At 39.6% G+C, this 144,179-nt stretch overlaps 4 protein-coding genes across 17 annotated transcripts; 3 read left to right on the top strand and 1 right to left on the bottom strand.

Annotated features, from left to right (window-relative positions):
• Positions 1 to 12,087: 12,087 nt before the first annotated feature.
• Positions 12,088 to 47,697, top strand: LOC131240185 (uncharacterized). Its single transcript, XM_058238289.1, has 7 exons — positions 12,088 to 12,644; positions 15,624 to 15,723; positions 20,448 to 20,510; positions 21,266 to 21,383; positions 24,458 to 24,540; positions 46,224 to 46,285; positions 47,238 to 47,697. Exons 1-7 carry the CDS (start codon positions 12,436 to 12,438, stop codon positions 47,347 to 47,349), a joined length of 747 nt encoding a protein of 248 aa, XP_058094272.1. The 5' UTR covers positions 12,088 to 12,435; the 3' UTR covers positions 47,350 to 47,697.
• Positions 47,698 to 59,614: 11,917 nt separating this feature from the next.
• LOC131240184 (uncharacterized) lies at positions 59,615 to 67,238 on the top strand. Its single transcript, XM_058238288.1, has 11 exons — positions 59,615 to 60,314; positions 60,857 to 61,003; positions 61,536 to 61,669; positions 63,529 to 63,725; positions 64,218 to 64,487; positions 64,785 to 64,843; positions 64,953 to 64,989; positions 65,603 to 65,674; positions 65,769 to 65,919; positions 66,138 to 66,281; positions 66,392 to 67,238. Exons 2-11 carry the CDS (start codon positions 60,865 to 60,867, stop codon positions 66,812 to 66,814), a joined length of 1,626 nt encoding a protein of 541 aa, XP_058094271.1. The 5' UTR covers positions 59,615 to 60,314; positions 60,857 to 60,864; the 3' UTR covers positions 66,815 to 67,238.
• Positions 67,239 to 70,978: 3,740 nt separating this feature from the next.
• LOC131240183 (uncharacterized) lies at positions 70,979 to 83,643 on the bottom strand. 2 transcript variants are annotated; one of them, XR_009168648.1, is made up of 4 exons: positions 83,397 to 83,643; positions 82,851 to 82,924; positions 82,690 to 82,770; positions 71,102 to 71,130 (listed from the first exon to the last, which is right to left on the bottom strand). XR_009168648.1 is itself a non-coding variant. In XM_058238287.1 (3 exons), the coding sequence occupies exons 1-3, from the start codon at positions 83,508 to 83,510 to the stop codon at positions 71,119 to 71,121; spliced, it is 207 nt and encodes a 68-aa protein (XP_058094270.1). In that variant the 5' UTR covers positions 83,511 to 83,595; the 3' UTR covers positions 70,979 to 71,118. The 2 variants fall into 2 exon arrangements, 1 of the variants encoding a protein (XP_058094270.1); XM_058238287.1 differs by lacking the exon at positions 82,851 to 82,924 and having other exon boundaries at positions 70,979 to 71,130; positions 83,397 to 83,595.
• Positions 83,644 to 86,252: 2,609 nt separating this feature from the next.
• LOC131240181 (uncharacterized) lies at positions 86,253 to 131,078 on the top strand. 13 transcript variants are annotated; one of them, XM_058238276.1, is made up of 11 exons: positions 86,253 to 86,488; positions 90,525 to 90,724; positions 90,818 to 90,869; positions 94,148 to 94,196; positions 96,595 to 96,649; positions 100,043 to 100,130; positions 113,332 to 113,450; positions 119,943 to 120,070; positions 120,631 to 120,728; positions 120,914 to 121,068; positions 130,850 to 131,078. In XM_058238276.1, the coding sequence occupies exons 1-11, from the start codon at positions 86,293 to 86,295 to the stop codon at positions 130,907 to 130,909; spliced, it is 1,200 nt and encodes a 399-aa protein (XP_058094259.1). In that variant the 5' UTR covers positions 86,253 to 86,292; the 3' UTR covers positions 130,910 to 131,078. The 13 variants fall into 13 exon arrangements, 11 of the variants coding, with proteins under 11 accessions (XP_058094259.1, XP_058094261.1, XP_058094260.1 ...); XM_058238275.1 differs by having other exon boundaries at positions 86,254 to 86,488; positions 90,809 to 90,869; positions 119,943 to 120,068; positions 120,635 to 120,728; XM_058238284.1 differs by having other exon boundaries at positions 86,262 to 86,488; positions 90,650 to 90,724.
• The last annotated feature ends 13,101 nt before the right edge of the window (positions 131,079 to 144,179 follow it).

Genomic DNA, 144,179 nt, shown 5'->3' with positions numbered 1-144,179 from the left:
TGGATCTGATTTTACTGACTAATCATCCCTCTTTTCCATTCGAACTAGAAAGGGGTATCCAGAGATAAACGAAATGGGTGAAGGATGAGGGGTTTGAGATAAAAAAGGTATAAGTCCTTTGTCGTTAAAAGAAAAGGAAGGGGATGATTCTTACCTTTTCCTGCACTTTGAAGATCTTAGAAAGAGGGAAACCCGAAATCGATGTGGATTCCTCAACACCCAAGGGTCAATCCTAATACCCTAATCTCTTGAATAAAGAGGAATAAAATAAATGAATTCTTATTCATTCAATAATAATGAAAATAGGGTTCCTCACAACGTATATATAAGCTATAGAAAAAGTAAAAGTGCACTAAAGCCCTTGAAAATGAGAAAATTAACAAAAAGACGAAAAATAAAGAAAGTTGCAATAAAGCCCCTAAAACAAGAAAATAACAAAAAAGTTCAAAACTAGAACACTCATGTGGTAGGGTGTAAAATTCGACTCATAGATCTATAGTCAGGGCGAACACCCATGTGGTAGGGTGTGAAATCCGACTCATGGATCTATAGTCGGGGTGCAGTCATGCCGCTTCTACACTCGTAGCGCGTCAGAAAGTGGGTCCGATGGACCCGTCGTCCAGTCACATCAACTCCTCCGCTCTGGTATTTTGTCGGCAATGCCTCCTCCTCTGGTACGCTCTAAAGGGTGCACCACTAATGTCCGCATCATGATATCTACTAATCAGATAATAAAATAAGCATAATTTTAGATTCATGATACATGTAAAGTTGGAGCCATAATTTGGTAAGTTTAATTTGAATTATTTGTTTGTCATGCATACAATTTCTAAAGGTGTCTGCGTATCATCCATCACACTGTCCGGAGTGTCAATGTTTTTACTCCGTAGTACATGATCTTTTTTGTGTACAGAGATTGCTAAATCGTCGTAAGGATTATCTGGTCAATGTGGGAAGATGAAATTTTTATCATCCCACCATGTGTACAGTACATGTGTGGGTATAGTGATCTGAGCCGTTGGCTTGCTAGGGAATACCATGAATGAGCGAAGGGCCAATTCAGATTGACTAGAAAAATGTAACCATTTAAAACAAGGTCTACAAAAATTGGTGAAACTCAAGCAATGATTTTGGCAAGATATCTCCTACATGGATAGACCATTTGATCATTGTAATTTTCCATGGATTGATCATTTACGAAGCCTCTACAATGAATGAAGGCTTTGGATCATATAAATCAGAGCCCAAAGGGGCTAATAGGAGGTGTGGGTAGGGAAATCAATGGGATTAGTCTAAGCTAGGCCAACATGAACCCATGATGCTTTCTGGTTAGTAGGCCCAAGACCAACCATTATGGTTTTTACGCAAACCCAACACCGACCCAGCAAAATTACAACATCCCAGACATTTCCATGCAATGTACAAAAGCCCGTACCCAGCCAACCCCGGCCATCCAATCCATATATACAAAACCTTCAAACACCCTGGAAATCCACTCCATGCATCACGTGGACCCACTAAATAGACTATCTGACCCAAAATTCACACCCATGCATGCATCAGGCTGGCTATGCATGTAAGTAGAATTTGCACCGTTGGCAACATTTGGTAAATCCTCTAGTGTGGAGCCGTGCCCATCCACACGCACAAGAAAATTATCAAACATAGCTTATAAAATTCTAGGTCAGAGCCATCCATCAGGTGGGCCACACTGTTTAGATCCACCCGTCTAAAAATCAGCTCACTTCTGACAAATGGACAGCTGAAAAAAGAAGTTTTCAACTATCCACTTGTTTTGTACATTATGGCCCACCTGTGTAGTAGTGAAAGGAGAGAAGAAAGAGAGAGAGAGCTAATACCATCCAGTCTTTGGACGTCAGTGAGAGAGAGAGAGAGAGAGAAAGAGAGACAGAAGTTTTTAATATTTTATTTATTTTATTTATTGTTTTGTTTCTTATGATTTTTGAGAGATCTAGCCCATTCATGTCGGGCTAAACCTCTTCGCTAGGGCCAAGAGGTGAAGCTTGTGGCGTGATGGGAATGACTTTACGGCTTGATTCATGTTAAAATGAACAGATGTTGATTTTAGTTTGATTAATAGGAATGCCTCTAGTTTTTAATGGTTTGTTGTGACTGAAATTACAGTAGATCTGCGATGGCTTTAAGTATTCCCTTTCCATTATTTTGATTATAAAGTTAGGAAGCCCTGTTGTTCACCATTGCCCCTTGGACATGGTTGGATGATAGAATCCTTCCTAACATTCATACATCTTTCTGATTTGTTGTAGATTGTTTTAATTCTGTTGTTTACCTTGATCATGAGCATGATTTTATGATGGAATCATTTTTAATTCTTATACCTTTCATCTCTTTGAAAACTAAATCAAAGGAAGTTCAGATTGAGTTTTAGTGATATATCTTCCAACTGGATGAAGATGGGACTCAAAGTCCAGTTGAGTTCATGAATCAAGCATAGATTTTCCTGATCTCTACAAGTGGATCCTCTGAATCCCTAGTTTCCTACCTTTAAATTTTCTAAGTTTTAATTTACTATTTCACCATTATTTCCTCATATTCACTTGATTTAGATTTCATCTTCTTCTAGTTCTAATTCTGATTACTTTCAGATTACGTACAAGGTTCAGTCCCTGTGGATTCGACCTCGGTCTTACCGAGATTATTACTACATCACAACCCTATACTTGGGGTGTGAATAACTTCCCATCGAACCTAAATATGTAATATTTACTGACTTACAGATGTCTTCTACTACTGCAGTCTCACCCGCGTGCTGAAAGACTCCATGGGAAACGCATCGATAGAATGAATAACCTTACAGTTATCGTCAGATTCGACCAGGCCACGGAACGTTACGAGCAAGGCAGTAGGAGTATGGCCGCATCAGCATCATTATCTCGGATTCAATAAGATCTCAATGATGCATGGAGAGAGCTCGATGATGATATCGATGATACGATTGACCTCTCAAAGGATCATATAGCAGACTCTACAGGGATCATTCCATTTTCGTCGGACAGTCCTTCGATGGAACATCACGGCTCTCATGGCACTCCTACTCACACAACTGATTCCGATAGTAGCCGAGGTGGGACCACAACAAGGAAACGATCGTGCCCTCCTCGTCCTTATGATGTACTCGGGACCTTTATCCAGACCGTTGTAGAGGCTATGCTCAATTTTGTAGGTTTTGCATACATGAATTGGATGACCAAGGTTAGCTACATGAGGGATTTGTATGTTGCTTCAAAATGTCTGCGCTTATGAAATTTTGGTGGGCCAGTGTTGGGCTTGCGTCAATACCCATCATGGTTGGTCTTGGGCCTACTAACCCGAGAGCATCATAGGTTAATGTTGCCCAGCCCAAACCAATTAATCCTATTGATTTCCCTACCACATCTCCCTGTCATGGCGTTTGGGCACTGACTTCTATGATCCAAACCGTTCATTCTTTGTAGAGGCTCCATAAATGATCAATGGATGACAAATCATAATGATCAGACAATCCCAACCATGTATGAGATATCTTACAAAAATCATTGCCTTGGGTTTCACCAATTTTTGTACACCATGTTTTAAATGGTAACCTTTTCTGGTCATTATGATTTGGCCTTTAGCAAGGTTTAAACACACAAAGGATCACGTACTAAAGAGTAAAAGCATTGATACTCTGGAGAGCATGATGAATGATACGCAGATACCTCTTGAAAGTGTGAACATGGCATACAAGTAATGCAAAATAAACTGTCCGGATTATGGGTCCAAACTTTACATGCATGATCATGGACTTAAAATTAGGCTTATTTGATTATCTAATTGTCGGATTGGTAGATATCAATTAGGTGGTTAAAATGAAAAATATCCAGCGGTATTTCAATAAACAAGTGTCTATGGGGTCCCGTCCTTATCTCAGTGGTAGTTATGAGGAGTTTCAACATAAGGTCTTGGGTTCGAGACTCATAGGTGGTGAAATTCCACTGTGGCATGCTTGTGTAAAAAAAAAAAAAAAAAAAAAAAACCTACAAATTAAGGGTGAGGATTGCTCAACTAGCTTAACAATAGCGGTTTGCAAGATTTAATCAGTGTCAAATTAATGCATGCCATGCGCTCTATGCACAATAGACTTCAAAATCCACTGGAACTCTCACATGGGAATAAATGCAATTTCATCTCACCTAATTCAAACCCTCTCCGTCCTCTCCTAATGTCGGATAAAATTTGCATGAACCAAATACAATTCCGTCTCACCTAATCCCATCTAAGCCCACATACCAAATAGACCCTAACTATCATGTGATTGAGATTTATGAATATTAGGAAATATTATTAACTTTTCTTCTTGATTGAATTGAATCTTTGCAATTCAATTTTCTCAAGCATCCACACACGCCTTAATATAATTTTGGATCTCATTGCAAGACATTTTAAGCTAATACCTCATCCAGGGGTATCTTTGAATGTTTTTATTGAGTGTTCAGGAGATAAATGTTGAAATTTTATATTTGAGCCCCTTCTCATCTGTTCAAGATAGATGACGTGTATGGCAATAACTTAATCCTAGAACATGAGTTGATTAGTACTGCTATCATGATTATAAGTGTATCATGATCTTTCATCTCGATAACGATAAATGCATCACATAATGATCTAATCAATGTGCAGATTTTGTCGATTTCATCATAATCTTTCGCGAATTCCTTAAAGAGTGTCTACCCACATGTGTCATGGAGGGTAGGCTTTACTTGTCTCGATGGTATTTACTTAAAGTAGGATCTACATATTCATGGCTATAAGTTTTATTGTGCAAATATAGAAAACATGATGTAACACCTTAAATAGAATTTGTCGATCCAATAATTATTCCTAGCTAGGAAAAGAAAAATATCTTGGACAATATTTTAATACTTATTTACTGTGGATTGGCTTTTCAATTGTCTGGTTTGGAAGTTCTGTATGAGATAAATATAATAATTATTCCTAGCTAGGAAAATCAATATCTTGGACAATATTTTAATACTTATTTACTGTGGATTGGCTTTTCAATTGTCTGGTTTGGAAGTTCTGAATGAGATAAATATATATGCAATGGTTTCTTTTTTATATCTTTTTTTTTTTTTTTTTTTTTTTTGTTTTTTGTATTTTACAAACACCAATACTATATGGGCACTCGATCATGCTCAGTGTTGAAACAGAATCTCTCGACCACTGAGCTATATATTCGGATAAATCCAGCCTATTTTATTTATTTTTCTTATTATAATAATGATTATAAATACCCACAATTATTTTTTTATTATATATCAACGATCCAGTTTAATAAAGATCTGTTGAATCTACCTGATCTAGCCAGACATAATCGAGTTGAATTTTTAAATTAGATGCAATAACAAGTGGTACTAATACCATGGTACTCTTACGGTAGTATTGGGGAGATATGGGCCCACGTTAATCCATCTGATACATGAGTCAAGGTGCCAAAAATCAGCCCAATCCAACCCTCAGGTGGGCTAAAATACAGGGAACAATATGAGAAGGGACACCCACTCTTTATTTCAACATGGCCCACCCGAACTGCAAAACAGCCTGCTTTTTGGCCTGACCCTTTATCCATTCAAATGAAGGGTCTGAACGTCCTGGATTTTATATGAACAAATGGTGGACCCTCGACGCTAATCAAGTCTGAGCATTCCCTTCCAACTATTTCTCCATGGTGTGGCTCTCCATATTCACCGATCATGCTGATTTTCTGCCACTAGGGGTGACATGAGCTTAAAAATCTGATGGACGGATTGGATTTTATGCATGCATCAAGTAGGCCCCACATCTGACCGGTGGTGTACCACCGTAGCTGATGGTGGTACCGGTCGCACCAGAGCATGTCCCTTTAAACCATGCTTAGCTCGTGGGCTCGACTTGGGCTTATTAAATTCAAAAGTTTGCATGGACCCAAATTTCAACTGGGCCTAACCCAACCCAGCCCAACTGATTTTTCAACCCTTTACCCCAACCGTAATCCAACCATTGAGTTGTAGAGTGTAGTGTTGAGCCAGATGCACCTCCAGTTCACGTACAATACCATTTAGTGAATGGTAGAAATTCGGATATATGTGCTTCCCAATGCATCTCAGCCGTCCAGTTAGTGGGCCACCATTGCCATGTACTCAAAATCTCTCAGATTCGAAGGTCATAAGTATCCAATGTATCACCGCAATCTTGTGAAAAGTTTAGAGCAATGGTTCAAAAATACATGTACTTAGATGTATGGTTAGAAATAGCCAATCACTGTAATTTATTGCCGTTGGATGGCCCATGAGCTGGCCTATCAGTTTTGTTGGTTCAGATTGATTGCATCCACCAATCTTTTTAGTTATTGTGCAGGATAGATCAAGGCCATCCAATGGCTTCTCTCAGGATAGATCTGGTCCACTCGTCAATTGGGCCAAGATTCTTCTCGAATACGGTCGTCTGGTTATAACACACATGCGGCCCACCTGATGACTAGCGGGCCTAATTTTTTAGCAAGGGCCCACTCACATTGGCCTCAACTCCAAATCCATATACAGGTGGGTCCCCCCTCTAAATCTAAGCCGCCCAATTGGTGGGTCCCACTACTGGTCGAAACCTTATATCATTTTGTTAGATGAATGGTATTGGACGCCCAAGGGATTGGGCCTTTTTAGAAAAATGATACTCCAATGATAGAGATTGAAGATCAGGACCATTCATTAGCTGCCAGCAAGTAGATCTGGTCCACTCATCACACGGTCCATTGCTCAATCTTTATAATCTTTAATTTTACTCACACACGTGTGGCCCACCTGATGAGAAAACCATCCTGGAGCCATGATGGAATGCTAGCCCCCTCTTAATCTCAACCACCCAATTGTGGGGCCCACTGATGTGATGAAATCTGATGGTAGATGGATGGTATTGGGCGCCCATGGGATGGGGGCCTTGGACAAATCTGGGCCCACTGTATCTCTAAGCACTGTGCCCAATCTCCTTTAATTCCTTCACTTTTCTTTCCCTTCTTACCTAACGCTGCTTTTGTTCTCATCTCTTCTCCTTAAGACAATTGCTCTTTTCTTAATGCATTTTCAACACATGACCTTCAGTTGCTTTTTTATTTTTGTCCCATCTAGCCCACACCTGTGGAGTAGGCCATACTCAAGCACACGTGTGGGAGATTCCATCTTTCCATCAAGTGGGTCATGGTGTTTTGATCTCCTGCCTTAAAAAAATCAAATCTTTTCACTACTCCTCAAGTGGGCCATAATGTACAAAACAAGTGGATAGCTGAAACCGTCTATTTGTCAGAAGTGAGCTGATTTTTAGATTGGGGGATATAAACAGTGTGGCCCACCTGATGGATGGTTCGGATCTCAAAATTTTTTAGCTATATTTGAAAATTTTTCTTGTGCGCGCGCGTGGATAGGCAGAGCTCTACACTAGACAATTTACCAAATGTTGCCAGCGGTACACATTCTATTTACATGCATAGCTCATGGGGTGTGAATTTTGAGTCAGATCATCTATTAAGTGGGTCCCACATGATGCATGGAGTGGATTTCCAGGATGTTTCTGGGTTTTCGTGTGCATGAATTGGATGGCCAGGGTTGGCTGGGTGTGAACTTTTGTACACTGTATGAAAATATCTGGGCTGGTGTAATTTTGGTGGGTAGGTGTTGGTTTTGTGGTAAAACCCATAACGGTTGGTTTTGGGCCCACCAACCAGAAAGCATCACCCAGCTTACATCAATCACATTGATTTCCCCATTGACATGGGGATGAACGTGATGAGGATAACTACTCGGAATTCATGGAGCTTCTCTGGACTCCTCACAAAGACTTCTCGAATCCACCAGGAAAGAAATCAGAAAATAAAAATAAATTCTAAGAAATTCGAAACTGATTAATTGATGACCAAAAACGAATTCACAACCCTTTAAATAGGGGTACCAAGCAATAGGAAAGAAATCAGAATCAAACTACAACTAAAACTCCTAGAATTCGCGATTTACTATAAATAGTTAACTTATTATTTATAGACGGTCATGATGTCTACTAGTGCACAAGGTTTTCAGCTAAAAATAGTAAGTGTCCTATTTGGCTCCACCAAACCGTTCTTCTAATTATTCTAAGCTCTTTTCACATTGGGCGCAACTCCTAAAGCCCGACAGATGAAGAGTTATAATCAAACTAAAACTTACTATTTATAGTAAAAACGAAATTAAAACAGAAATTTCACCGTCAATAGGATGGAATCTCGCAAATATCGGCATAACCCGGCATAGAAGAGTTGGTTGGCTAAAGTAGCTCGTTCTACCCCAAAATCATATATTTTACGTCAAGTAACTCATTCCGGATTGCGAGATACGCCCGATCTAAAGTCCAACGGTCCGGATCACTTCTGTCGTCGACCGGGCCTTTTTTGATCCATCTTGGCCATGAAACTGTCCGCGACCCGCTCTACATCACCCACCCACATCTTCCTGTTATGGTGTTTGGGCACTGTTCTATATGATCCAAACCGTTCATTCATTCTATGTAGAGGCTTCGTAAATAATTAAAGGACAGAAAATTACATTGATTAGACATTCCTAACCATGTAGGAGATGTCTTCCCAAAATCATTGCTCCAATTTCACCAATTTTTGTACACCTTGTTTTAAATGGTAACATTTTTCTGGTCAATATGATTTGGCCTCTAGAAATTGTATGCATGGCATACAAATAATTCAAATTAAACTGTCCAAATTACGGTTCCAACTTCACAGGTATCATTAACCTAAAATTATGCTTATTTTATTATTTGATTATCATATTAGTAGATATCAATGAAATGGTTAGAATGAAATATATCCATAGGTCTTATTTCAACAAACAAGTGTCTACAAATCAAAGGTTAGGATTGCTCGACCAATCTGATTTTCAAACTACAGCTTATCCATGGCGGGTTGCACAGTTCAATTGGTGTTGAGTTAATGTATGCCATGCGGACACACTTTGAATGCCTGCATATCAAGTGCCCTACCTTGCTAGAGTTTGAAATGGAAGGTATGCATTACAAAATGCAACTACATTGTTTCAAGTTGGATTATAGAAGAAAATGTAACTACAATGTGATGGATATACATGAGATTTAAGAAGAAAATTTCATTAGCTTTTGTCATTTCTTCTTAATTGAATTGAATATTTGCAATTCAGTTCTCTTGTGCATCCAAACATGGCTTAATATAATTTTAGATTGCATTGTGAGACATTTTAAACTAATATCTTGTGGATTAGGATCCTTGAATGTTCCTATTAGGTGTCTAGAGTGTATCATGATCTTTGGTCTCAATGATAATAAAAGCATGATATAATGATCCGATGAATGTGTAGATTTTGTTGATTTAATCGTAATCTTTCACAAATTCCTTGAAGAGTGTCCGCACACTACTGTCCTGTGATGATAGGCTTTGCTTATCATGATGGTCGTAGATGTACATGATGATTACTTAAAATAGGACACACATTCATGGCCTTAGGTTTTATCTTGCAAACATAGAAACATAACGTGGCACCAATAAGGGTAAATAGAACTTGTTAGTGCCATAATTATTTTTAAATAGGAAAAAAATGTCTTTGATGATATTTTAACACTTAGTTACTGTGGATTGGCTTTTCAATTGCCTAATTTTACAATTGTCATCGCAACAACTGAACTATAGGTTTCATCATAATTAAACTAAGAAGACCACCATGTGTCATTCAATCTTCTTTCAATGGAAAATTATCAGCTCATAATCCTTTTCAGTGAAGCAAATTTTCTACTGTCAGGAGCCACTTTTTTCACTAACCGTGCAATGCAACGAAAGGATCTAACCATTCATAAAAATTCTTATCCAGATATTCTCCTATAACTTCTCAATCGTGCTTTGCATCTACACTCTAGGGTTAGCTCCAAGAGCACAGATGCAATAACTGAACTAAAGGTTTCCTCATAATTAAACCCAGAAGACCACCAGGTGTCATTCAATGGAAAATTATCAACTCATTTTACTTTTCGTTGACGTGAATCTTCTACCATATTATTCCAAGATGTCATAAACTACTTTCTTCACTAAACGTGCAATGCAACAAAAGGATCTAAACATTCACAAAAATTCTTATCCGGATGTTCTCCAATCACTTCTCGACCGTGCTTTGCATCCGCACGCTAAGGTTAGCTCCAAGAGTGTAGATGCAACAGCCGAAGTTAAGGTTTCCTTCATAATTAAACCCATAAGACTGCCAGGTGTCATTCAATCTTCTTTTGATGGAAAATTATCAACTCATATTCCTTTTTGTTGACGTGAATCTTCTACCACATTATTCCAACATGTCAGAAGCTGCTTTTCTCACTAAACATGCAATGCAACAAAAGGATCTAACTGTTCACTAACATTAATATCTAGATGTTCTCCAATAACTTCTCGATCGTGCTTTGCATTTGCGCTCTAGGTTTAGCTCCACTTGTTAATCTTTCAGTTCCCAATTAGTTTGAACTTCATGCTGAGTTAAAAAGTTATCAAGATGAAAACCTTAAAATAACAAAAATGCCCTCAACATCACGTGATCAACTTAACTCTAACCTCAATAAACATACCATCCATCCTTTTACTGGGTTACGGGCCTCAATCCAACATGATTAGTTCTAGCTCAATCTACTTCACCTTTCTATATCAAATAAATATCTACTCGTTTAACTTTTTCTAAACAATTATAAAAATTTATTTTCGAATCTCCAGACTTAAATAGTAAGAGAATTCATTGGAATAAGTCACTCTTCCGTTAAAGAAAGAAGCTCTACTAGTGAACCATGCACTCAATATTATTGACTAATTTAGCTTATTTTATTTATTTATACTATGGTAATGATTTTAAATATCCATAAATCTATTTTAATTATATATGGACCAAGAGTTAAATAAAGATCTGGCTGAGTTGAGTCAAGTTAGGTTCTTCGAATTTTAAACTAGATGTGCACTCAAGTACAAATATAGAAACAGGACGTATGCATGCCATTCAAACGCCCAATTACGCATGTGTCAACTTATATTAATCTTAGGTTCCAAAAATCAGCCTAATCCAACTCTCAAGTGAGCTAAAATACAGGGAACAATATGAGAGGAGACACCCACTCTTAATTTGAACATGGCCCATTGGAACTAAAAACAGCCCGGTTTTTGCCCTGACTCTTTATTCATGCAAATGAAGCATCTCAATAGCCTGGATTTTATATGAACAACATGGTGGACCCTCCATGCATATAAAGTCCAAGCATTCCCTTCCAGCTGATTTTCTAGAAACAAGTGTAACATAAGCTTATGCATATGGTGGACGGTTTGGATTTTACTCATGCATCAAGTGAGCCCCACATCTAATCAGTATCACCGTAATACCAGAGCACGTCCATTTAAACCATGGTTAGCTCATGGGGTTGACTTGGGTTTATTAAATTCTACCGTTTCAATGGACCCCAGTTCAAAATGGGTTTAACCCAGCCCAGCCCAGCCCTGCTCTGTTTTAACCCTTACGCCAACCGTAATACGACTAACGGATATTTACCCCAACCGATAGGCATGATTGTCAAACTAGCATTGCAGAGGGGTAATTTTGTAATTTCATGTCGAGAGATTTGCACTCCTTCGCTCATCTTCAAGCGCAGAACGCAGAGCTCCACACGTGGCACATGTGTGTCTAATACCGTGCCATTAAGGGGGTTTGTACCGTCCAGATCCGACTGGCTGTTTCATCAGTTGGGCCACACTCATGTGGGGAGAAACGAACAGAGAGTTGGGAAATTTTAACGGCCATAACTTGTGCATCCAACCACTGATGGGATTGCCTGAAGGATAGGACAGACAGTAGCCGGCCATCTAAAATGCACGCCTCAGAGTCCACACACGTGTGTATTTGAGCACGTGTGAGGAGGGCGTTTGTGTTTGGCGCTTGAAGACTGGGGGCGAATGGAAATGGCACTCGCAGTTCCACCTCCGCTGCCTTTATAACAGAATCTCTTCGAACGACGCTCTTCCCATTCCTCTTTCAGCAACCCAAGTTGCAGAGGGAGAGAGAGAGAGAGAAAATTCCCCTTTTCCTTTTCTCTTTTTGTCCTCCTCTTTTTAAAGGAGAGAGTGAAAGAAGAGCAAAGCAAACGAAGAAAAAAATCGAAGCAATCATCAATTTCATTGCCTTCTTCATTTCAATGTTTGACTAGTATAGCTAGTCTTCTCCAGAGAGCTCCCTTCAGTCTTATTCAAAGCTAAACAAAAAAATATCAAAAAGTTACCATCTTTTTCCTGTTGTTTTTCACCTTTTATGGCGCGAATTTCCAAATTAGCGGGAAACAACGGTATATTCTAAGATTCTGGGAAGTGGGTTTTGTTCTTCAATGGCTGCAAGTGCAAACCCATCTGGGAATCAAGAAGGGAACCATGGAGGGTCTGCTTTCAACGGTGTTGGTAACACCAGCAATGGGAATTCAGCTTCGGCAGCTGCGGAAAACAATACGGGAGGCACGCAGACCTTGAAACACAACCCGGGGATCTCTGTCGAATGGACCCCGGAGGAGCAGACCATCTTGGACGAGGGTCTTAGCAAGTAAGGATTTTTCTTTTTTTCCATTTTTCAAGATTTGGGTTTTTTATTTTTTTAATTTACTGCAAGGTTGTTTAAATCATGCAGGATATTGGGTTTTGTTTCTTCTGGCTTATTGGTTGAATTGCGGGTTTTTGTTGCTTATCTGCTTGGAATTTCATTTTAAGTTTGTGGATTTCTGTTTTTGGATTTGTTTGGGGTTGTTTCTGTTGTTGGGTGTGGTTCAATTGAGGGGTTTTTGTTGATTATTTGATTGGATTCTTTGATTTTGTTTTTGTTTGTTTCTTTCTTTTATCGGCTTTTGATTAGTTGGTTACCTTGTTTTTCAATCTGTTGGTAGTTTTGAGTTTGTTGTTGCAGGATCTATGCTTGAATTGTTGGCTATCTGTGATTATCTGTTTGGAATCTATCCTAGAATTAGGAAAGATATCCTACTCTGGAAGTGTATGGCAGATCAAGCGCATGCACATCCACTGTAGACGCACATGTACATGCATGCACCTGCAATCCAAATTGTCTTAATTGTGGATCCCGTTGTGGATGGAAAATGGCTCAAAAATCATATTGTTCAGATGATCATTGCCAGTAGATTTCACCCGTTAAAGCTGGATCATTGATCTCTTTTCTTTTTCAACCGTTCGTTGATGGCCACCAATTGGATTTTTAGGATCAGTGGGTTTTTGTATTCTTGGGCCATGCCCATCCTTAGTAGGGCCTCGCAATTTGGATGGTCTTGACTGATGCGCATGTGCGCTCTGCATATGGTGGATGTGTGCATGTGTGCTCCACTGTACTTTACCATACTTCACAGAAGTAAGGTATAATCCCTGTTGCGAGATTTTACCAGTTTGATTTTGATATGTTTTCTTTCAATGAGTTTTTGCATGCTCTTTTATAATTTTGGGTTTGATTCCTTCTCTTTCCTTTTTGTTTTTTACTTTTTTAGTAGAATTATTACTTGCTTTTATCTTGTTATTGCTGGATTTTTGGTCAAACTGTGGATGTAATTTGATTAATTATCATAGTTTATTATAGAACGGTGGATATATTTTCTTTTATGCTTGATGGCTGCCTAATTTAGAATTTTGCTTTTTCACCCACATATAAGGCAATGATGGTCTGATCTCACGTGACATTAGCATAATCACAAGCACGATACCTCATACAATATCCATGAAGGACTTCAATCATTGTTTCAATCATACAATACCTCATACATATTAGTACAACCATTGAGATGCACATCAGGAAAAATGCTCAAAGGTAGTTCATGTTACTTTAGTCATAATCTAAAAATTGTCCATGATGGCGTAAGTAGAGCATCGATTGGGTTTCTAGAGCACAGAACCCAACACTGTCGGGTTGTAGAAAGAAATGGATAGTTATTTAGCGATCACTTTTTTAGCTTGCGGGCGCACCGCGTACCAATTGAATAGACCAACCCATTCTTGGGCTAGTGTATCTACATGGTGGGGCCAAATGATGCATGGACAGCTTGGATGTTACACGCATATAACACTTTACACATGGGAGGCGTGTATGCTGGCTGGGCTATACACATACATGGTCTGCCAACTTAAGCTATGTCTCTTACTCTAATATCTCTTAGAGGAACTTCACCAACTTCTCCATTACCTTCGAATTGAGGGTGGGAAGCTACTATTACTTTTTCTGTAGTCCACATGGAGATGTCAATAGCCCTGTTGTCCTATCCATCAGATCTATGTTGAGCCCAAGCTGAGGCTCAACAAAATACTTGCCAAAGTGGAAAGCTGATTCATGCAGAATTAGAAAGTGGATGTGAGAAATTCATGGCCTAAACTGGGAGAAGAAAGAAATGGACAAATACTGGAAAGGCATTAGGGACCTGCTTTGACACATCCTCCAAAGGGGTGTTTGAAGCGTAAACCCCCTTTTGATACAAACCGGGTTTATTTTATGTGCATTTGGATGCTCTTGGCAAGCCCCCTTTTCACTGACTCAACAAAAACCATCCAATTAGCTTTCGTTGTGTCCACCAAGAAAGCAGGCTTGAAATCCCCTTCTTTGGAAACCCCCTTTGCACAGGTGCATCCAAACAGACCCTAGATATGTTACAGTAGGCGCTGGGGAAGTTCTAGGAGAAACTCTGCAGAAATGAATGAGTTATGTTCCAAACTTGTTTTGAAACACGTTTGTCCTGCATGTCCCACAAATTATGCTCCTCCCAATTTCTCAGGAATATCTCTTGTATCTTTCATACTGCTGGAAATCAAATAGAACCGTTTCCTCAGCATGCCTTTAAAAGTCTGTTTGAGCGTTAAAAAAAATGTGGGAAGTATCATCTTGATGGAGCTGTTTTCTTGGTAGTGTCAAACGAGCATACTTTCCCTACAGCAGCATTGGTAGAATCTAGTGTAGAATGACATTATTTGCTTGTTGCACATTTATATGTAAACCAAGAACTTTGCCATGCCTGCGTGCATGTACGAGGCAGCTCATGTACGTGGTACTACATGTCCCACTATTTAGATGCCCTGGCCCATGAATAAGGTTGGTTCACTTATCAGGTGGGTCACCCTGCCACAGTTTATAAAACGGCTTTACAGCTGAAGTAAACTTTGCTGAAGTTCTCAAGCCATTCACCTGTTTCTAACGTCATGGCCCAGCCTGATTATTGGGCAAGAACATCATGAAGATTGGACCCACCTGCCAGACGACTTCGATATTGCACCTGTTTACCATACGCCATACTGGCATATGTGCTGGTCTATAGATGGTATCTCATTTATATGCATGTGGGCTTAGAAACCTTTGTAGTGATGTTGGAATTCACAAATGCCATTATGAAATGCTCATTTGGTGGAAAATATCTATTTTTTACCATTTATGGATATTGGGCACATAATCTGTGCCTGTGTTTTTCAGTGTTTCCTTTTTACCCCCCTTTTTTTTAAAAACCAAAATGCATGCTCTTACTTGTTCATGTAATACACTTTGCAGGTTTTCTTCTGAATCGAACATTGTTCGCTATGCAAAAATTGCAATGCAGTTGCACGATAAGACAGTTCGGGATGTGGCACTGAGGTGCAGATGGATGAGCGTAAGTTCCATAACTTCCCTTTCATGCTCATCGAAGCAACGTAGGCACAGTATTTGCATTGCTGTTTTCTTGAATTACAGATAAACTGGGTTTACAAATCTTATGATGTCAAAAGTAATAGAAATTCTTGCTAGAAAAATCAACGGGATTTTTCACCAAAAAATCATCTAGGCAAGGAGTTCCGCCAACAAGAAAATTTAGGATGTACGCAAATACTTTTGTATGATTATGTTGCCAATATCGTACATGTTCAGTACTAGTATGGTATTCCTAAATGATAATAGTGGTAGTAGTGGTAATAATAATAAGAGCTTTGATAAGCTCACACCCTTGTGCAATAAAGATCATGTACATGCCATACATGTGACAGCATGGCATAATAGGTCCGGATCCAATACATCCATCAGAAAGAAACCACTACTTTGATGCCCTAGCCCAAGAATCGGGTTGATCTGCTGGTCAGGTGGGCCACAGTTTGCAAAACAGATGTACGGTGCTGAAAAACTTGGCTGAAGTTTTCTAGCCCACCCATAGGTTTCCAACATTGGGGTCCATATGCTGAGTGGACTAGATTTATTTGTGGGAAAACATGTTGAAGGTTGGACCAACCTGATGCATGGATTGGATCTCGAACTTATCTGTTATGCCGGCACGCGTGTGCCGTGGACATGAGCTTTATTGCACACACGTATGTGTTAGCAAAGCTCTAATAATAATAACCAATAAATTGAAAAAGGGAAAGAAAAAAGATTTTAAAAAGAAAAAGAAAAAATAAAAAAGTGATATAGTTACATGGTACTGCATGAATAAATTGTAAATGCAGTTTAGTAGTCTCATTTTTAGGAACTCTCGGCTATTTCAGGTTATTTGAAATATCCTAGGGGATAAATGCATCTGTATGTGTCCCAGATTTGCAGCAGCATCCATGTCTGACTTGTACAAATGCAACAATGAAAGCTTCAAGTTCCTTGAAGAAAAGTCAATAACAGAAAATTACAACAAAAACTGTCCTTCCGAGGCTCCAAGGCAATCTCTGAAAGACCTTTTATAAACCTAAAAATCCCTACAAAATCCTAGTCATTCACTCTGCTTTGTGCTAACCATTTATTCAATGAAACAAATTCTTGAACTCTTGTATGTGGCTTTGTCACTATTACCGTAGGGCATCTGAGAGCATGCTAATTGGGCATTCCATCTTATCCTCAACTGGTTCGAACCCATAGCTCGGTGGTAGAGAAGGTGTGTTTCAACATTCAGGTCTTGTGTTTGAGTGGGCTGGCTTATAAAAGAAAAGGAGGATTTTCTCGAAACCTCTATCTTTTTGTCCAATTCCATAAAACCCCTCCCTTATTGGGGACGTGGATTGCCTATGACCCCCAACCGCACAAAGTTCTTGCATGCGGAAGCCAGGTGGGGCCCACTGTGATGTTTGTGAGAAATCCACCCTGTCCATCCATTTTACCAGCTCATGTTAGGACATGAGCCCAAAAATGAGGCAGATCCAAAACTTACTTAGGCCACATGAGAGGATACAGTGGGGAGGGAAATGCCTACTGTTGAAATGCCTTATGGCCATTACTGTCCTATAAAGTTGGATTTTTTTTAAAGGAAAAAATCTATTGGCCCATTACAGACCAGTTACAGCCCTGTATTGCATAACAGTCACAACCGTTACTGTTACCTAGTGGCTGTAATGTGACCGTTTTTTAATACCATGGTGGGCACTTCACTAAGGTTTATTTGGCAATAGCAATATGGGAGGGTTTTTTATGGATTGGACCAGAACAAAACAAACCAAAAAAAAAAAAAACTCAACTAGAGGAATGACATTTGCGCCTTCTTGCTCCCCTACAACTTCTGCTTTAAAGAATACTCTTAGAACTAGAGTATTAAGAAAACGATATGCAGGCAAATTTACAAACCATTCCAATTATAGACAGGAAATACATTCTGATGTAGCTTACAGGAAAACCCTAATGGAAACAAAAATGTGAAGGAGGAGATAATTAGCCAGTTTTGGAAATTTAACTTCTTTGGAAGCCATTTATCTTCATACAATTTTTGGATAGAAGTTTGACATTTCAAATCTTTATTGCCCATTGCAACATATTTCATTGACTCCCATTTGTCATTCGTCCAAAGTAACAGTATAGTTTGTTTTATTAGACAATGGGGAAACCCTATTTGCCCCCAACGAACAAAAGGGAGGATTTTTATTTAAGGAGACAGAAAATACAGTCTTCATCAAGACACTGGATACAATTAACCAACTCAAAACCAAAGGCCCTGATACCCCGCCGGCCCTTCTTTAAGCTAATGAAAGTTCAGGTTGTGGATGCTGGTGAATGGTTATATGGAAGGAAGAAGGAAACACCTTTATTTCTTTCTTTTTGAAAGGAAACAGCTGACAAAATGTGGGGCAGCTTGATTTCTCCTTTTTTAGGCAGTTTGTGTTATTTCACTAACTTGTTCACAAGCATTTCCATCCTTTTAAGCTCTTTGAGATTTCGCAGCTATCTTTGGATATGCAGAAGCTGGAAACGATGTGGAGAATGCTAATAGGTGAATCTAGTGAATAAGAACAACTATCCTAGATGAGAGTTTGTCTGTGACTCTATTGGTGGTCTTAATTGGGTCCATCTTCGGTGAATGAGAATGTTGATCTGAGGGACTTCACACTTCACAATGGTTGGAGGATGCGACCAAAAAAATAATAATAATAATAATAATAATAATAATAAAATAATAATAATTAATAAAAAAAAAAAATCTCCCAGATTGGAAAAACACAACCGTAGATCTCGGGCTTATTTCCCATTGAACGTGTGGGACGTATTTTTTTTCTTAGTTCTCTATTTGCAGGCCATTGATCAAAAGTTAGGATCTTCCAATCTGCAAGGTTTTGGGGAAGTTCCCCATGCACAACAGGTCTGAATCATGGCCTCTGCATGTATGAAACATGCACCTCAGCAAACTACACATTTGTTGAGGTTCAGTACCCTATAATTCCTCTTCTTTTGAACTTCTAACCTATAATGCCATCAATGGCCTTCATAGACTAGCCTTCATCCTCCCGAACACTTGTCTGCTTTGTTTAAGTGCTTAAGGAGTCAGTAGATCGCCTGTTCATCCACTGTTCCTTCTCCCATGTGGTTTTGTCAGGGATTCTCCGATCTGCTAGCAGTGTTTGAGTGATGCCAGGTCCGGTGGACGTTTTGTTTCAAGCTTAGCATCATGGAGGGGGAGATTTGGTTGGAGCTTCAAGATAGAGGATAGCGGTGTTAGATGTTTTTGGGTCTATATGGCTGCAGAGGAATAATCGTTGTTTCCGTAATCTTAGGGGTTGCTAGATTGGTGTGTAGGGTTGCGTTGTAGATCAAGGAGTGGGCTCCCTGTGGGTCTTGTGCTGTTTTGTTTGTTTTTCTCTATGTTGTTTGTTTTCTTTTCTTTTGGCTGTTGGCCCTAATAAATGTTGCTTCAACAACCCCCCCCCCCCCGGGAAAAAAGGAAAAAGAAAAAGAGGCAACTGATATGTCAATATCAACTACCTGCTAACATCAAGCTCGGCACTTGCCAAATAAATGTGGCGGAAGTGTACACATACATTTTTCTGAAGGCTAAGTAGTATACGCATTTAAAATTGGAAAACACTTCTACGTCGCGGCTCAACATACCCAAAAAAATAAATTTAAAAAATAAAAAATAAAAAAATGTAACACATATAACATATTATTATGTGGGTGCTTGTTCCTTAACTCAGTCCTCACAGATGTTACTTGAGCGGCTGCTTTCAGCACTTCTCGTTGACCGAGCACAAGCAAATAATGATTTTCTTCTATCTCTAACCCCCATGCTTACCCTCTAATTCCACTTGAAGCATCTCATCTACATGTTCAAAACTAGGATTTTTGCTGAACTCCATATGCGCCCATCCACTCCCGGCCATGTGTGAGATGTCTGAGTAATGTATCAGGTATTCAGGTGGCTTCACCATGCATAAAACCTACACAAAACTCTTGCTGGTGTAGACTCATCATGAGGGCCAGATGCGTACATTGGGTGCAGATTTTCAGTATGTTTTCTAAGCCGTCTATGGGACGTGCCCCACCTGATGAGTTGACTGGATCTTACTGCATTGAACTTTTCCCCAAGTTCCACTCACATTTCAAATTGCGCTGCAGGGTTGCTCCCAATCCCTCTCCCAAGCTGTTTATATTTGCTAACATTTTGAACAGATGCTTCTTCACTCTCACTTTCGAGTATGTTACTGCTTCCCTGCATGCTTCTTGCAACTATGGATTCATGCATGTTGCTGTACGTAAATGTGTGTTGCCAGGTGCATGTGGGGGATTGGTGTAGCTCAAAACTAATCCTCACTACCCTTCAAATTTCTGGGGCATTGAAAAAATCTCCGGTGTTCTCATCAGAAGGGAAATACTGTTGAGGATCAACTCCTGTCTTGCATTCCATATAAGGATTGCTGCAGTCCTAGTTTGTTTGAACTCATGTGGTGATTCCAATGATTTTATGAACTTAGTACCAGGTGGAGTCCTAAAGGATTTAAAATCCACACTACTATTCCTGCAGTTTCTATTCACATGTTTGCGCTTCTGGCTGTGGAAAATCTGTTACTTGACTAGTGTTGATGTTGTTATTAAGTTAATGCAGAATAAAGAAAAAAATCTATTTCAACTGACCTCATTTGGTTTCATTTCGCTTTATAGAAAAAGGAAAGTGGAAAGAGAAGGAAAGATGAACATATGGCTAGGAAAAACAAGGAGAAAAAGGTATGCTCTTACTCATATATCCCGCATGTTGGCATCATAGTAGTTGGCAGTCAAGGCATCTCTCTGCATGTACATATACATAAGCATATATATATCTACACACGTGACAAATGATCCATTGCTCGTAGTTGTAAAAGGGACACATGGACAGTCCAATCAATTAATTCACTGTTCAGTTAGTCCTGCTTCCTCTTCATGGGCTGTGAAGCAATAATCACATTGATCGGGTGAGTCTAAACATCAAACCAATAGCCTATAAAATGGACATGCAGTGATTGTTTATGAAAAAAAAAAAAAGTCCAATCAACAATTAGAACCCGATACTGTCCATTTTGGTGGGAGCCACCATAAGTTTCTGGACCCAAACCTTAAGAAAGGCATCCAATTTTTTGGATGCACAGATGGTCTGATTGGTGTTATTTTCTCATGGTAATCCCGGATCTGTGGTCTAGACCTCATCAAATGTCCATTTCAAACGACTGGACTGTGCCCATCTTTCCATCAACTAAAAGCAATATTACTTTTATTGCTCTTGGAGAACTGGAAATTTTTTTTCTAGATATAGATATCATTGTTATTAGTTTAACACATGAAGGTTGTTCGCCTCTTGATGGTATTTTAGAGGAACTCACCAATCTGTTTCTAGGTAACCAGATTGACAGTGCCCTTTCTATTTTTTTATTTCCTTTTGAATGCCTTCTCTCTTGAATTCACTTTGTGGATGCTTGACAAAGGCTCTGCCTTCTGGTTCTTAGGAAAAAGTTTTGGATCCTTCCGCAAAACCATCGACACACATGGTAGCACGGCCCAATGTCCCTCCATATGCTCTCCCAATGCCCCCTATGGACAACGATGATGGCATTTCATTTAAAGGTTTGCTACAACTTTTCCTTCTTCTTTTTTTTGAATTATTTCTTAGTGGTTTCAAGTTTGCTCTTTACTATGCTTTTGTCTCTCTGTTCAAAACCATTGGCTGGGGATTTATTCTAGTTATAGAATTATCTGAGTGGTTTGTTGGGTATCGATGGTAGTTGGCAAATTGTCTGAGGATGGAATAGAATTCAAATTATCTCTTAGTGAAGTGCATGAATTGACGCAGTACTACTCTATTCAAACTATCAAGCTTACATTATGTATTAGCTTGGGCAACATACCAAGATAATTTGGTTTCTTAATATCCGAAAAGGGCATCATATGTACTGACATTCAGGGTCTGTTTGGTAAACTGAATAAAAAAGGTCTGAAATTAATATAAGTATTGGATCCATTGTGTACTGAATTTTAAGTATTGATAAGTGTTGGAATGCCTGTATGGTAAACTGTCTAAAAAAAATCCCGAACACTGAAGTTTAGTACTGAATCCAAAACAAAAAAAAATAAAAAATTGTTTGGTAAAAATGTCTGAAACTTGGTAATTTTACCAAATTGCCCCTAATTTGGGCCCATACCCTAACAAGATCTGAAAAAACGAATTGATAGGGTGGATTTCACACAAACATCACGGTGGGCGCCACCTAGTTGTCGTCCTTCCAAAGCTAGAGTAGATTAGGTGTTACTAGAGTAACATCGAACCATGGGGCCCACCTTGTTGTATGTGCTGTATATCCACACGGTCTATCCATTTTTCTGGATCATTTTAGGATGTGGTCACAAAAATGCAAAAGATCCTGATCTTAAGTAGACCACCCCACAGGGATTGAATTCTCACCATTAAAAACTTTTTGGGGGCAACAAAAGTTTTGGATCAAGCTAATATTTGTTTGTTCCCTTCATCCAAGTCTATGTGACCTTATTAACAAATTGGATGGCAAATAAACATTATGGTGGGCCCTACGATGTTTTTAATGGTGGTTGGTCAATGACCATTGTTTCCTGTGGTGTGGTCCACTTGAGATTTGGATTTGCTTTGTTTTTTGTCCCATGCCCTAAAATCAGCTAGAAAAACTGATGGACGATGTGGATATAAAATATATTTATCAAAGTGGGCCCCATGGTCACGACAACACCCACTATCATCTAACCTGGGTAACACCTAATTTGCTCCTGCACAAAGCGGAAGGACATGGATTTCCTAGGATAGCCTCTCGTAAGAAGTTCTGCGACGGGAGGGTGGCGCCCAACATGATATTTGTGAGAAATCCACCCCATCCATACACTTTTCCATATCATTTTAGGACATGGGACAAAAAATGAGGCAGATCCAAAACTCATGTGGGCCACACGACAGGAAACAATGAGGATTGAACATAACACCATTGAAACATTTGTAAGGCCACCAAAAGTTTTGGATCAAGCTAATATTTTTGTGCTTTCAGTTCATCCCGGTAGGAATGACCTTATGAATGGTATGAATGGCATATAAACATCGCACTGGACCCCAGGGAGGTTTTAACGATAGGCATTTCCCACCCACTATTTCCCATCCTACGGTCCACTTGCATTTTGGATATGACTCATTTTTTGTCTCATGTCCTAAAATGATCTGGCAAAACAGAAGGGTAGGGTAGATTTCTCACAAACATCACGTTGGGCCCCACCTGCGTGCAAAGCTGAATCGGGTTGCCTAACCATAACACAGCACCTTTGCGGGTGCCATGTTGATGTAATGAAGTTCTGTGGGCCCCACCATGATGTATGTGTTAGATCCATACCGTTCATACATTTGTCATCCTATTTTAGGTCATAAGCCCAAAAATGTGGCTGACCCAAAGCTAAAGTGGACCACACCCCAGAAACCAGTGGAGATTGAGCACTTACAATTAAAAACTTCTTGGGGGCCACGAAAGTTTTGGATCAAGCTGATATTTGTGTTTTCCCTTCATCCAGGTCTGTGTGACCTTATGAACAGGTTTGATGCCAAGGAAACATCATGGTGGGCCCTAGGAAGGTTTCAATAGTGGGTGTCATTGTCCCCACAACTTTCTATGGTGTGGTCCACTTGAGCTTTGGGTTTGCCTCAATTTTTTGCTCATGCCCTAAAATGATGTGGCAAAATGGATGGACATGGTGGATATAACACATACATCATGATGGGCGCAAAGAACTTTGCCATGTCCACATAACAACTATACAATTAGCCCTAAAAGCTTTCACCAAAAGTTACTTCAAAAAGGGCAGAGTTGTCATTTAGAAAAAATGTTTTAACTTAAAATCACTTACTGCATTCCATCAAAATCACTTAACGTTTTTTGCGCATACACCACCCCTGAATTAATTCCGTGATTAATTTTCATTAAGGACTTTTTTATAAGTGTGTTAAACAAACACCCAAAATAGCATATTAAGTGGCTGAAATCTGATTTTAAGATTTCAGTGGCATATTAAGTGGTAAACAAACAGCCCATCAAACTGAGGTTAATTCAGTTAGGCAGAAGGATTGAGGAATTTGAAAAAAGAAACAGGAAAATTAAGGGGAAAAGGAATAAAGTTGTGTTTTGTTTTTGGGGTGGAGCACCTAAATCCCAAAGCTCATGACTTTATTATATATAAAAATACTAAACAAAATAAACTTTTGGAATATTTTTCATATTTCTGCTATTAGTAATTTTCAATTGTTTCAAAAAAAAAAAAAAAAAACTGGCATAATTTTGCAGTTCTTAAGAAATGATTGTGTAGGTTAGTGTGGCATTAAAAGGGATAGTTAGATTTTGTACTGCCCAAAAAGATCTGATCAGTTTCTCAAAAAGCTCACAGAGCTCCATGAAGTACTTGAATATCTCAATGATATTTAGAGAGAGAGACTGTTACCTTAAGAAAAAAATATATGAGTTTTCAGTCAACTCTCTTTTGGGTCTTCATTACATGCAGGTTCCCTTCTTTTTTTTTGGGTAAACCTTACACGCACGTGATTGTAACCAGTGTAGTTTTGCACCTTCTAAAATTGACAGGATCACTGGCAATACTTCCTGTCGAAATCACTGATATATTTTTGCATTCACTGCTTGCAGCGATTGGAGGTGCAACAGGACAGCTGCTAGAGCAAAATGCACAGGTCTTCAATCAAATATCTGCGAATTTCACAGCGTATCAGGTAAGAGCAATCAATAACATTGATTTCTTTCTCCATTGCTGATCGAATTTCAGTTTTTTTTTTTTTATAAAAAAAAATTATTTTAAAGCTACTAGCAATTGATTGCTCATGAAAAATACCTGGCAATTGAACTTCAAGCTAATGTATGTTGGAAGAGTACTATTTCTTTTAAGGAAGTTAACACTACCCATTTTTAGATCCTATGCTATGTTGCTAGAATCCTATTCAGATAACATGGCTTTCAATCACGACAACTGATCATTTGGTGAAATTCTCGAACTAAGTTGGCTGCGTAAATTACCCGCGGGTTGACCCGACCCATTGCCGAAGGTACTCTTAGTACACTGACAATCTGACATATCCATCTAAATGTATCAGAATGCATGTGATCGGATTGCACAATCTCCTTTATATTAATCCCAATGGCCCCCACCTGTCCATATATGGTTGTCAGGGATCCTATACACTTTTTTTTTAGAGAGAGAGAGAACAGCAATTTATTAAGAAGGTGTGCCAAGCGCGCAAAAGAATACGACCAAACTACAAAGCAAGGAAAGAGGAGAGGTCTACAGATGAAACATCCTTCATACAAGAGGCCCAACTCATTAAAATCATCTTAATCTCCCTAATAGCCTCCTGAATTGAAGGGTTTTTGTTTTGAAATACCCTCCCGTTTCGGTTTCACCAAAAAACCCCCAAAAACAAAACAAAACAAAACAAGCCTCTGAAGGATCTTGCCTGCTTTCCCCACTCCCCCTTGGTGCCCCACCCACATAAGATCCACAACCAAACTCGGTGTGACTCAGCATAGGAACAATGAATGAAGAGGTGGTTGATCGATTTTGCCACTTCCATGCACATGAGACAAATGTTGGGAAGAATAAGAGATCTTCTTTGTAAATTTTCAATAGTAAGGACTTGCTTTTTACCAACTAACCACCTAAATGCTGCCGCCCGAGGAGGAGCACCATAGTACCAACAATGGTACGGGGATGAGAGATTACGAGCTGATTTGTGCATTAGCCAGTAAAAAGATCTGACCGAAAACTGGCCCGACCTATGGCCGACCCATATCAAGGAGTCTTCTTCATCAACCATAGGAGTTTTGTCCTTCAAGAGACCAAGGAGCCCCCTTCTCTACAATCTCGTCATTTGACAAATTCCTCCTATAAGGAGGGGACCAAACAACCGCACCACTGCAAATGGAGTAGCAATCCTTCACCAAGACTTCTTTATTTGAGGCAAGACGAACTGAGGCAAGGAAGGAGTGAGAGAGGGGCTGGTCTTCACACCATGGTTCGTCAAGGAGAAAGAAATACCTTTGCAAAACCAATGTTCCATTGAAGACACTGTCTTCCACAATCCAGACACTTGGCATAAGGAAGAACTTTTCACTCTCCCCGTACTTGGAGCTATCTCCCTCCAAAGTTTTCCTTCTTCTGAACCAAGTCTCCAAAACCATTTCCCTAAAAGAGTTGAATTCATTGATTCTAATTCCTTAATTCCCACTCCACTTTCCGCAATCGGTTTACAAACATCTTTCAAATTGATGAGTTAAAACTTCTTTTTGACTTCTCAACCTTGCCACAAGAAATCCTGTCTTAACTTTTCCAATCTATCAAGAACCAACTTCAGGCATTTGAATAGAGACATGAAATATACTGGCATGTTAGAGAAGGCGGCATTGATGAGCATTAATCTAACTCCCAAAGATAAATCTCTCCTCTTCTAGCTGGATGCCTTCTTTTCAATTCTCTTAATCACCTTGTCCTAAAGGTGCCTGGTTGGTTTCCCAGTGCACAAAGGCAAACCGAGGTAAGACAAAAGGAACGACCCAGTTTTGCATCCAAACACCTCCCCCAATCTTGATAGCTCCTCCTTGCTCACTCGAAAGCCAAGCATTTCGCTTTTAGTGATATTAATTTTAAGGCCCTAAGCTGCTTCAAAACATACAATAACTTTCTAAAGATTATCCACCACTTCCATGTCCACATTGCAAAATACGATAGTGTCATCTACATGTTGGAGATGGCTTATTTGAATTCCCCCATCTATAACCTCAAAGCCTTTAATTAAGCCGACAACCTCTCCTTTGTGGAGGAATCTACTAAGGGTCTCCCCAACCACCACAAACAAGTAGGGGGAAAGCTGGTCGCCTTGACGAATGCCGCTAGAAGCTTTGAAATGCCCCTCTGGAGAACCATTGATAAGAATAGAGAAGGAAGCCGATTGAACATAGGCTCGCTTCCAACCTCTCCATTTGTGCCCACAAACCTAACTCGTGAAGCATGTAGTCAAGGAAATCCCAAATGACGTGGTCGTAGGTTTTTTCAATATCAAGCTTGCACAAACTACCCCACTTTTCCTGCATTTGTTTCTCGAGTCAATGCACCCATGTGCTATCAAAGTGCAATCTAATATTTGTCTTCCCATGACAAAAGCTCCTTGATTCTTAGAATATGTATCGCACCCTTGGTATACAAATACGTATCGGTTATCGCATGGGATATATCGTTTGTATCGCATAGTTTATCGCACTTTTTGGGAAACATGGGGAAACATTGGGAAAATGGTTGAATTTTTTAATGAAACTTTGGGGATTGTTAAAAAGGCCCTTAATACACACTTTTAAATCATAAAGTTTCAAAAAAGAAGTGTACATAATAGATTTCCTTTGTATAGGGTCCTAAGCTATGCGTTGTCCAATTGAACTAAGACAACTATATTCAGTATGAACCCCGTCCATCTGTTTTTCCATATCATTTCAGGACATTATCCAAAAAATAAAACAGATCCAATAATTAGGTAGACCATACCATAGGAAACAATGGTGATTGACCATTAATGGGCCACAAAAGTTTTGGATCAAGCTAATAGTAGTTTTTTCTCTTCATTCAAACCATAAATTTATCTGGTAAAATGGATGGACGGAGTGGATAAAATACATGAATTATAGTGCGCCCACAAAGTTTACAAAGTACACTGCTCACTAGGGGATCCACTTCCCACCATACTGGGGGTGGGGCGCTGATCGTACGCAGATTTCCTGCCAAGTTCCTTCACTTAAAGCCTAGGTGGGGCCCACTGTGATGTTTATAAGAAATCCACCTCGTCCATTCATTTTTTGAGATCATTTTATCACTTGAGAGCAAAAATGAGCAGGATCCAAGACTACAGTGGGCCACACTAAAGGAAAAGGTGGGTAGGAAAATTCCTTACCGTTGAAACCTCCCTAGGTCGACAGTGATGTTAACATGCCATCCATACCGTTCATAACATTATTCCTACATGGATGAATTGAAAATACAAATATTAGACTAATTCAAAACTTATGTGGCCCCACGAATATTTCAAGTGTAGATGTTCAATCCTCACATTTTTGGCACACTTGAGTATTAGATCCTACTCATTTTTTATTTCATGTCCTAAAATGATCTCACAAAACGGATGGATGGAGTGGATTCCTCACAAACATCGATGATAGGCCCCACTAAGGTTTCAAGCGCAGGAAGGCTTTGGTAGGAAATCCTAGTACTGTGCTGACACTCCTCGGCGCAAGTTGTACAAATATTTCAAAGTTACATGGCCCCACAATAATGTTTTTATTATATCTACACCGTTCATGCATTTGGAGAGATCATTTTAGATCATGAACCCAAAAATGAGTCATATCCAAAGCTCAAGTGGACCACACCACAAATAGTAGTGGGGGACTGATTCTCACCATTAATATATTTGAAGGGCCCACCATAATGTTTATTTTCCATCCAATCTGTTAATTAGGTCACACGGACCTGGATGAAGAGGAAAAATAAATATCATATTATCCAAACTTCCGCGACCCCCAAAAGGGTTTCAATCGTAGACGTTCAATCTACCACTGCTGTTTGCATTGTGGTCCAATTGATCTTTGGATCTGTCTTATTTTTCGGCTCAAGCCTTAAGAAGAGCTCGCCAAATGGACGAACAGTCTGGATATAACACATAGCTTATGATGGGACCCACAGAACTTGGTGACGTCAACACACAGCTAGGTGGTGTGCGCAGTACTGGATTTTGATAAAAAAAAAAAAAAGGGTGGGGTTGCGGATTGGCTACTGACGGGTTGAGTAGCTACTGAATTTACGTTACCAAGTTTCGTGGGCCCCACCATGATGTATGTTTTGTATCCACACCGTCCATCCATTTGGAGAGAACATTTTATGCCATGAACCTAAGAATGACTAAGATTCAAAGCTCCAATGGACCCCACCACAGAAAGCGGTAGAGAGAGTGACGCCCACCATTAAAAACTTCCGAGGGCCACAAAAGTTTTCGATTAAGCTGATATATATTTTTTTCCCTTTTATAATATCTTTTTTAACTTATTAACAGGTTGGATCTCAAATAAACATCACGGTGGACCTTAGGAAGGTTTCAACGGTGGATGTCACTTTCTCCACTGTTTTCTGTAGTGGGGTCCATTACAGATTTTTTTCTGCCTCGTTATTTGACTCATGTCCTAAAATGATATCTCCAAATGAATGGACCGTGTGGATATAACACATTCATCATGGTGGGACCCACGTAACTTGGTGACGTCACTTCAGTAGCGATCTCGCGACTTAACCTGTCAGTAGCTAATCCGCGTCAAAAAAAAAGGCTTGAACGACCTTTACTTTTTAAGCAGAGAGGGTTCCGGAAGCTGGAACCCAAAAATTTCTCCCAAATCGGCGAAGATGTCTCAGGATTTCTCTCCAAAATCGGAGATTTTATTTGTGGAAACCTAGGAATGATGCTTCAATTCGAATGGCCCGCCAAATGGAAGCTTCCGATCATGGCGATCTCTTCTACAGGTACCGAAATCCACCCTCTAATTTTTTTTCCCAATTTTTTCGGATGATGACATCCGATATCGTCAAAATATCGTGCGATATCGACGATATATCACAAACTACCCCACTTTTCCTGCATTTGTTTCTCGAGTCAATGCACCCATGTGCTATCAAAGTGCAATCTAATATTTGTCTTCCCATGACAAAAGCTCCTTGATTCTTAGAAATAATCTCGCTCAACACGCTTTGAAATCAGATCGCCAACACTTTGGCTAGAATTTAATACGGGCTTCCAATCAAATTTATGGGTCTAAAATCTTCGATTAGCTTTGCACCTAATTTGGGAACAAGGGCAATGAAAGTTGCACCTAGCTCATTAGATAGACGACTCCGCTCGTACAACTTGGAAATAAAGTTCATAACATCCGATTTCACAGTTCCCAGTAAGACTTGAAAAACTTCATTAGAACCTTTCAAGTCTGACGCCTTATCCCCGCTCATCAAGTCCAAAGTTGCTTTAACTTCTTCCGCTAAGATAGGAGATTCAAGAGATCTAGCTGCCTCGTCCAATAGTTTCGGGAACTCCAAGCTATCCAACCGCGGCCGATTCTACGCAGCCGAACATAAGAGATTCTTATTAAAAGACACAATCGCCTCACAAATGACCTCCTTGTTTGAGGAATAAGAGCCATTCACCACTAGATCAGTAATGTGGTTTCCCCGAGCTCTGGCACTTGTTATACTATGAAAATACTAAGTTTTTTTTGTCCCCCTCTTTGAGCCATAGCACTCTTGATCGCTACCTCCACCGAATCTCTTCTTCTTTAATGCGAGTAGCATACTTAGAGGATAACAAATCTCCTCTTGTGGCTTCAATAGAAGTTGCCCATATTCCTCCTTGATGTCAAGATTGTTAATCTCGTTCAAAATCACATCAAACTCCGCCTCCCTACCGTCAAGCACTTCTTTCTTCCAAATCTTATTTCTCCTTTAACAGCTTAAGCTTATTTGACAAGTGAAAACTTGCATAACCAACGACTTGACAGGATCCCCACCACTCCTCAAGTTGGTAGCAGAAAGCTTCAACCTCCATCCAGGCAAGCTCAAATCTAAAAAGTGTATGGCTCTAATCATCAAGAGAGGCCTCAAGATCAATGTGGTGGTGATCAAAAGTGGGTTTGGATAGGCCCCATTGAACCACGAGCAGGAACTTTTCCAACCAAGCTAAGGAGACTAAGAACCTATCCAACATGGGGAGAGTTGGCATTTCCTAACCATTTGACCACGTGAACTTTGCACCCCCCAATGGAAAATCCACCAGCTCATGTTTAGCCACCCAAGCAAAGAAGTTCTTCATGACATGGGATTGAATGGTATATTTGATTTTGAATAAGGATGAAGGTTCATGATCATCATAAATGGACAGGTGGGAACCGTTGGTACAGAATATCCTGTGCACTAGTCCAAACATGCAATTCGGGTCTAATACAAAACTCAAAAAATTTAAGACTAGTTAAAATTGAGTCATTAATTTGAGTTTTTCTAGTTATATCAGCAGGCACGTCTATGTCATACCCTTGTTATATAGATTATCGCTATAAATTAAATAGATCACCACTGGAAATTGTTTTAGCATCCTTCAAGGAAAAATGTGGGGATGATCTGTAATAGGAGCAACCTAACCCAAGCTTTCAATGGCTAAAGACCATCCAACCATTCATCTTCTCCTCCTAAGAACAAGCATAGTATTTAGCTGATCTCAGAGAAAATGCTAGATGAACGGAGGAAAGTACACATGGTACCTATTTATAAGACTAAAGGAGACATCCAAAGTTGCACTAACTATCGTGGGAATTAAATGTATAAACCATACTATGAAACTTTGGGAAAGAATAGTTGAGCAAAGACAAAGGCATGAGATGAACGTATCTGAAAATTAGTTTGGTTTCATGTTAGGGAGGTCTACCATTGAAGTTATTTTCCTAAGACAATTGATGGGGAAATACAAGGAGAAGAGGAAGGATCTCCACATGGCAGAGAGTCAAGCTCGGTGGGGTTTGCGTGTGTGTGTGTGTGTGTGTTGGGGGGGGCGGGGGGCGGGTAGGCTTGGGTGATATTTGAAGCTTCAGCGGCATGTGCTTCCCTCTCGTTTAGTCATCCCACATGCGGGTTAGACTTATTTCAAGCCTGGTTAGAAATGCCTACTTCGTTATTCTTCTCTACGGACAAGTGCATCCCATGGAAAGTCAGCAGAAGGCATTGGAGCGCGAATCCTAGCAGCATTTGAACCTGTGGGTGACGATGGCCTCCGAGTCAGTGAATGGGGTTCTCTCTTATTCATTTGATGAGATGTCTTCGACAATCTTGGATACTAAATTAGGTGTTGTTGACGAAGTGCAGGAGTTGGCAGTGGTCCACAATAATGGAGAAGTGGAGACAATAGAAGCTTAGTCATCTCTCCTCTTCATATTGCAATTGTTAGTCCTAATTAGTGTTCGAAATATCGGTTATCTCACCCTTGGGATACAGATACGTATCGGTTATCGCCAGTGTTCGAAATATTGGTATCGCACAATGTATCGCACCCTTGGGATACAGATACGTATCGGTTATTGCACAGGATATATCGTTTGTATCGCATAGTTTATCACACTTTTTGGGAAACATGGGGAAACATTGGGGAAATGGTTGAATTTTTTAATGAAACTTTGGGGATTGTTAAAAAGGCCCTGAATACACACTTTTAAATCATAATATCTCAAAAAAAGATGCACATAATAAATTTCCTTTGTATAGGGTCCTAAGCTATGCGATGTTCAACTGAACTAACGCAACTATATTTAAATTGAATGCATGATATTTATAATTATATCATAGTCATGTATGAAAACACAACTAATTCATTGAAAAGGAAAAGAAGAACTAAATAAGTAAAATTTGAGAAATATACATATCAATGATGGGGACTAGTTGTGGTCTAGACCCACATAGAGTTGCGCGGTGGCTCATAATCATCATTTCCATCTCGACGGGGCTGGGCATAGTACTGCTGATCCACAAATCGACAATATTGTGCCCAAGTCATAGTAGAGTGGTACCAGTTAAGATACTCCCTGACATAACACTGGTACTCATCCTCTCCGAACTGAATCAATACACCCATCCGTGGGTACTGCGTAATCGTCACAGTCTGTAACTGATATGGATCTGGGAATGGCACATATGAAACTCCTTCGTATCCATATTGTTGGCCATATCCATATTGCTGCTCATATCCCTGCCCATATGCAGAAGTGAACTCCTAACCATGGTTGAAAAACGATGTGCCGTAACTGTTGGAGTCACTCGTCACATATCCACTAGGTCCATATCCATGTCCATACTGCAGTACAGAACTGGAACTACTCTCCTGTATTTGTGTTCCAGATTCATGTTGTGGCCTGTAACTCGAGCTCTCCTCCCTTGTTCGTGATCCAAATCTAGAACCACCTCGCCTGCCACGAACGCTTGTGTCCCTCATGCATTTTGCCAACAGCTCAAAATATGAAAGTTTACGAGTCTGCTTTTTCTGCAGTAGCTTTTGACGCATGTATGTCTTATTGTAAACAAGACGGGGTCGTGGTTCTCCTGGATGAGAACCATGGTCAGGGTCCTGTGTGGAATGATCGAAATTCTCCTCCTCGGTAAAAGGGCTAAGAGGCCTCTTATCCTGATTCCCACCCGCGTCGCAACCATCCCCGTTGCCGCCACCATCATCATCATCATCATTATCCTTATTGTCATCAGAGTCATCATCACCCTTATCGCCGCCATCATCATCATTGGACTCATTTCCCGCATCACTCTCTGACTCAGTCTTGGTGTCAGACAATGCTTCCCCGTCACATGTCCCGTGTGATAATGACTGCCTCGGGCTGCCCTCTGAACTCCTCGTCAATGGGTCGAATGCCTCATCAGGAGACCTCTGCTGCTCCACATGTGTGTCAACATCAATCCCTTGTGTCTCTGCTTCTGCCGCAATATGTGGCTCTGGTCGCCCATCCGAGGTATCTAAGTCATCCGACCTAACCCACTAGTAAACTGGGTCATCCTCTGCATCCTCAGCATATGTATGTTATTCGACTGTCATCAGGTCTAGTGGGTCTTTCTGCACTTTTCTTCTTCCTTCCAAACGAAGCAGCGTCTCTCGTAACTTCATATTGTAGTGACAATACACTAGCTTCTGAAGCCTCTTATACCCTATTCTATTACGTTTATTTATATGCATGAGGGAAAATGTACTCCAATTCCTTTCACAGGGTGACGAGGACACCGTCTGTGCAAGCACACGGACAGCCAGTCGTCGTAAAACCTCGCAGCCTCACAGTTAGTCCCATACATGGACCACCATTCGCCTGCATATCATAAGATTCTTTAATTATCCTAGATTTTTCAAAATAATATAGAAGTTTACTACAGTGACTCATATGCCATCATGGCGTTCCTTGACTTCACCGCAGGGTGACACCCAAACATTCTAACCGCGTCGCGGAATTTAACAGTCGGTTGATGGTATATAGCAACCAGAATAAGTATTTAATGATTGAGATGAAGATAAGGAGAATGTAAGTGAACATATTTACCTCACTACCAAAGGTGCCTTTCCCCGGATAGTCGGGGAATAAATGATCGTACACCTCATGTACAACCCTCTTTAATGAATTATCTTCAAGAGGTTCTGGCTATAGTGGTATTTGGGATTCAGGAAATACGCTAAAAACCAACATATACACATCAGTACAACCCTCGTTTATTATTGCATATGGAAAAAAAATCCATATAGGTACTTACCAGCCTGATGTAGTGGGTGAGAAAGAGTCATTTCCCAACGGTCATCTATTATTGCATGCACCCACTTATATGCATTGGGAGCTTTAACCATGATGGCTTCTTTCATCAGCTGTATAGACGGATACAGCGACCCATCAACGGATTTGTCTCATTGTCCACCATCCTCAACACCACATAAATGGGCTCTAGAATACCCACAACACCATGCACTTTATCCCAAAATGAATTTCCCAGCACCAGCTCCTCGATTCTATAAGTTACTTTTGTCAACCTCTTTTTCCATTCTACGTAATCATGAGAGGTGAAAAACTCTCGTAACCCCTGTTTGTGTTTGAGAAGGCTACTTAAAGCGATATAATTTGTGGCGAACCGCGTCGCTCCAGGGCGCATTATATCCCCACCACACCTCTCGCGCATTACGGTTAATAACCATGTGTGGTTGTATACAGAGTTTGTGATGAGCCGTGCATCAGTAATTACAGTCTTCACTGACGGCCTATCCCCGATCCCCTCCAGCATGAGATCGATGCAATGGGCTGCGCCGGGGGTCCAATACATATGATACTTGCTCTGAATATCCTTCCCCGCCTTAACAAATACACTCCCATTATCCGTAACAAACTGCACTATTTTTCCTCCCAACATCTTGCATGACGTTGTGCATTGGTTTGTAAATGTAGTTAGAATCTTTGATCTTACTACTCGCATCTATACTCTTTAGGAACACCGTCCGTCTCCTGGAATAGACCATAAAATTTATAATCGACATCTTCGTTGGTCCGGTCCAACCTTCACACATAATGGTGCAGCCGTACATCTCTCATGACTGCCGATACGAATCAACATGTCTTCATTTCTGCATGTTCATCATCCAAGTATTTCCCCATGATCTGTACGGGTGTGGGTGGTTGCACACCCTCACCCCTACGCTGCACTTATCATATTTTTGAAGTGCGGACTTGCCGCGACATTTGCGGGGATTTGATCGTATATAAAAAATTTTGTTATAAAATTTTCAACTTTTTTCCTCACATCCCCTCCACTAAACATCTCTTTTATTTTCTTTTGTGTTCCTCCTGCCTCTTTGTACATCCTCGGATCTGAAGGTAGATCCAGCACCCGCATGCTACTACTCCTGCCCAAGCCCCATATTTCTCCCCGCCTACTACCCTCCCCTGATCCACCCCTAACACTCTCCCCTGCTCCACTGCCCTCACCACACTCATGGATAGACCCCTCAAATCTAGGCCTACTTGTGTCCCACCTCCTATCCCGATCCCTCTTCCACTGATCCCGTATGGACTCTTGAATTGCACATCTGTATTCGGGATCATCATCATTATCGAGATCCACTACATCATCCTCACCCGCATATGGTAGCCGCCCCAACTCCTCCCTAATCTCCCTCTCGTGCATATCGTTCATCTTTTGTCTTCACATTTTTTTTCAATATGGTACCCATCTGTTCTCGCACATCCTGTGAGTACTTCGGGCAATCCACAATATTGCGATACCCTCCCGCTAAATGCTCATTTAAGCGGGTTACCCCACCTCTCTTCGATACATGGCCACATAAATTATAAATACTCCCGAATCGATTATCGGGAATAGGCCGACCGTACCTTCACCCTATATCAGGTTGCCTACCTCCTCTTCCTCCCGGCATATTTTATCTGTAAAATAATATTATATTTGTACTTGTTAGGGCCATGTACTCTATATCCATGACACTCATCCAATACTCGATTATCAGGAATGGGCCGACTGTACCTTGGGGCATGTGCTGTATATCCATGACACTCATCCATTTTGTCAGATTATTTTAAGGAATGGTCCATAGAGCACCATCCACACGTATAGTTGTTCATGCATGCAACAGTACTACATGTAAAGATGCTAGATACCCTAAGCGTACTGAGTAAATTCTGTGGGATCATCTTCATTCATGCATTTTATCCAGCCCGTTCATCCATTTCACCGTATAATTTTAAGTCTTTAGCCAAAAATTGAAGCTTATTAAAAAATCAAGTGGACCACACCAAGGAAAACGGTGTGAATTGAATGTCTACCATGAAATCCTTATTGGGGTCACAAAATCTCCACTGCCTGGGTCCAACTGATCTTTAATGGTGGCCTCATGAATTGTTTAACGGTGAAAATCATATTCTTCGCTGCCATCTGTGGTGTGATCCAGCTGATCTTTGGATATGATTCATTTGTTGGATAATGCTCTCAGATGATCTCTAAAAATAGATGAACAGTGTAGATATAATAAATACATCACTTTAGGGCCCATTTAACTTTGATCTCCTTTGAACCATTCGTACAACTGGAGCCCGAGGAGCATCAGTGCTCGTCTTTGCGCGAGACGGATGCGGATTTCTTGCGAAAGCCTTTCGCGGGAAGTTCCTGTGCTGGAAACCTGGGTGGGGCCCAACATGACATTTTTGAGAAATCCACCCCGTACATCCGTTTTTTGAGCTCATCTTACGACTTGAGACCAAAAGTGAGAAGGATCCAAGGCTCAAGTGGGCCGCACTAGAGTAAAAGGTGGGTAGGAAAATTCCTACCGTTGAAAACTTTATAGGCTAGAAAGTGATGTTTATATGACATCCGTACCTTTAATAACATCATTCCCACGTGGATGAATTGAAAACACAAATATTAGCTTGATTCATGATATTTCAATTGTGTATGTTCAATACTCACAATTTAGGTCCACTTGAGTATTGGATACGCCTCATTTTAGGCCTCAATGTTAAACATATGTCAGAAAATGGATAAACATGGCAGATTTCTCAAAAACATCACGTTGCCGCCCCCCCCTGCAGCGTCATCATCCTGCGAGGAAATAGGCGTCTGCACGACACGCGGAATGCGTCCTACCCTTGCCCGTCTCTAGCCCCGAAAGGGCAGTTCTGTGGGTGGGCCCACCGTGCAGTATCTGTACATCCAGGCCATCAATGCCTTTTGCTCATATCATTTTAAGGCTTGAACACAAAAATGAGGTAGATCCAACGATCAAGTGGACCACACCAAATACCAAATAATAAGCTTGGTTGCATTTAATAACCATGTGTGTGGTCCATTTTAGCTTTGAATCTACCTCATTTTTGTTTTCATGCTTAAAATAATCTGAGAAAAAGGGATGGACGGCTTAGATGAAGGGAACAAACAAAAATCAGCTTTATCCAAAACTTTAATGGCCCCCAAAATGTTTTTAATGGTCGACGCTCATTCAACGTTGTTTCCTATAATGTGGTCCCCTTGAGATTTGGATATACCTCATTTTTAGTTTCACACTGTAAAATGATCTATAAAAAATAAATGGAAGGCATGGATGAAACACACACATCATGGTGGGGCCCACAGAGCACTGACCATCAACGAAAGGCTGGTGTTGCGTGGAGTAGCCAATCCGTTTCCGCTATAAATCCTGGCGCGGATTACTGAAGCGACGTCACCAAGTTACATGGGTCCCACCATGATGTATTTTTTCTATCCACACCGTCCATCCATTTGAATAGATCATTTTAGGGCGTGAGCCAAAAAATGAGTCAGATCCAGAGCTCGAGTGGACCCCACCACAGAAAACAGTGGAGAGAGTGACATTCACCATGAAAAATTTCTTGAGGGGCACAAGAGATGGATGGTCAAGATGATATTTGTGTTTTCCATTATTCCATATCTTCCTGGACTTATGAACAGATTAGATCACAAATAAACATTATGATGGGCCCTCAAGAATGCTACGAGTTTCAATGGTGGGCGTCACTCTCTCCGCTTTTTTCTGTGGCGGGGTCCACTAAAGATTTATATCTACATCATTGTTTGTGTTGTGCCCTAAAAAAATTATTTCCAAATTAATGGACAGTGTGGATACGACACACATTACCGTGGGACCCACAGAACACGGACACCACTTTATGCGATTGTACGGTAACTCACTACGCTTAGCGTACTGTGTAAACTCATGTGAGGTCCACCATGATTTATGTATTTTATCCGCTCCGTCTATCCATTTTACCAGATAATTTCAGGGCTTTAGCCCAAAAATAAACCATATACAATGTTTAAATGGGCCACACCTTACAAAACAATTGAATTGAACATCCACCGTTAAAACACCCTTTTTGGCCACAGAAGTCTTGGATGATTGGATCAATCTTAAATTCGTATTTTCCCTTCATCCACGTCTATATGATCTTATTAACAGTTCGGATGACTGATAAACATCACTGCAGGGCCCAGAAAGGTTTCAACGGTGGAAATCAATATCACCACTGTTTCCTGTGGTATGATCCACTGCCCGTCTCTAAGTTTTGGGATCAACTCCTTAATTTAGATGGGAAAACAGATGGACAGCGTGGATAGACCACATACATTAAAGGTGGGCCCAACTAAGTTTACTGAGTACGATAAGAGCGTGCTCAGTAAACCAGCTCCCGCGTTGATCCCCATTTCACCCCTCCTGTGCCATCTTCTTCATTTTCCCTCTCCGTCACGAGCGCTCTCCCTCTCATTCACGCAACGAGGGTTCCAAAGGAGGATTTCTTGTTCCGTTTTCTCAAATTCAACGAGAAATCCGCACGGGCACGCTCCAATCAACGAAGAAAGAGAAAAATTGAAGAAAATAGCGAGAAAAATTCGAAGAAAGAGGGATACAGATACTTGTCGAATGGCCCACCTCCGATCACCACTACAGCCTACGGCTACAGGTAGTCTCCGATTTCTCTCTCTCTTTCTTTTTTCGTTTTCTAATTCAAAATTTTTTGATTCTCCACAACCTACGGCATCAACTTTTTATTGTTGTGGGTTGTTGGCTACAGTGGGACTCATGAGTCCCCTGCGAACGCACCTGTGAGTGTCCATGACTCTGTTTGTTGATTTCCGACAATAATGGAGGCAGAAATACCGCGATATCGCACGGTGTGGGTTGTATCGGTTATATTGACGATATATCGTGCGATATCTGAATTTTTGGATTTTCAGTATCTTCTGGGGGTTATCGGAGGAGTTTCGTCTCACTGGGGCCCAATACCGATAATATCGGCCGATAGTATCGATTTTTCGATTATCGCACAGGATATATCGTTTGTATCACGTAATTTATCGCTTTTTTTGGGAAACATGGGGAAACATTGGGAAAATTGTTGAATTTTTCAATGAAACTTCAGGGATTATTTAAAAAGACCTTAATACACACTTTTAAATCATAAAATCTCAAAAAAGAAGTGTACATAATAAGTTTTCTTTGTAAAGGGTCCTAAGCTATGCACTGGCAGGATCCTACGCTATGCATTGTCAATAGGCAACCCATATCCAACGGAATTTTTATTCGCCATCCAACAAAATATTTAATAGAGATTGGTGGATTCCTAATTGTAGGGCCCACTTTGATGCATGTGTATTACGTCCACACCGTCCATACATTTTTACAGCTCCTTTTAGGGCTCGATTCCAAAAATGAAGCAAGTCCATGGTCTTAGGTGGACCATACCATAGGAAATAGTTGTGATTGAATACTCACCATTAAAAACTTCATCCATCCAAGTTGTTGATAATGTCACAAAGACCTGGATGAAGAGACCACACAAATATCAACTTGATTCAAAACTTTTGTGGCCCATGAGAAGTTTTCAATGGTCGATTACCATTGTTTCTTTTATTATGGCCCACTTGAGATTTGGATCTGCTTCATTTTTTTGGATCATGCCATAAAATAAATTTTCAAAACTGATGGATGGCATGGATATATGGAACATATATCAAGGTGGGTCCCACGGTCAGGGATCCCACCCACCTTGGTGAATCCAGAGTTCCGCTGAAGTCACGCTCGTCCCAATGGGGGTAGTACCCAATCCACGCACAAAATGGAACATGAAATGTGAGTGGGACCCTAACTATGGGCCCCACCATGATGTTTGTATTGTATCCACACCGTCCATTCATTTGGATAGATCATTTTAGTGCATGATCCAAATAATGACGCTGATCCAGAGCTCAAGTGGACCCCACCACAGAAAACTATGGGGACAGTGATGCCTACCGTTTAAACTTAAAACCATTTCTAGGAGCCCACCATGATATTTATTTGAGATCCAACCTGTTCATAAGTTCAGCTAGATATGGACGAAAGGAAAATGAAAATATTAGCTTGATTAAAAACTTTTGCGGCCCCATGAAGTTTTTAAAGGTAGGAGTTCAATCCCCACTATTTCTTATGTTGGGGTCTACTTGAGCTTTGGATTTGTCTCATGACCTAAAATGATCTTTAAAAATGGATGGACGGAATGGATATACAATACATACATGAAGGTGGGCCCCACCAGAAGGGTCGTACCAACTTTAGTGCAATCGAGTCACACCGAACCCACTCTCAAGAGTGAATTAGGTGTTACCGGGTAATAGCTTAGTGGGTGTCACCTTTATCGTAAGGCCCACTTTGATGATATGTTGTGAATCCACTCCGTCCATTCGTTTTTCCAGCCCATTTTAAGACTTGGTCCCAAACATTAAGCACATCCGAATCTCAAGTGGACCACACCACGTGAAATAGTGATGATTGAATGCTTACCATTAAAAACTTTCCGAGGCCTATTTTAAGGATCTCAGTAATGTTTATTTGTCATCCAACCCGTTTATAAGGTCAAACAAAACTCGATGAAAGAAAAATACAAATATTAGCTTGACCCAAAACTTACTTGGCCTACAAAATTCTTTTAATGGTCATTCACCGTTTTTTCCAATGGTATGGTCCACCTGAGATTTGGATCTGCTTAAGTTTTGGCACAAGAGTCCTCGAATGATATGAAAAACCGGATGGGCGGCGTGGTTTGAACCACACTCATCAAGGTGGACCCCACAAGGTAAGGTTAACACTCAATAAGTTGTTACCTGCGTAACTCCTAATCCACTCCCTAATTTAAGAGACCGAAAGAGAGAGAGAGAGAGAGAGAGAGAGAGAGAGAGAGAGAGAGAGAGACTCTTCTCTTCTCCGTTAAAGGCGGTCCTATGTCCGCAACCACAAACCGAAATCCTGGCTGGAAATCACTATTTCCCAACCTAAAATTACTAAAAATCTATCCCAAAATTCCAACTTTTTTCAAATCCTAACCCGAATGCTTGTAATTCTCGGCGAAAATTTGATTTCCTTCCAAAACAATTATCCTCAAAGAAAAAAAAAAAAAAAAGGGGGGAGGGGGGGGGAGGGGATTAGGGTTTTTCATACATGATCTGGCGATTTCATCCGTGGCCCACGAAATCCAGTCGAAAGAGACTCAGATGTAAGAGAATTTTTTTTCTGTATTTTTGAAATTTTTGGATGGGAAGACGAAATTTCTAATATTATGCAATGTATCATCAATATCAGCCATATTTGACGATATTATGCAAAATCTTGTGATATATCTCACGATACAAAGAATTCCAGGATTTTCTTTTAATTTTTGAGGGCTTCTGAGGGGTTTGATATCGTTGGCTCGCGATAACAATAATATCGGCCAATAGTATCAATATTTCGAACACCAGTCCTGAGAAGGTTAGTCAGAGGGCAATTGATGGTTTGAAGGGGACTCTGATTCAGGATGCATCGGGGCGTGATCAAGTCTCAGGGGCAAAAGGTATGAGATAGGTTCGGGAAGCTTTGGGTAACATGGGTCGGATGATTGGGGTTACTTTCGAGGACGTGTGAGGAGGATTATGTGGCTTTGTTCCAACTTATTGAAAGTGCAGATTTAAAAGGAGTGTATTAGCTCAGAGAGGGGTTGTTAGCTTTCTAAGGGTGTCATGAACCATTAGCACCGGTTGCTTCTTCTTTTTTTTCTTTTTTTTAAGGGGGGCAGTCCTTAGTTGGAATGTGAGCGGTATGGGCTAACCCTAGAAAAGAGCCCAAATTGAGGACTTTTTTAAGCGTTGCAAGGCTCAGGTTGTTGCATTGCAGGAGACTAAGATGTGCTCCCAGGTTCCAAAAAAAAAAATGAAATGTAGATGGGTCAATCAAAAGTCTAGGTATCGAAGGATGCAGGTGGGGTTGTTATAATTTGGAATCCATCAATCTGGGTGAAAGAGGAGAAGAAGAGTGGTGGAGCGGGGATTTCTTGGGATCGGTGTTGTTGAAGGACCTGACGCTTGGATTTAAGTGGGCCTTTTTGACTGTGTATGGGTCGAACTCTCCAAGGCAACAAGGTAATTTGTGGGCAAAGCTTGACAAGGCTGGGAGCAAATGGAGAATGCCATGGTGATCTCGTGTAGCATGGAAGATTTCTTGGCTTGGGTGCAAAAAAAATGACTTAGCAGATCTTCCAATGAAGAATGTCAAATTTACATGGTCAGATGGCCAGGTTAAGCCTATCCACTCCAAGATAGATTTTTCATTTCGCTCAAATGGCATGAATTGTTCCCTTTCAAGTCCCAGTGTGGTCTCTCGAAAACCATTTCTGATCATGTCAATTCAGATTTCTTAGATTATACATTGGGTTGGCTTGGGTTTGGCGATAAATGGAGAAAGTGGATCTACATGTGTGTTAGCTCAACCAAGTTCTCGATTCTAGTTAATGGGTCATTGAAGGGGTTTTTTAAGTCCTCTAGAGGCTTAAGCCAAAGTGACCCACTCTCGCGCGTTGCTTCTCTTTGTTGTGGTGGCGGAAGCCTGTAGTAGAATGTTAGAGAAAGGAGTATCTTTGGGGTAAATAAGTGGTTTTATGGTGGATATGGGTTATCGTCAAGTGTCTGATCTTCAATTTCCAGACAATGCTTTTTTGTTATGTGATGCAAATGAGGTTCATGTGGACAATTTGAGGATGTTTGTTTGTTGTTTTGAAGCAGTTTTGTGCTTAAAGGTGAACTCTCTTAAATGTGAGATGCTAGGCATTGGCATTCCTAAGGAGGTGGTGAAGAGATGGCAACAGTGTTTGGATGTAGGGCTGGTTCTTTCCCTTCGACATATTTGGGGTTGCCACTATGCATTGGGATTTGAGAAGCCAGTTAAGCATCTTTGGGACCAAGTGATCGAAAGGGTTGAGAAGAAATTGCCGTCATGGAAGCGGTGTCATCTATCTTCGGGTGGTAGGCTTGTCGTAAACAATGTTGCCCTCTTGAATCTTTCATTATATTTTTTTCTCTCTGTTCAAATGTCCCATGAGGGTGCTAAAGTTTGAAAAGCTTAGGAGAGACTTTCTATGTAAATGTGTGGAGGAAAAGAGGAAATTTCATCTGATGAAATGGAACAATGTGTGCAAACCATATTCAAGTGAAGGTGCAAGGATTAGGAAGTTGGCAACTATTAACGAGGCATTATTTGGCAAATTGGCTATGGAGATTTGGACGGAAAAGGATGGTCTTTGGAAAGGTATAATTATGCGAAAATATGGGCCCAACAAATCGGTATGGTGGCCCAAAAAATCATGTATGAGGCTACAAGGATGTGGAGCGCAATTGTGGGGTTGGAGGGAAGGTTTAAGGGATGGGATTTTCAGTGGGCAATGGGCATCATGTGAGGTTTTGGAATGATATCTGGTTGGCAATTCTAAATTGGAAGGGGATTATCCAAGCCTGGCTTCGGTGTCTTCGGATCTGGGCATATCTGTAGCCCCCCATTGTTTCTCGTGGCAAGGCTTGTCCGGTGTTTGGACCCCACCATGTAGAAGGAATTTGAAAGAGGAGGTTGATGAATTCCTTGCTCTCTTGAAGTGGCTTTTGGAGGTAGTGCTCAATTTAGAGAGGGACTTGATGAAATTGTTCCGAGATAAGTCGGGTTTACTTTCACTCAAATCTTTCTTTTCATTGTTAAGCGGATCCTCTTTGGGAGAAGTCCCGGCTCATTCATCTTTTGTTCGGTCCTATGGTGCCCCTGAGAAGATTGTGGTTTTTGCTTGGTTAGTAGGATGGAACAAGGTTCTCACTATTAATAATCTCCGTAAAAGGAGTTTAATCCTCGTCAACATCTCTCTTTGTTGGAAGGATAATGAGTTTTTTTTTTTTTTTAAAGGATAATGAGTTGGTTGATCACCATTTCGTCCATTGCCCATTTGCCATGGGGGTGTGGGATAAATTTTTGTCTGTGTTTGGGATGGTGCGAATGATGCCAAGGATGGTATCGGATCTATTTTGGGCTTAGCATGGGGGAGGGGTAGGGAAGGTGGGGAGGGGCATTTGGAGGTTGGCTTTGCTTGTAGGCTCGTGGACAATTTGGCGGGAAAAGAAATAGCGTTGTTTCAATAATTTGTCAAGGAGCATATTAGGAGTCTTTATCAAGGCCAAAAGTAATGTAATTGAGTGCATGTTGGTGTCACCTGCAATCAGGGATTGCTCCCTCTTGATCTGTCTGGGATACGTTGTAATTTTATTTATTTTTACATTGTTGGCCTTTTTGGCCTTTCAATTAATAAAATTGTCATCTTTCAAAAAAAAAAAAAAAAAACTTTAGAGTCCCTATAGAGTTAATCCAATGGGCGTCGGGAGAGATGATTAAGGATATGTATGAGGAAGCAATAACAATTGTCAGGACCACTAGTGGAGTGAGAAGTGAGTTCCCAATTACTATAGGCTTACACCAGGGGTAGGCATCGAGCCAGTACCTATTCACATTGGTTATGCTTGAGTTAACGAGGCATTTGCAGATGACATAGTTTTGATTGACAATACGAGGGAGGGCATAAACACAAAGCTAGATTTATGGAGAGTTGCTTTAGATTCTAAAAGATTTAAAATTAGTCAGACTTACATGTAGTGTAGTTTTAGTAACAACAGGAGTGGGAATGAGGAATTAGCAAAGATTGATGGCCAAGAAGTTTGCCAAAATGACCACTTTCAATATCTCGGGTTGATAATTCATGAGAGTTGAGAGATTGAGAAGGATGTTGCCCATGGAATTCAAGTGGGGTGGAAGAAATGAAGATGTGGCTCTGAAGTTTTATGTGATCGTGGTGTACCACTGAAACTAATAGGGAAATTTTATAGGATGGCTATAAGACTAGCCATGCTTTATGGGAGAGAATGTTGGGCAGTTGGCTGAAATGAGGATGTTCAGATGAATGAGTGGCAAGACAGAGAATGATAGAATTAGAAATGAATGCATTCAAGGGAATTTAGTAATAGCAGTATAGCACGAATAGGTAACAAGGTGAGGAGAAGTAGACTTTAGAACTAAGTCATGGCCCTTGATAGAGTGGAATGGCAGAGGATTCATGTGGCCAACCCCAATTAGTTGGGATAGGCTTAGATGATGATGATTTTGCTGCTGTTGACTTGTGGTGGCCATGGGTTGGGTCGAGGTCAGCCCAAGCCCGAGCCAATTACTAAATGGGTAAAGAATTCTGGCCCGAACCCACCTGCAACCCATTAACAAAGGGCCCAACACAGCCCAACTCAAAATTCACCCAGTCCAAGCCTGACACGACCCAACCCCACAATCATATCTCGGAGATCTTTCTGGAGCATGGTCCTGGTGTATCCACAGTAGATCTAACAGATCAGTGGTTTGGATTCCTAAACCATGGGCCCCACTTGTCGAAAATGAACGCATGCTCATAATTCACCCCCTAGTTACTTCAGTTTATTGGTTAGATATAGAGAAATGGAGTTAGCATTTGCAAATAGAAGCAATGAGAAAGCATGCCAACCATGGAGGGGTTTAGATATCAAAGCTCTTATGTGATTTGGGTCAGGTCAGTTCATCTGGCCCAGTCCATTGATGACCTGTGTTGGGGGGTTTGGTCAGTCCAACACACTTTACTTAAAAGGACCTCCTTTTCTAGACTGAGCCTGACCAACTCCACACATGGTCTGCACCCACTTCAAAGTGGGTTGGGCCAGTTGACCTACAAGCTGATCCAACCATTGCCTTTTGAAAGGTTACTCTTGACATGCTTACGAGATTTCTGTTGCTTATTCAACATTTTGCCATCTGTTTCTTTCCTCCTGTGATTGCTGCTTTTTTATATAAAAAAAAATCTGAACAATTTTATGCTTCAATCTACTTTCTCAAAATTGAACACAACATTGTTGTTCTATATTGATGCATATGTTATTTTCTTGCAGATACAGGAAAACATCAGTCTCTTCTGCCAAACTCGGGATAATATTCTCAGCATCCTAAATGAGTATATTACTTTCCCTTTTCTTCCTCTTTTCTCATTATCAAATACACATGCATACATATTTACACAGATGCATGCATGCATGCGGCCTTGCACTAATCATGCTCATGTTGAAGAGAGTACTTCCTGGCTGCTGGGGCATCTGAGGGTTGGCGGCCATGCCACAATGGTTGGCCTAGACGAACAAAATGGGTGAAAACACCTTTCTTGTGTGTGTGTGTGTGTGTGTGTGTGTGTGTGTGTGTGTGTGGTAAACCAAATGAAGGCTAAAATTTGGGAGGAACCATTCAAAACCCTTTTCCTCCATTTATTTTCATGCAAGGGAAATGATATTATCAGATGGCAATAAAATGAAACGTCTTAGATGCCCTGCCCTACTGTCACTACAATTCGTATGGCCGGCAAAAATAGACAATACAGCTGATGTTTCAGGATGGCTGGGGCGCCTCAAATCAGTAAATCATGACTTCTGATAAATATCATTTCCAAATGCTTATATGCAATACATCTTACACATGGGAAGTCTCATATGCAACTAGTTGTAGACGGAAAAAGCGCAATTAGCTGCATGTGGGACTCACTGTGGTGTATATATGGCATCCAATCCATCCAGCAGGATTGCCTATGAAATTAGGGATGGCCCAAAAGTCATGCATGCTGATCCAATCATCATATGGACTGCATGATACGAAAAAAAGGAGAATCACCCAGGAACCTTGAAATTCACATGGCGACCTCTTGATGGTTGGATCAGCATGATTTTGGGGAATCCCATTTTCTTTATGGGACCACCATGTGAGTTACCTAGCCCAACTGTTTGCATTTACAACTAGTGTTCATGCAAGTTCATGTCTTTCTACATTACGGACACATCAGCATGTTGGATTTTCTGTGGTTGCCATGTCAAGCACCAGCCCATGGGATAACATCCATGTGCATGGATTGCCTCATGCAGGTTGAACGACATGCCGGGGGTAATGAAGCACATGCCGCCACTTCCAGTGAAGTTGAACGAAGAGCTTGCCAACACCATCCTCCCGAGGCCGCCCATGCCAATGCAATCCTGAACTCTTTTGACGCCACCAATTGCATCAGTGCTTCCCACATCACCCATTCCTCACAGCATGGGACCACCCCTCACACAGGAGAATAATTCCATTGATCCGATTAGCCAGGTCCACTTTTCGATCCTCAGAATAATCAGAAAAAAAAAAAAGAAAAAAAAAAAGCATTAGTTATTAGTTGTCCATTTCATCATATGTAGATACTATTTAATGAACTATTTTGTGCAGTATATAGATGGTATTTAGAATCAGGTAGTTTTAGAAGGAAAGGAAAACACTAGTTTTAGTTTATTTTTCTTGTATGAAGGCCTTTTGAGTACACGAGCTATGATCCAGTAGGAATTCCTTGTACTTGATTTCAGCACGTTTGACCCAAGTGAGCCTGCCCAGGATCGAGGTGGACCGCTGGGTTGCATGCGGCACAATGACCGTGATCAGATGATCACTGCCATTCAAGTAAGGGCTGGAGGTATTGATTGCTACACCATTTTTGTATGTGCAATTAGGGGTGAAAGTCAGGCGGGTTCAACCCAACCGACCTGTGACTGACTTGACATTGGGTTGGGCTTGGGCAAGATGTATCGGGTTTGGTCTCGGGCTTGGGCTATACAAAACATATAAGTTACTTATAAATTATAATTAAGTGTGGATCGTCTGTGTTGAAGGCACAAGAAATTCTAGTGTAGTTGAATTTCAGTGGTCCACGTCATGCTACACAATACGACTTTTAAAAGAGTAGTCCTATATTTTAGCTTGTTTGTTTAGAAAAAGTGAAGTTCTTTACTTATAAATAACTGCATATATAATTAATAAAATCATAGGTACAAAAATCAGACATTTATTGAAAATATAATAGACTAATGTATTAACGAAAATATTAGCATGTATCAAGCGGGCTTGGGTTGAGAATTCCTAACCCGAGGTTGGGTTGGGTTGGGTTAGGGTTGAGGTACAGGAACCTTGGGTTGGGCTAGGGTTGAGTACCAACCCGTCCCAACCCACCCGACCTTCAGCCCTATGTGCAATGTTCAGTGAATTCCTTCTACCCAACAGTTTTTTGTCGATCATATGTGGGTCTACTTGGGCCCCAAATGGGAAATTGCATGGTTATAAGTACATGGGACGGAGAGAGCCCGTGGAACGATCATTGATCTTATAGACGTGAGGAGATGATCGACAGTCACAGTATTATCAGGGTCTGATTATGGAACATTCGATCAGCTATGATGCAGACGGTTGGATTGTGAGTTTCATCTGATTTGAGTGTTCTGATCATGTCCAATCAATCTGAGGCCTACCACTGGGCCCACTATACAAATGGTTTGATTTAAGTTACACATGCCATCTTTCATCACTCTCTGCCAGAGTATCAGTTTCTCTCATGAGATATTGCTGCCTCTCTCTCTTAAAAACAAACAAACGACAATAGGTTGGGCTGACCTGAATGGACGGCCTAGATCACTTGGACCAAATGTCCATGCATCCAGCGAAACCGGTTCTATATAGGCCTAGAACGAGACTAGTACTTCAAACCTTGTTTGGAAATGAATGAAATGTATTTCCTGTACCAGAAGGGAAAAAAAAAAGGTTTGATTATTATTATTCATCATGTGGGGCCCACCTTTGATGGTCCATTGCTCTAAAAAAAAAAATTTACTTAGATTGGATGATGTTAACAATCTGAGCAATAACTCAGGTGGGGTCCACCTTTGATTGATCGACCCTCTTGAACATCATCAGTTGTATGGAATGATCATTGGCATCATGCTAGTGGTTTGAAAAAAACTTCCAAGTCGTGAATTTCGTGCCCATCCGGACGCCCTTCAGCCATTTGGAACGTGGACACTTGACATTTTCTATATTGCTGGTTGTGTTTGGCGTGGTTTTTCTGGTGTGGGGTCCACGCCAGTGTTTGTAGATGGATGGTCCTGTACAAACAGTTGTACTTTGGAGCTGTAGTAAGTTGCGATTATCTTAGTTGGAGCCTGCTCCACAAAGTATAGTACTATGGTTTGATTACTAGCAGGATTTGGATGTATGGCCCCCCTGGTTGGGCGATCTAAACCAGTCATTTTGTTAGTGACAGCACCGAGGGTGGATGTCGTAGGTATCTCTTGGATTGGAAAATCACAGCACTCTGATGTGGTGACCTACAAATTGACGACTCAGAATTAAAGATACCATCCAAGATTTACCATTTAAAAGGCCAGATCTAAATTTGCAGTCAATTGCATCGGATGGATGGTTCGGATCACCGAGTCATGGCCCCACTGTATGGAATCCTGTGGTCAGCAATTACAATGTAGATAGATGGTTGAGGGACCAAAACGAACCGAACAAGTAGGGCTTGCATCTACGTTCATCTGATGGGTTCTTATATGGATGGGCCATACTGCGAGATTCTCTTGCATGCGACGATCTTGGCTTTTCATGTTAGTGTCTTGCAAATGGACGGTTCAGATTCGAGTGGACAAAATTCAATTACTTTTTTTATTTTTACACACGTACGCACTCACACCACACAGTGGTATTTAACAAGAGTTTTGGAGAAGGCCTATCCATGGTGGGGCCAGACAGAATGATGGGCCCCACACATAGGGTTTCTGAGCATGGTTGGTTGGTGGTACCGGTACCACTAATGCAAGTGGTTTGGGGGAGATTTGGTGGGGGAATCTGGAACGCTGGGGTGACACGCACATTATACGCGCCTTTTGGATTCTGTGAAGTGTGGCCAATGGCTTATTAATCCACCCCATCCATTTGTTGTGTCCCACCATTGATGTACCATAACTCAAAATATCTCCTTAATTAAAATAACCCAACCTTATATTTGTGAAAAACAGATGGACGGTTAAAGAAAGTAATACCAACGGTTCTATTCTATTATCGACCATCCGATCAGGGAGACTTTTTGGGTCATTCTGAATTCACTGTAGGACTCACAACAGATCGACGGTGTGGATTGGAAACCCGTGTACACTCTACAAATAGGTCGGCCACGTGTCATATAATTCCTCATCTTAAACTATATGTCGTGGGGCCCATGACCCACTTAATGGGGGGAGTGCGTAGAGAGGCCGTCAGTCATAGTGGAGTAGGAGAGAGGGTAGACGGCTGACTTGAGTGGTTCAAGCTTCGTCCCCTACGGCCCTACCCACTTTCTACGTGAAGGATGGGGGTGTTTGGACCCATCGTCCACCGTACACGTTGCAAATATCTTAACCATCTGGTTCCTCTTGTTGAATTTGGACCGTTGAAGTCTTTACTTGACCGTACATTTGATAGCCATCAGTTCAATGGTTAGGATCGTTTACTCATGGTTACTTTTGACCAATGATCAATCCGTGGTAGTCTTTAGTGACACGTGTACGGTTTGGACGGTCTGGATTGGCTTGAATGTATCCCATGTGGGGCGCGGGAGCACTATCGCTGTCGTCTTATCTTTTGTTGGAGAGATGATACCTGGAGCCGGTAGAACAGGAATATGGTAGAGCCATCTATTTATAGGGTGACGTAAAATCGGGTCCGTCCATTCGTAGGGCCCTACCATGGATGGCTTATGTCTCAAAAATCACATCTCTAGACAATCCTATCCGTTTGAGCTATGATCATTAAAGTGACGGTGGGAAACAAAAACAGTTTACGGTTGGATAAACTGTAAAAAAAACTAATGAATAGGATTGTCTCGTGGGATTTTAATTTAGAACGTAAGCCATCCGTTCTCTTGGCAGTATATGGAGATACGTCACCCTGCCACGTGTCATGTGGAGAGATGGCTGACCATAGTCCGGTTCTTCAGCCGCTCTACCGTATCCTTCGGGATACCGGATTGCGTGTGACCCCGGGCTCATAGATATTCCTGTGGCCGGGGCTGCGTGGGGTTCATATAGATGTACGTGACAAATCCACTCTGTCCATCTGTTTTGAAAGACTACAATAGGACATAAATATAAAAATCAGGCAAATAGAAGATTCAGGTGGGCCACACCAACGAAACAACAAGAATGGAAATGACCGTTGAAAGCTTCCTGGAGTTGACCATGGTGTTTATATGCTATCCAAACTGTTCATAGGGTTATTACCATTCAGATAAAATGTCGGCAGAAATATAATCCTGATACAAAACTTATATCACCCCGTGCATTCAATACCCACTGTTTCGTTTGGATTGCCCACATGAGTTTTGGATCTGCCTTATTTTCATAATTATATTATATTTAGGTATTTCAAAACCGATGGACGGATTGGATTTGTTACAGAAATCTCCTTGGGCCCCACACAGCCCCGGATACAGGAATATCTATGTGTCCGGGGTCACATGCAATCCGATCATCATTCCTGGCGGGAGCGGATTCGGTGCAGCACGGGCTTGACACAAGACAGTACGTACCTTACCGTGGGACCACCTTGATTCATATATTCTATATCCACTCCATCCATCTATTTTTTCAGATCATTTTAGTAGTAATCCCAAAAATAAAAATAAAAAGGGAACCAATTCTCAGGTGAACCATACCATAAGAAAAGGTGGTGAATGACATGTAATGGGTCATATAAGTTTTGGATAAATCTGATTTTTTTTCCTTCATTCACGTTTATGTGACCTGATCAACAGTTCGGATGGAAAATAAATATTAAAGAAACATTAAGGCGGGCCTTAGTAAGTTGTTAATGGCAGGGCGTTCAATCACCACTATTTCCTAGGTTACACTCCGCCTGAGAATTTGATTTATTTAATTTTTTTCATACTCTAAAATTATCTGAAAAACCGAATGAACGGAGTGGATATAGAATAAATACATCTAGGTGGGCCCTAAGGTAAGGGCCACACCGTCTTGGGTGGGCAAGGCCGCACCTAATCCATCGCTTTTTGATGATTGGTTCAGATACGTCACAGACGTCAAGTGGCTGCTTTTTTTCGTAGAAAATGACTCTTTTGCCACAGTGTTCGAAGAAAATCGCGAGGGCAAATCGGTCAAAAAACGTTTTCATTGCATGCATGACGTGGAAACTATCGTTCGTAAATTTCGCTCGAGCGTGAAATGCGGTGCGTCGGTCTGCAAGTCGAGATTGGCGCCTGTAAAATACCAAAGTTTGATAATTCCACACGCGTCCTATATACACACGCGTGTCCGCATGCAAATATGAAATCGTGGTGAGATCTGACCTCCCCGTAAGGTTGGAAATAATTCTCAGATCTTCTTCATGAAAAATAGGATATTTTCACTCGTCATGTGGGTCATATATATATTACAAATTAAATTGACGGTTAAATTCTTTTATCTAACGATTCGTTTATTTTGATATGATGTGGCCCACCCAAGCTGTAAAATAGCCTGATTTTTATGTCAGAGTATATAAATAGGGTGGCTCACCTGATGGAAAGCTCAGATCCTACATTTTTCATATCATGATACATGCCATGGCGTGTGGATGTGTGCGGCTCTCGCACGCGTGTGGAGTTAGCAAACCTCATAAAAAAACGGTTCGATCATCTAAAATGTCAGCGCCTATCTTGATGTATGTGACTTGGGTGGATGTACATCCACCCCGTCCATACGTTTTGTCAGCTCATTTTAGAAAATAATCCAAAATAATGAAGTAGATTCAGATCTTAGGTGGACCACACCACCGATTTTCCTGTGGTGATTGAATATATCCACCTGAGATTTGGATCTGCTTCTATTTTGGATCATGCCCTAAAATGAGCCGTTAAAAATGATGGACGGTCTAGATGTAAGGCACACATCACGGTGGGTTGGATCCAGCGACACCGAAGCCGCGCCCCTCCGCACGCACCTTAACAGGGGTCACACGGGGTAAACTGTACGCGTGCGGTACATTTGAGCTGTGAATACTGAATAAGGTTGGTTACACAAGACCCCATCGACGGTCCATATTAAAGTTCGACGTGTGGCCTTATAAGGATTTCACTCGCATACAAGAGCTTCACTTAGTGGGTCCTACTTCATGCACGGTTGCGATGTCCCACACGGAAGTGGCACGTATGGTTGTGATGGTCGAGATATCACCATCTGTGGCGTAAGATGTCTTCTATCATGAGACGTCTCCCCTTCTCCCTCTCTCTCACCTTACGTATGTGTCTACGTACATGTCCGGGGTAGCAGATTTGGTGAGATTCGGACTTACCTAAGATGGTGCGGCCCTTACTGTGGGGCCCACCTTGATGAATGTATTCGATATCCACGCCGTCCATCTGTTTTTCTCAGATCATTTTAGGGTACGATCTCAAAAATGAAACAGATCCAACCATCAAGTGGACCACATCATAGGAAATAGTAGTGATTGACCATTAATGGCCATAAAAGTTTTAGATCAGGCTGATATTTGTCTTTCCCCTTCTCAATTCATCCAGACTTATTTGATCTTATTAGCGGATTGAATGGAAAATAAATACTATGGAAACATTAAGGTACCCCCTAAGAAGTTTTTAATGTAGGGCATTCAGTCACCACTATTTCTTATTTATGGTCCACCTGATAATTGGATCTGCTTCATTTTTTCCATATTGCCCTAAAATGATCTGGAAAAATAAAGTGACAGCATGGATATAAAATTCATACATAGAGGTGGGCCCCATTGTCTTGGATATAAAAAGTGTTGACTTAAAATCTCTGATCCCACTGTAATGCATATGATATATCCGCATCGTCCATCTATTTTATTAGAACATTTTGGGACATGAGCTGAAAAATAAAGTAGATCTAATACTTAAATAGCCCACACAAAAGGAAATAGTGGCCTTAATTTGTCCACTGTTGAAAATTATTTTCTTCATTGGGCTCACGTTGAGGTTTTTTCATCATCTAATCCGTTCATAGGGTCACACAGACATGAATAAGGAGAAAACACAAATACCAGCTTGATTCTAAGCTTTTAACGCCCCCTAAGAAGTTTTTAATAGTAAGCATTCGATTTCTACTGTTTCCTGTGGTATGATCCATTTGAACTTTGGATTTGTCTCATTTTTGTCTTCATGTCTTAAATTCAGCTAGCATAACAAGTGAGCAGTGCGGATAAGTCATATATATTACGATGGCCCCACATTGATTTTGTAAATCTTTCGATTTAAGTATTAAAAAAATAAGTTAAGTATTAAAAAAGTAAGTGGTCACATCTGTATTGAGAAAGATGATAAATAATTATTACCCATTTACATGGTAATTATAGTTGGACAGGCTCATCATTTTAGTAAGTTGTTATTATAAGTATTTTTCATACAAAATACTAAACTTTTGAGCAGGAGATATATTGTTAGGGCGGTAGAGCGTCCCAAGACATCTTCTACCCTATGTCCCAACAAGGAATGTCTTATCTTCTTCTCCTCTTAGCTTTGCTCTCTCCTTTTGTGTGTGTGTGTGTATATACACCCATGAGTCGTTAATTTACTTATGACTCTGGTCTATATAAGGAGGTAGGTAGTTAGAGAGAGAGGTAATCTATTTATCATTATTGAGGTATTTCCTGGTAAATGGTTTTTGTATTGAACAAAAGAACACCTTGTTGTCCCAGGCATATTAAGGAATTGAATTTGTCTTTTTGAGTTTGATTTACTTATATTTTCTAATCAAGGTCAAGGTGTAGCATGTTAAAATACATGGGCCCACATGCTGAGGAGTTCAATGATCAGAACTGTCCACTGGTGGATTATATAATAAATGGACCACCATAAGAAGGCTACATTGAATGAATATGCTTCTGACTGTTACTATCTGTTGATGAATTTAAAACAATTGAATCGATCTCATTCAACTCTAAAAATCAAAAGTGATGGTGATCGATGAAATGTGATTATGGGATAATAAATTATACAGGTTAGTAACGAGAATATGGACGGTTCAGATCATCTGACCGTGTCAGCACATGGAGGTCCCAATGGTTAGCGACAGCAAAACGAATTATGTCATGTTAATAGATGGTCCGAAGAGAGATTTACTGCAACGTGTCCACAGCCACCTCACAGACGCGTCACACGAGTCGATTGGCACGTGTGAGAGTTAAACCGGGAACAAGACAGTTTACACGGCGCAGATGACTCGAGCTGAAATCAATCATCTATGCTCCTGTCATGTATAACGTGTGGCCTGAATAAGTGGGACGTGGATTGCATACTGACGCCACCAGTAGCAACCTGACTACTGAAAGGTGCTCTGTGGGCCCATCATGATTTATGTATTTTATCCGTGCCGTCCATCTATTTTCCCAGATCATTTTAGAGCATGGTACCAAAGTTGAGGAGGATCCAAATCTCAGGTACACCACTCCATAAGAAAAATTGGTGATTGAATTCCCACCGTTAAAAACTTCTTAGGGGCCAAAAATCTTTTAGATCAACCTGGTTATTCCCTTCATCCTGGCCTGTTTGATGTAATCAACAGCTTGGATGGCAAATAAACATTACAGTGGACGCTGGGAAGTTTTTAACGGTGGGCCTTCAATCACCACTATTTTCCTGTGTCGTGGCCCACCTGAGATTTGGGTGTGGCTAGTTTTTTGGCTCATGCCCTAAAATAATGATCCAAAATGGATGTACAGCGTGGATAAAACATACGTATCATCATACATCATGGTGGGGCCCACAGAGCACCGTCGAGTAAGCAATCCGCGTTCAGATAAATGCACCAGCCCTTTTCTTCTTTCTAATTCTTTTCGTTTTCATGGGCTTTACTTTATAAAAGGCTCTGATGCCCCCACACGCATGAGATGTTGGCACGTGTAAAGCCAAAGGAAGAAGGGTGGGAAATGAGCTTATATAAAGTCTATATATTATTTATTATTAGTTTAAAAAGCCTATATTATTTGTTAATATACTAATAAAAAGTCTTTAGGGCTGCTCTTAAAGGCGAAGACCAGTACGGAAGTCTTAAATGTCAAGTAATCTCTATGACTTCTTTAATCCTTCTTTTTCCTCATAATTACAGTTGTAATCTACTTATCGACGAAACGTTTTTGGACAAAATGGTCATTTCACACCCTCTACACGTTTTTACGGATCTCCCAATGTCGGTTTGGCTTTTGCTTTTAGAGAAATACTCTGATACTCTAGCAGAATATGATGCTTGATACGCGGCTACTTAGGAATTACTTAAATTTGCATACGTGGAGCATAATTAAGTAAAATTAAACTGTCCAAATTATTTTCAGTAGTTTGGATGTATCATAAGAAAAAAGGGTTACGCTATCTTGATTATCCGATTATCAGATTTATAGGATGTTTATTGGACGGTTATAAAATAAAGTTTATCCAATGGTCCTACTTTCACATACAAGTGTCCATGGTTGGGATTGTTCGATCAATCTGGTTTTTGGGGTTAAGATTTTATAATTTTGTCCGTTCAAATTGATTCTTTGTTTGATGATCTGAACCGTTCATACCAATGTGATTATCGAAGTTGGTTTATCAAAATTTTGGAGTTTATCTAACTGTTATTTATTTTCCTGGAAAATGGGATTGTTGGATGATTAATAATAATCGGAAAGTGAAACAGTCAAACGGCTGCTATTGACCGGATTTGGGTTTGGCACCTGTCATTCAACGGTGGCGACTGCCCGCAACATGCTTTTGGTATACATGTAATCCTGACAGTCTAAGTGTGGATCCCACCGCATGTAGAACATAGCTTGAAAAATTATTGTTGTCCATTTATATCTAACCGTTGATTTCATGCCCACCACTTGATCCGTTGGATCTTCCATCGGTGTGATTTTTGAGGTACGTGGCCTTATCCACGGTGGGGTTGCAGGATTTGAAGGCAGGTGCATGTATGCCAAGTGTACGGTGAGTTGGATTGACACGTTCTCCGGCTTAGAGTCCGCAATTTTCATTTTGTACTGGTGAGACATGCTTAGGCAATCCAGACCGTTGATATGATTCGACCAGTTTGGATGATTAGCAACAACATTCTCACTCAACCAACTCTATGAGACATCTTAGAGATGCTAAAAACTGAGGGTGCTCTTCCATCTTTTTTTCCTAGAGAAAAAGGCAACCGTAGATCATCATATCCAACGTGTCACGTGGGAAGCATGCATGTGTTCCCATTCAAACCGAAATTCATGATGTTCTGTTAATGGGTAAAACTAATACAAAAGGGCACATGATGTAAGAGCACGTTGGAGTGGTACCGGATAGATGTGGGGCCCATGTGATGTATGAAGGCCATTAAGCCGTACGTCCATTAGATGAGTTACTAGAGTTGCACAGAGCTTTACGGGATGACTCGACTCGCTGACTCGATTCATCTAACTTGACTTGAATAGAATGGATGAGTTGGTCCAAACCGAGGAGGCTTCGCCCAATCCTAACTCAAACCGAGATGAATTCCAATTACTCAGTATCTCAACCTAACTCAACCTAAAACTCAATCGGACGTACTCAAATCCAATTTGTGTGTATATATAAATAATCCTAGTTTCAATGTATCTCTAACCTTATGCGCCGCATCCAACCCTACTTTGAACCCAAACTCGGTCCCTCCCGCGCTTATCCTCCTCTTCCAAGTTCCACTATCACCATACTCATTCTCTTCTCTTTTTCTCCTCTCATCCCTTAATCTAACTTCGTGTCAACTCAACTCGACTTGGTACTTTTGACCGGTTCAGACTTAATCCGGATCCATCCAAGGTATACCTGATTCAGATCGGGTAAAATATGTTGGACTCGGTACCAAGTCTGGTTGAGATTGGGTCAAGAATATTTCAAAACCCAATAGAATCAGGTTAGCCCTAACACAATCCGACTGGACTAGATTTCCAACTCTATAAGTTGCAACCTATTGCCCTTGAATATCAAAAATCGACAAGATACAACACTCAAATAGATTACAGTATAAGGAACTGTGTGAGAGGGGATGCTTAGGTTCACCTGAATCTTAAAACAGATTGGTGGGTCCACTAAAATCAAGGGTGCACATTTCCTCCCAAACACTTTTTGATGTTTTGTGGCCCACTTGATTCATAGATCATCCTGAATTTTAGGACTAATGGTTAAAATACAATGAATCATATGATGGACGGTTGGATTTCATGTACGCAACACGTGAGCTACACTGTATAAATACAACGTATACATAATTTCTGACACGGTATTATATGATACCGTACGCGGATTGCCCGCGCAAGCCTTTCGCAGGAAGGAACTTCCTAGACGCGGATTGTGTCTGCCAAAGCTTACGCAGGAACTTCCTGCGACAGGCAGCTATGTGGGGTCCACACCTGATCTTGAAAAAACGAATAGACGGGTGGATTTTCATAAACATCACGGTGGACCCCACCTAGGAAGTTCCCGCCAAAGGCTTTGGCGGGCAATCCGCGTCCACACCATGATATACCCGATTGGACTTCATTGGGCCCGTAAGTGTGGGGTCCACCATAATTCCTTATATGGTACATGATCCCCTTCCTGAGAAGCTATTCTTGGGTTTTCAATTCCCAAAAGTGGGACCATTATTTTCAAAATCCAAAGCATTCATCTGTCCAATCGCACCGTTGAAGTACTGTCAATCCAACATCTTCATATCATACAGTCCCTTTTTTCAGTCGGATGTGGACCATTGCTGTATCTCTCTTCTTACCGTCTATCTATGAGCAATAAATATAAGGGAAAAGATTCGAATTTAAATAATGATTTTGGATTATATCCATCCATGGTATGATTCCAACATATCAACGTTCTAGATAACCGAACCATGGTCCCACTAGTCACAATTGAAAACCCGAGTACCTAGTTGGCATCGTATACTTGGGTTTCCAATTCCCGAACGTGGGACCCATGTTTTAGGAAATCCAGACCATGCATCTCTACACTCCCACTTTAAAATATGCAGATCCTCCCGACCAGTCTATGGATATTTCAGTAGAATGTGGACCGTTGTTTTATTTCTATTTTCGCCGTCTATCTATGAGAAAAAAATATAAACTTTCTGATTGGAATTGAGAGTAAAAATTTTGGTTATGTTCTATCCAAGATTGGAGTCGACATACCAACGGTCTGGATTACCAAAAAAGGGCCCTACTTTCTAGAAACAAAAACCCGAGTATACAATGGTCGAGTATCTTGGAAACATTAGTTCTAGACATTCAAACCTTCACCCGATTCGCTGAACTCTTTTTTTTTTCTGCCCAAAGAAAAACGTTCCCAAATACTCTGTTTTTCTTTTACATTTTATGTGTCAGACTTCAATTTTCAAAAAAGTCGTTACAAAGACTTTATTTTTGTTCTTTCTTGACTGATGGTGGATTTGGTTGAAAAGGAAAGAGGAAAGGATACATTCCATAATCTATAATAGGAAGGGATTGGGAAAACTCCTCTTGGATTTATTAAGAGCTGAGCATTTTTGTTGGAGAAACTTCAAGCTTCTAGAGAGGTTTTTGTGGGTCTTTCTTGACTCCCCCAAGAGCTGAGAATTTTGAAAATTGGAGGGAAGAGAGGTTTATATTGATTTCTGGGACATGGGTTTTCTATATTTATATGTTATGTGAGAGATGGGATTGAGAAATTCTAAAATTTCCGACTTCTAGAGGGATAAGCATTGAAGTTTCTGACTTGGGTTTTGACATTTAAAAGCTGTGATTAAGAGGTTTTCTTCTTATTTGACATGGATGTTGTTTTTTGAAGCTTGTGAAAGCTGAAGTTGAGGTATTTGCATTGACGTTGGAGGAATTTGCATTGAGGATTTCCTTACATAGGTTTCTTTTATTTATTTATTTAAGACTCTTGAAAGCTCTGCTGAGGTTAGAGAGGAATTGGATCTGAAGGTATTGGGTTTGAGAGGGTTTTAGGCTTTGGAGTTATTTTATTTGAGAAGTTTGAGTTGGGTTTGGTTTGTGAAGGCCTTTAAAGGTTGGAATTCGAATTGAGAAAAGAGAGAGATTCGGTTTCTCAATATTAAGAGGATTTTGGTCTGTTTTGCTAGTCAAAACTAGGGGAGTGGATTGCTCAAGCTTTGGTAAGTTCTTCAATGCATTGATGCTGCTGTTATTACTACTATTATTAATGCATTATTATTCTTATTATTATGTTTTCCTTTTTTTAGTTTTTGGGTGTCTTTTCGTACTTTAATTCTTGAAAGTCTATGTAGTTCTCATCCCAATTTTAATATTTTTATGAATTTTTTCAATAAAACATTATGATGATTTTTTCCCAGACTTGATATTTTCCTCTCTCATATATTTTAGGGGCTATAGGGTAATTTATTGAATTCTCTTGTATTTTTTATTATTATTATTGTGGGTGATGTTGTCGTTGTTGTTACTGCTGCCTTTGTTGCTATTATTGTAACCTTTTTTAATGTTTTGGGTGTGTTTGTTTTACTTCAATTGTTGAAATTTTTGTATTTTTCATTCCAATTTTAAGTTTTTATGAATTTTCTCATAAGATAGATTACTATTTTTCCAAAATTTGATAATTTCAACTCTCTCTCTCTGCCTTTTATATTTTAGGGGGTTATTTATGGAAAGTTTTTTCTAATTCATCCCAACCATTTTACAGTTTTAAAGATGGATACGAAATGCACAAGATTCCTAGTGCTTCTAGGATTCATGGTGGTATTTTCAGCCTCAGTCTTCAGAGAAATTACGGCTTATACACCTGGGGAGTCTTTGCACCAGGAGATTTCAACCACACCTTTTGAACTAGGTGAGATTTTCATCCTGGTAGGAAAAAATTTCGCACGTGTAAAGATTGTACTGGAAATTTGGAATTTAAATATCTCTACCACCCAAATTGTAACTATTCTCATCGATCCAAACCGTCCAACCCTTGGACAAGTACATGTTGGATTGTATGTCCTTAACCATTCAATCTACGGTTTGATATTGGAACAAGAGTGTGAGATTCAAGCCGTCCATCAGGTGGATTCCACGGTGTAGATGCTATGGCCTAGAGAAAAATCAGGTCCTCTCATCACACGCGCCACAATGTTAGAAACAAATGGAAGGCTTACATAAACCTGGCCAAGCTTTTCTGGCAATCCATTTGTTACCTAAACTGCGGCCTACTTTATCAGTGGAGTAGTCTGAATTTCGGCCAGTGCCATCAGGTGGGACCCACCTGAAAGACGGTTGGATCTCGTAGAGAGGTATTATTAGTGACTCAGATTCATTTAATGTGACTTAATTATCTTACTACTCTCTCTCTCTCTCTCTCTCTCTCTCTCTCTCTCTCTCAGGCAGGAAGTTGGCAGAAGGAGAAAACAGTAGAGAAACAGGAAAACCCTTAGCTGATACAGTGAGGATTGATCCTTTGGATAAGCTCAAAAAATATAGAGGTGGCTACAATATCTCTAACAAGCATTATTGGAGTGTAAGCTCTCTCTCTCTCTCTCTCTCTCTCTCTCTCTCTCTCTCTCTCTCTCTCTCTCTCTCTATATATATATATATATATATATAGACTTATATGTTAGTTTCACACCATTTATTAGATAATGGTGGCGAATCATTCTCCTCACATATGGCACTGATGTACACCTTTCCAGACCATCCAAATTGGGTCCTATTATGGATGGATCAAATATATTATTACACTACTCATCTGACAGAACCCGAGGCATTGAATACTGAACCTTGACTCAACTCGGGTTGGGTCAGGTTATGTAGGGACGAGCGTATGTTAGACACATGGAATGTCACTAACTAAAGTTGAGGTTGGGACAATCTAAGTTCAAGTTGAAGCCGACCCAAGTTGCACCTCTAATCCTAACCATACAATTAGTGAGTGGTCCAAGTTGGAAGGGAAATAATTGGATGGTTAATATTATCTTAGTGTAATTTTTTTCGGTTATTCATTATCCACAGCTGGGTGACTGATTTGGACAGTTTGGATTACAGTACAGCTCTGCATTTTTTTTTTTCAAGTCATTTCATTACATAACAAGGGTATTTATGACTTTTCACCTAGGGTGATTCTAAGGTTTAGCAGTCTCCCGGGGTGAACATAGGACCTTAGGGGGCGTTTGGTGCATGGGATTAGGTGGGATGGAATTGCATTTGGTCTGGTGCCAATTCCCCCCAATGTTTGGGAAGAATGGAAAAGCTTAGAAGTAGATTAGATGGAATTGCATTTGGTCTGTGCCAATTCCGCTCAATGTTAGTAAGCTGTGTAGGTCTCACCATGATGTGTGGGCTATGTCCACACCATCCACCCATTTTAAGAGTCAATTTTAGAGCATGGGCCAAAAAATTAGGTAGATCTAAAGCTCAAGTGGACCCCACCATAGAAAGCAGTGGGGATTGAACACATACTATTGAAAACTTCTTTGAGGCCACATAAGTTTTGGATCTGCATCATTTTTAAGCCCATGCGATAAAATGAGGTTACAAAACAGATGAATGATTTGGATAGAACACATGTGTTATTCTCAATAGTTTCAAATGATAGTGAGTATATCTATTCAATGTACAACAAACCAAAGAGCAAATCCCACCTTATTACAAACATATCATGGAAGTAGGCTTATCCCATGGTAACAGGTCCTGTCATATGTAATAATTATGTTTTTTGAATCCCATCCCACCTAATCCTTCCCAATACCATGCGCCAAACACCCCCTTAGAATTAGATGAGTGCATTTTTGGGTGAATATGGGCCCTTACAAATATCCCTTCTAAGGTAGGTCCATGCATGGAGAGGGTTGTTATTTCTATATGGTGGAATTAACAGATCATGTATTCATTAATAATGGAGACTCCGTACTCAAATTTTAAAGACGTGCTTAATTGTTAATACGTTCCTGATGTTGCGTCGTAGCTGATGGATGTTAGGTCTTTCACGCCTCACACCTTTAGGAGAACTTTCAATTAGACTAGGGTTTTCTCTTTCTTATATGGGTGAATGACTAAGACATGTACATGTATTTATATGAAAGAGAGTCATAAAAGCTTACCCATCAGACTTCTCTCATGTAGGATCTTCACACTATTGGTTTTCATATCTGGTTTAATAACTCGCGTATAGGTCCCACCCCGAACCTATTTGCAATGATCACAATTGTAGTAAAACCCACTGAGTTGCTCAATCTAAATAATCCAACGATCAAATCTAAGCCGATGATCATGTATGGCAGGCGCACCTAAATAAGCGTCTCATATCTCTCACTCGCCATGTTCGCAGTTTTTCTTTAAGAACGATTGGCTGATATGATTATCCTTTTTTTTTTTCTCCAGTCTACAGCATTCACAGGTAAATATGGGTACGGCGTTGCAGCGCTGTGGCTTTTAGGAGGTGTCATATATGCCGGATTTCTACTCGGGAGTATGTGTTGCCTCAACAAGAGAAGGAGACTTCAAAAGAGAACTACTTGCACTAGGCATTGTTACTTCTGGCCCATTCTCCTGGGATTTCTCTTCACATTTCTAGCCATGTAAGTTTGAATTTCTCTACCCATGGACTAAAGCCCAAACCCAACATAGCTTTTGAACTGGGTCTTCTAAATGGGACCCACATTCACATAGACATCTAATGGTGGGCCCCTGGCACTACCACAATAGTTATATTCTATGAACTGCATGTTTTGGTATGGTAGATCATAGCCATGGACAAGCTACCTGAGAATTACATTCATTGGATAGTCCTAACCACCTACAGCAGGGACCATGAAATTGATGGTTAAAAGGAAAAATTGCCACCCTTTCGAATCCAAGGAACAAAAGACCAGTGGTTAGATGGTTAGGATCATCCGATCAGAATGAAATTTGGGTTGTGATTTTAATGATGAAGATTGAACTAGATATATATTTTCCATGTGTCCCACCAATATGGATGTAGCTTGAACCAGGCCATACTATATGAATGTGTCATGATACAATGTACAAACAGAAGAGATTGCTAAGCTGGTTGTATGTCACAAATGCAGAATTGCATCTGGAGTGGTACTTGGTGGCAATGCAAGATTCAATTCAAGGGCGACTACGGTGAAAAACATCATCATAGACACTGCCAACGGGGCAGCGGAGGCTATATACAAGGTGACAGGAGCCATAAAAGCCATGCAGGAGAATGCAGGGCTCGAGGACCCCACCGGCCGATTGAATTCCACATCACGACGGCTTAACAGGGGTGCCGCCGACATACAAAGACAAGCAAGGAAGAATAGGCGTTGGGTCAACATAGGCCTGAAAATAATGTAATTTTTTAGCAACCTCTCTCTCTCTGTCTCTATCTCTGATTCTGCCTGCTAATGGTACATTGCATTTGCCTGTCTAATAAATGCAAAGGCCTATCTTGGGAATAGGCCGCCTTGTTAGTATGGTTCCTGACTATTCAATCAAAAATCAGCACAATAGCTATTGTTGTAATTTCAGGCAATGGCCCAAAGAAGGAAATGCTCTCAATACCAAAACACCATGAGTTGCTAGCTCTTAGCTCAAAATACCAATCTATAATTCTGCCATCATAACTGATTTGCTGCTTCATCTTGCAGGTATGCAACAACTACCGTCATTGTTTCACTGAATCTGATCGCCATCCTCGCCTTATCAGGTGAGCATTAGTTAATGGATGCTTCTTCATTCTACTTACCAGAATTTCCTCGTTTAGGGACCGAAATCCTGATTTTTGTTTTCGAATTCTGAAAATTCTGTGAATGCAGTTTCGGGATTCCTACGATTGCGCAAGCCTCTTTACCTGTAAGTAGACTGTTATCCATTGCATAAGAACCATCTTTAAAGCCAGTAAAAAGTGCTATCCTGAAAAACCAATGAAATTTCACTATGCTTCAACAATGTATTTCAGTATCAAGCGTAGTTTAATCATTTCAATCGCGGTCAGATGAACTGGGTCGAGTGGCAAGGGATGAGATTTGTCGGATCTTTCTAGGCCCATCCACCTATCTTTCTAAAGTTAGAACTAACTCTAATCAGTGAGATGTGTGGGATAAAATGTGTTCAAAACAATGGCACACAAAGCCCAGCGAGTTTATGCCCCATCAGGCTCATGGAAATGATCAATGATTTGTTTTGGATATTTCACATGTGAACAAAATATCCTTCGCCACTCTCAAACACCCAAATCACCCTCCTTGTGTTTATGGATTGACAACTCATCTGACACCACGAGTCAGTAGTGAAAATGGACCCGACTGGGACTTGTCGGCCCCTGAATTGGGCGAGTCATGACTTATTCACCGACGGAATGAGTTGGTCTGAGTCAGCCTGTCAAAGATCATGCTTGTGTTAGAGTAGAAAAATGCATTAGCAAAGACGAGTTTTTTGATATCTCATCAGTTTATTCTTTTGACAGGCTTATAATCCTCTGCTGGATATTCACATTTCTCTTTTGGATGTATTTTGGGGTGTATTTCTTCCTAGAAAAGTAAGCATTCTTCTTCCTTCAAAGCAACAAATCTTCTGAATTTATTTATTTTTTCCTTCTTTTTGGTACTAACAGAAGAAAATGGTGTTTTCAGGTTTGCAGGCGACACGTGTACGGCTCTTGTGGAGTACCAGCAAGATCCCCGTAACAGCAGCTTGAGCTCGATCCTTCCCTGTGACGACCTGCTTTCCGCAGAATCAGTGCTGCTCGATGCTAAAGCAGGGATCCATGACCTCATAGACCAGGTAGGAAATCTCAATAAGTCCTCTTCAATGATCATTTTTGTAAGTGTAAAAGGAAATTGATTTCCTAAGATGTGATGGAAATATGCTGAATTGAGTTGAGTCGGCCAAGTCACCGAGTTTCAGAACTATGGCTCAACCCATGCATGGTTAGACAACTATCATCTACATTTGTAGTTCTCATAGCCTGCAAAGTACTGACTTGCTTGAAAATACAACAGGTGAATGCCAATATTTCAGCGCCACCGGCATCATTCCTTCTGAATCAGGCCCGCATCTGCAACCCGTTCTCGGATCCACCAAATTACACTTACCAACCTGAAAACTGTCCAAACAATACAATCCGAATAGGAGATATTCCCCAGGTAAATTCAAGTGATATTCCCTTAAGAATCTGAGACTCCACTGCTCTAGCCCGATCTATGATCTACGACAAGTAACTAATGCTTGAAAATTTTCTTCCCATTTTTTGAAGATCTTGGAAAGATTTGCTTGCTTAGGCGGCAACAACGGAACATGCAGAGCAGGAGAAATCATTCCTGCTACCACTTACAACACTATCGAAGCCTACACAAGATCGATTCAGAATCTACTCGATGCCATTCCCGGTATGGAAAGCCTGGTAGACTGTCAAGTAGTGAAAGATGCGATCAACAAGATCCTTTCCGAACAATGCAAACCGGTGAAGAAGTTCATTCGAATGGTGTGGGCTGCAACGTTAGTTCTCTCGGTGATCATGGTGGGTTTGGTTCTGACATGGACGACAAAAGCTCATCATAATCGAAGCAGACATTTCTCGGATGGGTCTGTGAAACCTCATTCGACAACGACCAATGAGTTGCCATCTGATCCAACTGTAGCAGATGTCAAACGGACAGAACTCAAATTGGAACCATAGTCGAAATACAATTAGTTGGGAAACATCTAGCTACCCAAAGTACATAGAATTCCAGAGACAAAAAGAAAAAAATACAGGTTTTAGAGAGAGGTAATATAGCAAAAGGAGGAAAAAATAAATAAATTTAATTGGTTTAAGATCCAGAAGGATTGTATTTAATAGAAGCAGTAAGTGGGGAGCTAGAGTAGGAGCAGCAGAGATGAAATGTGGGAAGCTATTTTATTGCTTGAAGCATTTGGGAGTTAACCAGTTTCCATTCATGCAGATGGATGAGGTTGCAGTCAAGAGGTGGAGACTCCAATCCAAATACGAGAGTCTGCCCTGCCGATTCTTTTCCCTGACGCTGAAATCAGCTGATTTTACCCAAAGATTGAGTTTGTAAAATGCAATGAATAAGTAAATCAAATTTCTTTGTTCTTTTTAAGTTATCTTTTTGCAATGACTAACAAATTTTATTTTTTATTTTTTATTTTTTTGTTAGCATGTTAGTACACCCACTGTCAGTTCACACTTCACTGTTAGCCACTCCCTCTAGGGAATCGATACCAAGACCTCAGTGTTGAAACGAGGTATCTTTCACTCAGTCTACCACTTGAGCTATGGATCTGGGTGACTAACAAATTTTATTAGGGGTGCATTTGATTGCACCAAGTATTATGAAATTCCGTGATATTTTGCACCAAGTTAGACTGATTAATCATGATATTTCATGATATTTGGTTCACCACATGATATTTGGTTCAACCAAACGCATCCAAAAGTACTAAGGAACAAGAAGATACAAAATCACGAGAGGGACAAGGGCTCATAAATTAACATAATGCTGTCCTTGCAAAAATACCTTTGATTGTTGAAATACAGCAGTGGAAACAATCATAAATTAACATAATGCTGTCCTTGCAATAATACCTTTGATTGTTGAAACTACAGCAGTGGAAACAAAAAATTACGAATTAAAATGCAGTTCCACACGATACTGTGAGTACTGGTGTCAGGTTTGCGCATACATACCAACTTGGGCATACTTTAACACATTTCATAGGAGTCTATGAAGGACAAATGTATATTAATCCATTTACAACTTTCATTCTATCCAATGTGGGACTAAATGTTTTCAAAAAAAAAAAAACACCAAAGCAAAGAACTGTTGCTTTTTCAAACATTTTCCTTTGTAATTTTTTGAAATACAAACAACATCCATGATGATTAAAGATGGTCTAAATAGACCCATGCCCTTATTAATAGAAGCCCATCTAGTGACATCCACAATGAGAGAGCGTAGCAAAGTTGAAGAGAAAAAATCATATGCTCTACACCCTAAAAAACACTCTTCCACATGTTTCATCACAGTCATTTAAGCATGGTAGACCTAAAAACGCAGATTAGATCTCCTCTTTCTCATCTCTAACAAAGCAAACAATATCCCAAGGATTCTAAACCCGGCTATCTCCCACCAGCCACTTTTACTTCGTGGAGAATGAATGTCTTCAGCAGAGAACAGAAATGCATCTCAAACTTCAGCATCAAGGAAAATCACCAGATTTAACTGATCAAACTTCCCTCAACAGGATGCAAAACCCAAGGTTCGCATGCCCAACCATGGAGCATGAATGCTTCAAATGGCACGGTGTATACTGGAGATGTAACACAGAGCAAAACAGTCTCCATGGCTGTGTAATATATTGCTCAAGATTCTTGGCAAGAAACCCTAGTTAATTGGTAGTTGAACACAAATTCGGATATACTAAAAAACCTGGAAAAAAAAAAACCCAGTAAAATCATCTGGGTAGTTTGAAAGAGACCCTACCCTTGTCCAACCTGTAGTTCTTATGTGACACGACTCAAACTGCCGTGTAGACTCGACTTGGAGAGATTTTGAGCCGGGTCACCATGAAACTTGATTGCGAGAGTTATCTCTAGCCAGCCAGACTTGTCTTGGCTCGAACCAAGTCGAGGGCGGGTGGAGGGTTCAAACACAAGACGTCCCTCAATCACACCAGCATTTTAGCATTTCACTATTTTTTAAAAATGTTTTATCATTTATACAACTACATAAAATACTTGCAGAAATTATTTAATTAATTATTATATATTGAGTCAAGTAAAGACTTGTCGTGACTTGAAGGAGAAAAAGAAAAAAGAAAAAAAGAAAAAAAAAGAAAAAGAAAAGTAAAGACTGGTCGGAGCCTTTGAGTTAACCCAACCTGGTTGAACATCAAGTCAGGTTTTTGAACTATGGTCCAACCTTGTTGTCCAGTATTGTTTAAGATTATAGCCTTCTCAACAGATTCCTCATTATAGTGAAAAGGGGAAGTTTGGGTGTTTAATACCCATATAATTCCCGGCACCATCCAAGTAATGTTGTCTCGGAAACTTTTGGCATGGCAACGACAACATTGCTAAGCTCACTAAACCATTACAGATCTCCACCTTCTATTTTCTCATGAACAAGACCAGTTCATTTTTTTGTTTCCATGAAATTTCTGTCCTCATTGAGCTCTAACACTATTATATATTGCTTGTGCTTCTATGTTCAAAATCAACATGTCTCTCCAAACTAATAAAACATGATATAATTGTGCTTGGATATCACAAGACCAAGTAACTTCGACCTTGAGTGATTCTTGAATCTGTAAAAAGCCTCAGAAAATTAAAATTCCAAGCTTCCTTGAGACTTTGAATCTCGATGGACCCCGGAAGAGTTCTTGCTGTGAGATGTAGAACTCTGCTTCATATATAATTTAAAATTTTGAATCCAACAATTTGGTATTTCATTCTAAGTATCTTTTCATGAATCTGAATCTTTGTAGAGCAGAAGACATAACTACAAATCAAGCCTAATAAGATAAGATCATGAGCATATATAACAAACATCATTAGTAATTCATTCAATTTCCATTTCCTTCTCCAATCCTTGGAACTTGCGAGAATAACTAACACCACCCATTTTATTCCAGGAGTGTTCTGAAGTAACTCTCAGGGAATTTCCCATCATGTTGGGCTCACCGACAATGAGACACATCGCAAATCGATTTAGAGATACAGACACCTTGATTGGAACTTATAATGGAAACCTAAGATTTTATTCACCAGCATTCTTAACTTTCCATAAAACATAGTTTAAAAATCTGAAAACTTGATGTCCATCAACATTGGGTAGACTCAAAGACTCAGCCCAACTCGACTTGATAGTTAATTACTATAAATAAAATGTCAGAGGTTGGGAAAAGAATATTTAAAATGGTACGTTGAATGAGAATTATAAAATAAGAGAATCAATAGTAAACTGCAACATAGCTTGTTGGTGGAGAGTGCGGACACCATCTCAAGTGCCATGGGTTTGATTCCCCTTTTAGGTTTCCATTATAGGTTACAATCAAGGTAGAGAGTCAGGGCAAAGTCACCTGCGAAACTGAGTCGCATGGTGACTCGGCTCAAAATCTCGCCAAGTTGACTCAGCTGAGTTTCAAGTCGAATCAGTGAGCTCTAGAACTATGCTATGAGCATCTTTAAACCCAAATTTTGTTCAAATTCCAACTATACCTTCGAGAATCTGCTGAAACCATTCCATACCATTAACTGAACAAAGAGAGGAAGGCTTTCATCCTTTCTCCACCCATTTTATGTCTTGCCTAAAACAGTCTTAGACAATTACAAGCATCTCTTTTTACAATCGTCTTCTTTTATTATTATTATTTAAAAAAAAAAAAAAACCACAAATAAAAACTAGGAGTATGTCACTGAATCTACATGATACGTTTCTCTGAAAACTCACTCGAAAACCCATTACAGATATCCAGCACAAGCATTTTTACGGATTAATTTGTATTACTGGTGTGTTTCAAGCATACTACGTGGTGACTTTGGAAGCAACAAATAAGACATGATCTATCACCTAAAATGTTCTGAAAGAACTTTAAATGTTGTAAATTTGCTGATATGTACGTTTAAGAAACAAATCGTCAGCAAATCCACATCATGTACACTAGAAAATATCATATATGGCATGTATTCCATTCCATAGCACTGGCACCCACTAGCTTCAAATTCCATACAGTTCTGCAAAATTGCCATGAAATGTTTTTGTTTTTGTTTTTTTTTTTTTTTAAATTGTCTGTGAATCTGGACAACTGGACTCAACGGGAAAATAATTCTTACATCATCTCCATGAAGGAGTATCTTCCATCAGAAATATTACTCAAGTTCTTACCATACATCTCTCAAAACGAACAACAGTTTCAGGAAGTAAATGTAAAGATAAAACCCGAACATGCACAGGCAAACTTTTGGGCTCCAACTCTAGATTACTGTCCATCCTGCCATGGAAATTCAATACAACAATCATGAGACACAAAGCTAGGGTGAAAAGAAACAGGAAGAAAAACAGAGAAAATTCCAGCTAAAAGAAGCGTAGAGATTCTTTTGATATCCATCAGAAAATTTTAATTGTTCAATAATTTCCTAGATTAACCAAGAGAAATAAAGTAAAATGCACCTGGTAATGGTAAATCAGTCTCATAAAGCATAGCCTGCTGGCGTACGTGGTCCATTCGATCACCAGGTTTTTCTGTTTGCTTAATGGCTATCGCTATCTCAGCGCAGCCTATCTGTTTTTCTGTTTTTGTTTTGTTTTGTATGCTCTTCTGGTTTTAGTTCCTTCTCCTTAGTTTCCTTCTGTCGTTTTTGCGGGTTTTTTGCCCCCTTTAACGCAATATCATTAATTCTCAAAAATAAATAAATAAATAAATAAATAAAGCATAGCCTGCATACAGAAAAAAAAAAACAGTATGGGAAATGTCTGTGCTTAATTCGGTTTCAATCATTAAAAAGATGGTAAAGAATTCAGCCAAAGAAACGGAAACGCCAAAAATCGGTGAATGAAAAGTTTGGGTTTAATATGGTTTTGAGAGAGCTCTCTCTCTCCCTCCCTCCTCTCTCCCTCCTCCCTCCCTCCTAGGGTTTCTTCTTCTGGGTTTCTTTTTCCTCTTCCTCTAGGGTTTCTTCTTTTCCCTTCACCTTTTTTTTTTTTTTTCATATTTTTCTTCAAGTCTTTTTTTTAAAGATTTTTCTGAAGGACTTGCTGATCTGTGTTGCCTTGGCTAGGGTTTGCTGAATTTTTTCTGTTGAAGTAGATTTTTGTGTTGCCTTGGCCAAGGCTTGGTGGATTTTTCCCATTGACGTAGATTTTTCCGTTGCCTTGCCTAAAGTTTGGTGTATTTTTCCTATTAAAGCAGAATTTTGTGTTGCTTTGGATAGGGTTTGCTGATTTTTTTATATTTTTTGTGCTTCCCTTCCTAATCCTTGGCGGTTCCCTTCTTTTACTTCTTTTTTTTGTCTTTCCTTTTTCCTCTTAACTCCATGAGTTTTATTTTTCTAATCTTTCTCAACAAGTGGTGTTTCCCTCCCTTCCCTTCATAATGTTCGACGGTTCCTTACTTCCCTTCCTAATCTTCTTGTCTTCTCTTTTCTTTCATCTTTCCCTCGTTCCTTCCCTAAACAACAACAGCTTCTTATTAACCCTTTTCCCTTTAACTTCCCATTCTTCTTTTTAATTCTTTTTATGTTCTAAGACTCGTGAGGCATTTTCCTTACTAACTCGTGATTCGTGAGAAGGGAGGGTGGCTTACGGCTACAATTTTTTTATTTTATTTTTACGAGTTATCATGTGTTTTTTAAAATGAAGCCTCTTTGATATGCAGTTGAAGCCCTTGCTGATTTTCTTTGTTGTCTGCTTGAAGATGTTACTGGAAATTCTTATTATATTCCTCTTTTGAAAAAAAAAAAAAAAGAAGAAGAAGAAAAAAAATCTTCAGGATTTATTGTTTTGTTGAATAGTTGGAGGTATTGTTCGACATCTAAGTTGGAGGTATTTGACCAGATTATCTTTTATTGTGTGATGTGTGCTCGCCTTTTCCCCACTGCCGCCTTTGATAACTTAGCAACTTCTTCGTTTCGGGCTCTCCTTGCCAAGATGTATGATGTGACCAATATTTAGGCCTGGACCTGTTTATGCACCAAGCAGTTGGTTCAGGCTCGTTCAGACCAGGTGGTTGTCCCAGCCTTGGCTCAGACTTATCATTTTACTAGGCTCGTGAGGCATTTTCCTGACTAACTTGTGATTCGTGAGAAGGGGGGGTGGCTTACAGCTACAATGCAGTTGAAGCCCTTGCTGATTTTCTTTGTTGTCTGCTTGAAGATGTTACTGGAAATTCTTATTATATTCCTCTTTTGAAAAAAAAAAAAAAAAAGAAGAAGAAGAAAAAAAATCTTCAGGATTTATTGTTTTGTTGAATAGTTGGAGGTATTGTTCGACATCTAAGTTGGAGGTATTTGACCAGATTATCTTTTATTGTGTGATGTGTGCTCGCCTTTTCCCCACTGCCGCCTTTGATAACTTAGCAACTTCTTCGTTTCGGGCTCTCCTTGCCAAGATGTATGATGTGACCAATATTTAGGCCTGGACCTGTTTATGCACCAAGCAGTTGGTTCAGGCTCGTTCAGACCAGGTGGTTGTCCCAGCCTTGGCTCAGACTTATCATTTTACTAGGCTCGTGAGGCATTTTCCTGACTAACTTGTGATTCGTGAGAAGGGGGGGTGGCTTACAGCTACAATTTTTTATTTTTTTTTAACGAGTTATCATGTGTTTTTTAAAATGAAGCCTCCTTGATATGCGGTTGAAGCCCTTGCTGATTTTCTTTGTTGTCTGCTTGAAGATGTTACTGGAAATTCTTATTCTATTCCTCTTTTGAATAAAAATAAAAATAAATAAATCTTAAGGATTTATTGTTTTGTTGAATAGTTGGATGTATTGTTCGATATCTAAGTTGGAGGTATTTGACCAGATTATCTTTTATTGTGTGACGTGTGCTCGCCTTTTCCCCACTGCTGCCTTTGATAACTAAGCAACTTCTTCGTTTCGGGCTCTCCTTGCCAAGATGGATGATGTGACCAATATTTAGGCCTGGACCTGTTTATGCACCAAGCAGCTGGTTCGGGCTCGTTCGGACTAGGTGGTTGTCCCAGCCTTGGCTCAGACTTTACTAGGCTCGTGAGGCATTTTCCTGACTAACTTGTGATTCGGGGGGGGGGGGGGGGCGCTTACGGCTACAATTTTTTATTTTTTTTTAACGACTTATCATGTGTTTTTTAAAATGAAGCCTCTTTGATATGCGGTTGAAGCCCTCGCTGATTTTCTTTGTTGTCTTCTTGAAGATGTTACTGGAAATTCTTATTCTATTACTTTTTTGGAAAATAAAAAATAAAAAAATCTTAAGGATTTATTGTTTTGTTGAATAGTTGGAGATATTGTTCGACATATAAGTTGGAGGTATTTGACCAGATTATCTTTTATTGTGTGACGTGTGCTCGCCTTTTCCCCACTGCCTCCTTTGATAACTTAGCAACTTCTTCGTTTCAGGCTCTCCTTGCCAAGATGTATGAAGTGACCAATATTTAGGCCTAGACCTGTTTATGCACCAAGCAGTTGGTTCAGACTTGTTCGGACCAGGTGGTTGTCCCAGCCTTGGCTCAGACTTATCATTTTACTAGGCTTGTTTACTCTAAAGAGTTGCTCAGACTCACTGTTTATTTTAAACAACTAGTCCATTCTTATTTATTCTAGATAGTTGTCCAGATTTATGATTGTGTTGGGCAATTGGCTCAGCCTTGGTTGAGGTGAATAGTTGATCTAGACTCATTTGTTTATATTGGACAGATGGTTTATTTTTATTTTTCGGATAGTTGTCTAGACTAATGATTATATTGGGCAGTTGGCCCAGCCTTGGTTGAACTAGATAGTTAATCTAGACTAGTTCGTGCCAGATGGTTATTTTGATGGCTCACATCACTAAAGTTGCAGAAGTGTTTGTTCGCCTGAAGTTATTGGTCGCCTCATCACCTCCATTTCTCATCTACTAAACTATGAGCATGGCCATTGCATATGCTGTACTTTATTTATTTAAAGGCTGAAATTATTCACTAGAAGGCATTCACAATGACTTACAGAAAAGGTACAAAATGAGAGTATTGATTGAGGATAATTCACCTTCAAAGTATGCATGCACTAAGGTGTTAAGTGTTAACTGTTGAACTTTATAGCATGATTCTGTCAGGAGTAAGCTGTCGATGGAAACTCCCAGATCAGATACATGTTATTCATATGAGGGGGTCCCTATCTTCCTTAACATGGGTGAAATGACAAGGGCCGTAAACCACATTAAGCATGGCCTCCCCTCATCAGAGATCCAGATTAACTCCTGATAGGCTTAGGAAAGTGTGCAGTCCTAAACCACCCTAATCAATAAGTGAACATATTCTCAGGGCAATCCCTAGCAGAGCTTAGCTTGTCTAACAAAGAAAGGCAATGCATTCGAATAGTGATTTGTTGACTCAAAAGTTGTAAAATAGTAAGAGGCAAAGTCATGGCCTTTTTCAAATTTGGAAGTTGTTAAGATCTCTCCCATGGCCATGCTATGTAGTGGAGGCTTCATTGCTTAGGATTACCTTTGCTAATACATACAAGTTATACGGGACCTGATCATGTGATTCTTTTCTTTTATTGATAGGAAGAGTTTAGTAAAAGAATGGGAGCAACCCCCCCCCCCCCCCACACACACAAATGAAACCATCTTAATCTATTATTCACAAAATAACATGGAATCAGCATCTTACACTAAAAGTTAAAACTGGTTTATTGGCAACGTTCAGAGACTCTAGCTAAAGCAATAGAAAAATAGCAAGGGAGAGGAGAAAAGTGAAGAGCACTCCACATGTGCCACAAACCAACATGCTTTTCACTAGGAGTAAAAGCTTCAGTAATTACAAAAAAAAATGCATCTCAAATTCATTCACAACTGTTCATAGAACCCCTTTTTTGGGATTTTTTTTTGGAAGGTTTCTTTTTGGACCCATATTTATAACCACTTCAACACCTTTAAATACTACTTACTAGTTCCAAAGCTCTCCTAACTAAGCTTATTAAATAAGTTTACAACTGAAAACAGACTTTATATGAGAGTAAAACTTTCTTCTTCTTCTTCTTCTTTGAAAGATAGAGGGGGTTTTATTAAGAAGTGGTCGAGATGGCGCCACAAAGCTTACAACCCTATGCCCAATCGGCAACAAAGATTTTACCCTCCTAATCACAAAAACTTCCTTTATAGAATCATTGAAACATTGCCGATTCCTGTCCCCCCTAAATAGCCCAAAATGCCACTAAAATAGCTAACTACCACTCCACCTGAGCTTGCTTCAAGATACCAACCCCCATGTCCCACCTTCAAAAGGTTGTCAACCAAAGTGGGCTTGCACCACCGAATCTTGAACAAAGAGAGAATAGAATCCCAAATCTTCCAAGTTAAAGGACCATAGATGAATAGGTGATCCACTGAATCCTCACTATTTTACATAAAGTGAACATGTTCAGGATCACCATTCCTCTCTTCCTTGATTATCAATGGTCAACACCCTCTTTCTACCAACAAGCCAACCAAAGGCCGTCACTTTTGGAGGAGCCCCATACCACCATAGCATAATTGTGGGAGCGCGGCCCTCACCCGGGAGAGGATGCAACAAAGAATAGGAAGAAGAAACCATAAATTGACCCGAGCTTTAGAAACCATAAATTGACCCGAGCTTTCAACTTGCCACACCATCCCACCTTGCTCCCCGGGATTTGGACAAATCGTATGGATATGCTAAAGGCGAAGCACAGGGTCATCAAATTCTTCATTTGAGAGGTTCCGACGATAAAGAGCCCACAACCCTAAGGAGCCATTGCCTAACCAACAATCTGCCACCAATATGTCTTCATCTGTCGCAAGACTTGCCAAGTTGGGGAACTCGACCATAAAGGAGGAATCCATCACCCAAACATCCTTCCAAAATTTAATCCTCTCATCGTTTCTGATCAAGAGCCTTATACCCTTCGTAAAATTTTCTTTTACACCAGCAATACCCTTCTGCAACCCTAACGCTTTGTACAAAGAAGCATCCCTTGTCCACCATCCCCCTTCTTCATATCCATACTTAGAGATTGTTGAACTGGGGCCCTTCATGCTTTGGGTGGTCCTACGGATTACCATATATTTCCTCCTATTAGTTTATTATTATAAATTAGAGAGAGGGGTGTGAGGAAACCATAATCTCTTAATTAAACCTAAATTAGAGTTTATTATGACCATTCTTCTCCAAAGAGAATTTTCCTGTCCCAAACCTCCACCACTTCCCTAAGAGTGCAATATTCATAGCTTCCAACACTCTAATGTTAGTCCTTCCAAAATTTAATCCTCTCACTGTTTCTAATCAAGACCTATATCCCCTCAAATTTTGCTTTTATACAAGCAATGCCCTTCCACAACCCCGACACTTTGTACAAAGAAGCATCGCTTGTCCACCATCCCTCTTCCTCACATCCATACTTACAGACAATCATTATTCTCTAAAGAACGCAACCCAGCTCCGCTTCCATATTCCCCAAAACCTATTTTTTCTAACTGCTGATTTTATTTTTGAGCATACGAAGTTTTCAACGTAACTTAAACCTAGCATATCCCTCTACCACAAGCACCTCCCACCAAAGCATCACTAAGTTCAAGAATCCTTCCACTTCTAGCCAGGCCAGCTCAAACCTAAAGGGTAGAGGGCCCCAATTCTTCGAGTCCACTTCTAAGAGAATAGGACAATGGTTAGAGGCAAACCACGCTGAGTCACCAAAGGAAACTTGTCCACCCTCCCATATAAACCAAAAATTTGTCAATCTTAATCATTATAAGCGTTTCCCGGCCATTCAACCAAGCAAAGTTAACCGCCCCCTTTGGAAGATTAATCAACTTTTCGGAATTCGCCCAATTGGAAAAATCAATCGATCATCCTCTGAGTTAACTTGCCCCCATTAAACTTCTCCAACGAAAATGTGACATTAAGTCACCGCCCACAACCCATGGCTCCACACATCGACTCCTAGCATCATAGAGCTCCGCCCAAAACTAAGCCTTCGGCTAGCCTCATTAGGCCCTTATATAGACGTATTATCTTGAAAATATCGCTAACACTAGTAGTCTCAAAAAGTCCAAGTATCAGCGATATCGCTAAGTATCGCCAATATTTTCGACTATATAAATTCCAAGTGTCGCTCGTATCGCCAATCTTTTTAATTATGCAAATTCCAGGTGTGGCTTGTATCGGTGATATTTCGATAATATAGCCAATGTATCAATATCACCAAAAATTTGTTTATTAAAAAAAAAAAAATGGTCACATGGTTATACGCAGTGTTCGAATTGTTGACAATAATATTGATCATATCACGATATTATTGTTATCGCAACATGAGTGATATCGAGACCACATTCTTTCGTTTCATTTCCAGTTGTCAATGATTTCTCGATGAAATATTGTGTGTTGTCAATATTTTGAAATATTCAAAGATATTTGGATGGAATGTTGGATGGTTGGATGGTTGGATGGATGCTTGGCTAGATAGATGGGATGGTTGGACTAGTTTCTTATGACAACATATGCTTTTAGGCCCGCATTAAATGGAAACTTATTATATATGCATTCTTTTTGCAATTTTGTATTCCTAGATATGCAAATATGTGTTATCTTTAAAAAAATGCAAGTATGTATATTTTAGCATCTCCCGAAGTTTCACTAAAAAAGTCCGTTGTTTTCCCCATGTTTCCTTACATTTCTAGTTATCAGCGATATCGATATGGTTTTTGTATCCGCAACCAGTGAAACTTATAGCAATATCAATACTTCAAACACTATATAAACGTGATGAGATAGCGAGAGCCAGACGTAGCATCCTTAAATCTGACAGATAACGAAAAGTTACCTCCCCACCAATCTTCCTTAACCCAGGTTAATGAATTCCACAACACAATGATGCCCCCAAAAGTACCATCCATGTTAACAACCTGGTCCTGGTTACGACAACCCCACACCGAATCCACAATATGCCTATCGCAAACAGCCAACTTGGATTCTTGCAAAGAAATTATTTGCGCCTTCAATCTTCTACAAGTCTCATTCACTTTCCCTCTTTTATGTCGGTCGCCCAGCCCTCTAACATTCCTTGATAACATCGTCATCCGGACAATGATCTTGCCTTTCTCCCCAAACGAGCTCCACAATCCCCTACCGACATCATAGTTAATAGAAGAAAACAATCTTACCAGTTTGCGCTAACCACTGCTCACCTTCTGATTTCTAACAAGAGTCATCGCCCAATCCCTGCAACTATTTGTCGAGCAACGAATTTAAATAATTCGTAGTAGTCCTCTTATCGATCAGCGAAGGTGACGACGATCATCTTACCCATCATGCACATCCAAGCCTCTCAGATCCAACTCTTATCCCCAGCTGCTGCAACAAAGCTTTCCTCCCTAGTGTTAGAGTAAAAATTTCTTAAAACTTCCTAAAAACTAAAGATGTTCTAAATCTTCCATAACATAACCAAATCCTCTTAAACTGAACTTTGAAAACTACTAATTGGAAGACCCTAACCAAACCAACTCAGAAACTTCTATAACTCCAAACCAAAACCCATTATGAAATCTTTTGACTGGCCAAATTTTGGCTCTCAATTGACTCACCACACTTGCAAGCTCACTAAAGCCAATGACTCAACAGAATCTTGGTCATGTATCTTAAAATTGGTGGTGGAATCACATAGTTTGGACTCCCTATATAACCTAGAAAGCTTTCAAACGGGAGAATATTCATGTCATTCTGACATGGTTTGAAATTGAATGAGAGTAATACTTGTAGATGACGAAAATAGGGTACCACTATAATAAAGGAACTAATTGATTGGGCTTTCTCACACAAGTAGTTGGGGCCCATCTTGGACCAAATCACTAAACAATCATGAAAAGTAACCTCAGGGTATGGTTGGGAGTTGCATGAAAATGGGATGCCCCAATAAACTCAGCTTTGGGCTTTGGGCTTTAGCAGGTCGTTGACTCATTGCCCAATTTCATTGATAAAAGACTTTACATGTACATATGCTTTTCCAAAAAGCAAAGAAACCCTAATCAAATCCTAACCATCTATTTTAATAAAATGACAATGTTGACTAAAATATCCAGAGTCTGATGTAGAGCGGGCCACGGACCTATTCTTGGCACAGTGGACCGAAAGAAGCCTGAACGAAAGCGAATGTAGTCTGTTAGATCCTAGCCCATTCCTGCATGGGGCACAACGCAACTGGGCCTCAAGCATGTCCGGATTGAAGAGATTCATTCCGGATACGGAGAAATTGACATTCTTAGTGTGAACCGTAAATCAACCATAATTTTGATTCGGATATCGTTGCAAGACACGACCTATGAATTTTGACTGGAACAAGCCATCTGGGGCCAATTGACCCACGTAAGAAGGTTGTGGCGCTCTGTTTTGTGAGAAAACGACTCATTCCAATTCAAAATCACGGTTTTAGGAAAAACTTATTATTTTTAATAAGTTTTAGGTTGGACCTATTTCTTTTGTCTTAGAGTTTTAGTATACGGAGTCTTCTTAGGATTTGCTTCTTATCATGCCAGGAATCATCTGGCACAATTAAATTAGCGCTTTTTATTTTTAATCAATTTTACTATTTCGAGTAAGTTTTAGTTTAGTCGCATCAGGATTCTTAATTAGGATTTTTGTTTTATTATTTAAAGCATTGTAATTTCGTTTTAAAGATACATATCAATAAAACATTTTGAATTTTCCTTTATTTCTTGCGAATTCAAGAGTCATTACACCTTGTGGATTCAAGGTTCATATCATGTAGAGGAGGCGGTGTTCTTCCTCTATTCATCTTACAACATTTCCCTACATCAAAGTCCTATCATAAACATACATGATACATCCCTTCCATAAAACCTATCGTAATAATCCATGTCAAAATTGCATGGTCTTGAGCTTGTTTGAAAGATAACTCAATAGACTTTCAGATGGACCAATTCGTGTCACTCGGAGTCGTTTAGTACCAGAAAAGTGGGTCAAAATGTGATAAAATAAAGAGACTTATTGATTGTTGTTAAATAATCTATTTTGCCTTTCCAAAAATAATGAATATATGCAATTGTCCAATAGTATGGACCATATGAACCCACGGATCTATCAGACCATGCAGATCAATCATATCATCACGTAGGGGGCACCAATTGATTAGAAGTTTTATGCACCCAATCCACTTATTGGATATCTTTATCATTGTCACTCTTGGTCTGCATCATTCCCTCCTGGCTAGGAAGAAATGCATCCTTGACTTAGAACCATCAGCCATTTCCATCAGCTTGGCCCGCCTTTATGTCATACCACCGTCATCTTTGGTAGCAACTAAAGATGTAGGCCCACATGTTGGAGTGACCTCGTCATTATTAGACTCCACTGCATGGCACTCTCTCAAGATGAAGATAAGGTTACCTATAGATCATTGCTAAATATTCTAGTTTTTGTGTGCAAAACTGCAAAAATATGATATAGTTCAATAATATGGACCACATGGGCCCACATATCAATATGCCCATCACGTGCACTTGCTAATCAGACAATTTCAAGGACCAAATCAAGGGACCCACTGATTGGATATCTTGATTGTTGCCACAGTAAGGTGGCATCACTTCTCCTCCCAATATAACCATATGTAGCCTCGTACCCCATGTATCCTGGACTCGGCCATTTCAAATGCATTAATCCATTGTCTTCCTTCAACGCCCTAGAGTTGGATGGACATCTTCCAAGCCTCATTTCAAGCTCTATCAAGACAACCGGGGTGCAAGACCTTTGTTCATATCCTACCTCCACCAATCTCTCATCCAATGCTTTGATTAAATAAACTTGGTGAACAAAATGGATTTTATCTTTCCTTTTATTTGTTTGTGAGTTTCGTGTTTATTCTAGTAACAATAGACACATCCCTATCAAACACTTCGCAACAATGCGTATGTCAGTGCATGCTGCCAATTTCACAACATGCAAAGTTCCCCCATCATTGTGATCAGGTTTTGCTAGGCAAGATTGAATCTCGCAGCAAGAACAAAAGTTGCGAAGGTTTGATCTACTTTGAATGGGATCTTCCTCATAGTGGAATGAAGAACTGATTTTCGCAAAATTCAAATGCCCACCCTTTATTACCTTTCTTCAATTTATACATATAATGTTCCTTCTAAATAACCAAGTATGTCAATGCACTCTTATGATCTTATCTACTCGCCAAAAAAAGTAAGAAAGCCCATCCCAATCTAAATGAAAGATTCAAATTCAAAAGTAATCCCCTCCCAATCAAAATTTAAAATTCAAATCCAAAAGCAAATCCCATCTACTTGTCCTTCCTATGAAGGACTAGTTCCTAAGATCCTATCAAATTGTTGCAAGCTACAAATTTCACAACATCCAAAGTTCCCCATATGATTGGTATCCTTGCTTTCCTAAAAAGAAATTATGAAACAATTGCCCTCAGAGTCAATGACAATAAAGAAACAGTTGTCCACATGTAAATAATGATCCCAAAATGGAAAGAGAGTTGTCTAAACACATAAAAATCATCATACCATGTTAGTAAAATATACAATGAAGTAAATGCATCACCATACATTACATCACTAACTAAGAATCCATGGCTCCATTTAGCCCATGTTTGGAAACCACTTAAAAATGACCTCATCTCATTTTAGTTAATCATAATTGTGTATCAGAGATCAGCTTTTCTAGTAGGAATTTAAAAATAATCCTTGTAACCAACAATTTATATAATCTCTAATACATAATTACAATTAACGAAAATTCCATTTTTAGAAGACAATGTACACTAACGTCACTCAGCACTCCATGTCTGTAACCAAAACACTAAAATTCCCACCAAGAATTCAAAGAAATCTACCTTAACTGCTTCCACATTATGGTAATTGAGTGATTCCAACTTCGAGATTCGCGCTTCTAGGGCATCGAATTGATGCATCATCTACCCAAATATGAAAAAAGTTCTAATTAAGTAAAATCAAAGAAAAGCTGCTAATATTACTTGCACAAGTACAATCCTACTTGTGACTGGATGTGCCACCATGGCGCATGAATTTGTGATCCGTGCCGTTGATCAGGTAGGTCCAGTCATGTATCTACCATCGATCAACGAGGCATTGTAGGATACATGAGCCAACGCTTCACATGGCATAAACAGGTTTTCAGTCTGACAAATGGGGCCATTCTTCGATAATCGGGAAATCCAGACCGTTATCATGTAATGTCCCAATGTGGATGGACCCATCCCCAAACATCTCATGGATTGGAAGATCTCAGCCACCAATCTTTGGACAATGAGGACTGTTACTGTATTTTTCTCTTCCAGACCGTCCGTTTGTAGGCCAGCAATCAGAAGCTTACGATCATCCTATCAAGGAGCTCTTCCACGAATAGTCCATCCACGTTGGGGGACACAGCAGATCAACGGAAGGTATCGTATCCTCTATTCCACTGGTTCAAATATCTGCCCATTGGGTGGGTGGGCCCCGCGAGTAGGCCTTTTACAGAAACGACGAGAAGACTGGAAAGGGCAGAAGGGAGAATTAGGAAGAAGAGACGGGTATTTACTTGGGAAGAAATGGAAGATCGTTCGTTGAGGAGATCTTTCCAGACGACATGAGAAATCGCAGCTCCCGCTACTGAGAATCCGACAGCGAACCATAGCAACCGCGTTCTCAGCATTTTGTCCTCTTTTCCAGTTTTTTTCTTTCATTCACAGGCAATGACCCGAACGGATGGCAGCTTAATATAGGGTCATGAGATGGAAGGGTATTTTCGTCTTTTTGGCGGACTTTCTGCCATGACTCGCGTAAGGGGGTGTTTGTTTTCTTATTTACGGCTGGAAATAAAAGTAGATAAATAATTATTATTTTCCATGAGAAATACCCTATAGCCGCCTATGCACGGTAAGTTTTGACTTGACTTGACACTAATACCAAGAAAAGGGCCCCTATGATATATGTGTCTGATCCAAGCCGCACATTCATTGTAACAGCTCGTTTTAAGATATAAACTTAAAATCGAGGTAAATCCAAAGTGCAAGTGTACCACAACACGAGAAACACAGGGATTAAACACATACAATTGAAAACTTCTTGTGGGCCATCGGAGTCTTGTACCTGGTTGACATTTGTGTTTTTCCTTCATCCGTGTCTGTGTGATCGTATGAACAGGTTGGATCATAGATACAAATCAGTGTTGGACCCATGCAGGACTTCACATTTAAACGATGGATGTCCGTATCCCCTTGCTTGCTGCTATGCTGACCAACTGAACTTATAATCCACCATTTTTTTGGCACAAGCATTAAAATGTTTTTTTTTCTTTTGGGTTAGCTTGTTAGCACACACTAATGTCAGTACACACTCCATGTTAACCACCCCTGCTAGGGATCCATACCAAGACCTCAAGTGTTGAAACGAGGTACCTCCACTCAAGCATTAAAATGGTTTGATAAAATAAATGGATGGCAAATACATCACGGTGAGATTTAAAACTTTTACTCCATTTGCAATGGTAAATAGGAAAACAAACAGGCCAAATCCATCGCAACGTAGAAAACACATTCTCAAATCCACACCATCCATCAACTTTAACGACATCTTTTCATGGCATGTGATAAATTTAAGTGAAATCCAATCCCTAGATGGGCCGTGCTTAAAGGAATGATTAGTATCAATTTTTAGAAGAAAACGTAGCTCTCTAAATTCTTTTTATTTTTTTTCTCATTCATCAATTTGAATTTTGTATTATATCTTCTATTTTATAGTTAATAATAAAAAGATAGGTTTTAACAAATTTTGGCACCATGGCTACTGTCTTTTAAGTCTTATAAAATTGAAATTTTTTATCAGAAGAACTTTAAGAAATGGGATAATAATTTGAAGTTTTATTTGACTGCACTCCAGCTTATTTATGTTATTAAATACACTGTCCTATCATTTGGGGTGAATGAACTAGTGGTATCTGTTGAACTATAAAATAATAATAATATGTGCCATAATCATATCCTAAATGCAATGGCTAAAGAAAAATATGATATAAATCATCATTTCTCCATTGTCAAATAACTATGAAATCATTTTGAGAATTTTGTATGATATTTGAATAAAAAAATAATTAGTCTTTTGCATTTATATGTTTGGTGATAGGTCTTCAATAGATCATAAGCATGATTTATAGAAGATTCCTCATAAAAATTCATATAAATGTATAATGATTGGTCAAGCTTTTCATTGCTATAGTTATAATTGAGAAACTCTAATCATATTGGAAAGAAAAAAATTTATATGAAATATAAGAGAAAAAAATATAATTGACATTATTTTTCACATACTTATATAAACGAAAGCAAGGAACTGTGACAAACAATCTATAATCTTAGAATCTGCAACCAATAACTATCTTGTTAGGAGTGGCCAATTTAATAAACAAATTAAAGGTTTGAACCATAAAAGAAAAAGCATCTATGTGGTGTGTGTGTGTGTAGACAATAACATTAAAAAGAAATAAAGATACTATATATGTTGAAAACATGAATGTTTTATCAACGAAGGTGATAAAAAAGAAAAGACCCATACACTGAGTTATCATTAAAGCAGTAGTTTGCTTATAATTCGAATGAGTGGTAAATTAATTCAGAGGCCACCAAATACCTTTATTATAATTATTGTACATATTTCTGTTACTAAAATGTAGAAAATGAGAGGGATATTTTTATAAAAATTTCATTTAAGGTAAATATAGTTGGCAAGGAAAAAAAGTGAGTCCGAGGCTTTCTTTTAAAAAAAGTGTTATTCCTTATTGATGGGTTGTGTATACCAGACCCTCTGCTGAATATTATCTCTAATCTACTCTTAATAAAATTGGGTTTAAATTAACTTTTGAATATAAAAAAATATATTATCACTAAGAACAATATTCTTGTTAGAAACAAAAAAAAAAACGTAACCAATTGAATATTCAATTTAAACAAAATATCATGCAGGATAATTATGTTAGTTCTTCTATTTATGCCACGTGTATAAATTATCCATGGCATGATTATACAATACCATACTCGACCAAACATCTAAAATTCCACTCCTCATCGTCGAATGCCAGACGGACTCACGTCCAACCGGTGGACTATAATTTACGGTCTACCTAGATAAGGTGCCCCCTCACATTTTCCTATAAATCAGTTATACCGTTAAAGGTTCTCACATTAAAAAAAGGATTTCTAGTCACTCAAAAACAACAAAATATAGTGTGGGCGAATCCATTAGTGGATGTGACTAATTTTTTGTAAAATATAATTTAAATGATACATTAAATCTATTGGACGGATTGGATTTTTCAAGAACTTGAAATTTTGGAAGTTATCAGCTCTGTAGACGGTAAGTTATGGTCCAACTAGTTGCACTGGAGACTTTCTCGTAAGTTATTTCCCGGGAGACAGAAAGATGGGAGTGAGAGGGGGGCGATGGAGAAATCGCGTCAGCCTTCTTCGCCAGGAATCTCTCCAGTCTCAATCTCAGATTCCATAGAAGAGCTCTTGAAATTCCTCCTCTCAGCTTCCGCCAACGAAACCCTAGAAATAGATCTTGGGCTTTCCAATGCCTACTGCTCTTATCTCCTCACACCAGAACCAGACCACGGCAGTTATCACGATGCAGTTGGTAAATCCATCCAATTTCAATCTCCCAATTCTTCATTCTCCGTTCCTTTTTCTCCGCTTTCTCTTTGCAAGATCTGTTCTGCATTCGGCTTTGATTGCGAAAATTCAAGTATTTTTTCTTCTTATTGCAATGGCTGTAGTGTTTGTTTCAGCAGAAAATCCGATATCGGTTACTTACTCGGGGAAGTGACATTTCCACCCCGTAAAATTGATATGTCAGCCCACATAGTGGTATTATGTAAAGTGACTAAATTACCATTATAGGGTGGAAGCATCAATTTTTTTGGGGTTGAAATGTTTTTAGTTCACTTGGAGAGATGACTGTCTTTTGCGCTATTATACATAGATTTCAATTGGATTCAGATGAATCAGAATATACTATTATGAAGCGCATTGTGGTATTCACTATTCCCATGGCAAATGTGTATGGTGATCAGGACCTTGATCTGGTGTGCCCTACCCATGGAGGGGCCGTGGTTAGAATCGTAGTGACCGACAATCCCAACCATCCAATTATTATTATTATTGGTTGTTGAGTATGGACTATTACTCATTTCCTGTTCACTTTTGAGGTAACCGTCCATTTGCAGCCATTGACCAGATGAATATCATTGTCCACTTACCATGATTTTTGGGATAGGGTCCATTGACATGATGGCAGCAAATCGACACTCCTGGGTAGTGGTGCACTCAGGTGTGTTGGTTCAGATTGGTGGTTAACCCAAGCCCAACGAGCTGACTTAGGAAAATCATGTATGATACATGTATTCACTGTTACAGAATGTCATTCAAAAGATTGGGTTTAATTTGTGCATGTTTGATGCCATATGTATAAAACACGTATGATATGCATTTTATGCTGATTTGAGTATAATATGCATAGTTATGATGCAAAATTTATTTTTTTTCCATTTTTAAACGCGTTTAAACTTCCGTATTAAACTTTTATAAACCCTCCATTTTAAAGCTTTTTTTTTTTTTTGAAACCTGACAATATATATATATATATATATATATATATATATATATATATATATATATATATATATATATATATATATACACATAGTAATACCTAAGCATGAAGATCCATGATCAAACTACCAAGCAAAAGAAACAGTCCCCAACAAAAGAACCCCAGCAAACCCAAGCCCCAAAGGAACAACAATCTCAAAACGACCCCATGTAGCTGAGGAAGCATCAACCCCAATCCTTAGATTAGTTCCAAACTTTTGCAGCAGTCCAGTCGGCATTGTGTCTAGAAGTATGGAAGCATCTTTGTTCCTTTCTTCCCAGATTGCCCAAAGAGTAGCCAGCAAGTAGGCCCTCTATTTTAAAGCTTCGCCTCTTCAATTTACATATAAAACCCCTTGCCACTACAAAATTCCTAAAATTTGCGCTGTTAGCTGAACTTTTGATCCTTAAATTTCAAGTAAAATAGTATAATACCCGAATGTATCCGTCTTCTATTTTTTGTCTTCATTTTAATGGATGGATAGCTAACCATATCTTTTCCATATGCTCAATTCTGAATCGACCTATATTAAGAGGAGATGAGCCAGTCAGAGTCCCAACCTAACTTGACTACCCGTGGCATCAAACACTCAACCGTAATGCAACTCGGGTCGGGTTAGGTTTGGTTGGTCAGGGTAGCTTGTCCCATCTGTCACACCCTGGAATCCGGATACCCGAGTAGAGCTACTCAATACCCGAATTCCAAGTACGTGAGCTCAAATTAATATATTGTCATTAATGCACAAGTAGATATTCAATTTCACAATGATATGTACATTCAAATTAAGGAGGATAACTACTAATTTCAAAGTTAATTAAAGAACATTGTACCATACCATCTACAACTTAAGCAGCTATTTAAACTAAATCACTTAACTTATTATATTAACATTTGAAATTTCAAACTAAACTTAATAACAATGTAAACTAATAATAAAGGCCCGCCTACTTGAAATAATCCAACTCGGCACATGTACGGTTTAAATTAACGTGAGTATAACAACTCAATAGGATCGTCTCATACACAAATATGAAGTTTTTAGATTTCACATATGTCATTAAGTAAATTGATAAATTTGTAACAAAAGCAAACACCATGGTTTATGATGAAATCTAATGTATGGAATATAAAGATGATATTCATGCGATACAATCCATGAATCCACATAAATAATCAAATAAACATCCATCGTTAATTACAACACTGTACTCAGTATATGGTCACGTTGTATTAACTCCCACGCACTGGTGTCTCGTGGTGAGGGACCCATTTATATGTTAGCTGATCAGACTACTGTTCCAGTTGTACTTCTAACGTATGTCCGCGCACACGATTGTACTCGTACATCGTACACAAAGGATACTCTAAAGGATCCAATGGGTTCTAGGGTCTTTCACCCAAGAGACACGATTACCATACTTGCTGGCTTTAGGATCTTTCATCCAAGAGACACAATTACCTTATTTGCTTTTACCATTTTTTTCCCCCCACAATTCCATAATGAATAGAGATGGATGAGTGTCATGAACAATTCAAAATCAACAACGAAACAGTTTAATAAATCATATTTCCATACTAAAATGCAGATTGTATACATAGAAGCAAAAACTTGATGCTATTAAATTTCAATCCTTAAAATTCTTGTAAGTTCAATTGGCTTTCAACAACCTGAAAATTTTAGAATTTCTAGAGGTTCGAGCTGTATTCTATAATAGTCTAAAAATTTATGCCAAGACTGCCAAATTTTACGGGAAATTTTATCCAAGTCATGAAATTTATATATATATTTTTTATTATATATTGATAGAACTAATTATTTTATAATAAATTTCAATTCCCCTTTTTTAATCCTTAAAGAGTGCTTAACTGACTTGATCATTAAATTATGTTAAAAATTTAAATTATAATCTAACCCATAGTTTTGAATACAAAAATTAATCATATCAAAATTTTAACTTTAATAATTTAATTAACCACATATACTAAAATTTAGATTAATTGCCAAACACTAAAATCCTTAATTTCTAAGTAATTCAAAATTCTTCTCAGTTTTGATTTAACTAATTTTAACTAGATTTAATTCTTAAGATGTTTGAATTAAATTTGAATTTCAACTTGGCATAATTACTATTAATCTTATAAATACTAACCTCATAATTAAATTACAATATAAACTAAAATTTAAGCAAAGCATCTTAAAATAAATCTAATTTATGTTAACAAATCATATAATCTTAAAGTTTGGATTTATATTCAATATATGCTTAGAATTATTAAATTAATTATTCTAAGATTTTAAATATCAGATCAATTAAAAATTTAAAATTTATGTAGGAATTTATGCCACCAATTAATTTGTATACATCAAATCGAAATAAACAACCAAAAGTCTGCAATGGTCTGTATTAAACAGCAAAGACAGATAGGTTCGAGGTATTAGAACTGGCAAAGACTGATAAATCCGCATGTCAGCCCGTATCTGACCCCCTTATTGCATATTGGAGTGAACACGATACGGCAGTATTGCATCAGGCGTGGGTCCACTTTACTGATCGGCCACTCATGTGGGCGCATCACTTGATCAAACTATCAGGAGCCAACAGAAACATCTGTTTAGATTGTGGGCCCAAATCTCCAACTAGATATCATAGGATCCACTCCTGAGCTTTTCTGGGATCCACTTCTATTTTGCATCAGTGTGTCATTGACATTAATGGTATTGGTGCAAGATTTGACCTTGGAATACTGTAGTCAGGCACCTATTTTTATTTATGTGTCTACAGTTGTGAAGGACTGTACCTACCTTCTATAATTGCTTCTTTTCAGCTCTTGATTTTGATGGAGACATAAGTGCATTTCTATTTCTCTAAGTTGGGATCGAACTCGTGTCTCAATGCAGCCTTCTAAGAGGGGAAAAACCTTTCAAAAGCTGTTTTCATAGAAGGAAATGTCCATTCTCATGGTTGATCTAAACATTCCATGTTCTTTCTATTTATGAGTGCTTCAATTATGTCATTTGCAGATGCTCTGCAGACTTCTGGAGGAGTCCCATTATACCCTCTGTACAAGCATCTGGCATCAACTTTGCACTCATGTATAACTTCTGGAGCTTTTTGGAGAACATCTAACACAATTACCTCAATTCAGGAAGATGAATGCTTGAAGCAGAAAGAGAATGAGTGGAGTAAGCTGATTGCATCTGAGGGAACAGAATTGGTAAAGGTACAGTAATGTTCATGACATTATTTCATCCCTCTCTTTGATTAGCTTGATGGAAACAATTAGAATGATACTGTTATCTATTAGATGTTGAAGGTGGTAGATTTTGAGCTTCATGTCCAAGAACCATTTTTTACCCAGCTAAGAGGTAATGTGTTTGTTCTGTATGCTATTCTCTATCTTAACAGGATTGTATTTTCATTTTCTCATTGTCATAGCGAGCTAAGCCTATATCTCAATAATCACTTAGATCTAGATGTTGTTCTTTCCTTTTCTCTATTGGCATTTTTATTTCCTTTGTGCTTGATATAAAATTAGACATTTTGTTGAAACCATCCCCTTAGGCCAAGATGTTATGTTGATCAATCTTCTTTTGAATTGTAGTTGATGTTTACAACTTATGGCCTGTTTGGACGTAGAGTGCGAATCATATTGATTTAGGGTGGATAAAGTTGAAAGACCAACCAAATCCCTCTTGGTGCAGTTTATGTTTTCTCTCACACCTCAAATGAATAGCTGATGGACAATTCTGCGAAGATAACTAAGTCGATTTTGAGTTGGGATACATCCAAATACTCACTCGGTATATATGTGTTCGTGTGTATCTATATGTTGTAACTGATCATTAAACATGTTGCCTTGGTACCCTTCATTATTGACTCCTGTACAATCAAGAATCTTTTAGAAAGAATACTCACTCAGCGTATGTGCGCACGCTCGTGTAACTATATATTGTAACTGATCATTAAACATGTTGCTTTGGAACCCTTTATTGACTCCCGTACAATCAAGAATCTCCTAGAAAGAATACTCTAGAACTTGCTTCCTATTGGTCCAATTATAGCTTTCTTAATTTAGCTGAATCTCTACTTGGAATAAAAAGGGAGAGAGAATCTAAAACAAGCAACAAACTATAGATTTCAAACTTATTGAAAGACTCTATATGCCAACAGTCAGATGATTATATGGTCTGTGGAAGAGTAAAAAAGACACCAACCGGTTTAGTATATAATAGCATTGTGGCAAATCTTGTTCTCGGGAATTTCTCGGCTTGGGATTTTAAAATTTCAAGGTTTGTCTTGGGATAATTGGAAAAAATCTTGCTAAAAAATTAAGAATGAAAAATATTTATTATAAATCGATAAATTAATGTAATTTTTTAAATATATAATTACATAATTATTTAATTAAAATTTTAAATTGTTTTTACATTTATTTTGGGATAATTTCAAGGTGTTCCAAAACGGTAATGGTGGCCATAACAGCCACCACCGTTACCGTTATGATACGGGCCATTATGGCCCTTTTTTATTTTTTGAAAAAACTATTACAAGGCCATTACGGACCGTTGTTGTTTTTTCTGTAACGGCCATTACAGCCGTTTCAGCCCCATAACACGTAATGGTTATGACTGTTGCTGTTACGTAACGGCCGTTATGTAACCAATTTTGAATACCTTGGATAATTTCTCGAAAAAATTATGATAAATTCAAAACTTCTGATATTTTGGAAATCTTGGAATAATATCGCGCAATTTATTTTTATTGTGAAAATATCTCCGGATCTTCAAAATCTCGGCGATATTTGTCACACTGGAATATAGTGCCAAAAGTAATTCCTAGTTAGACTTGTGGGCCCTACAGTCCAACAGGTTGGCATACAGTGGCGTTCTATTAGATTTGCGGGCCTCAACTAGACTGGAGTCTAGATTTCCCATAAATGCCTATGCCAAGTGGGATCTAGTTTCAACTCCACACTTGTGATGTGTAGCCTTGATGCATCATTCCATCATCTATTTGTTTAACGGATCAGCTTGTTAATAATCTTTCCATTCAATGGGAGCCCCCATACTTATATTTTCGATCGTTTGTGGACTGCAGTCTGATTGACCATTTTATGTTCCAGTTAGTCTAGATCTTTTGTGTTTCTTAATTTTGTTAGCAGCTTATTAGTTAGTGGGCTTAATTAGTAAGTGATAGTCATAGTCTACCACAATCGAGTTACTTGGAGCTTAAGTTATCTCCATCCTTAGCAGGGGTCTTTCATTTGTTGTTGAATGTCCTGTATGGATGATCCTTAAGATTGTGTTGTGCCTTTTCAGGGAGTTCTTCTTCTTCTTCCTTTTTTTTTTTTTTGGTTTTGTTTTTTGTTTTGTTTTTTGTTGTTCCGGTTTGGGTTGTAGTTTGGGCATTATCTTAGTGTTTTTCTAATGAAATCTGATTGCTTTTCAAAAAATAAAATTAAAAAAATTCATCGATTTTGTAGGTTATGTATCGGTTGTCAAACAATGTTTGAATGACATGATAATTGGTCCCAGTTGAAAGCTCATTGAATTAGTCGAGGTTACGACAAGGACTCCGGTCCATACAAGGAGGGAAAAAAATGATAATGTGCCAAGTTGTCAAGTCTGAAGACAATCAAGCTGATCCAAAGACTGGGCTTAGATCATCAACTTCCACTGGAGTCAAGACACAATATTAAGGTAGGCCATGCTTTTTTTTTTTGGGGGGGGGGGGGGTAGGGTTTCGCTCGATTACATTGTACAATTGTTTGTGGCTCACAATCTAACCATTTTATGGGTCCGTATGGTTCACACATTTTGGTTTTCTTAACTTACCTAGCTGTTTATTAGTAATAGGCTCAATTTATACCCCCAATATAGTCACTTCGGGCTTAAGTATTTTCATCACTATTTTCTTGGCCATTTTTCGGGAGCCCAAAGATGTCCGAATGACATCCAATTGGTCCTATCTGAAATACCATTTACCTGGCTCTCAAATCAGCCCAACATCATGCTATTATGGCATGATTCATTGAGTTATGGCCAATATATGGAAGGGCTGTGTGGTTATGATGGGATTAGGGATATTTCGGATTGTTTTTAAATTATATTAGCATATATGTTAGGATTAGACTTAGTGGATGGTCAGGATTAGAGTTGGGTTTAGCTTTGGGAAATGTATATATTTGTGTGTAAAGACTCTTTTATGAATAATTAAATTATGAATGGAATTTCAGTTTACTCTTTACTTATGATATCGTCGGATGACACTCCATGCAACCAATGGGTAGGCATGATTCCAAACCATCTATCCTTTTTCTCCTTCCATCCCTGTTCTTCAACATACAAATTGTCTCCATCTATTTCTACAGATTTTCCATCATCATGCTGTGTCTCCCAACTTGCCTATCAACTATTTTGATTAGATGGGTGTGGCCATATCTACTAATTGTGGGTGGGTGATATGACTTTTAACTTAATTTTCTTACTAATATCTGCTTTTTTCCTAATTGTTTACATCATTATACCCTATTATAGACCTGAATTTCTGTTTGACCAAAATTGCCATTTAATCATCTCTACTTATATATGTTTAGTGTCATTTTTAAATTTTGTAAACTTATGTTTTAAGAAACTGTCTACAGTTGGCCTGAAAACAATTGAAGGGAGGTGTGCTGTTGGTGATTATAATCGGTAAGAATTAAGTTCAACTTTTTTTTATATAAAATCAGTTGTCCTGATCCATTTTTTTGTTAACAATTTTGACCCAGCGTGGGTTTGGGCGAACGGCTAGTGTCGTGGGTGTGTTCCCCATAGATGCGGTTTCGATTCCCCTCCCGTGCACTTACCTAATGCACGTGGTTTATGGGTAGGGGTGTACACGAGTCGATCCGAGTCGAATTGGGCTCAACCCGGCCCGGCCCGGCCACCGGGCTAACATGTCCAGCCCGAACTCGGCCCGGTCAGCAATTGGGCGAGTTTGGGCCAGATTCGGACCTTACAGCAAAACGAAGTAGTTTGGAACATGAAAAAACTGAAAATCCCTCCATTTCCAAACCAGAGAAACTTTGAAACTCTGGCAGAGCGTGATGGTTGATACACATGACATTGAAAAATTGTATAATTACCAAACAAATAACACAAATTAAACTACTTATTTACGATTGATCATAAACCAAAATTTATACGGGGCCAAATTTCTAATAGGGCAATGTTGGGACATGTAATGAACAGTTGAGATGAAAAGTAGCGAAAGATCCTAATTCAACAAACAGATGTACATTAATGATAGTTTAAGTCATCCAATCGATATTGGGTAATCATCTATAGACTGTGAGCTTTGAGAGGGGTTTAATTTGAGTTAAAGCATGTCACTTGTAGATTCCAGAGTTACCGTGTATCAACCATCACGCTCCGCCGGAGTATCAAATAGCTCTCTCATCCAGAGTTAAAAAAAATAGAAAATGCAATTCGATTCAAAAGCCATGGAAGAGGAAACTGACCCGAGAAAGCCAATACATCAACCATCACGCTCCGCCAGAGTGTCAAATAGCTCTCTCATCCAGAGTTTAAAAAAAAAAAAAAAAAAAAAAAAAACAGAAAATGCGATACGATTCAAAAGCCATGGAAGAGGAAACTGACCCGAGAAAGCCAATGCAGACAGTATGAAGAATGCACGAAGTGTAGACTCCTGTATGGAAAGAGCCTCCCATAGAAGGATCCTGGCACGCCGGCGACGTAACACGACCCAAAATCGTCACCCTTCTCTTTCTTGAGTTTCTCGTAGAAGCCCAGCAATGACCTAAAAAGGGTGTTGAAAGATTAGAGAGAGAGAGAGAGAGAGAGAGAGAGAGAGAGAGAGAGAGAGAGGTTTGCTGGGTCAAGCAGGGAGAGGGAGCAGGGGAAAGGGTTTGGTGGGGTCGGGCGATTTCTCAACAGGGGATAGGGAATGGGGATTTAGGGTTTTTTAAAATACACACACACACACACACACACACACACTCTAAAGGCTGGGTCGGGCCAAACTGGGACCTGTTCGAACTTGGCCCGAACTCAGTTTCGGGCTAAAGAAAATGGCCCGTCCCGGACCGAACTCAGTTCCGGGTCGGGCCAAGTCGAGCTTTTTCGGGCCGAGTTGAGCGAGTTAACCTGGCTAGCCCGGTTCATGTACACCCCTATTTACGGGTGCTTACGTGCATCCGTAGTGAATAGTCTCGCATTCAAAAGGGGCGGGGATACCCTGTTGTCATTAAAAAATAATAATTTGTCATTAAAAATCTCATATCCTTTATGTTTTATAAATAAAATTAGTAGGCTCAATTTTCTTTTCAAGAGTAGACTTGTAACTTTGTTTCAGCTTGTGTTGTATAGAGTGGATGAGGGGTGATGGGATGGCGTCTGATATACCCATTATTAGAACTTTACTAATTGGGAGGCATACAATGGTCATCAGATTCATCACCTTTTCTTCATCTTAAGATAATCAATTAAATTTAGATATGCAAGTAGTCAAAAGGGGTTAATCATCACCATCATCGTAATAATTATTACAACAGATAGAAAACATCAATAAAGAAGAAAACAGGTATAAAACATTAATCTTTTGAGGAAGTTTGTGAATGATAGTGTTGACTGCTGATGAAGTGTCCACAGAATCTAGCTTTGGACCATGTGAAAATCATGAAAACGTTCCATTTGATTGGCGGGTGGAATGATAGGCACCATAGAAGAATTCAATATCTAGAGTTCGACCAACGCGTGTCAAACCTTGAGATATGAGGGGAAAAAACTGGTTTCTGTTACATTTTTCTTTTGATTACTATATACCGGAGGAAAATTTGTTTTCCTTCAAATTCATCTGTGAGATGAGTTACACAGTAAAGTTTTGTTTTTTCTTTTGAGTTCTATCAGAGATTATTCCCTCTTCCTACTCATAATTTAATGAGAAAATGGGAATAGTTTTAGTATGCTGTTTTACAGTTAATTTTATTTTAAGAAGCTTGATTGGAAAACCATTAGATTTACTGTTATGTACGTGGTTTCTTTTCTTATAATCGGTTTCTTTTCTTATAATCGTTATTTGGCCTTTCAGAATTGGCCCGGGTGCTTTTCTTCTCATCAACAAATGTCTGCTGCTTGAAGTTCAGGTGACTCCATATTTCAGACATTGGCTGGATATTGTATTTCAGTCTTCTACCTACTTGTCTGGTTGCTCTCTTATTATTTGCTAACCTAAATTTACGAGATTGAAACATACAATGATAAACATAAACATCCTAATGCGATGAAGTCCTCTTGTACCCTGACAAATAAGAAAAAATGGTAATTGGCAGTCTCACAGATGATAATGCCATCCCAAACATAAATGAAATTGCCCTGCTAATGCAGGTTTTCTTTCGGAATGTGTAACATAAACATCCTAATGGGATGAAGTCCTCTTGTACCCCTGGCACGTAAGAAATAATGGTAATTGGCAGTCTCGCAGATGATAATGCCATCCTAAACATAAATGAAATTGCCCTGCTAATGCAGGTTTTCTTTCGGAATGTGCCTCAGTTTCGCGCCAGTTCTCATGAGAACTTTTTGAGAACTCATCACACATGATGTGAGCCCAAAATCTGAACGGTCCACGTGATGCAGCACCCCAAGGCCCACCTTTTACCCTGACCCAAAACTTTGGACGGGCCATGGCAAAAGAAAATAGTTTCCTCCCTTGATTTGCATCTCTCTTTGCTATGGCCCATTAGAGTTTTGGATCAAGGTGAAAATTGGTCATTGGGGGTTTCATGGGTTGCCACATCAAATGGACTGTTTGGATTTTGGGCCCATGACATGTATGCAAAGGTGCGCACATGCGTAGGTGAGTATGCCTATGTGTGTGTGTGTGTGTGTGTGTGTGTGTGTGTGTGTATTCTCACGGGAACTCATGGGAACTTTTTTGAGAACTCATCTCATGTGATATGAGCTCAAAATCTGAACGGTCCACGTGATGCAACACCTTGTGAAACCCCCAAGGCCCAACTTTGACCCTGATTCAAAACTTTGGTGGGCCATGTTTAAAGGAAACAGTTTCCTCTGATTTACCTCTCTTTGCTATGGCCCACCAAAGTTTTTGTATCAGGTTGAAATTTGGGCCCTGGGGATTTCAAGGGGTGCCACACCACAGGGACCATTCAGATTGGACTCATGACATGTGTGCATAGGTGCACAGGTGAGCATGACTCTCTCTCTCTCTCTACACACACACACACACACACACACACACACACATATATATGAGAAAGTGGTGTAGGACATGATTTAATGCTAACATGCAACGTGGAGATTATGAAAGAGTTCATAAAGTAATTCAATTAACAAAAGATGCTAACCCACCAAGTAATTAAGAGTAAACAATCGGAAATAAAATTTGATTTAACTTAAATGACATGCCTGCGTGTTAAGAAATCACATAAATCAATTAAAACTATGCCTGATGGAAGGATATAACTTCCAATTTAGTGTAGGCACGTTCTACACTCAAGGGACAGATTTGTAGGTTTTATGATTATGGTTAGTTAGGGGAAAATCTGAAATTTGGAAAATTAGGGTTCATGGGAAATGGGAATTAGGGTTTTTTAGAATTTGGGGAAAAGAAGAAATTATAAATAAATTGGGTGAATTGGTTAAATGGGATTGATTGATTTAGGTATTGGTAGAGGGGAATTAAGGTTTTGGATGAGGGGAAGTTAGGGATTTGGGGTCTTCAATGGTTAATTTCGGTTGGGGTTGAAGTTGGATAATGAAAAGTTAAAGAAAAAGATGAATCAGATGGTTTTAGATAGGAATGTAAGAATAGAGATAGAGTTTTTGGGAAAATACCTCATTTGGATAGAAATGAAGAAAGAAAGAAGATGATATATGGAAGCCTCACACCTCCGTTGAATGGGAAATGGAATCACACCACATACAAGCTCCAAATCACATGAAGTGTTCTTCAAACCACATGAAGAAGAGAAAACACAACTATTTTTTTTTTTTTCCAAAATAATGGTATTAGGGCTCCACACGCCCCATTTTCTCTTGTATAGTCTTAGAAAAGACCTTTTACAAAAAGGCGCTCTCAGATAAGATTCTCAACATAAAGACGCTTAATAAATTAAAAGTTGTTCCTAACTCCCTAATCTCAACATAAATATAAGGTATAACAAAAATAACAAGCATGTAAACAATCTAAACATCTAAACTATTTCGTTGCCCATGGGGTCCACGATCAAGATGTCTGATGTTGATGATCCAAGGTCCGATCATCGTGTCCACTTGATCCAACGGTCCGATGTGTCCATCAAGCTCCTATCTATAGCCCACGTGCATCTTCCCAGTGTAGGGTCTTCAAAGATGCACGAACATCCACGTGGGGTCTTCAACGTGTCTAGGAATGTGAATTGGGCCAAGTGAGCCCCTTGTAATGGTCGTCTAGCTATAAGGAGATTGCTTTAGCCCTCCTATGGTATGGTGCTCGGATGTCCTCATCAGAAGGCCTCAAGTCCAATGAGTTGGACCACCCAACAGATAATTTCGAATATGTTAAGTTCATGCGACATCCAACCCATCCAGTGGCTTGGCCTTATCACAAGGATCACCTATTGCAAAAATCATCCAAATCCACTCATCAAATAGGTTACACTTGTATTTTTCTATTTATCAATGGCTAGGCATTGTTTTCTATGGTGTGGCCCATATATATATAAATATAAAACTAATGCAACCATAGATCAATATCAAATTAAAAAAGAAAGAAAGATTGGCTGGTAGTGTAGATCTCAAACCGTGGCTTCTGCTTTATGAAACCAGAATAACAATGCCAAAATATAAGCTATTTCAATCATTATGAAGGAGATGCCATGTGAGAGCCTCCTAGGTGGTTAATGGGTGGAAGAATTTGGCCCGTACTGCTGCGCATGATTATGGCTACATCACCTGGTTTATGTTGCCCATTTGTGGCCCGTATGTTTCGTTATTGTAATTTATTATGTTGGGATTAATCTGAGTCCATGGTGCCATGCTTTTGTGTGAATGGTGATGTCGATGCCATTAATGATGGGGTGGAGTTTTTTTCTTTGATCAGAGTGGAGCTTTACTGAAAAAGGGAAAAAAGGAAGCTATGAGATCGATAGGACAAGAGATGACGATAGATAATCTGGCCAAAACTCAAAAATCAGAATGCATAATTCATAAAAAAAGAAAAGAAACAAAAAAAAAAAAAAAAACAAAATACATACCCCAATCCCCTGACAGCCCTCTTTTGGTAATCTCTAAACCTTAAATGCATCTCCCATTCAGTGACTATTTTTCTTGCCCTCAAACAAAGGAAACGGTAATTTATTATGATCATCAGTCTATTCACTCTCCAAATGAGGTAAAGTATTTCACGAGAACCATGAATAAAGTATTCCATTCTTTGTTTTTCCCTGACTCACCAACTACAAAGTATTCAGAAGTACATTTTTGCATATTATTTTCCTACATCATTTCAGTGCATAAACTCTTGTAATTTGCAGAATGTCAAATGGTATGCTTCTTTTTCTGAGATGATGGAAGCAGCGAGTCTCACTAGAGTTCTTCCTGGAGTTGAAACAATTGAAGAAGGTAACATCGCGTGTGTGTCCACGCGTGTGTGTTATTTCATATGGTTTTAGCAATATTCTATTCAAGTTGTCTCTTCAAAGTATCTCATCACAACATGGGATATATTTAAATATGGAGGATATTATTGACCTATTGATAATATGAAAGGTTATGTAAAATTGAATCTTTTTGCATAGGAATACTAGAGGAAGTTGCTAGATGAATAAGAAGTAATTGTGTTGCCTTCTTTTTTGGGATTATAATTTTTGGTAACTGACCCAAAATAGCTAGGATAAGGCTAAGATGATAACAGCAATAACGACAACAGTTTTTTTGGTGGCAACTTTGCTGAATTTCTTAAGGGGCCATTTAGATGGGTGTAAATGGTGGTAAATGGGGGGAAATTGGGAGTAAATGGCATTTGAGGTGTATTTCGATGAGAGTAAACTCAAGGAAATGAAATGAAATGGGAGTAAATGGGTCTTGAAATGAAATCCTCCCTCTAAGAGAGGATTTGGAAGTAAATGGGGTGAAATGCCTTTTTGAGCTCCCTTGGAGAGTGCATGAGTAAACAAACGTGCCGCTACGCACACGCCCGCCGTACATGTGGCACACTAATGATACTCTGAAACAATCCAATTATCTGCTACATCACGAAAATCAAACCAATAGAATGATCCAAACCGTCCAAAGGTTGGCCATATAAACGGATGGTTAAAAAACATTGGCAAGTTGCTTGTTTGTGATCCTTACGTTTGTGGCCCACCCAAGGCTCGAAATTTCCTCATTTTTGGTGAAAGTATATATTTCAGTGGGCATATTACAATCATTTCCTAAATATCACATATGTATACTAATTTGGGATATAACAATTTTTTTAACACGCACTCACAACCCATACAAACCTACGCACTCACACCACAATGGTTTTTCACCACAATGGGTACTCAAACCCATGACCTTGTGTTGAAACTCTTGTGAGTTTACCACGGAGGCATGAGTAAGGATCCATTTGGGATATAACATATGTTCCTATGAATATATTGAAAAATTCCAATGCATTCCAATTCCTCCCATTTACTCCCATCCAAACAGAATATTTGGATTTAAATGCATTTTATTTACTCCTAGCCAAACACAATTGTGTAAGCGATTTACTACCAATTCATTCACCTCTAATTCCATTTCCCATTACCTCCATTTACAAGCTCTCAAACGAGCCCCAATGTGATTAAGTCCGAATGGGTTATTGTATTGACATGTGAAGACGGTCATGAAAGTGTAGCGGTAGTACAAATAATCAACACACGTGTGATCTTGTGTGAGACTTGAGCAATGGATCAATGACAATATGTGAAAATGTTGGATTCTGTGAGCAACTCAATGAAAATTGGGTAATTTCCTTCAATAATCACTAGAATATGACAAAACTTTAGTGTTGAAAAATAAAGTTCAATATCAATTAATTGTTTTGCAAAGCCTCTATATTACATTTATTTATACAGTTTGGAGAGGAGATAATTTCTAATTTTAAAAATCCTAGTAAATTTCTAATTTGAAATTGTAATTTATCTGACAACTAATATTTAAGGAAAGAAAATGTAGATGAAGTTGAAAGTCAATCTTCATATGGGATCCATAATTATGTCCTACGCACAATGTATTTTTAGCCCTTGATCATGCCTGTATCAGGCTTCCCGGGTTGGAAGAAACTCAATTTCGAGTTTGAATCAATGTAGGCTTTTTTGAAATTGGAGAAAGCTAATGATGCAATCCTTCTCGTTCAATTGGTTATATTAAATTAAGTTGTTGGGTTTTTGGCATTTTCACAACATGAAGTGCATGATCTCGTTTTCGTCGAATAAGTTTTGACCAACTTAACTATGGTTGTGATTGTTCCTTATCGGATTCCAAAAATCTGACCGTTGATTGGTTTTTCTAGTCTACATTTGTTATAGTCACAGTGTTGGTTGATCTAATCGTTGATTCATTATAAAATGTATATTTTGATTTATTAACTGTGGATAATCTAGGATCGGAATATCTTTGAGCACTTCGTCTTCATCGACATCCAATTCATCATATATCAAATTTCCTATGATTTCAACATACTCAATGGACTCATGTTTATTGAAGATGTGCATTCTATTGTGGGTCACCATTATTGGTCCTACATGAAGAATGAATTTCCAACCTTATCCACCTTTTCTTTCTTTAATTGTTAGTTGTTAGATAGGTCAAGATTTCAAATTAGAGCTTGGTTTATGATTTTTAGGATTGTGAGATTATCCCCTTGCCTAAATATGTACATATATGCAATGTGTGACTTTGGAAATCAATGAATCTATAAAATTTTATTTTTCAAAACTAAGTTTTTATGAAATTTTAGTGATTGTTGAAGGCAACTGCTCGGTTCTTGCTGAATCATTTACGGAATTCGACATTCTTATGGGTTGCCATTGTTCTGTTACTTGAGTCTCTCAGAGGATCACATACGTGTGCTGATTATTTATGCCACCTTCGTCGGCATCTTCCGTCACTTTCATGGCCGTTTGCACATGTCGCCACATTATTGGATGGATTAATTAGGAGAATTTAAGTCCATGTAGGTGAGTGGATGTAGTGAGATCTAAGATTTGTGTTCTCCTTGAGATATGTTTCTACGGGGTTCATGAGAAGCTAGAGGTTTGGGGACTCATTGACCAAGGATGGAGTTATGAGACAGTCAGTGTCCGTCCATCATCATCATCATCATCTAAGCCTTATCCTAATTACTTGGGGTCGGCTATATGAATCCTGTTTTGCCATTCCAATCCATCAAGGGCCATACCTTTAGTTAGACCATAGGTCATCAAGTCTTTTCGACCTCCATCCACATCCTTTTGGGCCTACCCCTTGTCCTTTCAGAGTCTTCGACTTGTACCCAAGGTGTCCCGTAGCGGTATCGGTTGGCGTAATGGTGCCCTTCGAAACTGATACGGATATGAGGGCGTAATGGCCCGTAACGGCGCATTTTTTCTTTTTTTGCCAAAAAAATATGAAAAAATATGGATTAAATCCGGAATATTCTAAGCATTCCAAAGATGCATTCATTTATAAATTGGAACATGTTTATGGTGGTGTAACGGTCCACTCTTTGGTGAGAAGTTGTATCGGACTGTCTGATGAATTTATGAACCAGATAACCTGAATTTGACTACAAAATTCATGTATTTAATTTTCTAAATATCTAATTTATATACTCAACAATTTGATATCATTTCTCCCAGTAGTTCTTTTAAAAAATGGAATTAAATTTAGGTAGATCGCGTTGCCAATTTGGGGCTGACTTGGAGGACCAATCCATGCCCCAAATCAGCCTCAAATTTATGCAATTTATTGGCATTATCCCACTTGTGAATTGGTGGACATTTATTGGATAGTGAATCATGAAAAAAAAACCAAAAGGCCCTATTTTAAAAAATAAGAGTCCAAAAATTAACAATTAAAACTATTCAAACAATTTGATTTTGGCATTTTGAGTTAGCAATTACAGTCCATAATTTAATTGGTAAATTTTAAGTTAATACATGTCTCGTGTACAATTTTCTAAGGGCGCGAATTAGGTAGGACTCAGATTGTGAAGTGTAGCACACGAGTGTCAAAGTTTTTTGGACCCCACTCGTGATGAATGTGTTATATCCACACCGTCCATCCATTTTGCCAAATAATTTTAGGGCATGAGCCCAAAAATGAGGCAGATCCAAAGCTCAGGTGGACCGGACCATAAGAAACAATAATAATTAAACGACTATCATTAAAAATTTATCGGGGCTACAAAAGTTTTAGATCAAGCTGACATGTGTATTTTTCCTTCATCCACGTTAGTGTGACCCTATTAACAGGTTAGATGGAAAATAAACATTACAGTGGACCCTAAGAAATTTTTAATGGTGAGCATTCTATAACCCCACTGTTTCCTATGCTGTGGTCCACCTGAGATTTGGATCTTACTAATTTTTTGAATCATAATCTAAAATGATGTGGCAAAATGAATGGACGGCATGGATAAAATACATACGCATGGTGGGGCCCATGTGGCACGTATACAATTTTATTAAATTGTGCAACTTGCTGCGTAACGCGTACCGGTCTATTCATTTGACGTAAGCAAGTCTTGTGGGTCTGATCATGAGGTATATGTTATATCTAAACCGTCCATTCATTTGATGAGCTCGTCTTAAGGCTTGACACGAAAAATAATACAGATCTAATTATCAAGTGGACCACACTGCAAAAAGCAGTGGGGGATTGAACGTCTACCATTGAAACCTTTTTTGGGATCACAGAACTTTTGGATCAATATGAAATTTGTTTTTCCTCTTCATTCAGGTCCTTTTGACCTTTTGAACTGATTGGATGGAAAATAAATGTTTCGGTGGGCCTACGAATTTTTTAACGGTGAAAATCATCATCTCGTTGCTATTTTTGGTGTGGTCTAGACGATCTTTGGATACGATTCATTTTTTGGCTAATGCTCTAAAATGATATTTAAAAATAGATGAATGGTGTAGATATAATAAATACATCGCTGTGGAGCCCATGTAACTTTGATCTCCTTTGAACCGTTCGTACAACTCGGAGCTCGAGGACTGTCAACGCTCGTCTTAGCGTGACACGTACCTATTACAGCAGCTAAGCTGTGTGGTACACCTGCGAAAAAAAAAAAAAAGGAGAGAGAGGGAAACCGAAAAGAAAAAAAGAGGGAAAGAAGAGAAGAAAAAAAAGGGAAAGAGGGAAAGAAGAGAGAGAGAGAGAGAGAGAGAGAGAGAGAAGAAGAAGAAGAAGAAGAAGAAGAAGAAGAAAAAAACCGCAGCCGCAGCAGGGCCGCAGCTGTCTGAGAAGAGGAAGAAGAAGAAGAAGAAGAAGAAAGAGAAGAAGAAGAAAAGAAACGAAAAAGGTAAGTGTTTTTTTTTTAATTTTTTTATTATTATTATTATTTTTTTTTAAGGCCCGTAACAACCGTTACGGGTCCGTAATGGCTATTATGGCCCGTAACGGCCGTTACGGTCACGGAATTCCGTAACGGCAGTTTCGACCCCGTATCGTGTAACGGTGTCAGCCGTTACCATTACGTATCGGCCGATATGGCCGTATCGTAACGGATACGGGACACCTTGCTTGTACCAACTCACTCCTAACTAGAGTGGTTCTTAGTCTCCATTGCACATGGCGAGCCATAAGTCTACTTTCCCCTATCTTGTTACCTATTGGTGCTACTCCTAAGTTCCTTTGAATGCATTCATTTCTAATTCTATCCTTGTCTTGCCACTCATCCATCTCAACATCCTCATTTCAGGTACACTTATCCTATGAACATTATTCCTTAACTGCCCAACATTCTGTCCAATAAAGCATGGCTGGTCTTATAGTTATCCTATAAAATTTTCCTTTCAGTTTGAGTGGTACACGAAGATCACATAAAACTCCATAGGCACATCTTCATTTCTTCCACGCAACTTCAATTCAATGGAAAACATCCTTCTTTATTTCTCCACTCTCATTAGTTATTGACCCAATGTCACGCCCCAAATCCGGAACCCAGGCCCTACTACTTCCCAAGTCTTGAACTCAGGTCGCAACAGCTTCCTCGCCATTCGTTGGACTTGGTGAATGGTTATTGAACTACCTGAATGCCAAACCCATCTCATGGCCAGGATTTTTTTATTTTTTATTTTTGAAATGGTTAATTTGATTAGGCGGTTACACAATTTTATACATGGTATCAACACATATCCAAGAAAATGAACCTGTTCGACATGCCACACATATGATTGTGCACCAGCTCAACAATAAGGGAGAAGAGATAACAAATCCCCTATAGCTCCTACACGCACCATGCTACTAAACATATTCTGAAAAAGTGTAATAATCTGTATGAGCAAACCACAGCTCGTGAGTCTACTACGTGCCGGGAGCAAAATACGGCTTGTCAGGGCACTCTCATAAAGACATCCAAAACAACCATGGGCATATTATCAACCAAGCATGTTATCAACCAAGCATATTATTAAAGTTTGTTAGGTTATCATAAATCATGTGATCAATTTTTGGCATACTACTCGGAAGAACGATCATGAATCATAAGAATAGCCAATCATCATGTACAAGATAATCAAATTTCATATTCCACTATATAGCATACGATGGAAAAGGAATGACAAAGCTGGTATGTGTAGTCGGGATGATAGTACGTGGTATCGCAGGCTGTGGGGTTCATCACAAGGGACTTCTATCCAAACCAATCTTATACCTGATTTGGATAGCTAAACTCAATGTGGTAAACTCCTAATCTCAAGTTAGTCGCATGCCTAACTGAAATCATGGCTATTGCGAAGGTGCACATAATGATTTAGTTGCCAACCACCAGCCTGAGTGGATAGTGGATGAATGAATGCATGAGTGAAATGATGAACATCCCTCATCTCTACTAGTACATCTCTAACCCATATGATATGTCTCCACCAAGAATCAAAACACACCACACGTGCAACCCATGTGTAAACCAGTGAAATGCTGAACATCTCTCATCTCTACCAGTACATCTCCAAACCATATGATACGTCTCCACTAAGAATCACAACATATCACACATGTGCAACCCATGTGTAAACCAATGAAATGCTGAATGTATGCAGGCATGCAAGTCCTACACGGTAAGTCCACATCTCAGTATAGTTCATTTCTGGAAACATCATCGGGGTCTAGTACACTCTGCACTGGCTGCCGCCCCATCACGTGCATGCTCAGGTGAGTGGAAGAGACCTCACTATCCACCTGACCAATGGTATGCCAATGCCCGCCCGGCTTGTCGATAGCGGACCCATTCATGAGCTGGTTAAACTCAACTTAGCTTACAACCCTCTACCATTGGGCGGATAAGGTCACACCCCTTTCCAACGGACTATGACACAGTGGGGGATGTGGCCTACTAGTATTTGGCACACGGGCGCTCATGTTATCCACTTGGTCTTAATGTTGAAGCATCATGTTGACCCACAGGGTTTATGGACTTTCACCCAAGGACATTCTTAGCGCCCTAATGCTATAGTCCAATCCGGCCATCCACGATATGCCTGTGGAGGCCACAACCCTGATGTCGCTAGGGTGTAAAGTGATCATGACATACAAGATGTGGAATCATGAGTCACACCATGCAATTCATGCACCAAAACTATGCGTACTGCACGATCATGTGGGGCGACCTTATCCCCATATAGAGTCCCCTAAGTGTCTCAAGTCGAAAGGCATACGCTATGAACAATCGCCATCCACATCAAGCATACAAATGATGCATATGAGATATGATAACATACAATCATAAATACTATGCATTAGATGTGTAATACTGCATTAAGCATAAGGTAGGGTTAAATCAATATAAAGCAATGCTAACTTAAATGTAAGAACAATGCTACCTCTAATATAAAATAAGTGTTGCGTCAACATAAAGAAAGTGTCATGTCAACATAAAGAAAATGCTATTTGCAAACATCAGTGTAACCCTCTCACCAATCACTAATGTAACGCCACAAAGATCATTAGGTGTCATACCAACTTTTTACGCCAAATTATCCAAGTCATGCAAGCTTGTGCATGGAGTACAAAGCATACAAGTATTCACACACACCATCAATATCATAGCCATCATCCAACACTAACATCATACTGCCCTAGGCATTAAGTGTCTATCATGCATGATGTGATCTTTACGTTCACAAGCATCATTTATTTATCATCATTCAGGCATAAAGTAAAACATAGTTATCTTATATGCATGAGATCATCATGACCATCAACATGTGCATTATTGTCATTTGGATGTCAATATCATCTCCAATGTAACCAATATCAAGCAAGGCATAATGTTTATTCACATGTCATTGTCATGAGCATCAACACGTACATGATTATCAACTAAAATATCAACCTTATCATCCAATGTAATGATCATTAAGTAAAGCATGGTGATCAGCTAACATATTTTGTCATCATATACATGTAAATACTATCATCATCATTAGCATGAAGGTCACTTCCACTTCATGATTAACACAGGCAATGTCACAACTGCCACAAACAACTACTCATTCATCATCAATGCATATGGCATCAATTCACCATCCATTAAATCATCACTGTAATCAATATTAACCCTACGTTAATCACCACCAATTAGATCATATCTATCATTTCAACCAACAATAGGCACGTCCCACCTAAGTGTGGCGCCCCCATCGGCCTTGGGCTACGTGCAAGGCACGCAGTCCAATAGGTCATGCGTGAGTCTCACTTGATGAACCAATAGGCCAACTCAAAGGCATAAACTTCCAACTACAAGACTTTCAATGATGTGGATCCAACTCCACAACTAAGTGGAACCCACACATTTCACCATCAACTAGAAACAATGCACAATCTCAAACATAAGGACAACATGGTAACATCTTTCATGTCATACATTATATTAGGCCCACTAACCACATATACAAGCAAACCAAGAAAAAGCCCAATTATCCAGTTTATACATTCTAAAATAGGCCTCACTAGGTGTGGTCCACTTGACTAGAGGTAGGGTGCAAGGCACACTGACTACTAAGCAATAGGCCTGCCTAATAGGCTCAAGGAAGGTTGCCATGGTAGGCTTCTAACTCCCCAATGATTTCTTTTAGTGTTGGGCCCACTTGGGCCTTAGGGTTTTGCTTCATTTGAATTGGCCCAAGGACGCATATGACCTAGGAGAAACAATTGGGCTGCAAGGCTGTCCACCACATGCTCCACAAGGTAAAAGAACAAATTTACACAATATGCTAAGTGGGCCTTATTTGGCAAGGGTGTGGCTCATACAAGATAGTGGGCCTTAATGTTACTTCATTTGGGTTGGCCCAAGGACACTCATAACCTAAGAGATGATATGTGGGCAGCAAGGGTTGTCTATCACCCAATCACAAGGTTTAACAACAATCACTTTATGACATACACAAGGTGAGCCTTACCATACAAAGATACAACCCGCAAGTAAAAGGCCCACTTAAGATTTCGGGTCCAACACCACCTGAGGGTTTATGTCCAGGGTTTAGATAATTCATTTTCATGGTTTAGATGCTCTATTAGATTATTTGAGAAGGTGGTGGACCCCATGGATGTGGCCCCACGTAAATTTTATGTTGAACAGATCTTTGGCACAAGGTTGGTCTCTGGCCATCTTTGATTCAGATTTATGATCATGTGGGGTCCACATCTGGCGAAAGGAAGGATCCATCTGGTATCTCTATTTATGGTCTTCACAAATTATTATGCGGGCCTCATTGGTTGGGTGTATACAATTTGCGGTGATGGCCCAAACATGGGTACTTGGAGAAAATGTGCAGGAAACACAGTGCAGAATTAGTTTTGGCCCAAGTTTGAGTACGTCCCATGATCACGAGGGACCAACTTTCAGTGTGCCGTCAGGTGCCCTTGGTATTCCTATATATGGACTTCAAAAAATATAAGATGGGACTAACTGGTTATGTACACATAATATTTGGTGTAGGGCCAAACATAGGTATTTTAATTTTCTGCACAACCATGCCTTGCCCCATTTTGAGATCCACTCCCCGATCATGTGGGATCCTCTTTGGCCCAAGTAAAATATTATTTCTCTATTCATAGATATAGGTTAAAGGTTTCAAGTAGTGTCCTACTCATATCTTCTGTGTGTGGTCCACTATAGAGGCCCAGAGTGGGTATAAAACACAAATAATCAGACAGTTTACAGCAATGGGGTCTGTCACAACTTAGGGCCCACTTTCCAAACACTTGGGGATCATTCTTGAAAAAAAGGTGGGACATCCCAGCTCATTTATATAAGGATTAAACATCCCCCATAGTGGGACCCTTAATTACAGAGTGTGGGGCCCACCACAAGGTGTCAAAGAGGCCTACATGCAATACAGTTAAGTACTCCAAAATAATTTCAGTAAACAGAAAGTTCCCAGGAATTTCAACACGAGGTGTAGGGTTCGATACCCATAGGTGGTGAAATCCCACTAGAGTGTAGGTGGGCATGTGTGTGTGGGAGGGTGCGTGTGTAAAAAAAAAAAAGTACTTCAGAATAATTTCATTAAACAGAAAGTGCAACTGAAAAGAAATAGATAGAATGGCAAGTGGGGCCCATGCGCTGGCAAATCATAAATAAGAGACACATCAACACACATAACTGTTCAGATTGAATGAACTAATAAAATACATAAATCAAAAGTGGTCCCACTACCCAAGTGGATTAATAAGAGGACGAATGTTATGTACAACATATATCCAATATACACATCAAGTAGCACATGAAATGTATTGATTAAATCTCTATGATTAGATTCTATGTTGGAAAATCCCATTCAATGGATGGTTTGGGAATAAGTCATTTATATTGTATATAAGTTTACAACCATACAAAGCCTTGGATTCATCTGAACCATACAAAAGAATTCAAGGTTTATCCTTACGGAAGTATCTATCAATTCAAAATTTTCTAAATTTTATCATGAAAGAATCTGGCCATAGGGACCATACATATGATTATTAACTATCTCAAGTAAAGAAAAAATATCAAATACATCTGACCATTGGAATCAGGGATATGGCCCACAAAAGAATGGTGATAACAAGCTCCCATATACATTTTTCGTATAAGGTCATGATCTTAGTCGTCCGAACTCTGATCAAGGCTTGTTATATGCTGTTGGAAAGTTAGTTCGATTTTCTACGAATCCAACGGAACATACGTTTCTACTATATTCATTAAAGAAATAAAAAATGGGTCTGTTTTTGGTAAATCGGAATCCTGCATGTGCTGCTGGACAACAACCAAGTTAATACCAAGGATGATTGGACCGTTGGATGACTGCGAAATTTGGCCTAGAGTTAGCTCATATTGTGGTTCATATTATTCCCAGGTTTCAACTCCGATCTTAGCATGGTTGATTTTATACGAATTTTACAAGTTGCTGTCCAGATATACAAACGGGATTACATGTGAAGGGTGTGGATATAATGTTCATCATGCTGGACCATACTGACATGGGCCACCTTGCTGACCACCATAGCCATAAATATATGCACACAAGAAATCCACACTAGTGGGGCCCACACATATCAAGAACATAAAAAGAGAAAGAAAGAGGAGGATGAGGATGATGGAAGGAGGGGTGTAGACTTACCTCAAATGGATGGATGGCTTTATGATGATGTGTGGTCCACTCCCTCTAGGTCTGATGGTGGCCCACACCTTGGCCCCCTCACTCTCTCTCACTCTCTCTTAAAATCTCAGAATTTTCTAAGTATATGAAAATGATGAGGGTAAGAGAGTTCCTACTCTTATATAAGGAATTGGAGGTTGATGTGGCAAGTTTATGAGGTCTTATTGGTGCTAAAAGTGAGGTGGAAGGGGGTGTATGCCATGGGTTGTGGATGGTGCTAAGCATGCATTAGTCAAGGTGGAAGAAATCTTGGTATGCATTAGCTAATAGATGGATAAGGGTTGTGGGTTGTAGGTGATGCATGGTGGATGATGAAGTGGAGTGTTGCAAGTGGTTGTTTGAAGTGATGTGGCACAAAACAAAACATGCATTGGATGCATGTGTAGGATGAGGTGGACATGGGCCATGATTAGTTTCTAAGGCATGAGGAGAGGGCTAATGATGCATTTTGGGGTAGAATCCATTTTTGTCTCATATTGCATTGTCTTATATGTGCTAGCTCATTTTTTTGTCATGTAGTAATTGTCTTATTTGGTGAAAATTTCAATGTTATAGAAAGTGGGCTTTAGGCCCACATGGGCTCAAGTCCAATGGGCCTAGCACAATAAATGTTGCTCATGTTACAGGATACGCAATTTTGGCCGTGAATTCGATGGGTCGTATCTCACTAACGGAGTATTGGACTGACACACGGTTTTCGCTGTGGCGACTGCAGCGACGACGTGGTCTACATGACAGAGGTTTCAAGGTTATTCGGGGAAAATCACTTGGGTGGGGTTTCTAGGTGCGTTGGGGTGCAGTGTAATGTCTATCAATGGTGTGAGTTGGGACGTGTGTGCATAAGCGGTGTTACCAAGGACAGGGATCTTACACCCAAGGTATTGAAAGTTGTCATCAGGACCTCCATCCCTTGTAATTTTTTTACCACGTGCAGTTCTGATATTTATAGGTTGTACCTTCCCCTTACATGTGCCAGATTGATTTCTAGTTGTTTTGGATGAACATCTAGTGAGGCAGTTTCCTGCCTTTATTGTGCTAGAAACCATTTCTACCTGGAACTTCAAGAAGAAACTTCTCTATCATGAAAAACAGCAGAAATTCATTGGTCCGCTTCATTAGGGCCATGAAATGCAGGACAAATTCAATATGCGTGACAGTGTTGATTAGATTTTCTGGACCACTGGGCATCAGAAGCCTATCCCTTTTCTTTTCAATCCAAATCATTAGACAACATCATTGAGGGCATTGCTTTACTTCATACGGTGAAGCTGATCACAGAAACCTCCTCCCGGCTATTATTGAAGGGGATTCTAGCAATGCAATTAAATGGGTGAGAGGTTACCGATTCCTTGGAGATTGGCTCACAACATGGAAGAAGTAAGGGACTGGTATAGAGGCCTCGCCATTTCTTTTGTTCGCTCCCCTGGAGAAGCTAACAATATAGCTAGTGATCTTGCAAAGCCAGGGGGCGGATATATTGGATCTTCTCATTGATAGGTCACTGATCAGTTAGTCCTTTAGAAGGGTTATATATATATATATATATATATATATATATATATATATATATATATATATATATTCTATTTGAGTTTTTCCTTGCTGCATGCGTATTGTAGTTTGTATGCTTTAGTCCTCACAAAAAAAGAAGAAGAAGAGGAAGAAGAAGAAGAAGAAGAAGAAGAAGAAGCAAAAAAGTGGGATTAGGTTTGCAGATTTATGCCAACAAGGATGCACTCAAAAACTACATTTGAAAATGCTCTCAAAAACTACAGTAGGTGATAGCATTTCATACCTGAAAAGAATAGGTTGAAAATATAAATCTTTACATTCTGATTTTGATTAGCATGTGGATGGAAAAATATAAATCTTTACATCCTGATTTTGAGCAAAATGTGGATAAAAAATTGTGTGACCCTTAAACATTGACCATATGGCATTTTCAGGTGTACAAATCTACCGGAAGTTTTACACAGAAGAGAAGGAAAAATCGAATGGCGTTCTTGCAATTTGTGTTTCAAGATCGGCTGTTCAACCATACATTTCAATGGCCAACATAGTTCATGTAAGCTGCTGGCTGCTTGCTCTCATTTGAGTTTGTATTCCTACCAAATGAATTTCAGGCAACCGAATGCTCTCTGATGCTGCTCCTCTTTTTCTTGAGCCTTATCCCAACAACAATAATGATTGCTTCTTCTAAGCCTTATCTTAACAACAGGAATTAACTCCTCCTCATTCTTCTAAGCCTTGTCCCAACAAAAATAATGATTTTATAGTAGGGAGAGTTTGTCATCATCGTCATCATCATCATCTAAATCATATCCCAACTAATCGGGGTTGCCAAGGAGTCATTTGCAACCTTGATCTAGAAAAGGCTTACGATCACGTCTATTGGTCTTTCCTTGATTATATGCTGGCTCAGCTTAGGTGCGGGGTGAAGTGGAGACAATGGATCCAAGTACACATCTCGTCTACGAAGTTCCCTATTCTCATTAATGGCTCTCTATTTGGCTTGAAAGCATCGAGGGGCCTTCATCTAGGGGACCCTCTTTCTCCTTTTTTCTTCATTGTGACCTCTGAAGCTTTGAGTCAGATGTTAGTCAAGGTCAGTCCGTGGGTCTTTTCTAGGGTTTCGAGGTAGAAAACGTAGTCCATTGTGTCAACCACCTTCAATTTGCTGACAATACTCTTATCTTTTGCAAGGCCGATGAGTCCATGGAGGACAATCTTAGGAAGATTGTCAGACGTTTTGTGGTTGTGTCGGGCTCAAGAGAAAACCTAGCTAAAAATGAGCTTCATGGGATCCTCTTGTCGATGGAGAAGGTCCCTGGTGTGGCTGGAGTTTTTCGTTGTTGGGCCAAGTGTCTTCCTTGTTACCCTAGCTTGCCTCTTTGCGTCAGTAAGCCCGTGAAGCACTTGTGGGACAAGGTGATCGAGATAATGGAGAGGAAATTCTTACTGTGGAGGAGTAGATTCCCATCCCTTGGAGGCAGAATCACTCTAATCAATGCTGCCCTCTCCAACCACCACATCTATTTTATGTTGCTGTTTTGATGTTCGAAATCTGTCCTTTCTAGGATAAATAGGCTGAGGGATTTCCTTTGGCAACGTCGGGTGGCTAAGGGCAAATTTCACTTGTTGAAATGGAGGGAGGCCATATGTCCATGGGGGTGTGGGTATTATATGGCTGGATAACGTGAACTCAGCCTTACTGGGGAAGTGGGTTTGGAGATTTGGAGTGGAGGATGATAGTCTTTGGAGGAGCACCATTGCTAGTAAATATGACACCTCCGACATGGGTTGGTGGACCACGGATTTGTCTCTCTGTCGGGCGTTGTATCTGTAGCTATTGCCTGTCGCTCAGTTGGCAAGTAGAGTGTTTGAAGGTGTGGGTTTTGCCGTTGGGGATGGGCCTCAGGTCAGATTTTGTACAGATGTTTGGAGTGGGGAGCCCTTGCTTCGGTTGAATTTTCCTATCTGGCCAACCTCTTTCTAGTTGATGTTGTTTTCATCACCCATTGTTTCTCGACGTCAAGGGATGGGGGTGTGTGGGTCCCTCCTTGTAGGCAACACCTATTCGATGCGGAGATTAAAGACATGGTGCAGCTTCTGTCTCGTTTAGAGGGGTTCCAGCTTTATCTAGGTGTGAAAGATTTGTTGATTTGGCTGAAAGATAAATTGGGAGTTTTCTCGGTGAGGTCCTTGTATGCTCTCATTTCCTAGTCTGAGAATCTTGTTACTTGTTGCCACATTGGTCTTGTCTAGTCCTACGGTACCCTCCCAAGGTCTCATCATTCTCTTGGCTAGTTGTCAAGAATAGTCCTTAACCTTGACAACCTTTGTAAAAGGGTGATGGTGCTTTCGAACATTTGCCTCCTTTACTTCAAAGATGCGGAGTCAGTTGACCATATGTTCATCCACTGCCCCTTCGCTAGGGATGTATGAGCTGGTATTCTGGTCTCTTTTAATATCTCTTGGGTGATGCCTAGCTCTATCGATGGGCTATTCTGTTCCTGGCACTCGTTGGGGCCTAGAAAAGGGTAGGCCTAGTCGGAGTGTCACTCTGCTCACCGTTCTTTGGACTTCGTGTGGTGAGAGGAATAACTGTTGTTTTCATAATTGTAGTTCTCTATTAGGGGCTATCAGTCGGGTTAAATTGTGCATCAGGGAGTGGGTTCCTTGAGTGGTGGTCTTTTTTTTTTTTTCATGTTGACCTTTCAACTTTTAATAAATTATATATATATATATATATATATAAACCTCAATTAAACCATAGGTCATTAAGTTTTTTCCTACTATCTCCACCCACATTCTTTTGGGCCTTCCCCTTTACCATTTGGAGCTCTTGTTCCACCATTTGACTTTATCAAGGACCATATCCTCAGTTAAACTATAGATCATTAAGTCTTTTCTTACTATCTCCACCCACATCCTTTTGGGCCTTCCTCTTTCCCATTTAAAGCGTTCAACTTGAACCAACTCACTCCTAATTGGTGTAGTTCTTGGCCTCTATTACACATAACCAAACCATCTATAAGTCTACTTAACATTACCTTATTACCTAAGTTCCTACAAATGCATTCATTTCTAATTTTATATTTCCTCGTTTTGCTTCTCATCCATCTCAACATCCTCATTTCAGCTAAACTCCTATGGACATCTTTTCCCTTGATTGGTCGAGTACTTTATCCTTTAAAGCATGGCTGGTCTTATAGCTAACGTATAAAATAATGATCATCATCATTCTCATTGTCATCTTCCTCATCCTCATCATCATCATTGTCGTCATCATCATCATCATCATCATCATCCTTGTTGCCGTTGTTGTCATCATAGTTGCCATCGTCTTTGTTGTCGTCATCCACCACCTCCACAAATGGTGGTGGAATCTTGAAAAAAATCCGGGAAGTTTAGTGTTGAAAAATCCTAACTATCGACCATATTTGTTCAAGAGGAATGATGATTGCAAATGGTTGCATCCTCTCTCAAGGATAATGAACCAGCAAACCACCACTTTCTACACCGCGAAATCACTATGTGGATTCAGGTTGCGGTGGGTTGAATTGCTCATAGGCAAAAGGGGCTTGCTAGGACAAACGATTGATAATTCTTTGGAGACTGGCAGTGGTAGCTTTCCTCTGGTCCATCTGGAAAGAATGCAACACCAGGAGCTTCGACATCAAGATGGCCTCAAAAGCAGTTTGGTTTTTCTAAATAGAAATGTTCGTGTCCATGTTGGTGAGGAGGGTATGGGGGCTCCAGCCGAGGAGCTTGGATTTGAGATTGTTAATCTACTGTCTTCCTATGTCAGTCTTCCTTTATGTATGGGAAACCATCTAAACATGTGATGTCATTATTGATAGAGTGGATCATAAACTATCCATGTGGAGAAGTAGGTACTTATCCTTATTGGCAGTGTTTTGGTCATTATGGAAGGAGCATAATAATTGCATCTTCAATGGCAGAGTTGAATCATGCCAGGCGGTGTTCAATAGGGTTAAAAGTAAAGTTTTACCTTGAGTAGGCAGGATGTTTCATTTTAAAAGGAATGATCTTCGGGGAGTTTGGGATAATACCTTGTAATTTTCGATGATGTTCTGTAGGTTTCTCATCATCTTGCCCCCTTTTTTTTCCTTTTGTTCAGTTTAATAGAATTTCAGTTGCTGTTAAAAAGAAGAAGAAGAAGAAGAAGAAGAAAGAAGAAAGAAGAAGAAAATCATTACAATGTGCATGCACTTACGCAATATTTTATCTTTATATATATATATATATATATATATATAAAATTCACTCACTTGTTTGGACTTGGGAGTCACTGAACTTTTAAGGGCATTTATTTTTGTGAATTGCTCTGTGAAGTGCTCTGTCATAGATTTCCATTTGTTAGGTCATTTTCAGGGACTGGAATTGTTATAGTTGTGAAAACTAGTTGACTGAAATGGAGTACTGTGTGCCCACAAACTGAGGCCTTTAGGGCCTCTTTGGACAGTGGTATTAAGTTGTATTAAATGGGATTGCATTACTAATCCCACTTTGAAATTGGTAATGGCATGTTTGGAAGGAGTGTGAGATGGGATTAAAATTAACTTTGTAGGCTTTGGAAAATGAGCCTTGTGTTGGAGAGTGTGAGATGGGATTACTAATCCCATGGATGATGGCTTTTTGCTTCATCCAGGTTCAATCCAAATGCAATTTGAAAGTAAATCCTGGGATTTATTTTTTAATGTATACATTCCAAACATAGTATTAGAAAACATGGGATACACCCAATCCAGGGACAATACCTTACACATGCATATATTGTAACTTTTACAATTTCATCCACCTTAATCCCACCTAATGCAGCTGGCCAAACAGGCCCTTAGAGTTATCTCAAAACATAACGGATAATTAAAAGGGGGTGTCGTGGTTTGGGATATCATGCTTCGAAGCCTACGTGAGGAAATTGACTCATTTTCCTGAGCTTCTAACTTACATGAGGCTAGTATTGACTATTGACCCTATGCCTGGGGACAGGAAAATGTGGAAATGTTTGGCAAATGACTAGTTGCCAGCTAACTCGTTCTGTCATGCAAATAGATCAACTTACCATTGCCTTGGCCGGCAAAACTTTTCAATCAATCGTCTTTGGAAGAGGGGGCTCGCCTTACGCAACAGGTGCGTCATGTGTGGGGAGAGTGAAGAATGGGGCAGTCATCTTTTTCTTTCATCGCAAGGTGGCTCGAGCTGTATGGGATAATTGTCTTTCTTTTAGGGGTGTTTAAGGATGCCTAAATGGTGCCATTTTTATCTCTTCACGGGCTTGGGAGATGAGAATTTTCACTCCCCGAGGTAATATATTTGGAAGTTGGTGCCATCTATAGGGATGTGGAAGGAAAGAAACCGAAGAACCTTTGATGGGAAAGTATATCGACCAAAAAATTACGCTTTATAATTACCAAAAAATTACGCTTTATAATTATCTCCATGGTGATTTTGATGAGGACATCCGAGCACCAGTCAGAGTATACTAGAGGAGGAGAGCTCCCATTTCTTTATGGCTAGGTGATGCATACATGGGGCCCTGCGGGCCCAATTCGAGTGCCTAGCCCGTTGAAGACTCCACATGCGTGATTATGCATCTTTGAAGGCCCCACATTGGGAAGATGCATGTGGGCTACGCAGTTGGATCATCGTCATTGGACATCTTAATCATGGACCATTCTAATTGTTGGATCATCATTATTAAACATCTTGATCGTGGGCTACGAAATAGTTTAGTTTATTTAGTTGTTTATATGTTTGTTATTTCTTTCATTTAACTTATATTTTTGCTGAGTTTATGTGAAACTTTTTATCTAAGAGCGTCTTTTTGTAAAATATCTTTCCTGAGACTATATGAGGCTTGGACGTCCACACCCTGGCCCATTATTACATATGAAAAAAAAAAAAAAATCTTTTTCTTTGCTTTGTGATGAAGTAAAACCTCCTATGATTAAAACAATTTGGTGTGATGCTATGGAGTGATTCCTAGTTATCATTCTCTTTCATTCTTCTCTTCTTCCCCATCAACATACAATCCCAATATATATCCTTGTTTAGTTTAGTTTTGTTTTTTTTTTTTTTTTTTTTTTTTTTTTTTTTTTTTGGTTTTTTTTCCAACCCTCACCTTAAAAACCCCACATCTAAACCCTCTAAAACCCTAATCCTAATCCCCCCCCCCCCCCCAAACAAAAAAAAATCCAAATTTCGCAAAACCCTAATTTTTTTTCCTTCCAAAATCCCCAAATCCCAAAACCCCAGTACTTAAACTCTTTAACAAACCAAAAAACTCCCTCTAGAATTAGATCAATTCCTATGCTAGATGGAAATCGTACCTTCCATAGGTCCTATCTAATCATGTTTTATAAGATCTAAGTGACGGGTCGTGATTTAATCTTGAATATGAGCATAGTTTAATACTTGAATTCATTAAGCTTATGAATAATTAGCATTATTTTGTGCTTTTAATTGTTCTAGTTAATCCATTGATCATCTTATGCATCATTCTAGGTAAGATCATCTGTCCTCCATCAGATTTCTTGGGTTTTGCACCCCTCGAGTTCAGGGTGATTTCCTTCTCTGATGTTGTGATGGATTGGAATCCATTTATTCCATTGCAAATTAGGTTTTCATGTTATGATGGATTGGAATACATGCGCGTGCACACACACACATGCCTACTCTGCTTAGCAATTGGATCTCTATTAGCAGGACTGGGATAGATAAGGTTTAGCTACATGCATAGAGATAATATATTAGGCAGACCATCCCATAAATTAATGGAATCTATAGGCACCATTGATGCGTAAAAGAGGGATGTTATTAAAGACTCGCTTGTCTAATACAGTTTCTCGTTTTTCTGTGCTAGTTATTTATAGATTTAAAACTCTACTAGCAATTACAGTGGTATGCAGTTTTCATCCATTTGGTTTTTTCTTTTCCTGTTGGTCTTCAAGGGCCATCTCATCTGTGAAAGAAGTCTTTGACTTTTAATAATGACAGTCTGCTTCCTAAACCCCATCTGCATTTTCTCCAGGGTTTGAGTTATAATGGCATCGGGAGTCTTATGGGTTTGATGCATACGGCGGGAACAGTTTTAGATTCACTTCCTCCATCACGATCGACTCTCCTGTCATCATTTATGATGCCTAATCAGCCAAATGTAAGATAGAAATCCATTAAGCATATCCCCCGTTCCGACGATAATATCATAAGCAACTACTTCAAACTTTGCCAAGGGTACGTTCAGACACACCCTCAAAAGGGGTGTTTGACGCCTAAGTGCTGTTTTGAGCCATCAGTTGTGTTGTGCGCTTGGATGCACTTCCGCAAAAGCTGTTTTGATCCCCACTCGTTGAAATAGTCGCTAAAAATCCCACTCGCCAAAAACCCCTTTTGCAAAGGCGCCGTTTGGTTTTCGGCAAGTCGACCAACAAAATTATGGAGAGAACTACTTTTGAGGAAACCTCCTTTTGTGGAGGTTGCATCCAAACGGGCCCTAACTGGTGTTCATGACCACGACTCTATCCTGTCGGGTAATTTATCCTATTTTGGCAGGAACTGAGTTGTTTTGTATGTGTTACTGATTAGAAACGAATTGAAGAGCTCTCATCTTACATAGTGGCATCCATTTGTAGGGTCTATGACTATGTTGACTAAAAAATTCTTTGGTTCTTCTTAAACAATGTCTCTTGAATGATTCTGCATTATTTCCTTGTTTAAATGGAGGTTAAAGGTAGCACCTTAACTGATGGAGCAAGGGCCTTAGCTAAGCATGTTAACAGGAGCAGCGATGGCTGGTGGGGTAATTTTGGTGGAAATGGTAAGCATGTTTTCAAACATTCCCTCTAATTCCACAATAAACTGTTTTTCTACTGGTTGGTGGACAGTGAACTATGTGTGAATGACCATTAATGTGATCCTTTTCCTACCTTTAGAAATATTGCAATTCATTTTCTTTTAACTTGTGTTATCAATGGCATTGACGCTAAATTTCTGCTTCTTCAGATTCTGATAAAAACAGACTCGCCCTAAATTTAATCAGCCGCTTAATTACTCATTGTTGCTGGATGAATACGTATGTAATTCAACCCCACGACTGTGTCTTTGAGATAAGGGTCGTTGAAGGTTACGGTGCACGGTGGTCTAAAGATGGTTCAAAGGTACATGTCATCCTATAGCAGAACTTATTTTCTGAATAAACAGCAGCTAGTCTTCTTGTTGAGTCATGTATGTGGGCATGTGAGCATGAATGATATTGATACATGTGTTCTTTACTGGAAACAATGACTTCAAGATACCCAATCATCAACAAGTACATACGGAGTGCATGAGTATGTCTTGGGCATGTGCCACAAACATTAGAAGTGAAGTGTCGGGCATATGCATGATGCCATTTTCTGGAATGTACAAGTAAAAATGTAAATTAGTTGTCGGGCCTCATTGGAGTTTTTGGTTCCAATGGGGTGGAGGTACATGCCCTATGTGATGGGGACATCAGAGGATTTACTCGGGTATACCAGAGACGGAGACGACCATCTACATCAGCGTAACTTTCTTTGTGGATGGGAGATGAGTTCCAGATGGGGCTCGCTAGGCCATTTTGAAGACCCCACATATATTGGACGTGCATCAGGAAGACCCCACTTTGGGATGATACATGTGGGCTGCTTAAGAGACCATTTTAGTCATAGGATTTTTATTCGGTGTCGATCCAACCGTTAAATCTTGTCGATCAGGTCATCGGGCCGCCGGATTTTCTAGATCGGAGCCCCTTGGACTCTGATCTTGCTTTATTTATGTTTTTTTAAAAAAATTATTATTATTATTTTTAGGATTTATTTGATAGTTGAGATTGATAATAAATATTTTAGTTTTCTTATTTTGGATGATGAGCCATTTTACTTAAGTGAGTGTCATAGTTGTAATTATTTCGAATTTTTAATTATAAAAGCACAAGGGGGTAGAGGTCCAACCCTAGTGACGTTATTGAAAAAAAAAAAAAACCTCTCTTGTATAAAGGAATTTTCCTTATTGTGTTTTAGGGTTTTCGAAAAAACCTTCACTTCCAATTGAATTGTTGAAGGGTAGAAGCTTGTTTGGTGGTGGATTCCTCAAGGTACATCATTCCTCTTTCTTTTCTTCGAAAGGTATTCTTCTTCTTCTCGTCTTCTTCTTTCCCATTCCATTACAACCTTCTCAACCCATCAAAACCCTACTCAATCCTCCCTCTCTTTCTTCTCTTTTACCTAGACACATATGGGCCTTTGTTTGGAGTTTTCCCTCTTTGATTTTTCATCCAAAACTCCCTAATCCCTAGATCCTTTGAATCCCTAAAAAACCCCATTTCTAAATCTCCACTCATGAATACAAAACCCTAATGAAAATCTGAATTTTTGTGAAACTTTCCCCAAACCAGAATTTTGGGTAGAAGCTTGTTTGGTGGTGGATTCCTCAAGGTACATCATTCCTCTTTCTCTTCTTTAAAAGGTATTCTTCTTCTTCTCTTGTCTTCTTCTTTCCCATTCCATTACAACCTTCTAAACCCATCAAAACCCCACTCAATCCTCCCTCTCTTTCGTCTCTTTTACCTAGACACATATGGGCCTTTGTTTGGAGTTTTCCCTCTTTGATTTTTCATCCAAAACTCCCTAATACCTAGATCCTTTGAATCCCTAAAAAACCCCATTCCTAAATCTCCACCCATGAGTACAAAACCCTAATGAAAATCTGAATTTTTGTGAAACTTTCCCCAAACCAGAATTTTGCTTGCATCTTTGTGTATTCACGTGGTTGTTGCATTACCCATGCTAGATTGGAAGTCCCTACTTACAAGGATCCTTACTCCTGCTCCCGTGGTAGACTCTTAGGAGTTTCAACACTCAGTCAAGGGTTTAAGTATCCATAGGTGGTGAAATCCCACTGCGATGTGAGTGTGTGTGCGTCTGTAAAAAAAAAGAAAAAGAAAAAAAAGTCCCTACTTACAAGTGGGCCACTCTTGAATTATTTTATATTTTTGTGTACCGCATATGTGATAACCTAGGATCTTTGTGTTATAACTCTGAATTTTCAAATTCATTATGTGGATATGCTTGATTTTACATGTCGATTGCTGAAATTAATGTGTAATTGATCTCTCATCTTGTATCCTAGGATAGTTTCCATAATCCTACATCACTATGCCAAGGGATTAGAGAGCTAAAAAAATTGTTCCCACCCCCTTCTATCCCTGAAGGTGACTCAAAGAATATTATCTATTGGGCTAGCTTGTCTGTCGCTTACCCTTGGTACTTTCACTGTTGGATAGAGGAGATTAGGGAGGATTAAGGGGACCATCTCGGTCTCCTTTTCTCACATTTGCAGAGAAAGGAATCATGTGGCAGATTATTCAGCAAAGAAAGAGACTCCCTATCCATTTTGTAATCTTTTTCGGTGCAAAGAAAATATTTTAATCTTCCAAAAAAAAAAAGAAAAAAAAAGAAACGAAAAGAAAACATAGTTGTTTGTAACCACATGAATGCAGAAATAAACATCAACTCTAAATAGAAATCCATTGTTTGGCATTAATCAATCTTGACCGGGTTCATTTGTTGTATGATCAATGGGGAAGGGTAGAGTTGATTATTGAATGAGATGAAAATAATCCCAGGTACACCCATTTTTTAAATGTACATAACATGGTTCTTTAAATCCACATGACTATAGAAATAAGCATCACTTCTAAATAGATAAACCATTGCTTGCCATTAATCAATCCTGACCATGTTCATTTGCTGTATGATCAATGGTGAAGGGTAGATTCCATTGTTGGATGAGATTAAAATATCCAAAATACACCCATTTTTGACATGTATGAGTAACAGAGAATCAGATGACTGCAGAAATAAAAATCATCTCTAGAAGCAAATTCATTGCTTGCCAATGCTGACCAGGTTTGTTTGTTGTATGATCAATAGGTTACTGCAGAGTCCATTTTAGAATGAGATACAAATGCCCCAAAATATGGAAAAACAGGTAAGAGAACTAAAAAGACTAAAGAAGAATTCCCAAAAAAACCTATGGCCATATCCAACCTAGAATACATGCATTTTGCATGTTCTGTGTGGATATATATTGACCTTGATCTTTGTTCCATTGATCAATAGTAATAAATTATTCAGGAATGAACATTTTCTTCTTCTTTTTCTTGTTCTCCTTGTTCTTGTTCTTCTTCTTTCACCGGACCAATAGTTCTGTTACTGGTAGAATTCCTGTGCGAAATTCATTTGTATGACCTGTAACCTGCTCTATATGGTCCTCAAACGTCTAAAGCCCAAGCAATCAGTGGTAGTCTGGGTCATGCCTTTCTGTTACATTTAATATAGAAGGACCTGGATCCTTTGACCAAGAGTTTTGAATACAAGAGGGACTGAAACACCCCTTAATCCATCTCTACTCGTGAATTTATAGGGATGTCTTTATCTTATCTTGAGAGGGCCACCTTTCCATCCACAAACAAGGTGCCACCATGTGGATGGCATTCTGGTAGCATGTCCTTTGTAATATTTGTATCTGAGTATCATGGCCTGATAGTGCTGGTGCTTCTTAGCTCCTCTTCTTCCTGCCTCCAGCTATTGCTAGTACGTGTCGATGTGTCCATGAAGACAAACTTGAGCATTTTCAGTTGTCAATTAGTTTATTTGCTAGATTTCAATTATAATAAGCTTCTAGAAGAGGGAGGTGCAGGCATAAGAGATTTAGAATTCATGAACCTTACTCTTCTTGGGAAGTGGTGGTGGATATTTGAAATTGAAGAGGGCACTTTCTAAAGGGAAATTGTAAAGCCTCGTTCCTTTTTGTACTCTTTCGAGCGCGTGTGCACGATGTCCGGCGACCCTGGCAGGCCCTGGACTGCCTGTGCTTAGTGCGCACTCGAGCGACCTGAACCTCAAGACACCAAAACCTACGCTGTAGTGACCGCCCCGTCACCTCAATCGTGAAGGTACCAATTGCGTGTCTATGCGGAGCTCTGTTAGGCCAATATGACACAGAATTGTGTGTGCATGTGCGCAAATACTCCTCATTCATAGCCTTTTTTTTTTCCCATCTTTTCCATCATGCTTATGTCACCTAGATAATGTCACACACCCACCTTTTTCTAGAAACCTCTAAACAAGGCTTATTAGCCCCTAACTTATGCTTAAGTACATTAATCATCCATATTTTTCAAAAGTCAAAAGAGCCCATACCTCATTTTCCTTAAATTAAGGAGAAAAAAACATATTACCTTTATCAGGTGTCCTAATCCCAAGCTTACCTGAATTAATGAAGGTTCGAGATAATTAATCCCAACACATTTTTCCCAAAGTCAAAGAAACCTATGCCTAAGCCCATACCCCTTTGCCCCCCTTTAACCATGGTGTAGGAACTAGCCTTGGTTTGTTCTCTACAACTAACCCTAGGTAGTTTCATTAATTAGGGTAAGCTTGGGGTTAGGATATTTAATAAAGGTAACATGTTACTTTCTCCTTAATTCAAGGAAAATGAGTTGTGGGCTCTTTTGACTTTTGAAAAATGAATGGTTAGGGTACTTAAGCATGAGTTATGGGCTAATAAGCCTTGTTTAGTTCCTTAATGGTTTTTAGAAAAAGGTGGGTGGGCGATATTATCTAGGCGACATAACCATGATGAAAAAGATGAGGAAAAAGGCCTTGAATGAGGGGTATTTGTGCACATGCACACACGATACTCTTTGTGCTGTATTGCCATATTGGAGTGTCACATGAACGCACGGGTGGTACCTTCGTGATCAAGGTGATGGGGTGGTCGCTACGGTGTAGGTTTCAGGGTCTTGTGGTTTGGGTCACTTGGGTGTGCACTGAGCATAGGCAATCTAGGGTCTGCTAGGGGTGGCAGACATAACTCACACGCACTTAGAAGGGTACGGAAAGGAATGGGGCTTTATAGAAATCGTTGCTAGTAAGTATGGTTGTTAGGCTGGGGGTTGGGGCACAAGGGATTCTTCCCTATATAGAGCCTCATCTATTTAGAAAGGGGTCTATAGCGTGAAGTCTAAGGTTCTGGATGGTATGGGCTTCTCCCTTAGTAGTAGGGAGAGGATTCGTGTGCGGCCTGAAGATAGTAACCTTGCATGAGGCTTTTCTAAGGATCGCCAACCCATCTACGGATAGTGATATTAGGGTTGCTAATTGCTTCACATTTCGTGGTGACATTGTTGTCTGGTCTTCCCCTTGCCGCAAGTTCCTTCTTGATGATGAAGTGGAGGAATTTATTCAACTTTTAGATTAAATGCAGCCATGTCAGCTAGTGGGTGGGGAATAGGATAAGTTGGTGTGGAGGAAGGATAGCTTTGATCGTTTCTTGGTTTGATCCCTCTACTATTCCCTCATCCCTCAAAAGGGGGAATGACGAGTTTGAGAAGAAACGTCATGTGTGGTCCTGCGGGGCCCCTCCCAAGGTAGTGACGTTTGCTTGGCTTGTTGGTAAGGAAAGGGTCTTGATTGTGGATAAAACTATCCTTGGTTATCTCTAACATTTGGCTATTATATATGGTGAATTCGGAGTCAGTTAACCACCTCTTCATCCATTGCCAACTAGCATGATTTGTATGGTGTGGATTTCTTAGAAGCCTCAAAGTTACGTGCAATGTTTTAAATATCGATGATATCTGCCGATATATCCCACGATATATCTTGTATCCCACCTGTGCGATTCGAAACGTACAGATAGTGCCGATATATCCCACATGTTCGATCAAGTGAGCATTTTCAATTTCCTATCCTTTTTTTTTTTTTGAAATTATGTTAAATCAGTGTCAAATGGTTATAAATCCATTGGTTCTTCATGATTTGCATGAAAAATCATGGATTTGGAGCTTTGATTTTGATATCCATTGGTTCTTCATTTTTTATTTTTTTTATTTTTATTTTTATTTTTTTTTAAATTTAAAAATTTTAATTTAATTTAATTTAATTTATAAAGATGGTGGCATGAACTCCTCGAACATTTGACATAAAGGTTAAGAATCCATCTCGTCAACCAACCAACCAACCAACATTGGTCCTTCATGTTCTCCATGTTTTTTTCGAAGTTTTCCTTCAACCAGCTGTCAATTGAGACTAATTTTGAAGTATTTAGGGTATTTGATGAAATGATCATCACTTACACTCTAATTTCAAATTTTGAATGTAAGTGGTCCAATTTAGGAAAAAAAATTGAAAATTTCCCAATTTCTCCCAAATTGCTTGCAATGCTACAATCAAGCATGTCTGATGGCTGATCTATTGATTTGTTAAGTCCTCGTCAATTTTTGGAAAACAGAAATTATTTCTTAATTAAAAAATATTAAAATAATATATATTTTTTCGAAATTTTCTTTCAACCAGTTGTTAATTGAGACTAATTTCGAAATATTTAGGAGTCTTTGATGAAATGATCATCACATATGCTCTAAATGTTATGCATTCAATTTGAATATAATTACATTAGTTCAATTAGACAACGCATAGCTTTGGACCCTATACAAAAGAAACTTATTATGTGCACTCCTCTTTTGAGATTTTATAATTTCAAAGTGTGTATCAAGGTCTTTTTTAACAATCCCTGAAGTTTCATTGAAAAATTCAACCATTTCCTTAATGTTTCCCCATGTTTCCCAAAAAGTGCAATAAATTAACTGATACAAACAATATATACCGTGCGATAAGCGATACATATCTATGTCCTAAGGATGCGATATGTAACGTGATACCGATATTTCGAACATTGGTTACGTGGACTTGCCAAACTCAATGGGGGATTTTCTCATGGCCTGGCATGGGATGGGTCTTCCAAAGCAAGTTGGGGCTCTTTGGAGACAGTTTGCTTGTTGGTCTTTGGGCTATTTTTGAAGAGAGTAATGGGAGATGCTTCCATAATAAGAGCCATAGTGCGGAGCATGTATTAAGTAGGGCGATGTTGTCTAGCATGGATTGGGCTTCTTGTATAGATGTTTTAAAATGATGTTCCTTTTCTTTTTAGGGCTGTAAGTTTTTCGCCATCTCGGTGCTTCTTAATAAAATATCTGTTATCTTTCAAAAAAAAAAAAAACACTTCTAGAATGGAAGAGCTTATTTTGGCCATTTTTTAGTTATCAAGCGTGTTTACATGGCACACATGTATGAGATGGGCCATATACTGGTTATCACATCTGTTGAGCCTTATCGTGGAGGGGTCGTACCCCGAAATCACAATGGTCAGACGATCCTACTAGCTGACTAGTGGACTTGCTCATTACAAATGCACGACAATAAGAAGTCCAAACAGTCAATAGCAACAGATGATCAGATTGCTGAGAATTATTGGGTATGGTCCATCCATGGTGGAGCCCAACAGTTGTGGTGCTTAGTACACTTGTGTTGATATAAAACTAGAGAATGCTAGATAACTAACATGCATGCATTTAACAGTATGGTCTTATCTCTTCTATAAATATGGTCAGTATATAAGTTCATTACTATATTTTGTTAAATAAAATACATTTTAAAGTACCCAAGATTATCTGGAGATGCTTACTAGGGCAGCTTTGTTTCTTGACTTTTCCCAGAAGGAGGACTTCCCTGCTCATTTTGTTGCTCTGTTTTGCTATTCCAGTAACTGAAGATGGGGTGGTAGCAGTTTAAATTTACACAGTTGACAGTGTGATTTGAATTGCATAGAATATTCAGTTGGAGAAAACAAATTTTCGATTAGGCCAATCATAGTTGTGGGCATTGTTTTAAATATCGACGATATCAGCTGATATATCCCATGATATATCTTGTATCCCACCTGTGCGATACGAAACGCACAGGTAGTGCCGATATATCCCACCTATTCGATCCAGTGAGAGTATTCAATTTTCGATCCATGCTCTTGTTGTAAATCATGTTAAACTAATGTCAGATGTTACAAATCGATCATCCTTCAGGTTTTCCATGAAAAATCATGTATTTGGAACTTCAATTTCGAGATTTGGGAGAGATGGGTCAAGTTGCAAAAATTAGGGAAAAATAAAAAATTCCCAATTTCTCACAAATCAGTTGCAATCCTTGTATCCAAACACAAAATTAAACATGTAACTTGATCTAGTGATTCTTCTTTTCGCTTTTGAATGTATTTCTTGCGTTTCCATACATGTCTTCTTACGTTTATAAATTATATGAATAGACCTTGAATATACTTGCATCAATTCAGTTGGAAAGTACATATATTAGGATCCCATACAAAGGAAACCCTTATTATGTGGTTCTTTTTTTTGTAATGTTTTGATTTATAAGTGTAAATTGATGTCTTTTCAACAATCCTTGAAGTTTCATTGAAAAATTCGACCAATTTCCCAATTTTCCCATGTTTCCCAACAACAGCGATATATTACACGATACAACCGATATATCCCATGTGATAACTGATATTTATTTGTATCGGTGCGATACTTTACGCGATAACGATATTTAAAACATTGGTTGTGGGGCCTGCCTTTCTGTGATCCATTCCGTTCGTTGGGTGGGACCTGCAGTAAAAAAAATTTAAAAAAAAATCTGAAAGATAATAAAATTTTCACTAAAAGAGTGCCACAAGCGCTGAAGAGGCACTGATTATTTCTCTCCCAAATGGACCACAAAATGACCAACAAGGAAGAAGCTTGTTGGGTGTTTTCAAGATGTCTTGGGCAATGCCAGGAAACGTTGAGGATTTATTTCTAGCTTGGCACGGCGACTGGTCTGGAAGAGAAGGGAAGAAGCTTTAGGTAGGATCCATCATGAAAGGTCCATTCCCCAAATATTTCTCCTGACAGAAAAATCTTGTATAAAATACCAGTGCCTTTGTTTCTCTCAATGGAGGTAGACTGCTAGTTAAACCATGTCCATTGGCAAGCCTCTGGTCCAGCTAAGACCATCTGATGGAGAAGAATTTTTGGGCCTGGCTTATCTATAATCACTAATGAACGCAGATTTAGGATTCTTTGACTCAGCCTCCTCGCCAGAATCCAGTTGAGTAAGGGGTGAATACGCAAAACTCATCCTAGTTTTGGGGGGTGTCTTGACTGTGGACTTGCGGTGTTGAGCAGTATTGGGTCTAGCCGAGTCTGAGTCAACTCAGACGAGTTGCATCTGACTCATCCAAATCATCAATCCAAGATAACGATGGCCAGCAGGTGAATGGTCAAGAATCAAGTCTGCAGAATGGTGGCCCCCACATGTACAATTGTTGGGCCAATCCTAAAATGTTTTGATGGTTTTAGAAGCATCACCTCTGGTTTTATATGCCGAAAGGAGATGAATGGAATTATGTAAAAAATAATAATGTCTGATAAGTCTGGATACTCAACAGTCTGTTTACTGGATGAAAATGTCACTGAATGTTATTAATAGACTTAAAAATAGATGTTTTGTTTAATTCGACTAGGTCTTTCTTTCTTCAATTTTGAAGTATTTAGTTACAATTTGATATTTTTCTCCCAATTACAAGCAATCTCACTATCTAATTTTATATGATATGAAGATTTTGATCCTTGTAGCCTTGAGCAGCAGTTATAATCATTGGAATGACCGCATACAGCCATAGGATGAGAAATTTATCATGATGCGCCTTTTTTACCCCTGCCAATGCAAAACGTGGGCCCATGATGAAGATCATCTGATCCTGGAAACAGAACAATCTACATGTTGGGTGGGCCAAACCGTTGGAATCAATAGATGGCCGTTCGTCAGAACCAACATAGAGTTGTGACCCACCTGATGAGTGGATCGGCCTGATTTTCATGCTAGATGATTGTCACTATGCGTCCTGCCTTCCATGGCGGAAAAATGGTGTAGCATGGTAAATTCAGCATGCTGTGGTTGCATGCGGCGAAATACAAATATATAAATTGAAAGATATGCTACTGCCCATTGACTATGTTTTCTTGTGTTGTTATTGTTTCAGTTCATTGGGTTTCTGGAGCCATACACGAAGGATGGCCATTTAAAGGGATGGAAGCATTAGGCATCTGTTGTACTATTTTCATATGTGAAAAGCATCTAATGTCAAGGAAAGACTTTCTTTCTAAATTATACTGTGTGGAAGAAGGTGATGGCCCTCCAGTGGGCCCCACCATAGCTTGGAAATGAACGGTTAAAATAAATGACTGACATATCATGGTCAGTGACCAGAATTTCAGTATTTGAACGGTTAGATGGTTTTACTGATGTGGTCCACCAGATGAAAGGTTGCGCCTCTGATGGTGGGTAGAGCTGTACACGAATCGAGTTAGCTCGGTTAACTCGCTCAACTCAACTCGAAAAAACTTGACTTGGCTCGGCTTGAAACTGGGTTGGAGCCGAGTCGCGCTGATTTTTTGAGCTTGAAAAAATTTTGAGCTGAGTCCAAGCTAGATTGAGCTCGACTCGGCTCGGAACTTGACTCGAACTTGATTCGGTTCGAATCGATTCGTCTCTAATCGTGTTCACTTAATAAAAATATTTTGTAAATATTTAAATAAATTATATATTATATTATATTGTATGAAGAACATATCAGGCTAACATTTTTGTGCTTTCAGTTCATGCCAGTAGGAATGACCTTATGGACGGTTTGGATGGCATATAAACATCATGGTGGACCCTAGGGAGGTTTCAACTGTAGGCATTTCCCTATCCACTTTTCCTGTCGGAGCGGCCTGCCTGAGTCTTGGATCTGCCTCATTTTTGGGTCGTCCTAACATGCGATGACGAAACGGATGGATGGTGGTGGTGGTTTCTCACAAGCATCACGGTGGGCCCCACCTACTGAGCGGGGGAACTTCTGAGGCAGTGTCGCAGACTATCCGCGTTCGTGTAGTGCAGGTGGCTGCAAGGTTGGCTTATCCTCACAATGCTATAACCTGAAAAGCTTTGATCTTCTTTTCTGGGATCTTTTATCCACCGTCCATTTAATTAGTAATCTATTTGAAAATAATCTAATTATCAATCTGGACTGTCCGTGTACCTTTGATTTCCCATGATCTTATTAATATTATTCACTTTCGACAAACCACAAACTATAACGTACATGGGCAGAAAATGTACGAATTCTGATTAATTGGAAATGATTTGATCATCAATCTGGACCATTTGTCGTGTGCCCCGCCCCCCCCCCCCCCCCCCCAATGCCCATCCCTTTAAAAATTCACTTTGGATGATCATAACCGTTGACTAGTCCCAAAAAATGGATGGTCCAGATTGGTTATACTAGAGGAGGTATGCTCACTGATCTGGACCATCCAGCATGTGAGGCCAACCTCTGGTTGTCCATCCCTCGCAAAAATCACTTTGGTTAGATGCTCGTCAATGGTCGTACTGTTGATGTTACAAAAGTGAGCTCATTGATCCAAACCGTCCATCATTTAAGTCCACCTTTGATTAGCCATCCATCCATCTTGAAATCACTTTAAGCGGATGACCACTCCATCTGATCCATGTATAAGGAAAAAATAATAAAAATAAATACTGATAGTAGTATAAAAGGACGGATCATTCATCTAGGCCATCCATCATGTGGTGGAAAGGTCTGATAATCAACTTCACCTTCCATCATGTGAACCCACTTTTGATTGGCCATGGATAATAATCCTTACTAGTCCACAACATGATGGAATTTTTGTGTGGTTGTAATTGTATAACCGAGGTTTGTTCCAATACATGATGAGGTAGGAAATTAAGCCTTTGAATCTGGGCCATCTTCCAATGATCTAAACCGTTTATAAGACAAATCTCACTTTGTACGGTGGAAAGACAACAAACAAAAGGTCTCCATTGAATTATTTCAACCCCATTTATTATGCTAAGGTTACGGTGACCGTTCATGTTGAAAGCAAAAGAGCTAAAATTATCCAAGGGTTTAAATATTCAATCTGACAGCACAGCTTTTTCTGTGCATCGCCCATCCAAGGTAAACCGTTTGATTCATTCAAAAAGGTTCAAATCCAACGGCTAGAGTTAGGTCTGGAAGTATTCCACCAAAGTCATATTAAGCCAGTTTGTGAAAGTGAAACCCAGTCGCAGTTTGAGTTTCACTAGCTTTGCAAAGCCCACACGCGTGTACAAGTCCTAATGCACACGCCACCACACATGCCAATCAACTCATCAGGTGGGCCCCACTATAGATGCTACTGCCCAAAAATAAGGGTGTTGTGGTCCACCTGATGAGTGGACAGGCCTTTTTCTTGGGATAGGGAATCTACGTTGGGGATGGTGGACATATCATCGACGGTTACAAAACTGACACGTGGCATGTTCTGATATGTATGACTTTGTGCATGTATGTCCATGTCAGAAAGAGAGAGAGCCAAAAGGCTAAGGGTTCTAATCCATGTTTCAACTCTCTTAATGGTCCCAACACCTGTTGATATGGTTGTCGTTATAGTACCCAAAGGTTTGCTAATTCCACACGCGTGTGGAGCCATGCCCATCCACACGCAGGTACACGTGCCAACATGGAACACGTGTAAGATATCTGACTTTTCCCTCTGGTTGGAAATAATGCTTTAGATCTTCTTATGCAGTCTCCCTCTTAAGTTAGCCTACAATGTACAAATAAATTGGTGACCAAAACAATTTCTTCTAGCCGTCCATTTATGTCATATTCCTTGGAACACTCTGAGGCATGAAATGGCCTGATTTTTAGACCACAAGATCTAAATAGTGTGGCCCACCTGATGGAAAGATCTGATCTTGCACCCGCTCACGCATGGATGGGAAGGGGCTCATGTATTTTACATTGCAAAACACTCACATAGAGCAAGAACCGTTGCTTAAGACACCCATCTAGCAAAAAAATGTTTTTATCTTGCATTTGAAAACATTCAGGATGGATTATAGTGCATGTATTTTACTATGGTTTTCAATGCATAACTTTATGATACGAGATTCCTCACAGACATATTACAAACATAAGCTAATAGACATTTCGATTGAAGGAATGAATTCATGCATTTGAACTTTTCTTTGATGAGTGCCTGAGAGTTAGGGCTGCAACTTGGGTTTGGGTCAACCTGAATCCGACTGGGCTAACCTGAGTTCGGGATGGGATGTGTTGGGTTGGGTTGCTAGGTTCTTCCAGTTGAGTATGGTTGAAAAACTCCAACCCAATATGAAATTTGGTTGGGTTTAGGTTGAGCAATTCAGGTCAAGTTAGGTTGGTAGTAGACACACCCAGATCCATAGCTCCAGTGGTAGACTGAGTGAAAGATACCTCGTTTCAACACAGAGGTCTTGGCATTGATTCCCTAGTGGGGGGTGGCTAACAGTGAAGTGTGATCTGACAGTGGGTGTACTAACAAGCTAGCTAACAAAAAAAAAAAAGGTTGGTAGTAGACCCATGTATTTGGGTCAGGTTGGTTTGGTTAAGTATTGGGGTATTCAAGTCGGGGTCAGGTTGGACATCTTGGGTTAAAATTAAGGTTAGGTCATCTTGAAGTCAGGTTAGGGTTGGAATATTCCAACCCAATGTGAAATTAGATTAAGTTTGAGTTGAGCAATTCAGGTCAAGTCGGATTTAGAATAGTCACATGTATTTGGGTTGGGTTGGTTTGGATTAGGGTCAAGCATAGAGGTATTCAGATTGGGGTCACTTTTAACATTAACGCAGGGAAGGGCATGAAGCAATGAGAAGAAGATCATATTCTTCATCAAATAGGCAAAACATTGAATTCATAGGATATTTCTTAATGGACAAGACTATTAAAAAAAAAAACGAAACTGTATTGAGATATGATTCTCAGACTTTCCAATTACATCACTAATAAAGGATAAAAGAAGAATCAAAACCCTGATGTGTTTAGAAATTATTTGAAATAACAAAACCCTTCTAAAGTCTAATTTGCCCAAAATAGAAACATCTAGATAAACCTTGTCGGAGTATTTCCAACTTTATTGTAAGCAATTTTTTTAAAAAAGATGAAAATTGATTGCAAAAATAAAAGGATACGATGAAAATAAGAATTTATAAAAATAATAAAATTTTCTTAAAATCATAGTTTTGAAACGGAGGGTTACCTTTTCTGACGAAATGGACTAATTGACTGTGAAAGCATCGTTTCATGAAGAACGATAGGTCATGCACTTCGTGATGATGCTCAGATCAAAAGTTATGACTGATTTACAATTCACACTTCAGACACTAATTTTTCCTATTCGAAATGAATTTCTTCAAGTTGGACGCTCTTAGGGCTCAATTGCATCATGCCCTACATAAGATTTGGCCTATTTCCGGCAGACTACTTTCGTTTTCATTCGGACTTCTTTTGGTCCAATTGTACTAAGAATATATCTATGGCCTGCTCTACATTAGACATCTTGAGTTGGAATTAAGGTCAGGTGCTATTGAGGTTGCATTGGGCTTGAGTTGACCCTCAACATGACCGAAACTACTCGAGTTGCACTCCTAGTGAACAAACCTGGTCGAGTGCACTGCTAGTGAGAGTGTTCACACTAACTTGTATGATTCTATGTTCTCTTTTGTGTGTTTGTACATGAAATCCACCCTAATTCTCTAACTAAAAAAATATGCATGAAAGATTCAAATCCATCACACTAAAGCCATTGTCTCTCACTATCAAATGGTGGCTCTTAATCAATTGCAGACTAGGGTTTTAATAATGAGAAAGTGATTGATGGTCCTTGGGTGCTCTGCCTTACATGGCCCACGCTTTCTATAATCAGAACCCTTAGTTGTGTTCACCCCACTTTCGATGGCCCATGGTGCAAAAATCCCACATGAGTGGTTCCAATCACTGAGTATTGGACCACGCAAGTGCCGGGGACTTGTGGAGTCTATTTTGAGTGGTCCTGCAAGCTACGAAAATGGTCTTCTTCGTAGAGATGGTTCGGTTGTCCACCGGAAGTTATATAAAATTCAAAAAAATTAAATAAATAATGGCACCCTTGACGTGTATGCTATTAATTTTCAAATGGAAAGTACAAAAAGGCTCAATATATTATCATTAAAAAAAAAATAAAATCAATTTCATAAGCATAAGCTGACCCCAGATAATTTGGAAAAGGCTATGATGATGATGATCTTAACTACAAACCAATTTATATGCTTGGATTAGAATTTATAAAAAAAGATTTTTAGAAAAATCTCTTAAAACCCTGAGATATCTGAGGATTGATCATGACTGATGAAGTCATTGGGCAACAGATTCTATGGCTTGATATGTTTATGCACTATCATTCCTTTTCTCTTAGCCTAAGGTGGGTCTTTGTCTGATTGCAGACCATTTTTATTTTTAATCTTTGCAGTGGGGCCTACCTTTTGCATGGTTTGGACGTCATGCACAAGTTGCAACTTGTGATAAAGATTAGCCTGCACGACAAGTTAGCTTACCTACATTGGTAGGTAGTTTTGTTTCTCATATAGCCAGATATTCAATTACCCATTATACAAGAGTGCCTAATATTTCATGTACTGTTTGAATTTCATTATTTTAGCAACATTTATTAAATTCATGTGTTTTATAAACACAATATAAATAATTATATACAAAGCAACTGGGTTTTGAATTTTCTTTTTCCATGAAAATATGAAATAGGGATTATCAAGCATTTTAGTATGCACTTTCAATTGAAAATGGGTTGCAAGTATATTCTGAACGGACATATATATCTTAATTTCGATGAACATATAACTCTATCTTTTTTCTTAAGGCTTGTTTGAAATTGTATTTTCTGATAAACTCATTTTTCAAAAACTATGGGAAAGGAAACACTATTTCTCATGTTTATTTGTCAACAATATTTTCTTAAGATAGGAGCTGTTATTGTAACTAGTGTTGGGCACGGTGCAACTCAACTTGTCCGACTCCTTTAGATTCGAGTCAATCTGAACCGATTGGGTGAGTTGATTCGAATCGAGTTGACTTCGTCCAATCTGAACTCAAACCGAGTCGAGTTCGAGTCACCTAGTAGCTCAACTCGACTTGACCCAAAATCCAACTTAGTACTGACTCGACTCAATCTGAAACTCAACCATACATATATATTTAAAAATAAATAAATAAAAAATTAAAAAAAAAAAAAAAACTAACTCAGATCTGATGTTTCAGATATGAGATACCGTGTAGCTAATGGAGAGGCGGCAATTCTAGCAAGTGAATCTAGGTTTTGAGTTGTGATTTTAACCTGTGGATACCTGTTGCAGCCGATCGACTCGACTCAGCACGTGTGACTGAGTCAGACTCGATCCGGATTAGTCCAGGCTAGACCCGGACTCAGATCGGGTCAGGCATGCTTGACTCAGTACCAAGTCGGGTCAAGTTTAGCTGAGGCCTATTTCAAAACCGGATCGAGTCGAGTCAGCCCTAACTCGGTCCAACTCGACTCGATGCCCAGCTCTAATAGTAACTATGGACTCAGTTACATGTAAGGTCCCATATCACCAAGGGCACAAGTGTGCTGCTTGATATGTGGAGGCTGCACCGGGACCCACACATGTGGTTGGACCCTCACAAGTTCCGGCCGAAGAGATTTTTCACTAGTCACATGGGTACAGACAGTAGGAGCCAGCATTTCGAGCTGATATCATTGGGATTCGGCACTTGATCATGTCCCGGTCTCGCCCACCTGATCCATTGCTTCGAGTGGGCCACAGCATATGACTGAGAGGCTACAAACTACTCTCACAAATGCAGACCCCTTGGAGCTCGTATTCAGCTCCCGACTCTATCCGGAGATGTGTAAGCACTAGGTAGAGAAGCGTTACGAGTGCTTGTTCAAGATTTAAGCTTTCCATCTAGTGAATTGTACTGTGCAAATGTACTACGTCCAATTAAAATCATGCCGGTTGGATCATCAGATCGGTTGCAGGTATGAAACAAATGGTGGAATTGGCCAAGTTTTGTTTACCGTACTTGTGGCCCACGCTGAGCAAACCAGATTGGTTTATGGAACATGGCATTTACTTGATGGGACCCAGCTGATGGATGGCTTAGATCTGTCACACGTGTGGACCATTGGCGTGATCAGTCCCATAATGTTTATCCTCAACGGATCTGGAACCTGACAAATTAGATCCCGGTCAATTATCCAGACGCTCTAGGAACCCTGATTAACACCCTAAAATTATCTTTATCTGACTTGTAAAACATCGTAAATCCAAATGGGTTGCACATTTAAGGTTTTTAAGGTTTCTAACACCTTTTGGAAACAACCAACGGACTAGATTGACAAAATAAAACCACGGACTGGTGGGTAGCTGGTAGAGCTGTGCACGGTACGACTCAACTCGATTGACTTGATTCGTTTGACTTATTTAGACCCGACTTGATCTGAACCGAATGGGTGAGTCGGTCCAAACTGAGTAGGCTTCACCCAATCTGAACTCAAACCAAGTCGAGTCTGAGTTACCCAGTAACTCGACCTAAAACTCGATCTGGTCATACTCAACTTGATCTGAAACCCGAATCGACTCAGATTCAAGTGTGTGTGTGTGTGTGTGTGTGTGTGTGTGTGTGTGTGTGTATATATATATATATATATATATAAAATCCTAATTTCTAAGTATCTCTAACCCTAATTGTCGTAGTCAACCTCGACCCCAAACCCGACCCAAACTCTCTCCCTCCCTCATCCTCCTCCTCTTCCAAGCCAGACAGCCACCCACTACCATCACCACCCTCCTCCTCCTCCTCCTCCTCCTCTCTCTCTCTCCTCTCCTCTCCCCTCCCTCCCTCCCTCCTCTTCCTCCTCTCTCTCCTCTCCTCTCCACTCCCTCCCTCCCTCCCTCCCTCCTCTTCCAAGCCTGGCAGCCACCCAGCCACCCACCACCATCACCACCCTCCTCCTCCTCCTCCTCCTCCTCTCTCTCTCTCTTCTCTAGTTCCTCCCTCCCTCATTTCTCGATCCAATTCAATGCCAACTTGACCCGACTAAGTACTTTTAACCGGGTTGGACTCGTTCTGGATTCGTCCAGACCAGACCCGGACTCGAATTGGATCAGGTATGCTGGACTCGGTACTAAGTAGGATCGAGTTCAAGTCAAGTCTATTTTAAAACCGGATTGAGTCGGGTTAGCCTTAACTCGGTCCAACTCGAATTGATGCGCAACTTTAGTAGTCGGTGACATCATCATCCCTGCTTTCATTTTTCACCCCTACAGGTGTCAAGGGACCCATTTTATAGTGCCAAGTGGATTGGCCACTGGCCGACGGATACTTAACAACCCTTTTTACCCGACCGGAGATTTAAATACCTTTTAACCAATCTTACATGGTGAATTTTTATGAAGTGTCTATCGTCATTCAATCGTTAGCTGATGGTTTTCTCTTATAAATTCGACCACCAGCCTTCGGTCCAAGGAAAGTCAAGGAGAGAATGAGAGGGATACGTTCGGGTGGGCCCTCTTTTCCAAGACTTTGAAGATTCATAATCAACACCAAGGCCCTGCTCAACTCAAACAGTCAACCACAAAAAAGTCAACTTGTCAGAAGAAGCTAGCAAAGTCAAGAGTAAAGTTAGGATTAGGGATATCGGGTCATCCCTTTCATACAAAAATGGTGTTGGGTTTTCTCTTTTCCTTCTCACATCTCAAATAAATTTGTGTTCCAATTTCTTTTATTTTTATTCTGCAACTCTCTCTCTCTCTCTCATCCATTTTTCTTTATTCTTTATTTTGCTTATCTGGTTCTTTAAACCTTGCGCAGTAAGGCTAGGTGTTATTTATTTTCTCTTTTTATTTACCCGAGAGTCTTAAACTCTGCGAAGCATGATTACATGAAATAATGTCAAAACTTTGCTGAATCCTCTAGAAAACTGCAAAAATCTTGTAAACTAGATACTACACTTTCAACGGGTGAAATAATGATGCATAACCCCTTTCTTTTCCATAACTGAGGCCCCTATCTAAAATCTACGGTCACAAACCAACTGCATGAGTCACGTAAGTTGGGGAATTTTATAATTCCCCAACCTTTAAGCAATGCTATGATTTTTGGCCGGTCGTAGATTCTAAGCTTTATTTGGCTAGTGGGCGACTCCAAGTTAAATGCACTTTTACCTATAAGTCAACCTCACATTCAAATCAAACCAAACTAAAGCAAATGAAAATGAGATAGCTGAGTAAGTAAGGGCATCTTCCATGTTCATAGAATGACGACTCCACAAGGGAGATGTGCTAGTCACCAGAAAAGACCCGACTCGAAACATAGGATTTATGATTTTTTTCAAGGATTCCATAATTTTGGCACATTTACTTTCCCGCACTTTAGTGAATACTAGCCCATTTACTTTTCAGCTCTCCAATTCTCACTAAATTATTTACTTTCTTGCCCACATCCTGCATTACAGTATACACTGGTCCATTTACTTTCTTGCATTTAGATTATGCAATTCCAGTGCATACTGATCCCATTTACATTCCTATCTGTACATGTCATTATTCTAATTTACATTGGTCCCCTTTATCTTTATGCCTATACACTATGCACTTAACTTTCTATTATAATTATCAAAAGGAAAAAAATAAGAAAAATAAAAAAACAAAATACAAGAAAAAGGAAGAGAAAGAGAAGGGGCAAGCATGATCTAGCAAAAAGAAAACATACAGCCTTTCTAAGACTATCATACCTGAAAATCATTTACGGGTTCGTCGCTCTCCAAAGTTTGCTTCTGCTTACCATAACGTCATGCCAACATACGTTATCATTTTCATCCACGGTGAGTCATCCGCTTCCCTGGTATCACCCAGACACCCAATCATAGAACTTACAGCTTCTCCCTCCATATTTGAAGTAGCCCTCTGTTGGCAAAGTTAGAAGAACTCATGACTCGTTTTCTCCGAAGCAGGGCCACCATGTCAATCCAAAGCGAACTAGTACAATTATTGATCGCTCCAGTTGGTCTACTGGTTTAAAACCTGGCTTTGCATGCAACTAACTCCCCCAAATGAAAGTCAGTCTCATTTCCAACATTTACATTCTAATCAATTCCAGCAACTCCTCCTAATTGGAGCCAGTTTCATTTCTAGCATTTACATTTTAGTCAATTTCAACATCCTCCCCATTATGGGAGCCAATCTCAATTCCAACCTTTGCATTCTAACTAGTTACATTCCGGTCAATCACAACATGTACATTCTAGTAAACAATATCCTCATGCAATCAGGATTTCTTTCCATTCACAACCTCCCCTCCTGATTCCATTCCAATAGACTCCCCTTAACAGGAGCTGCAACAAAATCCACCCTCCTCCTAGCAGAGGTCATAGTAGCAACCTAAAGGTTGACCACAGTGAAGAGGGGGCAAACCACGCACCGCAAGGGCAAACTCCCTCCAATCAGGTCTCTCTGAAATTGATCAGCTCAGGAAATATTTCAAGGAACAACTCAAGGTCATGAAAAGAAAACTCCAGAAGTAGCATGGGGTGAATCTTCCATCCACAAAATTCAGAGATCTTTGCTAATTTTCGGATGCCAGGGTGATTGAAAGCTTTGAGGTAATGAAATTCAAATGATACGACGGTGTGGGATGCCCCGTAGCCCACCTCAAAGCATTCTGTAGGGAACTTATGCTGGGCAGATCTTGATGCCTTAAGACAAAAGGATGGTGAGTTCTTATTAGCTTACGTTAGACGGTGGCGGGCTATGACCGCCAAAATGAAAACGCCTATCGATGATGAAGAACAAATCTTCATGATTGTCCACATGATAAACCCGACTATATTTGGATATCTCGTCTCATATCCATATGTTAACTTCACATAACTTATCCGCACTGGAGAACAAGTGGAAGCTAGAATAAGGGATGAGACAATCTCTCACTGGCCGTATCAGGCCACTCTAAAAAAGTGAAATTAAGTTGATGGAGAACCTACTGAACACAAGAGCGATGATGATGATGTCCCCATCCCATATCCAACAGAAGATGACAATCTTGTTGCCTTTTCCCAAGGCGCATTGTTTGCCCATCAACATGGACAACAACGGCAATAACAACAATCACATAGATGGAACCTACAATACTCCAATTAGTAAATGGGCATGATTTAGGAACTTAGGCATTTCACTCCATTAATTCAATCTTACAGTAAAATACTAGCCATGTTTGTTTAGAGGCAAATTCTTATCCCATTACGACCTTGAACCCCACCGAATCCTCTTCCACCAAATTATAATGAAAATGAGTATTGTGTGTTTCATCAGTCTAGGAGGCATGAAACGGATCGTTGTTTTACATTAAAATATGTGATCCAAAATCTGATGAAGTAAAGGAAAATTTTGGTCGCAACCCCGGACATAGTTGGCAACAACATACTTAAGAATCCCCTGCTACAACATCAAGTGAGCCCCAACACATCGGGAAACCCTTACCATCAATCTTTCCCTTAAAGGTCTCCTCCCTGTCCAACCCATTCCATCCATACCATCAACTCCCTCCCGAAGCTCACACTGCTCATCTTGTAGGGAACACCATCCTGCTTAATATCCCCTCCAATTTTGGCCCTCCAAGGAAGGGCCTTAGAGCTACCATACTCTCCCACTGCCAGCCAGTCATGGAGTCATGCACCATTGGTCCTCTAAGGGAAGGTCCTAGATGTTCCTCATCCTCCAGTTCCAACCATACATGGGCCAATCAGCCATGGGTTCTTCAGGGAAATACCCTCCAGCCAGCATTTAGTCTAGCTCCCAGCCACAATCCAAAATGGTCCGGTCAACCCCTCATCCTCTGAGGAAAGGCATCTAAGTTTAATCTCATGCCACATACCTTGATAAAGTTAGAATGCCCCACCAACCAGTCAGTTTTCTTCCAGGCTTAGAGTTCGGCCCCTTCATCGAGTCCCTCAACATTCAATGACCCATTAGTTTTGCAAGGGATGAGTCTAGTAAGTCACTTCGATTCGTCGGCCTCCAGCTCTTATGGCCCTCATCCCTTAGCTTCTCAATCTCCAATCATAGACATACAACAATCAGAAAAGGACGCTCCACACAATAATTTCAAACTTGAAACTATAAATTACATTCCATTCGCGTGTCCTATCAGATCAAACTATGTCTTTTTTCCTTACAAGCTTCAAATTTTCTATTATCAGCTCAAATACCAAGACTCAGCCCAAGTCATCGATGTTTGAGAAAATCCAGGCAAGACTGAAACAAGATATCAACCTACTTCAAATGCAAGGCAAGGGTGATAAGGTCCTAGAGAGAAAAAATAAAAAGATGCCACGAAGAGGAAGATGATCCCTTCATCTACCCACTAATCAAATTCATCAATACAGGGATCATCCATCCAAGCAACTGGTTGGAATCCACCCTAAAGGACCAAATGCAAGGGTTGACATTAACTGAGTTGATCGATGAGGACCTGGGCAAGGGGCAAAAGTTACCCTTCATTGACTGGACCACAGTCCAAATCTTATACGAGCTGCCAGAACTCAAGGAACTTCAATGCCTTGAGGACGACCCCCAAACCACCACATCTAGCCCCACCTAAGAGCCCAATCCCCGCTTCATCATGATGCTTGGGCTCAACAGTGAAGATTTGCCTACTGCATTCTCTAGCCCTGCTTCCTGAGGGGAAGGAACACAGGGCATTAATCATCACTTCGTTTTCCCCATGATGGGAGAATAAGTCAACCAATCTTTTGAGCAGAGTTGTACACGAGCTGAATCGAGTTGAGTTTGGCTCGGCTCGACTTGACCAGCAGGATACCCTAGCTTGAACTCAGTTCGGCTCAGCTCGGCTTGGTCCTCTAGCCTGACTGGCCAGCTCGGCTCAGCTCGGTCCTCAAGCCTAATTGGTCAGCTTGGTTAAGCTCGTTTAGCAGCTCGGGCCAGCTCAAGCCCAGTTCAAGTTTGAGTCTACGAGCTGAGTTCGACTTTAAGTTTTACGGTTTTTAATTTATATGTATATATATATATATATATATATATATATATATATATATATATATATATATATATATATATATATATATATATTATATATATGTATATGTATATATAATTTATTTAAATATATAAATATTTACAAAATATTTATACTAAGTAAACTCGATCCGAGTTGAATCAATTCGAACCGAGTCAAGTTTGAGTCAAGTTCCGAGCCGAGTTGAGTCGAGCTTGGTTTAGCTTAGAATTCAAAAAATTAGCTTGGCTAGGCTTGAACCCAATATTGAGCTAAGTTGAGTCGATGAGTTAACCAAACTAACTCGGTTCGTGTAGTGCTCTACTTTTGAGAATGTGCCGTTCATAATAAAGGCAACTCCGTGTTCATAGTGTCATCCCGCTCGAGGTCAATAAAAAT

This window comes from Magnolia sinica, chromosome 3, assembly GCF_029962835.1.
Source record: "Magnolia sinica isolate HGM2019 chromosome 3, MsV1, whole genome shotgun sequence".
Classification (NCBI taxonomy): domain Eukaryota; kingdom Viridiplantae; phylum Streptophyta; class Magnoliopsida; order Magnoliales; family Magnoliaceae; genus Magnolia; species Magnolia sinica.
This window is presented reverse-complemented; position numbering and strand designations above follow the sequence as displayed.

Bases quoted from the DNA above. Each gene is read 5' to 3' on its own strand.
- LOC131240185 (XM_058238289.1), top strand. From the start codon at position 12,436: ATGGCTGCAAGTGCAAACCCATCTGGGAATCAAGAAGGGAACCATGGA. The intron at 12,645-15,623 runs GTAAGGATTTTT...TACACTTTGCAG, and splicing joins TTGGACGAGGGTCTTAGCAA to GTTTTCTTCTGAATCGAACA. The intron at 20,511-21,265 runs GTATGCTCTTAC...TCTGGTTCTTAG, and splicing joins GGAAAAACAAGGAGAAAAAG to GAAAAAGTTTTGGATCCTTC.
- LOC131240184 (XM_058238288.1), top strand. From the start codon at position 60,865: ATGGATACGAAATGCACAAGATTCCTAGTGCTTCTAGGATTCATGGTG. The intron at 63,726-64,217 runs GTAAGTTTGAAT...TCACAAATGCAG, and splicing joins CTCTTCACATTTCTAGCCAT to AATTGCATCTGGAGTGGTAC. The intron at 65,675-65,768 runs GTAAGCATTCTT...TGGTGTTTTCAG, and splicing joins GTGTATTTCTTCCTAGAAAA to GTTTGCAGGCGACACGTGTA.
- LOC131240183 (XM_058238287.1), bottom strand. From the start codon at position 83,510: ATGCTGAGAACGCGGTTGCTATGGTTCGCTGTCGGATTCTCAGTAGCG. The intron at 82,771-83,396 runs GTAAATACCCGT...ATATTTGGGTAG, and splicing joins GATCTTCCATTTCTTCCCAA to ATGATGCATCAATTCGATGC.
- LOC131240181 (XM_058238275.1), top strand. From the start codon at position 86,293: ATGGAGAAATCGCGTCAGCCTTCTTCGCCAGGAATCTCTCCAGTCTCA. The intron at 113,451-119,942 runs GTAAGCTGCTGG...CATTTTCTCCAG, and splicing joins CAATGGCCAACATAGTTCAT to GGTTTGAGTTATAATGGCAT. The intron at 120,069-120,634 runs GTAAGATAGAAA...GTTTAAATGGAG, and splicing joins TGATGCCTAATCAGCCAAAT to GTTAAAGGTAGCACCTTAAC.